Genomic DNA, 144,179 nt, shown 5'->3' with positions numbered 1-144,179 from the left:
CTAAATCTGCATTATAACCTGATCTATAAACATAGTGAGCGAGGTGTAGTTGGTATACTTATCTGAGCTCCTGTAACGAGATGTCCTTTCACTTTAATTGATTGAAGACTTTTTGAATTTGGTCTCCTTTTCGTCCTTGGCACCAGGTTGTGGTCTCTTTTTATCCGCCTTTTTATCTTCTTATTCTTTCCCCTTTCGTGCACTCATTGCATCCTCCGCATTCATGTGTTTCCTGGCTCTGACCAATAATTCTGCCATACTGGTTGGAGGTTCCTTTGATAAGGAAAAAAGGAATCTAGATGTATGCAATCCTCCCATGAAGGCGGTGAGTGCTACCTTGTCATCAGCTTCATCCACTTGCAGCATTTCGGTGTTGAACCGATTGATATATTCCCGTAATGGTTCTCTCTTCTGTTGTTTCACGATGAGCAGGTGAGTGGTTGGCCTCCTATGCCTTTGACCTGCAATGACATAACTTACAAATCCCTTGCTCAACTCTGCAAAGGTCTCGATCGAGCCTGGTTTTAATTTATTAAACCAGACCCGTGCCGAAAAGGCCCGACACATTATCTGGTCTGGTACAGCTTGGAGATACATAAGTGCCTAGAAAGTCTCTTGGTGATCAAGAGGATCACGAGTCCCATTAAAGCTTTCAAGTGTTGGCATCTTGAACTTGCTAAGTAATGGACATCTCATGATAGTCGGGCTAAATGCAAATTTGTTTTTCGAACAAGGTCGTCTGTGGTGGTAACGGAGCATTTTCCCCTCATAGCTTGCATCACATCTTCCATCTTGGCATTAAGGTTCTGGATCTGTTGGTCAATGTGGGTGACTTCCTCAGTCTGTTCACCAACGTAGGTAGAGGTCAATAGCCTAGAGCTACGTGGGGGAGATGGGTGACCTGCCACCCTATGCTGATCAGCAATTTGGCTATGCTCTGCAAGAACCTCCTCATGGGAAGGCTCATTACCTTGCACCTTATGATTTCCCTCCTCAGCATTTAGGTTGGGCTGATCTTGAGGTGGGATTTCGTTATGGTGATGACCTTGCCCTTGAAGTGGGTTTGGGGGAACAAAACGTTGAAGGATCATCGCATTTTGCCGAATCAGCTCATTCATTCCCTGATTCAGGGTTTGAATTTGTTGTTCCAACGCTGCGACGCGCTCTAGGTCATTTAGGATGTGAGGGGGTTGCCCCTGCACTTCCTCTTCACTAGCGGCCTGCAACGATGTTCCCCCACCGTGCTAAAATCCGGATCGTAAGACCATAATCCTTTTTTAAAAAGAACTATCCCAAGTTTCCCACAGACGGCGCCAACTGATGAAGATTGGTCTGCAACGATCCGAAACGACGACGTTTTCTCTTGACACCAATGTGATGCCTGCCAAACGAGCTCCGATGGCTAAGTCAGTTTATAGACGAAAATAAAAATAAGCAAATCATGACGTGAAGTTCAATATTGCACGTACCCTTTTAGTTGACGGGAGTCTATTTTTTATAGCCATCGGAGCTCGTTTGGCAGGCATCACACCAGTGTCAAGAGAAAACGTCGTCGTTTCGGATCGTTGCAGACCAATCTTCATCAGGTACTATCATGGTAATCACATATATCAACTCAAAAACTTAATTAAGTAAGTGGAACAATTAAATAGAAATTAATTAATTTTAAATAATTAAATCTCTATATTCTAAAACAACACCAAATGACTTTATACTAACACAAGATATAGATCAAGTCATGGCCTTCAAGAATATCATGTCCTAGCTTAATTTCAGGCAAGGTACTACAACCTATTAATTTAAAAATTAAGTATAAGACATGTAAACAATTTATTGTAAGCTATAAAAACAATTAAAACACTTAAATTAAAAACCTAAATCACCCCTACCTCACAAGAGGATTGTTCCTCTTAAATCCAAAGCAAACAAACGAAATTTACAATTTCCTTCAAGGGTTATATAGAGGAAGGTGAGTCAAGTAATTTGTGTTCCAAGCTTTTAGGTCTACGGTGAGTGAAAGGAGATCAAAACCAAGGTTTTAAGCCTAAGTTAATGGTTTCCTTCAATGGTGGCTAGGGTTCTAAGTGAGGAAGAAGAAGTTTAATGTGTAAAATGAAATAATTAAAATACTTTAGTGTATTCCTCCACTCACTTGGTCAATGGAAGTCAAACACCTAGTCATGCACCATCCCCTCACACATATAAAAGTTAGACTTTAATTAGAAGCCTACACTTGTCATTAATCCAATGGTTCATTCTAGGCTTAATCTAAAGCCTACACTTGTCAAAAATCCAAGCCAACAAATGCACCAAAGCTAAGCCAACAAGAGGGTGAATCTCCACCCTTCACATGTCATCATCCAAGGCTTCCAAGTGTGAACTAATGAGATACTTACAAGTGGCCCAATAAGAGAGTGACACTTGTCACACTTTTTCAGTAATTGCAAAAAGGACCTTTTTGAAAATATCTTCCAAAATAAATTGCAAAAAGGACCCTAAGAAATAAAATAATTACTTTTTATAATTACGAAAAAAAAAACCCTAAAAACAAATAATGTTTCTAAAGAAACTATGCATCCATACCCTTTTTTGTAAAAGTAAACAATTAGCAAACTTTTCTAGAAAAGTAAAAATACACTAAGCATGTAATTTAAATATCATGGATGCATGTAAAATTAGAACCATCCGAGCATAACAAGTGAGGTTACGCGAAGAAAATCATTCTCAGGAAAAAGACGAAAAGTGAATAGTGTCAAAAAAATGAAAATGTGGAAATGACTCGGTCCTTAAAGGAAGTTGTCAATCCAAAGGAAAGAGTCTCAGAAACCATTTTCGAGCACTCGAGATGACACTAAGTGATGAGTAACCGAACTCAGAAAAGAAAATTCAACGGAAAAATTTTATCCGTAAAATTTCAGAAAAAGGAAAGGAAGGAAAAAAACCAGGTCATTACAGCAAGTCTTTTAATTAAATTGAGAAATTAATGATTAATGGTAGCTTGCATATAACTCACTTTAGACTTGATATATGGCATGGCCAAGACTTAATCTTTGTTATATATTAATTTGGGTTCTTTTGAATAACTCTTGAAATCTAGAGAAATTAATTAATTAGTTTAATTAATTTCTATCTTATTGTTCTAATAATTTAGTCATGTATTTCATGGAGCTTTTGGGTTTTATCATATGTCATGACTTGTTGCTCAACTTGTTGATTTTGGAAACTTAGGATATCATCAAGAACTTGACTTGGCTAGGACTTGGTTCTAGTACGGGAGATAGAGAGCTCCCTATACTATAGTGCGCACTAGGGAAAGGTACCCGTGGGTTAGTAGCCCTAAAGTGATCCCAAGAGTACGGTTTTAATCCCGGCGATATCCAAGCATCCACTTTGGTTTGATTTCACACTTTAAATTCCAAGTTGATAACTTTATGAGGTTGCATCTTATTGTGTTGTGTTAGAAGTTCTAAAGTCGGTTAAACATTATGGATTGAATTACATTGAATTGCAAGTTCGTATAAAGTTAGGCTTTTGCATGCTCATTCCCTACGAGTAAACTTGATTACTCACCCTAAAGTTACCGGGTTGTTTTTCAGGTAAAGAAGCATTATTGTGGGATGCACAACACTCTTAGGCTTGCTTGACTACTTGGAGAAATTTTATTAGATGGATAATGCACTTGTTTAGCATGCTTTACTTTTGGATGATATATTTTGCATACCATGGATGTATGGTATTTTAGAAGCTTAGATGGCTTCTTTGATGTGTAATGTGTATCTAAAAATACTTGAAGATACCTATTTTGTATGTATAACATGAGGCCAAGGGCCATTAAATTTAAAGTTCACACAAGTATGTTTTTAAACTTGTTTTGGATCATTTGGAAGGTATATATAGCTTTAAGGTTGCCTTAAACTTGCTTACTGTTTTGTCATTCGGCTGATTTCTTGTTTCTGTTTTGTCGTTCGGCAATTTGTTGCTTTTTTTTTTCTGTCGTTTGGCAGTTAGAACATCCGAACGCCTAACCATGTAGGTCAGAACGTCAAAACGTTTGACCAAATAAGTCAAAACACTTGACCATGTAAGTCAGAATGCTTGACCATGTAAGTCCGAAGCATTAGAACGCCTGACTATGTAAGTCAGAACGCCTGACCATGTAGGTCAGAACGTCAGAATGGTTGACCATGTAAGTCTGAAGCGTCAGAATGATTGACCATGTATGTCTGAACGCCTGACCATGTAGGTCAGAATGTCCGAACGCCTGACCATGTATGTCCGAACGCCTGACCATGTAGGTCAGAACGTCCGAACGCCTGACCATACAGGTCAGAACGACCGACCTTGTAAGAGCGTTCAATGTGGAAGAGCTCCGCGCGCTCAATGTGGAAGAGCGTCGAACGCACTCTCAATGTGGAAGAACGCTGAACGCGCTCTCAATGTGGAAGAGCGCCGAATGGGCGCTCGGTGCTTTGGCTTTGGATAAGTGCTCGTCCAGCCTCAAAACCTTTCTTTTCTTTTGCTTTGTCCATCTTTCACTTCCGCATTTCGGATCCGTTATCAGGTCATATTTTGGTCATCACTAACGCACCGAGTTTATAAAACTTGGGTTGTCACAAACTCTACCCACTCATCATAGTTCTGAGGAAGCTTGACCTTGGCCATACATGATTGGTGGGAAGGAAACATGTCCCATTTATGCCAAATATGCATAACATTGCACTCCAACGGAAAAAGATGTTCAAAGGCCCATACCTGGAGAAGAGCGGCACAACCGGTAAAAAAGGAGTCATGGCCAGTCGACACCTAGTCAACGAACGCAGTGTTTCAGCAAGAACTAGTGATATGAAAGACTCACCTAACATCACTTTCTGCACAATAGCGAATAAAGAACCATCGATCATTCGATCATGATGAAGGCACAAAATCAGACTAAATAAGCATAGTCCCAGGGCAGCATGTCGAGATCGTTTCCACCCATCCATCTTCGCAACAAAGTCACCTTGGTGGGATGTAAAACCCTAGGTAAAAGCAAAACATTGAAGGATAGAACCCAAGGAACAACTGCCATCGAAGGGGAGCTCAAGGGATTTCCTCTTCATAGTAAAAAAACGACTCAGAATATGCTTCTAGCCGCTCAAAATTTAATGGCATACAAATTTAGAAAGCAAGGAACTAACAAAAAGAATTTTGTGGAATTCCTCCAAAGTGGGTAATAACTCACATTTTCCAAAATGAAAGACAAAGGCAGTGGGACCCCAGAAGGATATCAAAGCACGAATGAAGGAGACATCCACCTTGATCGCTGCAAGAGACCGCAAGTAGCCAAAACTGGTTTGAAATTTTTGTTCATCGTGGTCATTAAGATTCTTGCACCAAGTTTGAAGCACGGGGTGAAAGGGGAAAATCCACCAATTAGTCTGGGGATTCATAATGTTTGCAAGGTGATAGCACTCAAGGTCGCTGGAATATGAATGATACATGCATCAAAAGGTCAGCAGTATCCTTCAATGTATATGCATTCTATACATGTGGTAAAGATAGAAACTAAATAAAAAGGGAAATGAAAGCAAAGGAAATACATAGGAGAGGAAAAGATTTGGAGATATGAACTACCTTCCACGCGTCCAAGCCACAAAATAATAAAATGGATTCAAGTTATGAATCCATATAGTATTTTATTTAAATTTTATATATATATTAACATATGCATATCAGTGAGCTTCCTAAAAACGCATCTTGCTCTCAGTAGAAAGGAAGTTGGATTTGATCTGTCACTGAATTATGATAAATATGTCAAGTTACATTCCTATTTTTAAGGAATTGATTGAGTCACAATAATATATAATTATATATATATATATATGAGGCTCAATAGAATTCATCTTAGAAAATGGATGTAAGAATAAACAAGTAAGAAAGCCACAAAATGGCATGTAGCATCATAGGTGGCATGTTTCTAAAAATAACTTCATGGAGAACTCAATTCTCATTTTGTAGTTTGGTTCCTAAAAAAATAAAAATAAAAAAAAGGACCAGAATTTTCCTTGCATAAACTAAGACAATAAGAGTCCATTTTTGTGCCAACCACGGCGCAAATTAGCTTGTGTCTATTTCTTTGTTCGCCATTACGCAACAACACCAAACACAAAGGGCAGCTATAGACACTCCATTTTTCCCCAACCGTATGTCAGGAAATTTCGATAAAATTTAACTAAATATTTTAGTTCTGTTATTATTTTATACGCATATACATATATATACACTATAACCCGGCTAGCTAAGCTAGGAAATTTAGAGAATGTGACTATTGAATTGTAAAAAAATTGTCACCATTACGTCCGGATCATTCCTAAAACTTTGTACACTTGGCGTCGAATTTGTAGCTCCACTTTTAGGCACATGATTAAGAAATGGATAAAATCGTAATTTTATACCTCGTTCAAATTTCAGTAGAACTTAAGGGATAAACCAATTTAATCTTCAAATAAATAGATCATAATATTGTGTGTGAAGTGCATCAAAGCATACAGTAAGGTAATATATATATTTATATACTCGTATATAAATATATATAATATATATATGTGGAAAATAAGTAAATAAATATTGGTAGGCATGTAATGGTTGCCCAGATGGTCTGGTACCCCACCTCTATATAGGTTATAATTAGTAGGAATGAACGATTGATAAAGAAAATAAATATATGAAACGTTAGTAAGCATATAACATACGACCCCACCTTTGTGTGTTATACTTTTAAGTATGGAAACAAATGAAAATAAGGATACAGGTAATAAATGGTATATATATATATATATATATATATATAATGTATATCAAGTAGAGTCTTGAAAATTAGATTGCGGCTCAAGATAGGCCTAGTGATAGTTCAATTATGGTATTAAACCAAGGACCCACGACACCTATGTAAAACAAGGCAGCAGGAATTAGTAAATAAAAGATAAAACAAAATATAATTATAGCTATATATATTTTAATAAATATACACATACATAAAAAAAGAAGACAAGTAATTAGTTGACAGCCCATTATTTGATAAATAGAGTTAGAGGTGTCATTTAGTCAAAATATACATGATAAGCGGCGTCAGTTAACTAATGGAAGAAAATAATGTATTACATAATATACTCAATCCTCATCTTTTCACTTAAGGAAAGTCAATGTATTGGAGCATTACCTTATGGAAACAGTATAGGTTCAAATTACTCCAGATAACTACTAACATAAATTTTCTTGTTCTTGAGCCAAATCCAAGCTGCTTACAAAAAAACGTGACCTCTGTGTGATACTTCTAGGCAGAGCAGTTCACTTGAAATGCCCAAGTCCAAATTACTCTCTCTCTCTCTCACACACACACATATATATGTTGAAGAAAAAAACCTTAACGTCAACCTTGTCTTGATTACCACCAGGTCGCGTGATCTTATACAAGAAAGGTTAATCCTCCATTTTATTAAAACATGGTAACTCCTAAAGCATTATTCTAAATAATAATAATAATAACACTTTCCAAAATCACAAGTAATCATTTCTCTTACAATCTTAAAATAAACAATATTCTCTAAAAATAATCCTTTCAAAAAGGAATGTGGGTGTGTATATATATATTGAAATTATATTTTTCAAATAAATAATCATTTCTAAATTATCGTATCTTTTCAAAATTAATATTTTGCTTTAAGTCAAAGTTTTCCTAAAAACAAGTTTTACAAATCTCCTTTTTTATCTCAGTTTATCAAATCTCCTAAATAAATGAGATCGTATTTTTCAAATCTCCTTAATAATCTTAGTTTTTTTTTTCTTGTCTAGCACGAATCATCAATTTGCAAACATTCAAAGGCCTATAAATACGACCTCAAGGAGAGGGAAAAGGGTCGGCTTTTGATTCCACAAACCCGCATTGGGAAATCCCTCATTTCTGTTCCAACAATATTTAGCCCGAAATCTTGTTCGGCAAATCCCAAAAAAATCAAAAGGTAGAAGCAAGTAGAGCACCAATAAAAAATAATTCCAGATTATTTTGCCTACTTTTATCTTCTCTTTTCTATGCATTAAACTGTGAATTTCATTGCTTATATTGCTTTTGGTTATCTGTATGTTTATTTGTTTCACTAATAATATACAAAAATCTTTATCATAGCTACATGACACCTTAGTTGTCATGCTAGTTGTGATTGATTTCTATTCACTATCTCTTTATTTTCCAAGTATTTGATTTCTAATCTCTATAAATATAATTGCTTCATGACAATATCTCTTTATTTTCCAAGAATTTGATCTCTAATCTCTATAAATATAATTGCTTCATGACACCTTAGTTGTCATGCAAGTCATAATATCTAAGCGCCAACATTGTCATGGGGTCACCAAAACCCAAGTCTTAACAATGAATCCATTATTATTAATAATGCGTGGGTTGTTTAAGATATTTTGAAAGGCGTGATTTTTCTTTATTCATTTCATTATTATTGTTGTTTTCTTTCTCCATCTCCTCTAACAATACTGATGCCTTATTTCTTTTCTTTTTTCCCTAAATGAAGAATTTTATAAAATATAAACAATATAATACATGGGGAATTAGTAAGGGCATACCCTTACTTTACAAAACAAAACCTATCGTAGATACAAGCCAAAGAAACCACAAAGCTAACAAAAATAAGGTTACAAAATATCCTGGAGGCTAACCCCCATTACATCAAGAACCTCCCAAATAATACACTTAGCTAATTCCAATGCATCTCTACATAGATCATTATGCATCCTCTCATTCCTTTCTTTCCAAATAAAATATAGCATTGCTGTGAAAACAATATGACTCAGTTTATTCTTCTTTCCATTAAAGCTCTTAGTAAACACATCAACTAAATCCTACACTTCATACATCTTCTGTAATTCCCGACCAAGAATTCCAGAAATAATGGACCACACATCCCAAGAATAACTACAACTACAAAACAGATGGTTCAAGGTTTCAACATTTTGATAACACATATAGCATCTAGAAGCAAGAGAGAGAAACCTTTGTAATTCAAATAACAATGGGTGAGTATAGCTTTCTGTAGACCAAGCACGGAGTGTGTTGACCATCTCAGCCTCCCTCCACTCCAACACAATCCTGCCCAACAAAAAACTTGTCCTGGAGTTCTACAAGCCTCCCAAGCTGCTTTAAAACTGAAAGGAATCTTCCATCTAAGCTGGTCTTCTCCACCAATAATTCTATAATTATAAAATACCTATATCAGCTCTTAATTTGTGTTAACCAACTGCTCATCATTCCAATGACCATCAATAATGAACTCCTTCAAGAGACAATGTTTGTTTCTACTGAGAGACCCCAAGATTCTTTGGCTAAATAGATCACCTAAACATTTACCATCACACCATGGATCCAAAAAAGCTTTTATATTCTAACATTTCCCAATATTGTATTTGCAATTTTCTTTAATCACATCTCTGACTACTATAATGATTTTCCATATAGAAGAATCAGCATCCCTCTTTATAACATTCCAAAAAGATGATTTTTTTAAGTATTTTTTCTTGAACCAAGCTACCTAAATTCTGTCTTTAGACAGTAGAAAATCCCATATAATGCTGCATTTTGAAGCCTTATCAATATCTACCAAACGTCTCAGCCCTAAACCTCCTTCCTCCTTAGGAGCAGCCAGTTTATTCCATCTTAAACCATGCAATTTCTTCTTATCTTCCACATGACCCCATATATAATTCCTCATTCTCCTCTCAATCAGGTTAATAGCCACAGAAGGAAGTGTGTATACAGAAGTCTAATATTAAACTAAAGGAAGTATACAAGCTCTAGACAATTCCACTCTGCAAGCTATTGAAATGTGAAGGCCATTCCATCTAGTTGAAAGAGAGATCACTTTATCAATCAAGGCATTGCAGTCCCTGCTATGTAGCATTATGTCAGAAATAGGCACCCCAAGGTATGTAAAAGGAAAATTTTCAACTTTACAACCAAGACTTCTAATAATCACAACCCTTCTTCTAACAGATTCAATGAGAAACAACTCTGATTTCTCCCTGCTAACAGCTAACCCTATAGTTTTCAAACTGAATCAAAGCTTTTTTCAAAGTAATCATAGTAGCCATATTATCTCTCACCACCATCAACAAATCATCAGCAAAAAACTGGTGAGTAATAGGTATATCAGCTTGTACTATAGCCTCAGTTGGAATAATCTTACCACACTGCACCTTAGCTACAATCATTCCTGAAAAATACTTTGTAACTAAGATAAAATGCAAGGGAGATAGTGGACAACCCTGCCTCAATCCTTTCTCTGGTTGAAAAAAACCCATAAGGAGAACCATTAACAATAACTGAGAACCAAATTGATGAGATACACCTATAAATCCAATTGATCCATTTAGATCCAAAGCCAAACATGTTAACCATAAGGATTCCATCCAAGGACAATCTAAGTGTTTTGATGATAACAAACCATTAATGGTATTTAAGGACTAATGTTTACATTGAATGTTATAGATGATTTACATTCAAAGAAGAACCTCAATGAAGATCATAAAGATCATTCTAAGTATTCCATTACTCATGATCACATCTATGGAAAGCAAAGGAAAATGAAGTTGCAAGGAACCAAATGCAAAATCCATCCAAAGATAGCTTGGACTACAACAAGCAAGAAAGTAACTCAAAGAAAGGAAGAAAACAAGTCTATCTGAAAGCCTACACGATCATAAACAAAGCATGAAGAAAAGGGGTAGATAGGTTGGTGAGTGTTTAGGATTCATTGTCAAGGTATTTATGAATCCATTTGAAGCTTATCTCTATAGGACCATGCATATCGTACATCATTCATATACTCCTTTATCCATTAGCAATAGACTATGCATTTCATTCATATAATTGACACATGAAGTCTTTGCTAAAAGACTGAGTTAGTTCAAGCTCGCATAAGTTTAGAAAGAACTCATCACTTGTGCTAGAAATGCTAAGACCATGCACATTAATCACATGATTCATATTGGTCAACGATTAAGGCATGAGAAGCCTTCATTACCATAAGTTGGTAACGGACTTTAGGACCCTTGTATGCGCATCATGAAAACTGTGTTTGTAGCTAAGTGTGAAAAATGAATTTTTGAAGAAAACATTTTTCTAAGATAATTTTTTCCGATAATTACTCCTTACACTTCAAATAGCTAAAACTAATTTTATGGGATTTTATGACCAAGTCTACATTGGTCTATATAAGGATTCATTTTCACCAAAACTGTCGAAAATCCAAATTTGTACTAAAACTGAATTTTCACATCTTGATTTAGTTGAATTTCAATTTTTTTATATTTTTTATTGAATCCAAATGGGGGGTACTTCCTTATTTACACTGTAAACTTAAAGTAAATGGATATATAAATACTATATAGACATTTACTTAAATATTTTCAATGGAAATAAGCTGTGTGCAGAAGTCCTGTGCAGAAGCCTATTGCAAACCACAAACAGTTTCATTTTCTGGTAAATTAAATTGAGCCAACTCCCTTTAACAATCCAGTCGACTCGATTAGGCCGAGGCTCATCAAGTTTAAAAGACAACTTAACCGGCTCAATTGACAACTGAGCCGACTCATTTTAACAATCCAGCCGACTCAATCAGGCCGAGGCTTATCACTTTCAGAACCTTGAAATTACACAACTCAACCAACTCAGTTATTAACCGAGTCGACTTGTTCTTGAACTGAGTTGACTTAGTTCTCAACTAAGTCAACTTCTTTGGTGAGTCAAATAAAGCTACTGCAGATTTTTTCTGTCTTTTAGTCCATATCTTACTCTATGCCTTTGCAGATTCTCACCCATGCGCATATTGATATATTGACTGTTCCTTAGCTGTGTTGAATTGTTTCTTTCTTGAAGTTAACAACTATATTGTCTATGAAAGGGCCAAATACATAATTCTAAATTAGATGTCTGCCCAATGCATAGAACTTCTCTGCCAAATAAGGTTTCTCTGCCAAATGAAGTTTCTCTGCCAAATGAAGCACTGATATGTCTTAATCTAGAAGAGGGTTTACAACGACTATCAACCAAGGAAGAGTCTATATATGCTGATATATATTGTCTGCAAAGGGTGTGCTTAAGCCTAAAAAGACAGAGTTGTGAGAGCCATTTTCGTGCATCCAAGAGAGCTTTTGCTCTACCATTATACAGAGCTTTTGTTCTGGTTTTACTTACTCTTAGAGCCTCTGTTCTGGACATCAATCTTCATATCATATACAAGCTTTCATAGCTGAATCAGAGTGAACTTCAGAGAGCATTTCATGAGCCTTTGCTGAACTTTTGTTCTAGCATTTCAGCAGAGGTTTTGTTCTGCATATTCCTCTCCCCATAGAGCTTTTATTCTGTATATCTCATATACATTTCATACTTAGAGAAAGAGTTTCAATTGTATTCATTAATTCTCTATAGTGAGTGTATTCAGTATATTTGAGAGAGAGAGAGTTTGTAACACCTCCATATTTCTATCAAATCTGTTGTAAGACTAAGAGAAGGAGGTTCTCTTAGCAGAGCTATTATAAGGGCTGGTTTAGCCCAAAGGAAGTCTAAGAGAGGTTGTCTCTTAACAAGGTGAAGTAAGGAGTTGCTTCAAGACAAGGTTTTCTCTCCACCCGTAAGGAGGAGCCATAGTGGATTGGGAAGTCTCAAGAGAGGTCTTGAGCCGAGGAGTAGGAGTTTCTGAACCTCGCTAAAATCATGGTATTCATGTTTGCAATTTCTCTTCCCTTCTCTCTTATTATTGTGCCATTAACTTGCTGAATTCATATCTCTAGTATTGCATAATACCTACAATTTACTTGTTGGAAATTGAAGTTGTATAAACTAAAAATCAGTCACAACTTGCCACTACATCTATTTGCTGATTTTGCTTAGCTCATACTTGTCAAAACTAAAATAGCATATTGTTTATATACTTAGTTTTTAAATCTGTCATTATTAGACAAGGACTCTATTCACCCCCCTATAGAGTCCTTTCTTGGGCAACAAGTGGTATCAGAGCCTAAATACTATCTAAAAGACTTAACCGTCTTAGAGTACGATCATGTCTAACATTGGCACATCCACTTCCTTAGAAGGACATTGCATTGTTAGACCTCCTGGTTTTAATGGAATTGATTTTATCTATTGGAAAATTAGAATGAGGGTCTTTCTAGAAAGCATTGATATTGATATATGAGAAGTCATAGAAAATGGTGAACATATCATAACCAAAGTTATTGAAGGAATTGAATTTCCTAAATTAAAAGAAGAATGGACTGAAAATGAGCATAGATTAATTCAATGCAATGTTATTGCTATATGCTATCTTTATTGTGTATTAAGTAAAAATGAGTTCAATAAAATTGTCTTTTGTAAAACGGCTAAAGATATTTCGAACTCACTTGAATTAACCTATGAAGGTATATGTCAAGTTGAGGAAATATGCACCTCAATAAGTATAATTCTTTTAGTTTAAAAGACAATGTACCATTTCATGAAATGCATTCTTGTTCAACTAACATCTCTAACCATTTGAATGCTCTTGATAGAACTCACTCATACTCCTATAGTGAAAAAGATTGAGTAACTCAAGAGAAGAGTATAGCTCTTCAAGCTTCTAGTAAAGAAGCTAGTGCTATCAAAGAGGAAATTAAAAATCATGAAGATGATGTCTTGTGTCTCATGGCCTTCGAAAAAGAGGTAAACTTTAATATAGACTCATTATGTGACGAAGATATTTCTTATAATGAATTAGTTGATGAACATAATGAATTGCAAAATACCTTTAAAGAGATTAATGATGAGTTAGGAAAAATGTTCTTAAAATGTACTTCTCTTAAAAAGGAAAATCACATTCTTCTTCAAAAGCTTGAAAAGATTGAAACTGAAAATGATTTTTTTAAAAAGGAAAATGAATGTGTCTTGCAAAAAGAACCAATTGACTTATGTTCATAAAATGAGTCATTGAAACTTGTTATTGAGGACTAAAATGATGTTTTACCTAAGCTTACTAAAGGAAAGGAAAACCTATCTATCATGCTTGGAAAATAGCAAAGAAGTGTTTACTTTAAAAATGGGATAGGATTTGATCCTTACAATAAAGATGCATGTTTATTGAAAAAGAGAAATTCTTTTGTTAAGAACTATTCTCATTGCATTTATTGTAAAAAGTTAGGACACAAAATTCACAATTGCCCTTTTAGAAAGAAGATAAGGACTAAGAAGATTTGGGTTCCAAAAGGAACATATGTGCCTCTTCCTAATGCTTATAGACCCAAGAAAATTTGGGTACCAAAAGAAGATCTCTTGAGTTTATCTTGTAGGAATTCTTGAAGGGCAGTATATGACAAGAGATTATTCCAACTTCCACACTCTCAAAACTTATGATGAAGAAAGTGTTACATTTGGGAACAACTCCAATGTCAAGGTAATTAGTATCATTAAATATGAATAGTACTTACTAATTTATTGTACTCTAAAAGATCATTGGCATTACAAGATAATGATATGATTTATTCATGCATCATCTTAATACAAGCATTCATTGAAAATGCAAATGGTGTTTAAATGCATGTTTTATTGAAAACAGTTTTATTCATACATTACCATCTAAATGTTACATTTTTTGGGGGTTTCACTTAGAAGAGGTGAAAATTGCTTTTAAAAGGTATATGTCTTGAAAAGGAACTTTACTTTCCGTTGTGCTATCACTCTTTGAAAATGAATATTTAATTTGGAAAGAAATGCATCTTCTTCATTATTGTTGAATACTTAAGGATTCTAAAAAGGAACTTTATTCACCCTTACCTACTTAGGAAGATTCTTGTTCCTTTTTGTCAATCCTTAAATTTCATTACAGATAATACTCATAGAATTATATTATGGTCCATATATGAAAGTATGCCACTTCAGTCAATTTTTATTCATTTCATAAGGATTCATTGAATTGAATGTAATCATAAACATGTCTATTTATTGAATTGACAATTACACTAAGCATGCTAGAGACATTTAAATTGATAATTTAATTTGAAGCATGTTAATTAAAAGTAAGTATCACATTTGTGCCTTATATTGAATTAAGTTCCAAAAGAAACTTTATTAATGTGTACTAACTAATAAGGACCTTAAAAATATTGGGTACCAAAGAATTCTACTTGAGTATGTTTTGTAGGTTTAAAATCATCTTCACTCAAGAACAAGTGGATTCTCAAAATGGATACCTAAAGCACAAAAGAAAAATCATGTCAAGATTTCTTCTCTCTCTCACTAAAGAATGAAGGGTGCATTACATTACGAAATAACTCCCAAGCTAATGGAGTTAGTACCTTGGGTAAAGAATTCCTTCTTTATTAATGTGTTTTCATTCAAAGAATTATATCTTGATTTTCTAAGCACAAATCAATTATGTGAAAAGGACAATAGAGTTACTCTCACATCTATCTTGACATAATTGAATGCATGATGTTCTTAATATGCTACTTGTTGCTAATAGATGTAAAAGTTTCTAGATTATAGCTTTTGATGATTTATATGAAAGTAGTATGTTACAATATATTGTCGACCCTTAATGCTACTTCGTTTAAAGTTAATCAAATCTTTTAAAGTGGTTATGTCTAAGAAAATCATCTATATGTTTTTGTGATGATAATTATTTTATCTACATTTTATTGGCATCACTCCTTACATATATGATAATGAGGTTATTGAACTTCAAAATGTAACAAAATGAGAAATCAAATAAGTCATCACTTGTAAACCTCAAAGAACAAAACTCCTTGGAAGAGCCATCTCATGAGATCTAAGAATGAGAGCTTATAATGCCTTCCTAAGAGTTGAAGAGTTCTTTACCTTCATTATTTTGATCCATTATTGGTGAACTTTATCAATGTGCAAGTTATTGGAACTATTTTTTGATATTATCTTAGTTACTTAACTTTACTTTCACATCATGTTAGGCAACACGTGTCATTATTGGTAACTAAGTGTAATACCCCTAATTTCAAAAGGATAGTCCCGGTATTTCCTTTATTGTTTAAATTTAAATTTTTAATTGTTTATGTGTATATGTGTTTATTTAATTACTTTAATTGGTGTTTTTTTTTATTTACTTGTTTTAATTATTGATTTAGTTGTCATTAATTTATTTAATTGCGTTACTGTTTTACTTAGTGATTTAATTGTATTAATTATTTAATTGTTATTTAATTATTTTGTGCTACTTCGTTGTTTTAATTTATTGCTTTAATGATATGTTTTATTTACATTTAATTAATTTTATCGTGATTGTAGGATTGGTTGCATATATAGGTTATACAATTTATAGCCGACATTGGTATTAACCTAGATTTCTGTATGGGCCGAGTAAATCCAGTTAGGGTTTAAGAGAGCCTAGGATTAGTGTGGCCTATAAATACTCACCTAGGATGTCTGCCTAGGGTTTTAGACATATACTACGACATAGTAAAGCTGAGAGAAGTTTTGGAGATGGATGGGAAAGAACAGAGAGCAAACAGAGGATTTGCTGGAAAATTGAGACGAACGTCGGTGTAAGGCAAGTTCTATCCTTACTCTCTCCCTTAGGCTTCATGTTCTTTGCATTCTTAAACAGTTTTAGGATTAATGGAATCAATTTAAAACATTCTCTATTCGTGCTTAAACTGTAATTTATCAATATGTTTTTATGTTTTGTAAAACTATTAAAAACATGATGGTTGCTTGCATGAATCTTTATTTAAAGCCATGTATGTAATGTAAACTGGACTTAAGCATAGACTGGGAACGTACTGGGATTGGGTTACAGCCTCTGGAAGTCATGGCGGTGAAGTAGCAGAGGCGTAAAACGGAGACAAAGGCGAAGAGACGAGACAGAGAGAGGGAGAGCCAGCTCTCCCTTGGAAAGAGCCAGCTCCCTTTGATGGGAGGCGGCTCCCAAGGATGTGGGAGCCGGCTCCAAGGGCAAAGAGCCAGCTCCACACTTGTTTGGAGCAGGCGCTTGCTCCAGTTTTTCCTTTTAGTTCATTTTCTGTAAGTTTTCAAGTAGTGTATTGATTTCTAAAATTTTCAGATGAGTTTAGGACTGAATGTGGAGGGTTTAAATGAGGCTCATGTCTGTATTAAGGTTTCAGGAGGAGTGTTCATTAATCTAATCACTTGGAATAGCTTGGACAGTAAAGAACTTAATCAGACAAGCACACTGTATTTAGTGTTAGAAGACTTGTAATACTTTCTTCTCTGCATGAGTAATGTTCTGAGATGGATAATGAGATTAAACCATGTTTCACCATATACCATGATTATGTATCTGACTTATACTTGTTTAGGATGTGTTGGTGTTGAGTGATACAAAGACTTAAACTTAGCACTGTACTGGATTTTGGTGAAACAACCTAAACTAAGCATGTTTATGTATATACTGTGGTTCTGTTTTTAATGATAACATGATTACTGCTAGTATAAATCATGGGAATGATGAACTTAGTTGATGTTTACCTTAATTGATTGTAGTACCAACTGCTGGATGTTGAATGCTACAAAGATTTAAACTTAGCTTTGCACCGGATGCTATGAAACACTACAAATTAAGTATGTTTATGAATATACTGTAATTCTGTTTTGATGCTTTCATTAAAACTATTAGTATCAATTGTTAGAAGCATGGATTTAGTTGATATTTACCTTAAGTGTATGTTTTATGAACTGCTGGATGGTTGGAGTATGCACCGGTATGGGACGGTGGCATACTAAGGACGGTTTGGATTCAAAATACCAAAACCTACCTACTCTGGATTTGGAAATGGATTAACTAAAAGTTAAGTCCTATTAAATTGTAGTGTCATGGCAACAACCAGTTGAACGGCACTACTAGGGATTCTGGACGGATTATATATATATATTGTTATGGTACCTCGATATGGGCTTGAGTCTCAGGATCGACGGTTAGGGAACGTATATGCATTGGGATGCATAGCTGGATACGATGGTTGGAGGTGTACCTTGTTTAGGTTTAGGTACACATGCCCACTTCATGTGCGTTTTAGCATGTTACCTCTATTCAGGTTGAGACCGGCCTGTAGTCCAGTGAGAGTCCTTTAATGTGACTATACATATAGTTACGGACTATTAGCTATTATTGAATTGTTTAAGATATACATGCGTATCGGGCCTCTGTTTGGATTATAGTAGTATAGAACTTGCGCGTGGGCCTGACCCACTTCTATTTTTCAAGTACACGACAGTTCCAGACTTAGACGTATTCGTGCTGAGCAGAGGTTTCTACTCACTCTACCGACGACGTAGGATTTCTCTCCATAGCTTATATTAGGATGTTCTTTCAGTTGTTTTATTTCAGTTTGGATTTTTATTAGGGGTCCACTAGAGTTGGATTCTCGAGTTGTTAAACTTATGGAGTTTTGGATTGTCAAATTTTCAGTATTCAATTTTTAAAAGGATTTATATTTAGTTTCTTTCAGCTTAAATTTTATTTCTAATTTCAATTTGTATTCTGTGTTCATTAAAGTATTAATTGTTTGATATTTCCCTCGGGTTTGGGCCTAGTCCTGGGCCTGATCAATTCGTGTCTCGGATCCGAGGGGTATCACAGTTGGTATCAGAGCACTCCAGGTTCAAGTGTCTCTAGGATGTTTCGTATTAAGTCTTCCGCGTAGCGTTTTCTCTTTATTAGAGCTTAAGTTTAGGATTCATTGCATTCTTTACGGTTTGTTTAGAAATGGTATTGATATCTGTCTTTCCGTGTTAACAGATGGTTGACGCTAGAAACGGATAGAACATGCAAGGAACTAGGAAGGAAAGGAGAGTGGCTCGTAGGCAACAATATCTCCTACTGCGTCAGCAAATGGAGGAAGAGTAGCAAAGGCTTGGGTTTCAGGATAATGATGGTCAGGTTCAGGAGGCAGTTCAACAGACTCTAGATCAGGGAGGAGATCCAGAGTATCCTCCTCACATCAATGACCTCATTGCTTGGGCTATAGAAGCTGGGGTAACAGCGGCACTTTGGAATCAGCCTTAGGTACAGCCGGCACCGCTACCAACACCGGTTGTTCAGACTGATACTTGGGAGAAGGCTAGGAGTTCTTTCACAAAGGGGGGCCCACCTGTGTTCACAGGCTCCACTGATGCAAGAATAGCTCACCAATGGAAATAGGACATCGAGTGACATCTTCACTTAGTTCAGTGCACGGAGGTTCAAAAGTAGATATTTGCTACATTCAAGCTAGTTGAGGATGCACTACAATGGTGGGAGTCAGTTACCACCATGGAAGAGAGGATGGCATTGACTTATGAAGAATTCAGTGCACGCTTTAAAGAGAAGTACTTCCCTTATGCAGTCAGGGCAGCTATGAAAACTGAGTTTCTAAATCTACAGCAGGGGAATATGACAGTGGTGGAGTATGAGCAGCAGTTTACACGCTTGTCTCTCTTTGCACTAGAGGAGATGGATACAGAGGAGAAGAAGCGCAACAATTTCGTCAAGGGACTGGTGTGGTCTATTAAGAGAGCTATTACAGGTAGTCCAGCCTATACTACCTATGCTCAGGTGGTAGACGTCGCTTTACAGCAGTATCAGTTAACCATGGACATCAGACAGGCCAAGGGTAAGAAGCGGGGTGACAGAGACTCTGCTAACCAGTCAGCTGAGAAAGGGAATGGGAACGGACACCGACAGAATGACAAGGGCAAATTCTAGGGATAGCGGCCTTGGAAAAAGCACAAGGGTGGTTCAGATGCTCCTAGGGATGTGGCACCTATTCAGCGACAGCAGAATGGGGGACCACATGCAGGACAGGGTCAGCTACAGGCTAACTGACAGAGAAGGCCATTTGGTACTTTCCAGGGTAGTTGCTATACTTGTGGAGAGTATGGTCACACTTCCAAGCAGTGTCCTACAGCAAGGCAGGGACAGAAACAGGGACAGGGACAGCATGTGCAGCAGGGGCAGAGGGCGCCAGTACCTTTACCAGCTCCACAGGTTCCATGGATTTAGGGACAGACTTATCCGGTATTACCAGCACTGCCGCAGCCTTAGGAACAAGCACCGTAGCAGTTACATTATGGCAGGGTGTACAATCCCAAGCCACAGGATATGCAGGCACCTCAGGCTGTTGAGGATAAGTTTCCTATACATGGTTTGTATGGACGTGTTTTATTTGATACGGGTGCAACACACTCATTTGTAGCTAGGACTTTTATTGCTTTGTCTGGGATGACGACTCGGGTATACAGGAGACCTCATGGTATATCTACACCGTTAGGTGATAAAGCCATTTTACATGAGAGTGATGGGCCTGTGACACTAGATATTGGTGGACTCAGATTTTTAGCCAATCTATTGGTCCTGGACATGCACACTTATGATGAGATACTTGGGATGGATTGGTTATCTCACTACCATGCCCAAGTTAATTGTTTTGATAGATCTATTATGTCGTCGCTATGCCACGTTCTAGCGGGGTCATTAGCACCAATTTGTTCCATGTGGAGGAGGAAACGGAGGAGGGGACTACTGTATCATTGGATAACATACCGATTGTACAGGATTTCCCGGATGTATTTCAGGAGATTCCAGGGTTGCCACCTAGTCGTGAGATCAATTTTGTGATAGACTTAGCTCCAAGCACTGCGCCTATTGCTAGGGCACCGTATAGGATGGCACCAGTAGAGATGCACGAGCTGAGGGATCAAATTCAGCAGCTACTCAGCCAGGGTTTCATTCGCAGGAGTACTTCACCCTGGGGAGTGCCAGTGTTATTTGTGAAGAAGAAGGATGGTTCGCTCCGCCTGTGTATAAATTACAGGTAGTTGAACAAAATTACGATTCGTAATAAATATCCTTTGCCCAGGATTGATGACTTGTTTGATTAGTTGAAGGGAGCTACTTATTTCTCTAAGATTGATCTGCGGTCTGGATATCATCAACTTCGGATTCAGGAGTAGGATGTTCTGAGGACAGCATTTCTCACTAGATATGGATCTTATGAGTTTCGGGTGATGCCGTTCGGGTTGACTAATGCACCAGCGATTTTCATGGATTTAATGAATAGAGTCTTCAGGGCTTACTTGGATCAATTTGTCATTGTCTTCATATATGACATTTTGATTTACTCGAGGTTAGAGGACGATCATGCTAGACATCTTCGGATAGTTTTACAGACACTTCGTGAGCACTAGTTGTATGCCAAATTCGAGAAATGTGAATTTTGGCAGTGGGAGGTGAAATTTCTAGGTCATGTGGTGTCAGAAGGGGAATAGTGGTGGATCCGGCCAAGGTTTCAGCGGTGGTTGAATGGGGACAGCCTACTTCACCTACTGAGATTCGGAGTTTCCTTGGTTTGGCAGGATATTACAGGAGGTTTATCCAGGGGTTCTCAAAAATAGCAGGACCACTCACTCATTTGACTAAGAAGGGTGTACGGTTCATATGGGATGAACATTGTCAAAGAGCTTTTGATGAGCTGAAGACTAGGTTAACTTTTGCACCGGTTTTGTCTACCCCACAAAGCGAAATAAAGTATCTGGTTTACACGGATGCTTCTTTGCAGGGTCTTGGATGTGTTTTGATGCAGGAGGAGCGACTGATTTCATATAGATCTCGGAAGCTTAAGCCTCACAAGCATAATTATCCAACACATGATTTGGAGTTGGTAGTTGTGATCTTTGCCTTACGTATTTTGAGGCATTATCTGTTGGGTTAATCCTTCAGGTTGTTGAACTATCACAAGAGCTTGCAGTATTTGTTCACTCAGTGGGAGCTGAATATGAGACAGCACAGATGGTTGGAGTTTGTAAAAGACTATCACTTCTCTATACAGTACCATCCCGGGAAAGCGAATGTGGTGGCAGATGCACTCAGTCGCCGACCTGTTGGTAGTCTTTCCGCTCTATTCACTACTGAGTGGAATGCATTGAAGAAGGTGGATAAATTATCGGATGCTTTCATGGCTTGCATGGTAGTTACACCTTCTTTCATTCACAAGGTTTTAAAGGCACAACTCACGAATCAGCAGTGCATTGACAAAGTTGTAGAGATAGCTTCCGGAGAGGTTCCATTCTACTACGTTGGGGCAGATGGAGGTTTGAGGTATAAGGAACGGTAAGTGGTACCTTATACTAATAATTTGAGGAAGAATGTGATGACTGAGACTCACCACTCTGAGTTCTCTATTCATCCAAGAGGCGACAAGATGTATCAGGATATGAAACGGCAGTTTTGGTGGGCCAGTATGAAGAGGGACATTGCTCTTTTTGTTTCTCGGTGTAGTACTTGTCAGATGGTCAAGATTGAACATCAGAGACCGCTAGGAGCTCTACAGCCTTTGCCGATACCGGAGTGGAAATGGGAGAGCATTTCTATGGATTTTGTAGAGGGATTGCCAAACTCTTTCAAGGATCATAACTTTATTTGGGTTATCATGGATAGACTGATGAAATCAGCTCACTTTTTGCCTATTTGTACTGACTTCACGTCAGAGCAGTTGGTGAGACTTTACATTGCCGAGATTGTGAAGTTACACGGCATTCCATTGTCTATTATATCGGACCGAGATTCAAGCTTTGTGTCAGGGTTCTGGAAGAGTTTTCAGCAAGCTTTGGGTACAGAATTACACCTTAGTACTGCTTATCATCCTCAGACTGATAGACAGACTGAGAGGGTGAATCAGATTATGGAGGATATGCTCCGGCCGTGTGTTCTTGATTTCAAGGGCCACTGGGAAGATTACTTACCACTTGTAGAGTTTGCTTATAATAATAGTTTCCAGAAGACAATTGGGATGGCACCATTTGAGGCGTTATACGACCGACCGTGTCGATCGCCTGTTTGTTGGATAGAGGTGGGTAAGAGCAGATTCTTGGGTCCAGAGTTCATCAATGATACTTCTGAGAAGATCGCTCTTATTAGGGATCGCATGCGCACTGCCCAGAGTAGGCAGAAGAGTTATGTGGATCGTAGTACACATGCTTTGGAGTTTCAGGTTTGGGATCAGGTTCTACTCAAAGTGTCGCCTATAAAAGGTGTAATGCGCTTTGGGAAGAAAGAGAAGTTGTCACCGCGGTTTGTCGGTCCATTCATGATTACGGATCCAGTCGGAGCTGTCGCTTATCGGTTGGTACTTCCAGATAATTTGGATCGCATCCATAATGTGTTCCATGTTTCCATGTTGCGGACATTTCTGCGAGATGAGGATCAGTATCAGCATATCGATATTAGGGAGATTGAGTTGCAGCCGGATGCAACTTATTTGGAGCCACCGTGTCGTATTGTCAACCATCGCGATCAAATCCTTCGTAACAAGGTTATTCCTTTAGTTCGTGTCCAATGGAGTCATCACAATGAGGCTGAGTCTACTTGGGAGCGGGAGGACGTTATTCGCTCGCAGTTTCTTGAAATTTTGGAAGAAGGTAAGAGCGAATTCCGAGGACGGAATTCCTTTTGTTAGGGGGGAAGAATGTAATACCCCTAATTTCAAAAGGATAGTCTTGGTATTTCCTTTATTGGTTAAATTTAAATTTTTAATTGTTTATCTGTATATGTGTTTATTTAATTGCTTTAATTGTTGTTCTTTTTTAATTTACTTGTTTTAATTATTGATTTAGTTGTCGTTAATTTATTTAATTGCGTTACTATTTTACTTAGTGATTTAATTGTATTAATTATTTAATTGTTATTTCATTATTTTGTGCTACTTCGTTGTTTTAATTTATTGCTTTAATGATATGTTTTATTTACATTTAATTAATTTTATCGTGACTATAGGATTGGTTGCATATATAGGTTACACAGTTTATAGACAACATTGGTATTAACCTAGATTTCTGTATAGGCCGAGTAAATCCAGTTAGGGTTTAAGAGAGCCTAGGATTAGTGTGGCCTATAAGTACTCACCTAGGATGTCTGCCTAGGGTTTTAGAGATATACTACGACATGATAAGGCTGAGAGAAGTTTTGGAGACGGCTGGGAAAAAACTGAGAGCAAACAGAGGATTTGCTGGAAAATTGAGACGAACGTCGGTGTAAGGCAAGTTCTATCCTTACTCTCTCCCTTAAGCTTCGTGTTCTTTGCATTCTTAAACAGTTTTAGGATTAATGGAATCAATTTAAAACATTCTCTGTTCGTGCTTAAACTGTAATTTATCAATATGTTTTTATGCTTTGTAAAACTGTTAAAAACATGATGGTTGCTTGCATGAATCTTTATTTAAAGCCATGTATGTAATGTAAACTAGACTTAAGCATAGACTAGGAACGTACTGGGATTGGGTTACAACCTCTGGAAGTCATGGCGGTGAAGTAGCATAGGCGTAAAACGGAGACAAAGGCGAAAAGACGAGGCAGAGAGGGGGAGAGTGTGACACCCCCAACATTTTTCACGCATAAGTTGATCAGGCTTATACACGAAAAACGAGGGATATCAAAAACAATTGGCAATATACAAGCATGGAATACAAAATGATAATAATAAAAGAATTTAGACAGGAAAGGAACACTAAATAATACAACATCCATCCATCCTTTATTTAATATAGTACTCCATTACAACTTGGAAATCCTATGTCAAAGATCCCTAAATATAGACCTGAGAGTTCAACGTCAAAAGTAAATAAAAACTGAACTGAAGTAATACATAAAACTTCTACCCTGAACTGGATCGTAAGAGTAGATGAGTTCGGATGGTGGTCCCACACTGCTAACCTCAACTTTGGAACGGGTACTAACCGTAACCTGAAATAACAACAATGGTGGGTCAACCCCACGAGCAAGTCCTCTCTACTGTGACCCAAATCAGAGAATCAAATAAATTAATCATTATTCTTCGGAAGTATACTATATCTGTGTACACCCTAAGGAAACTACACAATGTATAATAAGACCTCAACCAGAATAGACGGTGATCACTTAGACTCACACGAGGTGGTTAAGTGTCTCCTTTCCCTACCTGGGAAATCAACTATTAATACATGGTGCACGGTACTGACAACACAGACTATAAGTCCTACACAATGGTAACACATCTCAAGGTATTAATGAATATACTGAGCATATCACTTAGGCAACACATGCCAATAATATTAAGCCACATACCCTGACAGCCACACATCTGTCTATGGCAACGAATGCATAAGGTATAAATGAGTCTCAACTTATTAGTCGGCTCACATGGTTCTATATGGCAACACATCCATATAATATAAATGTGACATAATTTATTGAGCAGTCCATTATTCTCCTGAAATGCACACAGCATAATAATAATGATTTGTATATCATTAACAACATAAATAATCCTGTAATGTATAACGGACAATTTATTTGAATTAAAACCATGTAACCATTTAATTTTAACATTAATGATTAATACCGTTTAATAAAATAATAACACAATTGATAATTAACAATGTCATTAAATTAATTACATCCGTTTAATGGTGATCTGTATTGAAAACGATACAATTAATATTTAAAAATATTAATCGGACATATTAATAACTAACGGGAAAAAAATAATAATTTAATGTCCCGTTAAACCCGTAAGTACCAACCATAGGCCCAAAAATGCAAGTTTAAGATTCTGAAAATTACAAAACAGTCCCTAGGGGTATTCTGGACTTTTCCAGTAGCTGTAGGGGTCCCTCACGCGCCCCCACGCGCCTCCCAGAGCTTCCCACACGCACCTCCACTTTTCTCACATGCGCATGCGCTTACACGCGCCCCCACGCGCGTCTGGAATCAGTTACGCGCGCGCACTAATGGTTCCTGCTGACGTGGCGTGTGCTGGTTGGTCGGTTGTACCGCTTCTCCGTGGGCGTGCTGCACTGGATTAATCTACTGATCCTAAATTAATCCTACGGCTGTTGATGCGTGTACATCGATATACAATGTTCTACGTTACATGCAATTGATCTACTGATTGCTATTAAATCTAACGGCTGCTGATGCACGCGCATAGTAACCCTTGTGCGCTGTATCATGCCGGATCACTCCGATCACCTTCCTCACTGCCGGTGGCCGGAAACCTCGCCGGAGTCTCGCCGGAATTTACAGAAAATTCCCGAAAAGTCTTAGAAAATTCTAAAAAAACTCCTAAAGCCTTAAATAATTATTTTTAGCTATATTTTAATTACATAGGCTAATAAATAATTATCTAACACCTTTAATAATTAAAATCTCATTACTTTAATAAACTAAAAAATTAATTTATTGAAATTCCTAGCATGGTTTCTAGTCTCTAAAAAGCCGAAATAAATTAAATGAATAATTTACGGATTCAAAGGGGAAAAGTAGATAATAACTTGCCTTATGGATTTAAAATAAATCCGCCGGTCTGCGCGTAGTCGGGTAAATTCCCTACACCGGTCCAAACTCCTTTCTTTCTCTCTCTTCCTTTCACTCTTCAACAATTGCTCACTGTTATTTTGCTCTTCTACTTACGTGAGTTTTCTTTCAAATTGTAACTAACTAACTAATATATACTAATTTATATAATATATATAATACAAATATCTAACCTAAACATTAACTTTCAACATTCCCACCTATATGGCTTTAAGGCAATGCAATCTTAGTCAAGTTATTTGATCTACCATTCTACCATAGTAAATGAAATTCTATCCTAATATTAACTTTACATCATGACATTGTTTTATTATTATTATTATTATTATTATTATTATTATTATTATACAATACAAATTAAATACTTTAATTAACTAATATTAATTAATCTAAAACATAACAAATAAAATTTCTAAACTAATCATTATAATATATAGAACATAAAATCAATATTACATGCACAAATAAATAAAATTAATTAAATAATTTAACATATATAATTAAAAGGTGAATAAATCTACACATTAAAGAATTAACTTAACACAAAATTAATTTAAATAAACTCTTTAAAATTACGGGGTATTACAGAGAGCCGGCTCTCCCTTGGAGAGAACCAGCTCCCTTTGATGGGAGGCGGCTCCCAAGGATGTGGGAGCCGGCTCCAAGGGCAAAGAGCCGGCTCCACACTTGTTTGGAGCAGGCTCTTGCCCCAGTTTTGCCTTTTAGTTCGTTTTCTGTAAGTTTTCAAGTAGTGTATTGATTTCTGAAATTTTCAGATGAGTTTAGGACTGAATGTGGAAGGTTTAAATGAGGCTCATGTCTGTATTAAGGTTTCAGGAGGAGTGTTCATTAATCTAATTACTTGGAATAGCTTGGACAGTAGAGAACTTAATCAGACAAGCACACTGTATTTAGTGTTGGAAGACTTGTAATACTTTGTTCTCTGCATGAGTAATGTTCTGAGATGGATAATGAGATTAAACCATGTTTCACCATATACCATGATTATGTATCTGACTTATACTTGTTTAGGATGTGTTGGTGTTGAGTGATACAAAGACTTAAACTTAGCATTGTACTGGATTTTGGTGAAACAACCTAAACTAAGCATGTTTATGTATATACTGTGGTTCTGTTTTTAATGATAACATGATTACTGCTAGTATAAATCGTGGGAAGGATGAACTTAGTTGATGTTTACCTTAATTGATTATAATACTAACTACTGGATGTTGAATGCTACAAAGATTTAAACTTAGCTTTGCACCGGATGCTGTGAAACACTACAAATAGAGTATGTTTATGAATATACTGTAATTCTGTTTTGATGCTTTCATTAACACTACTAGTATTAATTGTTGGAAGCATGGATTTAGTTGATATTTACCTTAAGTGTATGTTTTATCAACTGCTAGATGGTTAGAGTATGCACTAGTATGGGACGGTGGCATACTAGGGACGGTTTGGATTCAAAATACCAAAACCTACCTACTCTGGATTTGGAAATGGATTAACTAAAATTTAAGTCCTATTAAATTGTAGTGTCATGGCAACGACCAGTTGAGCGACACTACTAAGGATTCTGGACGAATTTTATATATATTGTTATAGTACCTCGATATGGGCTTAAGTCTTAGGATCGATAGTTAGGGACCGTATATGCATTGGGATGCATAGCTGGATACGATGGTTGGAGGTATACCCTGTTTAGGTTTAGGTACACATGCCCACTTCATGTGCGTTTTAGCATGTTACCTCTATTCAGGTTAAGACCGGCCTGTAGTCCAGTGAAAGTCCTTTAGTGTGACTATATATATATTTACAGACTATTAGCTATTGTTAAATTGTTTAGGATGTACATGCGTATCGGGCCTCTGTTTGGATTGTAGTAGTATAGAACTTGCGCGTGGGCCTTACCCACTTCTATTTTTCAGGTACACAACAATTCCAGACTTAAACGTATTCGTGTTGAGCAGAGGTTTCTACTTACTCTACCGATGACGTAGGATTTCTCTCCATAGCTTATATCAAGATGTTCTTTCAGTTGTTTTATTTCCGTTTGGATTTTTATTAGGGGTCCACTAGAGTTGGATTCCCGAGTTGTTAAACCTATGGAGTTTTGGATTGTCAGATTTTCAGTATTTAATTTTTAAAAGGATTTATATTTAGTTTCTTTCAGCTTAAATTTTATTTCTTATTTCTATTTGTATTCTATATTCATTAAAGTATTAATTGTTTGATATTTCTCTCGAGTTTGGGCCTGGGCCTGATCAACCCGTGTCTCGGATCCGAGGGGTATCACACTAAGCTAGAGTTTATTCCAAATTGTTCAACCAAGAAAAATGTCTTGAATATATGTCTTTGTGCATATGACTTTGGCTTAACGCAATAAGAATGTTGCATGTTTTTGCATGAAATTACTTTTATCATATGCATAATTTATTGACTTAATATCTAAAAATTCTATTGAGGAAAAATCTCCCAAATTTGACATGAATAAATTTTGAACTAGATATTTAAAATTATCTTTTGCCTTATATACTTATAAACAAGCTCCTAGAGCTCATTTAGAAAGGACTAAATGATTTTCTCATGAGTGATGGTTTTTGACAAAATTGATATTTATGTATCTCACCATTTTCAAAACCATTGTTGACATTATGTTGATTGCACTTGCATGGATGATATTATCTTTAAATCAACATTTATGTTTCGTATAAAGAAGTTTACCACTAATATGCAAAATGAATTGAAATTAGCATGATAAGTAAACTTGAATTCTTCTAAGGTTTAAAACTCCACATGTGTAATGAAAATTAAACTTCATATATCTATTTGACACTTTAGTCTTAGGAATATATCATTTAAAGAACACTTTATTCTAACTTAAATGACTAAAGTGATATCAAGTGCTATTCTTCTTTGATGTATCCATTTTTAGCATTTTAGAACTTCATGTGATGTATCTACATCACTTCTTTTGGTATCAAGGCCTTATTATTGATTATTTTGGCCATACTTACTTCTATGTGTTAGTATTATGCATGTACTTGCATTTGTAAATTGTGGTTGTATCATCTCACACTTGTTTTCATGATTTGCCAAATCATTTTAATTGCTTACATACTTTTTGGAAACCCATGAACTTCAAATGATGTATCTTATCATTTCCTTTAATGAATTAAGGGTTTTTAAGTATGACTTGCTTCATGATATATCTTAAGTAAACTTTACTTATCATTGCTTCATTGTTCCATTGATTGCATAATCATTGAATAATATATAATGAAAGCATATTGATAGGGGGAGATTATTAGTAATCTCTTGTAAATGATTATTGTATGATTTGCTAAGCTTTATTGATTCATCTTGGAAATTGTCAAACATGCTTCAAAATGACTTGTTGGTCATTATATTCATATGAGTTTTCATGTGCTTAATGTTATTTCCCTTCTCCTTGAAAATATCAAGTAGGAAAATAAAATTAGAACTTAAGGTCTCTTGAGTTCCTAGATTTGCCTTTGAAAGGTTATTTTCCTTTTTTGCTTATTCTAGTTTATACTTCATGTGTGGTTTATGTCTTATTATGTATACTTTTGTATATAATATGAATCTTAATGATACATTGAAATAATGCCTTTCATGAAATTGGTTTCTTATGATATAATTGTTTGCATGTTTCATTCAAAAGCATATTATAGTTACTAATTCTTCAAATGCCAATTCTTAACTTCACCATATCAATTCACTATGCTAAATGATCAAATGCTAAAAGAAGATGTCTTGACCTCTCACCTTTTTGAGATGCCAAAGGGGGAGAGAAATGTGATGTGTTAAATGATCTTAAATATATGTTTATGTCTAAAATGATTTATGATATAGAAAGTGTAATACCCCTAATTTTAAAAGGATAGTCTCAGTATTTATTTATTTGTTTTAATTATATTTTTAATTATTTAATTGATTATTTGACTGATTGTTTATGTGTTTAATTGAATTAGATATTACTTGATTATTTGATTATGTGTCTATGTATCTTTTATATTTGTCTATGTGTTAATTGTTTAATTAGATTATGTGCTTAAATGGTATTTTGATTAATTGTAAATTAAATGTTTTCTTTTCTTTTATTATTTTATTTTATTTTTCTTTTATGGTTATGGTTAGTAGTAATGGGCCAACTAATTGGGTCTCATGGACTACTTGGATAGGAGGTTGGATGTGTATGGATTATTACCCATAGATAGTTGTATATATATATATATATAGATATATATTATATACACATATAAAAAGGAAAGTAATTTATTAATTACTTTTATGGTAACTTGGGTAGTAATATTTAATCGGATGTATATGTTTTATATTTAAATAATAAAAATATACATAAATTTGATATGTGTTATGTTTTAAGTTACTCTATAATATTATGGTAACTTAAGTATTATTGGATAATCCATTAATAAATAATGGAATGAGTATAATTTATTTATTTAATAAGCATATACATAAATTATATACGTAACATATTTTTCTTACCTTTTTAATATATATAAAAGGGAAAGTAATTTATTAATTATTTTTATGGTAACTTGGGTAGTAATATTTAATCTGATGTATATATTTTATATTTAAATAATAAAAATATACATAGATTTGATACGTGTTATGTTTTAAGTTACTTTATAATATTATGGTAACTTAAGTATTATTGGATAATCCATTAATAAATAATGGAATGTGTATAATTTATTTATTTAATAAATATATACATAAATTATATACGTAACATATTATACTTACCTTTTTAATATTTTAATATTTATTTTTTTTCAGTTGACTTGGATTGGGAAAAAGGTTAGGGTTATTTTATTTAGCCTATAAATATATAGCTATAGGTTGTAAAAAGGGGTTAGAAATATTCACGTGATATATTCTAGAGAGAGAGAGTTAGAGAGAGAAGGAGGAAAAAAACCCTGTAGAGAGAAGATCAAGGAAGAAGAAGTTTAACTTTCGATCCAAAAGTTTAAGCAAGTTCTTCTTCTATCTCTTTCCTTTTGATTCGTGTTTTTGTACATGCCTAGAAAATTCTAAGATTTATTAAACACATAAAATTAAATAATTATGCATGTTTAATTGGATTAGAACATAGGTTTTATGAATTTGGTTCATATCTGTTCTTGTGTTATGAATTGATAAATGCATGATTTTGATTTGATTTCCGGTGTGAATTTTTACATGTTTAAATTATGTATTTTTCATATCCGTGGAATGATGGAACGTAGAAACATGCCTAGGAATCCTGAACATTAAATAGGAACTAGGTTTGGGTTTAAATAAATTTAAATAGACTCAATCATAATGATGCTTGCTATTTGAATGATTTAAACAAACGAATGAATTTAATCTTTTAATATGTTTTAGCAATTGAGATTAAATGTGTAGGATGAATTGGATCTGGAGAATACTTATTTGACGGTATAATAAAATATCATCATATGTATAAGATTCAGTTTATGTAGGACATATAATATAGGAAGCTTAAATAAATAATAAGTCATTCCTATTTTGTGATAACTTGATATCATATTATCATAGTTATTTCTGGATTGTTTGATGTATTTCCTTAATCGTTACATCAATTGTTGGATTATGTGGTTTAATGCACCGGTATGGGACGGTGGCATTCTAGGGACGGATTAACTTATCAGTTAAGTCCTACCTATTTTATATAAGGGAATGGATTAACTAAAATATTAAGTCCTACTTATATTCAAGTCAGGTCAGCTGAGTTGAATGACTTATGGAGGATTAATTTATTATATAAGAAAATGGATTAACTAAAATGTTAAGTCCTACTTATATTCAAGTCGGGTCAGCTAAACAAATTGAATGACTTATGGAAGATTAATTTATACTGGATAGGATGGTTACTAGATTATATATATATATATAAGTATAGTGCCATGATATGAGCTTAAGTCTCAGGATCAGTGGTTAGGGCGTGTATATTGCCAGGGATGTGTAGCTAGATATAGTGTAGTTGTGTACCCTCGTAGGTCTAGGTACTCACGCCCACTATATGTGCATTTTGCATGTTGCCTATTATTCAGGTTGAGACAACCCTATAGTCTAGTGAGGTTCCTTTAGTGTGCGTATATATATATACGGACTACTAGTTACTGTTGGATTGACTAGAATGTATACGTGTATCGAATCTCTGCTTGGACTGTAGTAGAGTAAAACTTGTTTGTGGGCCTGACCCACCATTATTTTTCAGGTGTTCGTCAGGAGTAGAGGTTGTTCGTGCTGAGCGGGGATCAGTTTACTTCATTCTTCCGATGCTACATAGGAGTTCCTTTATGATTCAGTTTCCTGATTTAGACAGTTATTGCTGTCATTTGTTTAGTTTAGATTTTTTTAGGGGTCCACACAGTATGGATTCCCGAGTTATATTTTGGAGGATCAGTTGTATCAGAAGAGTTTATTAATTAATAAAAATATATTCTGAGGTTTATTATTAGATTATCATTTTAGTTTCTTGTCAGCATTTTATTTATTCTTTTTTATTCTTTTGTACTCTGTGTTCGTTTATTGCCGATTTTATTTTTGATATTCTCAGGTATTCGAGCGTGGGCCTGGCCAACCCGCATTCGGGAATCCGGGGGTATCACAGAAAGTATGCTATTTTATGACATTATTTTCATTATATGCACTTTGATAGGGGGAGCATTTTTCAAGAGAAAAGACCACTGAATTGTATCATATGCCTTCCTCAAATCAATCTTCTAAGCCAACTTAGGTTTAGCAAATTTTGAACCAAAACCGTTCAATAATTCATGAGCCATAATAATGTTATCCTGTTTCTTCTTCCCTGAACAAAAGCTGTCTGCTCTTTACCAATAATCCTTCCCAAAACACATGCCAATCTATTAGACAGAATCTTTGCAATAACCCTATAGAATGTATTGCATAAGGAAATTCGTCGATAATCTCCAACCTTTAAAGCCTCTTTTTTCTTTTGAATCAATGTAATAAAAGTACTATTAATACCTCTTCCCATATCAGTGTGTTCAAAGAAAAAAATAATGGCATAAGAAATTGCTTAGCCATAATATTCCAAAATTTTTGAAAAAATCCTGCAGTGAAACCATTTGGACCAGGTGCTCGATCAGGTCCCATTGAAAAAACAATGTTTTTCACTTCCTCTCTGGATATAGGAGCTTCTAAACTCTCAACTTCCTCTGTACTTAGGGTGTGTTAGGTAGGGTTGATTTGGAGGGATAGGGAGATAAAAGAAAAGAGAGGATAGTGTAAGTTTGTGTTTGGGTAAGTTAAGTGGAGGGATAGGGAGAGATAGGGGGGGATAACTTCCCTCCTTATTTCTTATTTGCTTTCTCTTCAATTTTGAGAAGATAGGGAGAGAAAGTATAGTGATTTTAAGTAGTATTTTGATAATACCAAAATTAGCCTCCACAAATCAATATACAGATTTATTATTCCATTCAAGTCACATGGTTATGAAATGGTAAAAAAGTAATTTGTTTACTATCCTTTCTTTTCTTTTATTTTTTTCCCTATCTATTCAAATACTAATAAAAATTATTATTATCCTTTTTTTTCTTTTCTTTTCTTTTCTCTCATGACTAATATTATCATTTCTTTTCTTTTCTCCCCTATCTATCCAAACACACCATTAAAGTGTTTATGATAAATTTAACTTTAGGACTACACTGCACAGGTTGAACATTTGAAATACTGATGGCTTATTTTATCTCATTCTACATTTGAAACTCCTTCCACGTGCCTGAAATTAGCTTGATTTGAACTTCTTTCACGTGCCAATATTTCATTGGTAAAAAACATAAGGGTATAAACACAACATATATGTTGTTATTATTATTATTATTATTATTATTTTTATGTGTGTGCATGCACATGTATTAAGGTCAACTTTGTTATTCATAATAAGAATGGTGACCATCATTATTACAAAAGCTATGTCAATACGTCCATCTTGGTTTTGATGTAGCAACCATTTTATGGGGTTGTGAGGTGCTCTGTGGTTTTTTTTATTCTTTTAAAGGTATTGTCACGTGGCAGAAGTTACATGGCGTGACTATTTGATAAAATGGTGTTAGCGTTGTAATTGATTTGGCGGTGGTATGCGCTGGTTCATGATTTGTGTTGTCAATCCACGTGGCGTAATCCTAGAGCGTATGTTCGTGTAATGAAATACTTGAATAATCGATTGAATTGTCGCTTTTTTTTCACTATATAGTGAATATCACCGTGTGTATTGTACGTTTTGTCACTTTATTTATTGTTCCCTGTTCTACAAAAGTACTCGTCTTTACTTCGTCCGTTAAAAATAAACCAATCAATCAATAATGGATTGATTGCGTTTGAATAAGAATAATTTGGGTATTTGTTATACAATTACTATAAATTGAGTAAAACTAAGAAGTTGGACAATAATAATAGACAACACAATTAGAGATTGAGATTCTCAAATCAGTCTTCCCTTTGAAAAAAAAAAATTTCGACCTTTTTGTATGCTATTTTGTGAAATTTTATATTATGCACCCTAAAATTCTCCTGTCTCTTTTTTCCCTTCAATGTCTTTTTTATTCCTTCAATTTCTTCTTCTTTTTTTCTTTTTGACGTTTTGTTGTTTTGTTTTTGTTTCTCTCTTAAAATTTTTTTTGTGTAGTAACCTCTCTTTGGAGAGCGAAATTTTACATGATTTAAGACTACATGGTTCGGGCGAATCATATGCAGTCAGTAAGCAATTGTGTTAATATGTTTGCTTATATGACCGCATATGATTGGCTGAGATCATGTAATGATTTATCTCTCTTCTTTTTTTTTTTAATTAAATTTAGAATAAATTATATTTAACCCCCTTTGACTTGTAGTGCTTTACAAATGCTCTTTAAATTTTTTTTGGCAAACCATCCTCCCCCAACAAGGTTAATTTATATTTTCGTTACATGCATTATCATAATTTTAATAAATAAAAGCATTCAAAAAATATTTATAAAAAAAAGATAAAATTCTTAACATATGTCTAGCATAGTTAAATCATGAAATATCATTTTTCATCATTTTGTTTTTCAACCAAACAAAATGAGAGAAAAACTTGCTATTTTATGACACTCAATTACTTTTTGCAATTAAAGTTCATTTTTGTGTGTGACAAAATGTCCATTTCATAGAATTATACTATATATATATTTGCGTTGTATAAAATAAAAAATATAACAAATGTTATATATAATATATAATAGGAGTAAAATTTGAATTTATATACAGTTGCATTCATAATTATGAATTTTACTTTTTAAATAATTTTTTATAATTAAAAGTATGGTGCAACATATAACAAAAAGTAAAAAGTTCAAATATTATTATTAAAAATAAATAAATAAAAACTTTAGTTAAATTCTGTATTAGAATTGCAATTGTTGTTGGTACTTACATCGATGTGACTGAAAAAAACTCTTTAGTTCAATCAAAGCTACAGAGAATCATTTGCATGGATTGTCTAATCTGCTCTATCTTTCTAAATATCTTCTTTATTCTTGTTTTGGATAAATGCTTTCTCTTCTTAAATTTCAATTTTAGAAGATCTTCCCATCGCTACGTGGACGGCCACGATTGACAGAGACGACTGTAAGTGCCGACCACTTGTTTTAAAGATTCCGAAACTCCAAATGTCAAACGTCACCGCATTATTCATCCTTTTGCCAATTGGGGGTCTTGGACTAGATAGACTCAGCAGCAATATTGTGGAGTACATAATTAGAAAGAATGATTTAAGTAATTTAATTTAGAGAGAGAAATAATTTTCAGAGAGAGTTGATAAGATCGAGGAGAGGATAAGCACAAATGTCAGCATTTCTAAATATCCAAAAGCTTAAATTTCAAAAATAAATAATAAAATAATTGGGAAAGAGAGACGAGAAACCACCCATCGAGCGTCAAGACGGACCCACTAAATCACAGCAACTCGTGTATACTTTTCTCTTAGTTTTTTCTTATGTGGGACCCACCGTTTCAAATTTCTGGTAAGCTAGAAAAAGCTTTGTAACCGTTAATTTGTAGATCAGGGGCCTCAAATTCAAACTTGGGAATAAAAGGAGAAGTTCAACTTGAACACAAACAGACAATTAAAGATGTCTCAATCATCAATAATTTATTAAGTCACTTATCATTGAAGCAATATTAAGTTCGTGCCTTGAAATATAATTAGACTCCACATGCCCCTCACTATCTATAGTTTTACATTTACATGTCAAAAAATAAAAAAATATAAAAAAAATAGCCAGGGAAAAATAAACTTCTTACATTTACCATTCCGTTTGTTTTACTGTAAAATATTTTTCAAAATTTATTTTTCTCATTTTTCGGTGTTTGGAAGATTCTAAGGTTAGGAAATTATTTCCATGTAAATCACTTTATCCTGAATGACTGAAAATAATTTACCAAAAAAGTTTCTGTAAGTCATTTTTCATGAGCTACCTTGGATTATCTGTATACTTATTGAATCTTTATGTCTCTCTAAAAGCTAATCTTTTTCACTCCTCTCAATCTAATATGTATACATAGAAAGAGAGAAGAGAGAAAGAGAGACACAAATTTGAGTTGGACGGGGAACAGATTTGGGTCGAGAATATGTTATAGGATAGAGAAAATAACTAGAAGGATAGGAAGGGATAGTTTAGCATAGAGAGAGAAAGTACGGAGGAGAGAGAGTGGGATGGTTTAGGAGATATTATTCCCTACTGGTGAGGAACAACGAAGAAAAGAGAGTGAGAGAGTTAATTGTGTGTACTATTCCTTGTTATGAAGAACACTGAAGAAAAATAGTTAATTGTGCACAAAAGCTGATTTAGAAAATATTTTATAAACTGTTGGCAAATACGGAAAAATAAAAAATAAAATAATATTTTACATAAAAATATTTTGTTTTTGAAATATTTTACAAGGAACATTTTATGTCTAAATAAACAGAGAAAAACGAGCACATTCATTTTGTACAAATAACATAAAAAATTAAGGGTATACTTGATAATATATTTTTATTTTATAAGAATTAAAAATTAAAAAATTGAACAATAATCTACTTAATAGACATTTTATAAAATATATAATTTGAAAACTCACGTGAGGAAGTTCATACGGGCTATTTATATGCCACAGGACAAATAGATGGAATTAATAATGTAGATTCAGAAATAACAGAGTTGAAAATTGCAGGGTTTAATACTCAAAACAATAAATGAAAGCCCTTTTTTTATTCTTATTTAATTTCAGTAATAATTATAAATGAAAGCCCTTTTTTATTTTATTTAATTTAAGTAATAATTGAAAGCCCTTTTTCTTCTCCGGGTAATTTAATCACAACTTCAGAAGGCCATCTAGAAAGATGGACTGCAACCGTCTTTGACATGGAAGAAGTCTTATTTACACATTTATGGGGTCAAAGACTTGAAATTCTCTTAAGCGCGTCTTCATTTTGTCCAACTGGATCTATATATATATACACACACATGTGTGTGTGCGTGTAGTGTATATAAGAGAGAGAGAGAGAGAGAGAGAGAGAGAGAGAGAGATTTCATTTTATTTGAAAACAAAAGGGTAGTTTTGGAACTTCAATTATTGCTTCTTTTATTTAAAGTTCAAGACAACAGGGAGGGGTAGAAAGAAACAAAGAGCTAGAAAGAGAAAGAGAAAGAGAGAGAGAGAGAAACAGAATTTTGAAGAAAGATGGGTGATGTTGTATTGTTTGTGGAGGATTTGAAATCAGCTTCTTCAATCAGCTTTTGCAGAATCTGTCACGAAGAAGAGTTTGGGAGCTGCAATAGCTTGGAAGCTCCCTGCGCTTGTTCTGGAACTGTCAAGGTATATATATATATATATATACACATACACACACACACAAATATATAGCAAGAAGATCAAAATTATTTTGATTTCAAAATTTTTATTTTATGACAGTTTGATTTTATGTCTTGGTTTATTTCTTGCTTGTTTTGCAGTTTGCACACAGAGATTGTATACAGAGGTGGTGTAATGAAAAGGGCAACACTATTTGTGAAATTTGCTTACAGGTTTGAATTTAGAGGCTACATATATATATATATATATAATCTTGGGTTCCTCTGTTTTGATTTTCTGATTTTAATTTCAATTTCTTAAAAAACCCTTTTATCTTTTAATTTTAACATCAATTCTTATTGCTGGAGTTGACCACTTAAAATTACTCACACACTCTCTCTCTCTCTCTCTCTGTTTTTATCCTGTTTGGCTGCTGGCAATATTACAGTAGGAAACTGCTTCTCAAGGTTAATTCTATATATATATATATATATATATATATATATAAATATAATTATGTAAATGTTTCTTGTAGCTATTGAGGTAGAGAAACTCGTTTTGGTCTCTTTGTCTTTTTTTGGATAGGGAGAGAAAGTCTACTATATTGCAAGATTGGTATATTTATATTCTTAATTTCTTGTATACTCTTCTGTTCAGTGACAATAATTTTAAGCTACGCAATTCTTTTTTTTAATTTTTTTTTTTTTGGGTTATATAAATATATATATAGTTTTCATTTGTTTAGATATATATATTTTTATATACTGAGTTATATGTATATTTTATTATTATTTGTTATTTATAAAAACGTTTGTAATGTTGCAGAAATTTGAACAAGGGTATACAGCTCCTCCTAAAAAGCCCCAATTGGTTGTTGATACAGCAGTAACCATAAGGTATTCTACCATCAAATATATTTGTCACAGATATATATATATATATATATATATATATATACAATATGATAATTGAATGAGTTTCATGCACTAAATTAATTATTTAACAAATACGATTAATTTTTATGCGATATTTGAATTTTATAGCGAGCATTTGGTCTAATCGAGTCAATTCTGCCCTATTTATGTGGGACCCGCGTAGATTCCACATGTTCAGCTGGTTATTTCTATTTATCTATTTATGTAGATAACATCGTTCTATATGAAACACATAAAATAAATAAATAATGTTATTTACTTAAACGCACATTGTTAGATAACTAATATATATATATATTTCAAATGATACTAATAGTCTAATATACATTGTACAGAGGAAGCTTGGAAGTTCCAAGGAGAGAGAGAAGGACACAAAATGGAGGAGTGGCGGCCATGGCAGAAGGACGACAGAGGGTAGAAGAAACCGAAAACTCCGAATGCTCGTCGCCGGCTGATACAAATACGGCCTCTTGGTGCAGAACAGTGGCTCTCATTGTAAGTATTAATGAATGGAGTTACAATTAAATCAAGCTGTTCATAATCAATTCAGATTCCACTAATATATAGTATATATATATATATATATATATATATATATATTTGCAGTTTACAGCTGTTCTGTTAGTGAGACATCTGCTTGCTGTACTTAGTGGGGAAACAGAGGATTATCCATTTACACTTTTTACTGTAAGTGAGACATGATGCCAAGGCCTTATTTATTTTCTTTTTACAAAAAAACTGATATATATATATATATATATGGCAATTAAGTCACAATAAAATCTGGTGAATCTAACTAACTGAATTAAAAACTCTTGATTTGGTATGAATTTTGTAGATGCTTATTTTAAGGATGAGTGGAATTCTTCTTCCAATGTACATATTGGTTCGGACTATCACTGCCATTCAAAACAGTATCAGCCGTCACTATCAGGTACATGTGTGTGTGTATATATATATATATATACACACACACATATATAATTCTCTATATGCGTATTACTATATTAGTATAGTAGTGTGTACATGTATATTAATGTTTATACTTCAACTAAGGCATTTGTGTTTGTGTAGGAGTGTGATGATGAAGAGTCCAACTCTGATGAAGAAGAGGACGAGCAGCAGCAGCATCACACAGTTGAAATGCACTCACAACATATTTTTTCCTCACAATAGAGCTTCTAAATTGTATTATTATTATTATTACTATTATTATCAATAATTATTATTATTAATTTATTAATTAATTAGAGCATTACATCAATGCTCATCTGTTTCAAGGTTCCCCCTTTTTTGTTGGGGACCCACTGTATACAAGTCTACTGAGTAAAATATTTAAACTTTTATAGCTTCATTTAATTCTTCCAAATAAATTATCACAGGCTTCATTCCAAAATTCTGAAACAAAATTAATATAAATTATACCATACTTTTTACTGGTCACTTGGTCAGTAAAAGTAAGAAAACGTAATCTACAAAATGTTTTAGCACAGAGGTGCTTGAAAACAGAAATAGAAAATTACACTATTTTATTATAAAGTTCATGGTACAATACAGGTAATTATACTGCATCAGAGAGGTCACGTCCAACGCAATACAACCGTGTTGTACTGAATCTTAATGTGTTAAATTGCAGCAATATTATAAAGAGCAACACTATATAGATGGACAAAATAAGGCCAACTTCCTAGGACAACTCAATTATAACAGTTGGACACGCCGCACACGAGCGTTTTATTGTTCAAAATATTTTCTTTCCCTCCTATATATATATATATATATAAAGTCAACCAATTGAACAACACAAGTGAAGAAAATTCTTTCTCCTATATATATATATTCAATACTTTTTAAAAAAAAAAATTTATTTTATATATATATATATATTAAGCAAATTGGTACAACAGTTTGGCATGAGCATTGGTTGGAACTTCAAAGCAGGTAACTGGAAACGTAGATTAAGGAAACAAAAAGGGCACCTTGCAACCAAAGCATTATATATCAAAATGTGTAACAAGTACTGAATATGTCCACCCAACAAACAAAGGTATGAGATTCTGGTGGTGAGGTTAGCTTCAGATGTTGTTGTACTTCTCCTATCTATATAACAGCAGCGTGGGCTCTCTCACAGCTAGAATTTGTATTCCCTCCAAGTAAAATAAAAAATGAAAGTGATGTTTCATCAGCATTGTTACCAACAGCTTGGTACTTTGAACTAAAGGTACTGAACTTGCCCGAGAAATAGGGTTCTGAAAACACAATGTCACTGTCAAAACACTATCCATGAACCTAAAACATTCAGGTGTTGGGTACACACACACACAAGTTTATAACCCCATCCTATGCTCTCCACAAACTCATGGTAATAACTCAAATTTGCTGCCATCTCAATCACATCTTCATGACCATGATCTGCGGTTCCCAACTCCGTAAGAAACTACTATCATGTAGAAGTTATTGGACAACCTGAGATACCATGTCACCAGAGTGAGGATGAGATAACCCATCTGTGGTGAGATAACACATCCAATCACATAATGCCATCCGATGGTATCCAACAATTTCTCCAAGGTCAATATCAGTGCCAGGAAGTGATCTTACAATAAAGATGGAAACATACCGCCTGATCAGTATTATATTGTATCAAAACTTTACAAACTTTGGACAAGGTTTTTCGGTTCTTAGCACCTTGAGGAGCAGGGGTCACGGGATGGTTTTGATAGTTATAACTACTCATCACTGCCAACGTAAAATGTAAATAAAAAGATATTTTATAATTTGGACATTGTTCTATAAAACCAGTCCGATAGGCGCTTCATCTTCATTGCATATTCTGCATTTTCCCCAAAGTAAGCTTGTACATTGGACAGCATTACCATCATGTCATGCTCCATTGCTTTCAAGCTCCGATAGTAGTCGTTTTCTAACCTTAGCTTGATTACTTCGGGAGACAATGGAACTGGAAACCTGCAAGAATTCAGTGCGGCCCATTAATCAAACTTAATTCACTTCAGGAGATAATGGATTGCAATGAATTAACTACAAGTAAAACACAATTCATTCCAATCCTAGAGTTGGAAGCAAGCATGTACTTGTGCAGTTAACAATATGTCTCGCATGCTCTAGAGTAGTACATAACCACATTCAGCTATGCACCAAGGTCTTATAAATATATAAATTTCATTTTTGTTTCAGAAACCTTCGGGCAAGACAATTTTAGAAGGCAATGCGCAATTTACTCCAAGCTACCAATCAGAAGGTGGACAAATATTCTGAATAGATTAATGTTAATAACAATTAATTAGTTGACTTTGTCAGATAGCACATTGACAACCTCCTCATCAATTCTTATCTTTCACTGAGCTTTCTAATTGGTTCTTGAGATGTTCTAAGGGCAGGTCCATGAAGGCAAAGTTTATAAGGAGCTTCTCTTCTACTGTTTTGTGGAGCATTTGGCAAGAGGACTGCTAGACTGCATGATAGTGAACAAAGGACAGCTTTGCAGATTGTTGTTGGAGCTTCTTTGGATGATTCTATTGCTCTGCATATGAACCTAGATGTTTTGAGTGCTTTATTTTGATGTTGTTTCTCCTTGGTATGTTATTTTCGTTCTTCATTTGCTTTTGAATTGGAAATGGCATTACTCAAGTCATTTCTTTTCTTTCTTGTGTAACAAGGGAATGCCCTCCAATCTTTCCATGTACTTATTAATGTTTTATTATCACTCAGGGAAAAAAATTTGATGTGTTGAGGGATTTTGCTCTAGGAGGTGGAGACATGTAATGGAATATCCAATAGACCCCGTCCATATGAGAGTGGGGCAGCCCAAATAGAGGTGAAGCAAGAATGTTGATGGCAAGAGCTCTATCCAAATGGTCGTGAATATGGTGAATTCAAACTCAAGGTGGCAATGGCAATTGGATTTGCCAAAGCACTATCCTGCTCCTGTTGCTTAGACCATGACTTGAAACAGGGAGCAAACTCAGCTTTTCCCAAACTCTAGCTGCTGGTTACCTAATATATCAATCCTAGTGACCAATGCAGAACCATGTAATTCTTTAGCCCAAACACTCACTGAGTGATGCAGGAGCATCAGTGGCATCCAAGGGTGCTTCGAAAGATGATTTGGATCCATTTGATCAATTAAACCAACTTATGATTTATTTCTTCTTAAGTTTATTCTTGTATTATGTTATGTGGTTCCTATTCTTTATTCAGAATCATGTGCTAGTCATGTACGATTTCACTCATACTTATGGTCTTGTCTTTAAAACAACCGATTCCAAGCCTGAAAAAGGGTGGGTTGCATTAGATAGGCCACAACCATCATATAACCTTTATTGGACCCCTATAAACATGAATTTTGTATATAGTTTGACCATGTACAACGAAGATGAATAACTGTCCAGAAGTGAATGAGAGAGAAACGATCTACATTAGGGTAATGCTATGGAAAAGGAAAGATTAAAACTAACATGAGTAAAATAAAAATGAAATAGATGATAGCCTGAGGTATAAAATTTTGGTCTTAGATTTAACAGAATGAAAAAAAGGACTCGAGAGAGAACTCCAGAATGTTGGAAAAAGATTTATTAAGTTGAGTTAACTTGAGTTATGATAGTCATGTGTCTTTTGAAAATCATTTAGCCTATGTTAGTCAAGTGAGTCATTGAGAAGGGGTAATAAGGTCCTTTCATTAACTAGTGCAACAATAGGCTCTTCTCCATTATAAATTATCTCCTAAACTGATGAATGGATGACATCTCGTTATATCTCAAGTTTGAATCAGTTCATTAGAGAGGAGATGGAATCATTCATCTATTCAATATTGAAGATACTAGACAATATGCCGTAATTGCAGAGGCTTGGCATTATGATGTCAAGAAACCTATTGCAGGGTGATTGTGGTGCAACTCAAAGAAATACAGGTCATGTTTTCCATCTCTGAAGTCATAAACATGCCATAGAGCTCAATGTAGGAGTACCACAAGTCAAGAAAGTGGTAGAAGCAAGGTTCAATAAAGGTGAAAAGGGAAAAGAAATAGCATGATGTGGAATTCAAAATAGTACCGGCAGAAGCTCCAGAAGAATGGACAGCAGGCCAGTGGCTCTGTATTGCAATGTTCCACTTGTGGAGAAAGTGGACATGGATCATATAAATGTCCACAGCAAAAGGTGAACTTCGCTAAACTAAAAGATGAAAAGGAAATTCTAAAACAAACTGATGACCAATTTGATGATGAAGAGGAGAATGCGGATATCTTATGACAAAGAAATGGTCTATTGCACAAAACCCCGATGAGAACATGTTTCAGAAGGTAAGAAGTTAATGTTGCAGCCTCTAAGGGATCCCAATCCCAGCAACTTTAATGGCTGTCAGACACCTAAAAGTTTGAAGCAGAAAGTAAAGAGGTGGGAATTATTTATTTATTGGTAGGTGGATAAATGAGTTAGCACCTGAAAAATTAGCAACTATAGATCTCCAAGAGTTCATTAATGAAGAATTGTCGAGGTGTGTACCACCACCACTAAGAAATTATAGTTAACTGGTGTTGCATGTGTAAGAAGACGGGCGAATCAGTTAATCATCTCTTGTTGCACTGCAAAGTGGCAGTGGATGTTTGGAGTATGGTCCTGAATGTTTTTGGGGTAGATTGGGTTGTGTCAAGGACCACGATGGATATGTTAGAGGCTTGGAGAGGGAGACCAGTGGGCAGCCGTGTTAGAAAAGCTTGGATGGTAACCCCTCTTTGTGTATGGTGGGGGTTGTGGCACGAGCGGAATAGGAGATCTTTTGATGGAAAGGAGTCACCAGCGAGGGTTATTAAGTCGAATATTTTGCATTCTCTTTATTTTTGGGTTATTGGGAAAAATTGTTCATCTTTGGACAGTTTTTTGGATTTTGTTGACAACTTATCGTTGTAATGGCGCCTTTGGCGTCTTTTGTTTGCTTTTGTTAAGGGTTCGCTCCCCTTTGAGCGCCTTTGTTAATATATGTTTACTTATCAAAAAAAAAAAAAACAAAAGAAATGTCCGATATGCCAATAATTTAGTACCAAGAGCATCTTTCTGAAAAATATTGCCAAAAACCGCATGCCTCCAGCACAAGAAGCCCAGATGAAAAAAAAAAAAAAAAAAAAATGAAAAGAGCTAGAGCTAGTAGTGAAATGGCTAATGCAAGAGAGTTAAAACCAATGTGTCGTTCCGGCATTATGACATGAAGAGGAATGGTCATGAAAGATGCAAGTGGATAACCATGTAATAGAGTTACAGTCCGGTACAGGTTTCTACTTTCTAGTTCCCAAGTTGAGGACATGTTGGACATGCTGGTCGGATCAAAAGTCTTCTCTAAATTAATTTATTGATTGTGAGCATTGATACTCACTTAGCCCATTGATGACATCAATAATTGATTGATTATTAATTATCCATATCACAAGGTCTATCATAACTACACAAAGGTTGCTACAGTTTCGGGAAGCCAAAATGCACCATTGGGCTCCAAGGATGTCTGGCTGCAGACAGATTTCAAGCAGCAAATTCTTCATGGAATATCTCCTTAGGAACCCCTCATCTTTGTTTAAAACAGGCAAGTTACCCAACTAGTCAAAGGACCTTGTACAAGGGCATATTTAATGGGAGCCCTCCATGTCTCATAACAGCACCTCCATGACCATTCTGAGGGTTATCTCATGATGATCATAAAGGAAACAGCCAGGCCAGGAGCAGGACTTAAGGGCACCCCATATATTGCCTGATGCACAACTGATTCACCATCAACCCCTTGAAGTATGGAGAAATGACACAGCCAAAGGATACATGGCTGATTCGTCAGGCCTCATGATGCGCGGTCATGACACAGCTCTCTGGACAGTAAAGCTAGTAAAGGAAGTGGTTTGGTTGCTAAAAATCAAAGTACACTCTCATAGAAGGGCATTGTTCAATCTATCTTCTAGAGAGAGACATTCCAAACATCTTTATTCACAGAAGGTTACCAAGGACATAAAGACCTCTGGTATTCAAAACCTGTGGTCGGGTTAGCATGAGGCTACCACCACTGTGGGTCAAGGGTATTAGAGAGTCGTTATATTTTAAAGTTGATATATTTTATATATTTTTAGGGTAAGGGTAGCTTTGTCTTTTCCTTTAATTTTAGTTAGTTTATTATTATTACTTTATTCTCTTCTTTGTAATACGTCATTGTGTAATTTACAATAGAGTATTCTTCTTCTTTACTGGTCGTACAAATCTTTTCATGGCATCAGAGCAGTGACGACCTCGGCAATCAAAGCAGTGGCAATCGCATCTAATCATATCAACTTTGTTTGCAATTTCTCAGCATCTTTCTCATTCTCTCAGGCTTATCAACTTCGCATCAGCAGTAACCCTAAATTGGCAATAGAAATTTCACTTCTGCTTCAACTTTGCATTACACAATCGCATCATATCATCTGGTGTCATAGTAGCTTCCGCTGTTTGCATCGTATCATCAATTCTGGCCCTAGACTTCATCACAAAGCATTGCATGAATTCGTCTTCAGTTCTCTTCATTGCAAAGCACAGAAGGTCCCTTCAATCGAAAACCCTAATTTTGTAGCATCTCTCAATTGCACCTGTCACACCAGTCATACAAGTCAGCAGGCTGTTCTTCTGTTTGCGCTAAATGTAATTTCTGTTCACATCACAATGGGACCTTAGCATCTTACAGAATTGTACTTTGGAACAGTAGGGAACTTTGGGACTTTGTTTCACATCGCATTGCAATATAGCGCCAAGCAGAACATAGCCTCAATTGCAAACCCTGGTTTCTCTGTTTGCAGCAACTATCTCATCACACACACCATCTGTATGCTCTTTGTTCACAACCACTCTCTCTCTATTTGTGGTGAACCAGACGTCCAACGAACACGCAATCTTCTGAAATTACAATTGCATTGCTGAATTGAGCCATCAAAATCACATCTCTGTTTTTGTTTGATCGCAATCGCTCTTGCAGCAAGTCATTGATCCCGACTCTCATTCTCTGATTGCACCTTGATTAATCGCGTACTGGTGACACTCTGTTCAGATCATCGCTTCTTCTTCCTTTGGCTGCTGGACGAGTACAATTATTGTGTAAAAGTTGTTTGCCCAGCACAAGTCAGGTGAATAGGCTGTTGCAGTAGTAATTTGTTGATTTATTTTAAAGATGGCATGGTGTCTTGAATTAGCGAGAAAGGATTCCTTAAATTGTCACAACGCAGCCATTGCACAATCTTTGGATGTATCATCTTCATCAGCTCCCACATTGTCATTGATTACTGAGCAGTTGCAGAAGGTTCTTTCCACCCATGAATATCTTCCTCTGTAGATTTGTCTTTTCCAACTTCTTCAGGTATTTCTTGGACCACTTGGGTTTTTCACTCAAGTGCTACACATCATATGACTAGTGATTCTTCTTTTATTCACATCTACTTTCTCTCATTCGTTATTTGTTTCAGTTTATGTAGCCAATGGCACACCTATGTCATTAGCTGCAGGTGCACAATCCCACATCGCCTGAGTGTGGATGGAGCAAGTGTTATATGTAGATTCAACACCCTTCTATGATATAACGCGTTTTAAAGCCGTGATGGTCGTGAAGCCATCAGAACTCCGGAGTTAAGCGTGCTTAACCTAGAGTGGTACCAAGATGGGTGACCTCCTGGGAAGTGAGGTCTAAGGGAGCCAAAAGCGGACAATATTGTGTCGGGTAGGGTGAGGGCCGTCACAAATGATATCAAAGCTTGACCCAGCCGGAAGTGTGCCGACGGGGATGTCGGGCTCCCTAGGGGGTGGAATTGTGAGACTCGGTGGGTGGGAGCAGGCCTATGAGAGGTAAGGCTCTGGTGCGACCTATGTGTGCTCACAATTTCCACATCACTTGGGTGTGGAAGAGTGGAAGTGCTATATGTAGGTTCATTACCCTTCTATAACACAACGCATTTTAAAGCTTTGATGGCCATGACCCTATCAGAATTCCGGAGTTAAGCGTGCTGAACCTAGAATAGTACGAGGATGGGTGACCTCCTAGGAAGTCTCTAGTCCGGAGGAGCCAAAAGCGGACGATATTGCGTCGGGTAGGGTGAGGGCTGTTACAATCTCTATTGCACTATCTGATTTAGTTCATTCTGATGTGTGGGATCCTACTCCTATTTCTACTAAGGGAGGGTCCAGATATCATGTTTCCTTTATTGATGATTATAGTAGATATTGTTGGATTTTTCTTATGAAAGGCCGTTTTGAATTCTTTTCTATCCTTAGTGTTTTTCGTGCTATGATTCGCACATAGTATTCTTCTGTTCTCAAATGCTTTAGAGTAATTTGGGTGGAGAGTATAATTATAGCTCCTTCCTTGATATGCTAAAATATGATGGCACTATTCATCAATTTTCCTGTACAGAAACTCCTGAGCAGAATGGTGTTGCTAAGCAAAAGCATCGACATATCATGGAGACTGCACATTCACTTTTGTTATCTGCTAGTGTTCCCAATAGTTTTTTTTTTTTTTTTGGGGGGGGGGGGGGGAGGTTGTTCTCATGGCTATACCAACTTTTGTTGCCTCTGGTCTTTCTCCTTTCAAACAATTGTTTGGCAAGCCTCCAGATTATTTTCCTTGAAGGTTTTTTGGTTGTACCTGTTATGTTCTTCTTCCTAAAGCCACTCGTACTAAACTATCTGCACGTTTTGCTATGTGTGTATTTCTTGTTTATGGTGAAGGCCAAAAAGGATATTGATATTATGATCCTGTTGCTCAAAAGTTGTATGCGTCTCGTCATGTGGCGTTTCTTGATCATATTCCTTTCTTTTCTATTCCCTTTAGTCCTAGCAGTTTAAGTAAGTCTGATCTCATTTATATTGATCCTTTTTCTGATGACATTTCTAGTACGTCTTCTATTGGTGATGTTTCCTCTTCTTCTGCACCGAAATCTTCCTTTGTTGTTCCTCCTCCAATTTGTTCACACTTGAGCTCACAGGAATAAAGAAGTTGACAAATTTAGGAGAAAAGATTAAAATTGTATATTAATTGAAAAAGCCAATACACGGCTTATATACACAAATTACAGCCTGTACAGAGCTAATCACAGGGAGATAAAATAGGAAACTAACCTTCCTAACTTTCCTAAAAAATGAATTAGAATGAATTTCTATATTAGTGGGATTCTCTAACTTATTATCCTATGATTCTAGGAAAGTCAATAATACACATAAAATACATTCCTAACGAATCCACCTATGGAGGGAATAAATCTTCTACTTTCCAACACTCCCCCTCAAGCTGGGGAATATGCATCTTTCATTCCCAGCTTGGAAATAGATTCTTGAAACGCTGCACTTCCTAGTCCTTTTGTAAGCACATCAGCAAGTTGACCATTGGTTGAGACGTACGGAGTACAAATTAAGCCACTATCCAACTTCTCCTTTATGAAATGTCTATCTACTTTCACGTGCTTTGTTCTTTAATGTTAAACAGGATTGTGAGCAATGCTAATGGCAAACTTGTTGTCGCAAAATAACCTCATTGGTCCTTCCCATTTGATTTTTAAATCTTCCAGAATTATTTTGAGCCATAGTAACTCGCATACTCCTTGAGCCATTGCTCTAAACTCTGCCTCCGCACTCAATCTAGCTACCACATTCTGCTTCTTACTTCTCCATGTTACAAGGTTGCCTCCAAGGAAAGTACAATAACCCGTGGTGGAACGTCTATCAATGAGTGAGCCTGCATAATCTGCATCAATGTATGCCTCCAAGACTAATCCAGTGTTCCTTTTAAATAAAATTCCCTTGCCAGGACTAGTTTTTAGATAATGTAGTACTCTGTATACTGCCTGTAGGTGAACTTCTCTTGGGTTGTGCATAAATTGGTTAACCACGCTCACGGTATATGCAATGTCTGGCCTTATGTGAGCAAGGTATATAAGCTTCCCTACTAATCTCTGGTACCTTTCCTTGTCAACGGCTGGATCTTCACTTGCTTCCCCGAGTTTGTGATTTGGATCAATCGGTGTGGATTTTGGTTTACATGCTAGCTTCCCAGTCTCCCTTAGAAGATCAGTTACATATTTCTATTGTGAAATGAAAATGCCTTCTCTGGAATGGGCTACTTCAATTCCTAGGAAGTACTTCAATCTTCCTAGTTCTTTTATCTCGAATTCTCTGATTAAGCATTTTCTCAAGGCTTCCTTCTCCTTCTCATCATTTCCTGTCACAATTATGTCATCGACACATACCAAAAAGGCCGTGACTCCCCCTGCATCCGAGTGTTTAATAAAGAGAGTATGATCTACTTGACTCTGTTTATGTCCAGTGGCAAGCATTACTTTGGCAAATCTTCCAAACCAGGCCCGTAGTGATTGCTTCAGGCCATACAACGCTTTCTTCAGTTTGCAAACCCAGTTGCTGCTCAGATTTCCCTTGAAGCCTGAAGGGATATCCATGTATATTTCCTCCTCCAAATTACCGTGAAGAAAAGCATTTTTTACATCAAATTGTTCCAAGTACCAATTGAAGTTGGCTGTTAGTGATAACAAGACTCTTACCGTACTCATTTTAGCCACCGGAGCAAATGTCTCCTGATAGTCAACACCATAGGTTTGCATGTATCCCTTTGCCACGAGCCTGGCTTTGTATCTCTCCAAAGATCCATCTGACCTGTACTTCACTGTAAACACCCACTTGCATCCTACTGTCTTCTTTCCTGGTGGTAGGTCGACAATTTCCCACATTTGATTCTTCTCTAGTGCCTGCATCTCTCCTCTCATAGCATCTTTCCATTTCTCATCAGAAAATGCCTCAGATAATGTATCAGGAATATGAATAGTGTTTAGGCTGACTAGGAAGCTCCTATGTGCTTCTGAGAATTTTTTAAATGACACAAACTTCGCTAAAGGGTACAATGGGTGTTTAGTGCATTCTCTTATGCCTTTCCTAATGGCAATGGGAATATCATGATCATGTGGAGTTTCTGGAGTTGCATTTACCTCATTCTCAGGATTAGGCGTTGAATCTTGGACTTACACAGGATTAGGACCCCGGTCTCTTTGTCTTGAATACACCTGCGAAAACCTCATAGAGTCACGAAGTTCATTATTCCCTGTCATTGGACTTTGAATAGGAGTAGTATTTGACATAGAAACGGGCTGTGATGATGGTTCAAGAGGTAGCTATGATGATGGTTCAGGAGGTATAGGTTGAATTGGCACAAAAACTGGGTTGGAGTCCAACAGAACAAGTGGAAAGTCTGTCCTTATCTTCAATGAATGCCAGAGACTCCCCCTAAAGATAAGGCTGAGTGAAATATGGTATTTTTTCTTCAAAAGTGATATCAATAGAGACAAAGAACTTCTTGGTAGGTGGATGGTAACACTTGTAACCCTTTTAAGTAGACGAATAACCCACAAAAATACACTTGGTGGCTCTTGGATCTAGTGTCCCTCTATTATTGCTATGGACATGAACAAAAGTAGTGCATCCAAAGATTCTTGGAATGAGGTTGTTTGTTGTTCTTAGATATGGATAAAAACAGGCAAGTGTCTCCATTGGTGTTTGAAACCCCAGCACCCTCGAAGGTAATCCATTGATTATGTATACGGCTGTAAGCACAGCTTCCCCCCAGAAAGTTTTTGGGACATTTTGATGGAAGAGAAAGGCTCGGGTTGTAGCTAATAAATGACCATTCTTCCTCTCTGCCACTCCATTTTGTTATGGAGTGTTAATGCGAGAGGATTCATAGATAATTCCCTCTTTTTGAAAGTATGGAGATAAGGTTTGATTGAAATAATCCCTTGCGTTATCCGATCTAAATCTTTTTATTTTAACCCCAAACTGGTTTTGAATCATGTTATGGAAATTTGGAAGCACACTGCTTACATCCGATTTAGGTTTAAGAAGAAAGATCCAAGAGACTCTAGTGCAATCATCGATAAAGGAAACAAACCATCGTGAACCAGACACATTTTTAACTGTGGAAGGCCCCCATATATCACTGTGAATTAAATAAAATGGAATTGAACTTCTTTTATCACTAACCGGAAAGGGTACACGCTTGTGTTTTGCAAATTCGCACACATCACAATGAAAATCTTCAACTTTCAGCCCCTTAAACAAGGAAGGAAACATAGTTTTCAAAATTCCAAAAGATGGATGCCCTAGTCTAAAATAATGAAGCCAAATAGTGTCTTTATTGGATGATGAAAGAAATGACATAGATAATCTATTCCTGACAATATAAGATTTTCTTGTTTCTTCAAGATAGTAGAGCCCGTTCTTCTCCTTAGCAAGTCCAATCTTCCTCCCCGAATCCTGGTCCTGAAATGTACAGTAAGAAGGATAAACAAAACATTACAGTTCATGTCATGAGTGAGTTTTTGTATGGATATCAGGTTGGTGGACAATTTAGGGACATGAAGGACATTTTTTAGTGTGAGAGATGGACTGATATGGATATCCCCTAGACCTGCTATGGTAGTGAGAGAACCATCTGCAACAGCTATTTTTCGATTGCTTGGACAAGGGCTATAAGTGCTAAAATTTAGTGAGGAGTGAGTCATGAGATCTGTAGCTCCTGAGTCAATAACCCATAGATTCCTAATAGGTTCATCTAAGACATGTAATTCGTGAGAAACAGAAAACTTACCTGAGAGTGCAAGAGAACATGCACTACTTGGTTTCTCTAATGATCCAAGAAGCCCCCTTATCTTCTCGATCTCCTCATCATTAAACCCGCTCTATTCTTGAGACTTTTTGTGGCTTGGCTGATTTGTTACGAAGTTGGCTTGGCTTCTCTGCTGTCCTCCTCGATATTCCCACTCTCTGCTTGGGGTTTATCATTCAACTTCCAACATTTCTCTCTGATGTGTCTTGGTTTTTTGCAATAGGTACACCAAAGAGTATCCTTGCTGCCGCAGCTGCCCTTTCCTTGAAACCGTGACAAATCTGCCTTACCACTTTCTTGAATTGATGGCCGTTCTGTCTTCGTCACCATAGCTGATCCTTCTAGGGCTTGGGGTTCAAGCATAACCCCCTGCGACTCTCCTCCGCCCGGATCAGAGAGATGGTCTCATTTAAAGATGGTACCTCCTCCTTGCCAAGAATCTGAACCCTGACTTTATCAAACTCAGCTTTGAGTCCTGCGAGAAAATCGTAGACTCGATCTTTTTCGATAAAGCCCTTTAAGATTGCAGCATCTTCTGGACATTTAGTCTTAATGCACCGGTAATGATCAAGTTCCTGCCATAGATTCTGCAGTGAATTCGCATACTCCATGATTGACTTTCCAACTTGTTTCATCGCACCAGTCTTGACCTTAACCTCGTACACTTGCGCTGCATCACGAGCCTTCGAATAAGTCTATCGAACAGCATCCCAAACCTCTTTGGCAGTGGACAAGAACATGCAGGTGTCGCTGATTTCTGGATTCATTGAATTCCACAACCATGACATGATCATGGAATCTGCTTCATCCCACGCATCGAACTTTGGATCTCCTTTCTTTGGACCCATTCCTAAGAGATGGCTGAGCTTCCCTTTTCCCTTCAAATACGTTTGAACAAATTGGGACCACTTCAAAAAATTCTTCCCATTCAGTTTGTATGCCACTTGAATGTTCTGTAGATCACCGTATGCTTGATGCAAGATGACTTCCTCAGAAGATGATTTGACATATTGGATTGGATTTAAGAAAAGAATAAACTCAAAGAAAAATGGCAATGAAGGCCAAGGTGTTCCAGAAAAAGATAAGAAGAAAAAGCAATATCTCTTTGGCTATTAAGGCTGAAGAGACTGTGATTCCCAGAAAAGAGCCTAGTGCTCTGATACCATGACAAATTTAGTAGAGAAGATTAAAATTGTATATTAATTGAGAAAGCCAATACACGGCTTATATACACAAATTACAACCTATACAGAGCTAATCACAGGGAGATAAAGTAGGAAACTAACCTTCCTAACTTTCCAAAAAAATGAATTAGAATGAATTTCTATATTAGTGGGATTCTCTAACTTATTATCCCATGATTCTAGGAAAGTCAATGATACACATAAAATACATTCCTAACGAATCCACCTATGGAGGGAATAAATCTTCTACTTTCCAACAGAAGTCCCTTATGCAGGTACATTTCCTCCATCTCTCTAGGCAAACTCTACATTGGTTTCTGATTATTTGGATCCTGCACCACCTTGTTATCCACAACATGTTCACAAGTGTCTGGTCGTTTTGATTTTTCCAATTCTTGTTATTCTCATGCTTTCTATATTTTTTTTTGGTATCTATTCATTTGCTTTCTGAGCCCACCTCCTATAAGGAGGTTGTTCTTGATCCTCGTGACAAACATGCAGTTGGATGCAGGTGGGTCTATAAAATCAAGAGGATTTACCTAGGAGTATAGTATTGACTATGAGGAGACTTTTGCTCTTGTAGCCAAAATGACAACTGTTCACACATTGATTGCTGTTTGATGCAAATCATTAAGGGTACTTTAGTCAGGATTGAGGCAGTCAACGGTGCCTTAGAAAGTGTCTTGAAGAAAAGTCAAAGTGTCCTTGTTTTACTAAGCTTTGGAATTACTAAGTATACTTAGGAAAGTGGTAAAGTCTTATTAATGTCGTGTGGGAATTCTAAGAGTCATTCTAGGAAAAGACAAGTGTCATTAATAGTAGTATTATAAAAGGGACAACCCTCTATATCTGCTGTAATAAAGTCTTAATCAATACATTTTGAGTTATTATCAGATTTTAGACAGTTCTTAAAGCTTTTCCCAGATTTCCCTTTAGAAATCTAGGCTCCGACGGTGATTGGAGTATTCCTAGTCTCCTTTACAGTTGTAAGAAGACTTGTTTCTTTTTCTGTTTGCTTCAAGTGGTATCAAAGCCTTCTGTCTTAGATCTGTGATTGTTGCGGATCTATGGCTAGGCAAGGAAGTATAATATCCACAAAAGAAGATGTTCAAACCTGCAGCATCAACTTTTTGCATCAAATTTCTCAGCAATTTTCTCGACTGAGCACTCTATTAGAACAAAATGGAATCATTTCTCCTCTTAATATGGACATTGGGAGACAAAGGGGTCAACAAGGGGATGCATATGAATGTGAAAAGTGGTAAAACAGCCTGTTGGAGAGAGGTTTCATTGCCATATGCAGTCTAGAAGTCCAAAACAGAGAGCTGCCAGATCACAAAGCACATGGACATCAATGGTGAAACATACTAAAGATTCTGAATTTTGGTCCTACACATGAGGATTCAAGATTCAAGTCTGCCAAGTGTCCAAGAGTTGTAAACAATCACATTATCGATAAAGTCAGTTAAGGCAGAACAGGAGAAGCCTGAAGAAGCAGCCAACAACATGTTAGAAGATAAGGTTGAAGAGGATGATAAAGCACGTAAAAGAACACAGGAGAAATCTAAAGAAACAATCAGATGCTTGTCCAAAGCTAAAGAAGAAGTCATTGTTCAACCTACAACTCATGTATTTGTGAGTACAAATAACAAATCAGATTCTGCAAAGTCTTGTCATGGTCGGCAACCTGAAGATAAAAATATTGAACTTCCAGTTGGACGTGGTGCAGGAAGCATTACTGCAGCTTAAGTTTAAAAAAATTGGTCAGAACTGAAGCTTCTTCATTCATGTATTTGACAAATAATGGATTCCATATGCATAACCTGATTTGGGAATGGTTCATGGCACGACATACAGCTAGGAGTAGCCCCAATGTAAAAATCAGAGTAGTTCAAGGCTTGGTTCATGATTTATCTTCAAGCAAGTTTTGGAGATTTCACAAGAGAACTCTGAAAGTTTGTTCAGAGTTATTCTTTGTCAGTAACAAAAGCTTATTGTGCTTTGATCGAGCAAGGAAAAGAAGAAAGAAAGGATGGAAGACTTTACTCGGGCTTGTCATTGATCGTGGTAGATTGTTCCAAACTCGAGGGCGAGTTTTCTTCAAGGAGGGGGGTCTGATGCAAACCATTAAGGGTACTTTAGTCAGGATTGAGGCAGTCAATGGTGCCTTGGAAAGTGCCTTGAAGAAAAGTCAAAGAGTCCTTGTTTTACTAAGCTTTGGAATTACTAAGTATACTTAGGAAAGTAGTAAAGTCTTATTAATGTTGTGTGGGAATTCTAAGTCTCATTTTGGGAAAAGTCGCGTCATTAATATTAGTATTATAAAACGGACAGCCCTCTATATCTGCTGTAATCAAGTCTTTATCAATATATTTTGAGTTATTATCAGATTTTAGATAGTTCTTAAGGCTTTTCTCAGATTTTCCTTTAGAAATCTAGGCTCCGACGGTGATTGGAGTATTCCTAGTCTCCCTTACAATTGTAAGAAGACTTGTTTCTTTTTCTGTTTGCTTTCCTGTTGCATCTATTCACCAACAGAGTTTGTCATAGGTGGATGTTCAAAATGCTTTTTTGAATGGAGACTAACTGAAGAGGTATACATGACTCCTCCTCCTGGTCTTTCTCACAATCCTGGAGAGGTGTGCAGACGTAGATAGACATTGTATGGTCTCAAACAAGCACCTAGGGCTTGGTTTGAGAAGTTCTCTATAGTGATTTGTGCTTTGGGTTTTCGACCTAGTGATCATGATTCTGCTCTTTTTTCGTCACTCTACTTCTGCTGGTCGTATTATTGTACTTTTGTATGTTGATGACATGATTTTGACTGGTGATGATATTGCACTTATAAAGTCTAAATTGCAGCAACAATTTGAGATGAAGGATCTTGGTCCTCTTCGCTATTTTCTTGGCATTGAAGTAGCTCATTCTCCCAAAGGTTACCTTCTCCCTCATTCTAAGTATGCATCAGATGTTATTCATAGAGCTCATCTCACAAATACTCGGATAGTTGAGACTCCTTTAGAGCTTAATGTTCGCTATACTCTTACTGATGGTGTCCCTTTGGCTGATCCCACTTTATATCAAGTTATAGTTGGCAGTTTAGTGTATCTCATTGTCACTCGGCCTGATATTGCCAATGTTATTCACATTGTCATCCAATTTGTATCCTCTCCGACTACTGTGCACTGGGCTGCAGTTCTTCGTATCTTACGCTATCTTCTGGATACTTTGCATCAGAGTTTATTGTTTTGTTCCACATCAGTTTTGGAGCTTTGAGCTTTTTCTGATGCCGACTAGGCTGGGGATCCCTCGGACCGTAAGTCTACCACTGGTTACTGTGTTTTTCTAGGAGGTTTCTTAATTTCCTGGAAAAGCAAGAAACAAACAGTTGTTGCTTGCTCTTCTTTGTTATACGATGTTGTGTAATTTACAATAGAGTATTCTTCTTCTTTACTGGTCGTACAAACCTTTTAAGAGGGAAGGTCAAATGTACACACCCTTTCCTCCACATGCAGAGAGGCTATTTTCCGGTTAGAACCCGTGACCTCTTATGTTCAAAAACCTACAGTCTTGCATGAAATTCCCTCCCGTTGCACGTAAATTGGGCCAACCTTTTCTTTGTAGCTTACCCATCCAATTGAGCTGTCTATACTCAGGATTCCATATAAATTTGCGAGGGGCCACAGAGAAACTTTCAACAAGAACAATTGTAGAAATACAGTACAAAAGGACATAACAGAATAGCATCCCAGGGATTTCCATGTCTTCATGCAGCATATTCAGATGATGGTACAGCAAGCCCAAAAATAGAGGAAGTAAAGGTATCATAATCCCATGAGCCAGCTTGATTTCTAAATGAATAAGGCCCTGCCTAGGACCATGTTCTGGCTGGAGCACATATCTAGATAACCATGCTAAAATGAAGCTGCCGCAAGATAACCCATTGAATGATTTGTGAACTTCGAGTTTGCCATTCCCCATCAGAGGTTGCAAATCTTTAAAGAAATAGCGAGGAAATTAAGGATAGTACACTCATTTGTCTTTGGACTAGGGCTATAAATCAACCAAGAAATTGGCAAACAGCTCGGGCTTAGCTCGATAAATGCTTGGTTCGCGTTCGTTTGTTTATTAAATGAACTGAGGTCAAACATAATTTTCCAAGGTCGATTATTAAATGAGTCAAATTCAAACAAGCTTGAGCTCAGCTCGTTTGTTTGTAAGAATATTCGTGAACATACTTGTCAAAGAGCTCATTTTACGCTCGTGAATATATGTATGTATATATATCTATATATATATAAAATATATGTGTATATATAAGTCCAAGCCAGAAAAACACAATTACTGATTTAAAATTTTATAAATGTTGAACACTTTTTTTTAGTAATAATTCATTAAAGGTGCTTCTATAAATGTTACTTAATGAAGAACTATAACATATTTGATATATTTTAGTAATAAAATTAAAAAATAAAGGCATATCATTCAATTCTGGTACCCGCCACAGCAGGGTCCTGGGGAGGGAGGACTTGAGACACACCTAACCTATAATATTTCACAAAGTGGCTACTTTTAGCTCAAACTCTCGGCAGTGGAACCGATGCTCAAGCGTTTTATTGCTGAACTAGGCAACCCTCTAATAAAATTAAAAATAAAGGACTTTCTCATGTATTTAATACATAAACATGGCAGGGCCAGGGCATGGGCCCCTACCCCAAACCTATGTCATCCCTCTGTGGGTTTTTTTAAGGACCAATAGGGAAGGGCAAAATTGTCGTTTCTAAAGCGTATTACACCTCAGAGTTGTACCTCTTGGACATTGTCCAGACATGTCCTGGAAATAATATCATCGTGGGGAATTGCAGGTGCTCACAGAGCCACATAGTTTTCCTTTGCTGGACACATGGTGTCAGAGAATCAATCCATGTGTCATTGGATTTCTCTATATCAACACAAGGCAAGACAAAAATGCACAGCAATTGAAAAAAAAAAAAAAAAAATGAGCCTACACAAAAGTGTACCTGTTTACAAAATCCAATTTCTGGGCAACTTTTTCCAATTTTAGAATCCCATGATTATCCTGCAGCATTTGCAATTGGTTCAATTAAAACAATGACACTAACTCTATCATTTGTTACCACTCCGAAATCAGAACTACTGAGGCCTCACATGCAAATGTCATAGCAATTCAAAAAAAGCATAAATTAGAAAATAGAAACCAAAAAAGGAATACCTGATTTCTACTTGCTGACTGCTGTAATTTAGTGAATAAAGACAGCAGCTTATTTTTTATCTCAGAATTAATATGGGGTTGCTCCCATGGACTATCAGGATCATATAGTTCCCAAGGACTGTGTAATCGGGTACATTTTTCATTCTTGTACTGAATAACAAATCTTTCCCAAGGACTGCCAGGGAACTCGTTTGATTTATCCTCTGAAGATAGAATCCTACATTCCCACCAATTACCCCCTTCCCCACTCTCATCTCTCCACCACACCAGGCATTTATCCCTCGAGGTCCAGTTTCTCCTAATTGCAGCATCATACCATGTTCTCTCAACAAAAAAATCTGGGCAATCACTCAGTTCGGGCAAAGTCAACTTAAATGTCCTACCAAACACACTAGAAGAAGTATCTATAAATTTCAGTGCAAGTTTACAGCAGCTCTCCCCAGAGCCCGGAACTGTTGCATAATTAAGTCCTTCAACGGAACAAATTTCTACAGCTCTGATGTTTTCCTTGATTGATATCCATGGACCTACCATTGATGATTCACTCCACTCTAGATATTCTTGGTGGCCCTGAGAATCATTGAATAGTAAGCATAAATCACTTCAACTTGGGAAAATATAAAGGTTCGGAATAGTTAATAAAGAAAAACCAGAAGAGTTACCTGTCTTAAGTATACAATTTCATCACCTAGCTGAGGAATGTAACGAAAACCCTCTTCCTGCTCAGACAACATTAGCCAATTTGATTTTCTGAGTTTGTAACTTGACTTCTTCCCAGCTGAAGAACAGGGGTCATTATCACAATAACCACTTCCTTTCTTTCTAGTAGACTTAGATCTGACTGTAATTTTTGGACTTAAAATCCATTCATCTGATGGGAGCTGAGCAAATGCTCTCTTGGAGGGATTTTCAGCACTTCTTGATGTCTTCACTGATTTATGACCTTCCCTCACCTTATGGATATTGTCCATATCATGCGTCTCCCGCGAAGTTGCCTTCAACCTTATGGATCTTGTTCTACGCAGTTCATCTGTTTCAGCTTCAGGGATATCGATTTCTGAATCATGATTATGGCTGCTGGTTTTTGAAATGATTTCTACGATACCACCATGATAACCTTTGGGATTAGTTCTAGCCCTATATGAATTATCCTCTTTGTAAACTGCATCTTTTATTTTCGTGTTTGAATGAGAATCTAATCTCTCCAACCTTGGTAGGTCAGAGCTTTCATCCTCTCTTGGTAGTCCCAAAACCAGATTCTGCTTCATGCATGGGTGACTTTCAGATGCTGAATCATCACCGGCACCAGTTGCGACATTACACTTCAGTTTTAAAGGGCCTTTGGGGCCCTGCAAAATCTTCTTTGATGTAATCCTTAACTTTGTTGGCTTGGGTAGAGGGTTCTCTTTCATTTCATGAGAGAGGTTCGTGATGACAACCAAGTCACAACCTCGGGATATGTCAGATCCAGAACAATCTTTGTATCCCTTGTTGAGATTTTCATGATGAGAGGCTGCCGAACCACTGCCTGTTTGCTGGGGATCATATAGGGGTGAAGTTTTCCGCAGTGAAGATTGAAACGCGCATTCAGGACAAAAATCTTTACCTCTTTCACTATCCATATCCCCTAATGCACCAGTTTCAAACTGTTCCTTATTCTTGTAAGCCTCAGTCAACGCCTTACCTCCATGATTTTGGATTTCTGAACAGGAAAAAGAGTCTCCATATCCCATTCCAGGTTTAACATAGTCATTGACATCATTTGTGTTTCCATAATGGACATCAAAACTTCCATTAAATCCAGTACTTCCATCTGTTGTCATATGATCTTCAGATTTCATTTGCTTGGATGAGCGTATTTTGACCTCTCCCCATCTGATTTTTTGGTGCCTATAATCTGCTGATTTCTCCAATTGATCCTCAACTTTTGCATGTTCTCCATCACAAGAATTATTTATGTTATGATTTGCAGACAACTCCACATCAACCGCATTTGGAGAAGATGACTCAGAATCCTCAGAGCTTAGTTTGATCCAGGTTTTTTTCGGAGTTTCTAGAGTCAGTCTAGAGGATAATGCTAAGTCAGCCTGATTGTGACACTGGGTTTGGGTGTTCTCTGCTGAAGGCACAGACTTCTTAGAATTATGAAGTGAAAACTTTATGACCAATCTTTTCCTGCTCTCAACATTTGTCTGAGATTCTAGGAATTTGGGAGGCTTTGCTGTATGCTCAGAGTCTAAGGATGCTTGTTCAGCTTTTGAATATATCTCTTGCACATTCTGCAAGTTGATATCGTGTTCATGGCTCTGAACATTCGAATCTTCCACCATTAACTCGCTTTCTGATGAATCAGTTTCTAAGCCACCTTCATCTTCTTCATCTGAAGAAGCTTCTGTGATATGAGAGACAAAATTCAGGGCATTGCGTGCAGAAAGCCTCTGAGATCTCAGTGACTTTGCTTTCGAAGAATTTCCTTTCAAAGTTTTGCGACCTTTGTTTGATTTTTTAGTTCTTTTACTCCCAGATGAGGTTCCATCATTCCCATCCAAATTCCTCCTCCTAACATGCCTCCCAGAAGAAGTCATCAACTTGCCCTGAAAAACAATTGTACTCAATCCCAAGCCAGTGCAAACAAGAAAGGAAATTGATATTTGTAAATGCAATACTTACTTCTGCCTTTATCCTTTTCCTTTTTGATCTTCGGAGGACATTTTTATGACTTTGTTCAACCTTGTTGTCTTCTGCACTACATTCTGGATCACTAGATGTGCTGGCACTTACACTTTCGTGCTCACCGTCACTCAAATATTCCTCAGGAACATTGTACTCTGAATCAGAATCATCATTTATCACTTCATTTTCTGGTTCCCAGTACATGGCATCTATAATTTCCGGTAATGGCTCAATCACTCCATTCAAGTCTTCCAATGTCAAAATTTGATAATCTTGGCCCAAACCAACATCATTGCCAGTGGCAAATTTTATGGATGAAGGACGCCACTCAATACCCAGTGCACCTAGCCGAAGTTTCTGGTACATACTCTGATATGGTTCAGGATAGGGAACCATAGCTGCCATTTCCCATTAAAAAGATGTTGTGTTGTATCAAAATATCGACTTAGAAAGACCATCATAGATAAATGAAGCTGTAAAACATACTTGAATCGCAAAGAGGATCTTGAATATTCCTTTTGTATGGAGCAAGCTGCGTCTCCTGCATCAGATGTAACATAAATTTACTAAACATAGAATAATATAAAGCGACTGGAAGATCTTCGACCTGAAATCAGACACCCACTGATGCATAACCTTAATGCATCAAGATCCCAAAATCCCGCACAATACATGTAAAAGTAAATTTGCAATTACAACTAATATTACAGATACTGCTACCAAAATCGTTGCATATTATGAAGGTAGCATATATGAAATTGGTAGCAAAGATTTGATAGCCACAAATCATATAGAATATGATGTGATTTGATTTAGAATAATCAAATCTCTACTAATTGTTGAATTTAAGATATAATCAAGAGTAAGTGATAAAGAAGAAGAAAAAAAGAAGAAAGCTGATGAGAAAAAAGAGAAAGAGATGGGGAAGGAGAGAAATAATGAAAGAATTCTTTCATCCTTCCACCACATTCTATTTATAATAACAAGTTTTAGAAATTACACATAAGCCCCAACATTATATAAGTAATAACAAATAAGCCCCTGACAACACTCCCCCTCAAGCTGGTGCAAAGATATCTATCATGCCCAGCGTGACTAATATATTTTGCAAGCAAGTCTTGCTCACACCCTTAGTCAAAAAATCAGCAACCTGATCAAGTGTATTGACGTAAGGAGTACAAATCAACCCAAGACGAAGCTTTTCCTTGATGAAGTTTTCGATCGACTTCAATGTGCTTTGTCCTGTCATGTTGAATTGGATTGTGGGCAATGCTGATAGCAGCCTTGTTGTCACAATACAACTTCATTGACTCGCGAACAGGATAATCCAACTCACCTAACATCGTATGTAGCCATAACAACTCACAAACTCCATGTGCCATGGATCTGAACTTATCTATCATGCCCAGCTTGACTAATATATTTTGCAAGCAAGTCTTGCTCACACCCTTAGTCAAAACATCAGCAACCTGATCAAGTGTATTGACGTATGGAGTACAAATCAGCCCAAGACGAAGCTTTTCCTTGATGAAGTGTCGATCGACTTCAATGTGCTTTGTCCTGTCATGTTGAACTGGATTGTGGGCAATCCTAATAGCAGCCTTGTTATCACAATACAACTTTATTGACTTGCGAACAGGATAACCCAACTCACCCAACATCGTATGTAGCCATAACAACTCACAAACTCCATATGCCATGGATATGAACTCAGCCTCTGCACTGGATCTGAACTCAGCCCCCTGCGAGCCCCAGCCAACTCACCACGAAGTTAGATCCGCGGTACGTATGGATGTGATCAACACTACTTCCTTGCAAACAAAACCCATCTTGGAATCTCTTCAAAACCCGTCACACCCATTAGGGTTTACACAAACTTGCCCTAGGGTTTCAACTACACACCTAAAGCTTTACAAACCATACTCTGATACCATGTTAACTTTAAGATATAATCAAGAGTAAGTGATAAAGAAGAAGAAGAAAAAGAGAAGAACGCGGATGAGAGAAAGAGAGAGAGAGAAAGAATGAAAGAATTCTTTCATCCTTCCACCATATTCTTTACTTCTTTTTTTTTTTTTTTTTTTGATAAAATAATAATCGATGAAGAAGCTGTTATGAAAAAATGATCGAATAGGAGTTTATGAGAACAATAGAAAAATAAATGACAAGAAAAATAAAATAGGCACACACACAATCGAGACAAGGATTTATACGTGTTTCGGCTATGCCTACATCCACGGGTAGAAGACAGAACAATATTTCACTATTGAAATAAAGATATATAAGGCAAAGTGGCTCACACCCAAAATTCAATTACACCCAAAACTCTCACACTCACTCACTGAAATTACAAACTCAATTGATTTGGGATGCTTCAATACCATGGAGGGCAAGGCTATTTATAGCCAAAATGGGAAACCAAAATGAGGCTACTTGGGGACCACTCAAAAGACTTGCTAGGCACACATTCTTGGAGGCCAAGAATCTTGACATCATTGGTGATGCAAGCCTCAAATTGAGCCACATGTTCAACAGAAGCGTTCAAAAGGGAACGCATCCCTTAAACAAAAGTGGAACCAGGATCTAAAGACCCAAAGAATCCAAAAAATTAACTAAGTCATCGGAAAAAGGAGCAAGAACTCCTCTTCACGTAACTAAAGATAGAGCGAATAATATGAAGTTTCAGCGTCACCATGGAAAACTCCTTCTCTTCGAACATTCTGTTATTCCTCTCCTTCCAAATGCACCACCAAACGCAATGCGAAACTGTCCTCCAATAGTCGCGAACACTGCTTCTCACACGGCATCCCCTCCATGCGTTAATCAAAAACTTAGAAGATCGAGGCATTACCCAAAACATACCGAATAAGCCAAATATAAGGTTCCAACAGTCGTACGCCAGGGCAATGCACCAGTTAACAATACAATTGCCTCTCTTCCTCAAATTATCAATCGTCAAATGCCCTATACAGCAGTCCATACAAAGAATGCCACTCTAGGTGGAGCAGTAGAACGCCATATGGTCTTCCATGGAAAATCAATGCCAACGAAGTTAGAGAGGCATCGAAACAAGGATCGTACTTCAAATCAACCATGGGAATAGGGGATCCACCTAATATCATCACTACCTCTGCCAACTGCCAACTGCCTCCTGCTGATACAACATATCCAGAAGAACACATACCTCGTCCATCTCCCAATCCTGAAAAGAACGCCAAAAGCTCACATCCCACGTAATTCCACTGCTATCAAGCAGATAACAGTCATCTACATAGGCATGCCTGTCGGCGGCGATGCTGTACAAAGTGGAAAAGGTGCAGGATAGCGACTGGTCACCGCACCATAAATCCTCCCAAAATCGAACATATCTACCATCACGAACCTTGAATCTAATATGGGAAGAGAAAACATCCCAACCCTTCTGAATGAATTTCCACACACCAACTCCTCCCGCAATAGAGACTGGACAAGTTGACCAGCCGCCACTCTCCTCCCCAAAACGACATGAAACAAGCCTTCTCCAAGGGCAATGCCTTTCCCTGCTGAATCTCCATAACCATTTGCCCAAGAGAGCTTGATTAAAGGAACCAACCTCCGGATACCCAGACCACCCGACTTGATGGGCTTGCAAACTTGCTCCCACCTGACGAGATGATTCTTAAACTCTTCGCCCCTTCCACCCTAGAGGAAATCCCTTTGGATCTTTTCAATCCTTTCAGCAACAGAGCATAGAATTTGGAACACAGATAAAAAATAAGTAGGTAGGCTCGAGAGACTACACATAAGCCCCAACATTATATAAGTAATACCAAATAAGTCCCTAACAACACTAATATGGTAAGTCATTCCATAAATTGTGGCTATCATATCTGTTAACAGAAATTCCATCGATTCATTTCTTCTTGTGTACATATAAACCTGGCACAGGAGATAAACCCAACCAAACACAGTGGTGTAACAACAAATGGTCAACTAACCTGATCAAGAATATTTCCAAGAGTGTCACGGATAAGTAGACGATAATCCCCAAGGAAAAACTGTTGGAAAGATTAAACACAAAGAACCATCATATAGACGTTGCGGAGAACCTAATTTACTGATAATACTAATTACAGCACTGCATCAATATTTCTTATACCTGATCATATTTGGCATCTTTCTGGGACTCACCTTGACCTGTGTTAAGAAAACAAAGTTGTCCAACGTCATCTGAAAGTACAATTGATGTCCCATCCCTATGTTACAAAGAAAAAACATCTCTCATAAAGGCCAAAGGCTATAATTTAATTATTTGGATTGAACAAAAAAGTATTAATAAGAAATTAAAATAAATAAAAAGAGGCACCTGCATAAATTTACTAAAAGCTACAAATTCATATGTCCATGTGAGGGGGAAAAAAAATTGAATCTGACCTAGGTCCCCTGGTTTTCCCAGGTTGGGTTTTCCACATAATTTTTTGTTTATATTTTTTATGTCCATTGTTTTATTGCTTAAAATGTTTATTGCATGTTTTGGCTGATGGATTGAGTAGATTTTAATTTTCTGCTATGATTTGAATTTAAATTTTTGTTAAGTTTGGTCAAATACAAAAAGTAGTTAACTAATCCAACCAAAAAGTAATTTAAATTTTTGTTCCTTTTGGTATGGAGTTCCCTCTTCTTCTCAATCTACAATTTGGAGACAGTTGCTTTCTATAAGACAGGTTATTCTACAGAACATTTCATACAAGATTGGAAAAGGCTGTTTTATTAGTCTATATGATGATCCATGGTATTCAGCCCTACCTATTCTTCAGAAGTTTGGTCACATGTTTTTCAGGTTCTTACCTTTTAAGAGGACTGCTCCTTTGAGTGTTCTTATTTCAAATGATGAATGGAACTTCTCTACTCTTGTTTCAGAGGTTATGTCTCTTAGCTTTTTGTACATTATGCACATTTTTGTTAATAAAATAAACCAATTGAGAAAAAAAACCTATTCACCCCCTCCTCTAGGTCTAGATCACACGGTGAGGAAAGATATTTGGAGGTAGCTTAAATTTGTAGGAAATATTACTTATCTTCTTGAGGACCTGGCTTGGACCTATCTTTTCTACTAGGAATTTTTTGTAAGAACTGAAAGGAAGACCACAGTCTTTGTTTAATTAAACCCAGACAAGGTGCCCTTCATTGAAATCTTCACATTGTGATGATCATTAGAGGCTTTGAACTTCTCATTTCTTCCTTTTTAGGTTCTTCCACACTTCTTCATAAATTATTAACTTCGTAGCAAAGAAATACTCAGCTTTCTTACTTGACAGGATTATATTAGCCATAGGGAATAGTTGCAAGATCAAGATAGCGTGTTGGAGCATGCCTATAGACTGCATTAAATGGGCTCCTGTTTCTACAATTTACCACATAAAAAGGCTTTCAAAAATATAATTCAAACTCTTGGGGGGAAAAAGTTTCTTAAAAGTGATTTGCGTGCACGATACAAATACATCACATCTAAAACAGTGGGCCAGGGTTAGAGGACTTAAAGAAATATTTGGTATGTCTTATAATACTCAGTCAAACCTTATGAAAGTGTCTAATAATACTCAATCAAACCTTATGAAAGTGTGCATCCAACAGATATTAGTGATAGTAGAAAACATCCTTCACAAAGTATATTGACCAATTGCAAAGAAAATTATACTAGGTTGAGCAGGTAAGAGGAACTTCGTGCAAGCATATCAATCAAAGAACAAATTTTGTAACCAAGCAAAAATAGGGAATACATGTTCAACTTATACATCATAAAACTAAAATTAAAATAGTGAAGATATAAATAAACCATGTTTCCATATATCACCTTTCATAGACGAAAGGACTAGATCAGGCAACAGAACTTTTTCAATGTAAATAACAAAGGAAAAGCTATTATCAATAACAACAACAAAATTAATGAAATAAAATCCAAGAACTGAAAATTAGAAGGCTTTCTACATATCACTTACGGAGAAAACTTTCCATCGACCAACTTAAAGCGTCCAATTTCATATATCCGAATCGGTGTGCCTTCCCATATCTATAAGCACAGTACATGAAAGCACTCAACAAAAAAGAATCACCAATAGATAATAAAACAACATGATTTTACGAGCCAAAACCTACATTGATTAATGTAAGGAACAGAAACTTACATCCCACACAATGGTTTTCCCGTCGTACCCAGCACTCATTGCAATCCGGGGGTTGAAAGGATGAACGTCCAAAACAAAAGTCTGCCAAGGATATAAAAAAGTATAACAGGAAGCTATTAGAACAAAATAGAATTAAGTTTAATTAGATAGGTAGACAGTTGGTTGGATCTGAAAGTATTTATAAAGACGATCTACCATGTTAAGCATAAGAAAGAATTAGAAAATTCCACAACATTCTCCCAAGCTTAGTCAAAGGCAACCAGAACGGAAAGCATACATGGCGTTGCTCAGAGAATTAGAGCAAGATGGGATAAGTAGAGATGTAATTCTGTTATATAGTGTAATTGACTTATATATCTAAAACTTAAAGGTAAATTATATAAATAACTATTAGACCACCTATGCAAATTTGAGTATGGAAATTCTTCATCCTCTGCCACACTATTAACAGACTGAAAAACATAATTTTTCTAGATCACATTAATGTTGTGGCTAAAGAACATGTCCATAAAATGAGCAGAGCTGAAATGCAGAAGTTGATATATATATATATATATATACATGCGCGCGCGCGCGCTTCTTAATCGCGCGTGCGCTTCTTAATCAATTATTATTTATCAAAATATATATATATATATATATATATATATATATATATATATATTTGGTAACGAAGAATCAACCCACCTGCTAGCCACTTTGGACTCTCGGATGAATTGCAAACTCCGGATATGTGCAATCACCCACAAACCACACATATCCTTTAAGCCCGGGTGTTAGTTGATATAAATGATACAATCGTGAGATGGTGGAAGTATTACTGTTGACTTTAAGATATAATCAAATCAAGAGTAAATGATAAAGAAAAAGTAAAAGAGAAGAAAGCGGATGAGAGAAAAAGAGAGAGAGATGGGGAAAGAGAGAAAGAATGAAAGAATTCTTTGATCCTTCCACCACATTCTATTTATAATAACAAGTTTCAGAAATTACACATAAGCCCCAACATTATATAAGTAATAACAAATAAGCCCCTGACAACACTCCCCCTCAAGCTGGTGCATAGAAATCTATCATGCCCAGCTTGACTAACATATTTTGTAAGCAAGTCTTGCTCACACCCTTAGTCAAACAACCTGATCACGTGTATTAACGTATGGAGTACAAATCAGCCCAAGAAGAAGTTTTTCCTTGATGAAGTGTCGATCGACTTCAATATACTTTGTCCTGTCATGTTGAACTGGATTGTGGGCAATGCTAATAGCAGCCTTGTTGTCACAATACAACTTCATTGACTCGCGAACAGGATAACCCCACTCACCCAACATCGTACGTAGCCATAACAACTCACAAACTCCATGTGTCATAGATCTGAACTCAGCCTCTACACTAGTTCTAGCTACTACAGACTATTTCTTGCTTCGCCATGAAACAAGATTACCTCCAACAAATGTGCAATATCCTGAAGTAGATCTTCGATCTGTCACAGACCATGCTCAATCAGCATCAATATAGTCTTCAACACACAAGTGGCCATGACTGCCAAACAATATCCCCTCACCTGAGGTAGCGAAGAACATAATGAGCTACCTTAAGGTTAGGTGTACGTGGAGCATGCATAAACCGACTAATCACACTAACAACATAGGCAATATTCGGGCGCGTGAGAGATAAGTAAATCAGTTTCCCAACCAATCGTTGAAATCTTCCCACATCATCTAATGGGTCTCCATCTACATCATTAAGCCTATGGTTCTGCTCAATGGGAATATCAATAGGTCTAGCTCCAAGCCTACCTATTTCAGCCAACAAATCTAATACATACTTCCATTGAGAAATGAACACCCCTTTCTTCGATTTGCACACCTCGATGCCAAAAGAGTATCTCAATGATCCGAGGTCTTTTCCAGTGATAACAATATCATCAACATATACAATAAGGGCAGTGGTGCTGCCCTGGTGCTTCTTGATGAAGAGAGTATGATCTGCCAGACTCTGTGTACCCAACTCTTTTCATAGAAGTTCTAAACCTCTCAAACCAAGCACGTGGCGACTGCTTTAACCCATACAAGGCTTTATTTAGACTGCACACTAAATTCTGACCATTGGCAAGCTTAAACCCTAGTGGCATAGTCATATACACCTCTTCCTCCAAGTCACCATGAAGGAAAGCATTATTTACATCCAGTTGATGTAAGAGCCAATTCAAACTAGCTACCAAAGAAAGAAGAACACGTATAGAGTTCATCTTGGCAACTGGAGCAAATGTTTCCAGATAATCAATTCCATAGGTCTGAGTGAAGGCCTTTGCAACTAACCAAGCTTTATATCTCTCAATTGTTCCGTCTGCATGATACTTTATTGTGTAAACCCATTTGTAGCCTACTGATTTCTTACCCATAGGTAATGGAACAATATCCCAAGTACCATTCTTCTCAAGGGCCTTCATTTCTTCAAGCATAGCTTTCTTCCATGGAGTTTGACTAAGAGCATCTGAAACACTAGAAGGAACAGATATAGAGGAGATACACGAAGTGAAAGCACGATATGTTGGAGATAAGGCATCATAGGATACAAACTGAGATATGGGATGCTTTGTACAACTACGAACATCCTTACGATAGGCAATAGGGACATTAAGATCAACAGGAATGCTATTGGGAAATGAATCAGGAGTATCAATGTCAACTAAGGAATTACCTGGATCGAGGGAGACTTCTTGGTCCTGGGGTGAGTCAATAACTTATTTTCCCTTCCTAGTGTAGACAATTGGCTGCTTTCCCTACTGCAAATCATTAATGTTAGGAGGACAAGACATAGGCACCTCAGTAAGAAGCTCCTCTTGAATGGGAACAGGCAAAGGAAGGGGGCATTTCCTCTGAATGGACAACGGATTCTCTACCTGTATGGTAGTCTCCCCCTGTAGAGAATCCTGAGCAGTGGAAAAAAAAGGAACAGACTCAAAGAATGTAAGATCCATGGAAACAAAGCGACGACGAGTGGTAGGGTTATAACACTGATACCCTTTCTGAGTGGCGGAGTATTCAAGAAAGACACATCAGATTGCCTTAGGGCCCATTTTGTCCTTGCAATGATGAATGTGAACATAACAAACATAACCAAACACTTTCGGAGGGATAGTAAACAAGGCAGTGTGATAGTGTAAGACAGAGAAGGGGGATTAATAGCCAAGAACCTTAGAAGGCATGCGATTGATAAGGTATGTAGCTGTTAAGGTTGCATCAACCCAATAACTTTTAGGCACTCCCATCCCAATTAGAAGAGAACGGGTCACCTCCGTAATATGACGGTGTTTTCTTTCAACTACACCGTTTTGTTGTGGTGTATCGACACAATAGGTTTGATGGACAATCTCGTTATTTGCAAAAAAAGAGGCAAGACCACCATACATAAACTCTCCTCCATTATCAGATCGAAGGATTTTGAGGGGACAACCAAACTGAGTACATACCATCCTATGAAAGGTTTTAAAGATGGAATGAACTTCATCTTTGGTTTTCATAAGATAAAGCTAAGTATATTGACTAAAGTCATCAACAAACACAACAAAGTAACGAAAATCAAGAAACGAAGTAGTAGATTCAGGACCCCACACATCAGAATGAACAAGTTGAAAAGGAGCTGTATTTTCATTAATACTAGTAGGATAAGAAACACGACATTGTTTGGCAAGAACGCATGTTTCACAATTTAACTCAAAAGATTCAACAAAAGCAAACTAGAGAAGCACGTGCTTCAAAATAAGAAGAGGTAAATGACCTATTCTATTATGCCAACGCATTAACAGATCTATATTGACATTACTATTCCTAAGCACGTGCTTCAAAACAAGAAGAGGTAAATGACCTATTCTATTATGCCAATGCATTAACAGATCTATATTGACATTGCTAGTCCTAACACTAGATTGATTTGCAATATAATAAGAAGTTGGCCTCGAGTTCAGCAACTACAAGCCATTGTCCTCACGTCCACTTCCAATCGTCTTCCCCGTGTCCAAGTCCTGAAACACGCAGTGAGATGGAAAAAAAGTTACACTCCAATTCAAACCTTTTGTAATGTGACTGACAGAAAGGAGGTTATTGGTAGACTTTGGGACATGAAGAACAGAGGATAAGGTAAGATTAGGAAAGGCAAAAACAGTGCCCTTCCCCGCAATGGAGGTGAAGGTGCCATCAGCCACTCAACCCTTATCCTTACCAAAATATAAACTATACGAAGAAAAATCCGATGTCATACCAATCATGTGATCAGTGGCTCCTGAATCAATGATCCAGGGTGGCCCACCAGATAATGTGGAAACCTGATGTGCCGAATGAGAGGTACTTGTCTGAGCGAAGTTAGAGGTGGAAGCGGAGGAATGTTGTGCTAGTAGATGTCGGAAAGCATCAAGTTCAGCCCCGGACAAAGAACTCGGTAGCTCTGAGGAAGCATGACTAGTAGATGCAGTCTCACGCTCTACAGTATGTGCCGTAGACTATGTTACCTGGACTCGAGTGCGTGTCTAGAGCAGTGTTGTTAAAGGAGCGCCTAGGCTCAAAGCTTAAGTTTATCGCTTGTTGTCATCCCAGACTCACTGATGTTTACTAGGCGCACGCCTCGGTTGCGCCTCTTTGTGAGGTGCGTCTAGGCGCGCCTCACTGATATTTGTTTAAAAAAATACGATTGTTCTATTTCTTCAGCTAAATATGGTACTTTTGGTAATTTAATAAACAAAAAAGAGAGATCAACCATACGATATAAGGAACTTTTATTCAAAAGAATAAAATAAATAAAAATAAAAATAAAAAGCCCAAGGGTCAAAGTGTTAACCGAACAACGATAGAATGAGATTATGAGACGAAGATGAAGCCCTAGATGCAGAGATGAACGACGAAGCCACGTCAGTTCTTTCTTTTCTTTTTTTTTCTCTCTTCTCCTCTAGATCTCTCATCTATTCTTATCTTTGTTTACATCTCTCTCTTCGTCTAGTTCTCTCATCTCTCTGTCTTCTTTTTTTTGCTCTGTTTTTTCTTCTATTTTTTTGTTGTTAAGAATTTTTTTTTTTTTTTTGTAACATATTTATTTCTTTTTGTGCTTTCTTTTGCCATTCAGAAAACACATTTTGCTTTGCCTTTCAAGAAAACAAATTTGTGCTATGTTTTATGGTTGTTGGATGCTTGTATAGTTGATGGATTTACTTTTTTATATTTGAAATTAATTTTTAGAATATTGATATGACTTATGAGATATGAATGTTATTATGGTAGTTTAAATGTTCAATTGTGCGCCTCACTTCACTCAGGCGCGCGCCTTGCCATGCGCCTCGCGCCTAGGCTCCAAAGGACCTCTAGCGCTTTGGTGCGCTTTGGGCCTTTAATAACTATGGTCTAGAGGTCGGATCTATCCATCTATCAAATTATAAGACACGGGAACACGAAATAAAAGTGTCCAAAAGTTGGACAAGGACGCTTGGACACTTGTAGGAAAAGAAAAAAATGTACCTTTTTTATGTTATACCTCAGTTTTTTAATGAAAAATTGAATAAATATATAAATGTAAAGATAGCAACATGGAGCCTTCCAAGCTCTATTTTTCTATGATGCAGGTTTTCTTTTTTTGCTCTGCTGTTGCACTTGTACCTGTTCTTACAGTTGTGGATGCAACTGCAATGTGCTCCTGTGTGGGCCTGTTTTTGTTTTGTTTTTTTGGGCTGCCTTTGGCCTAGGCCTTTCCTCGTATAGTTTCTTTTTTTAATGAATGGATTTACTGGAAAAAAAAAAAAAAAAAGGTAATACAACTTGTATAATAATATTACCTTATTTATAAAGTCAAACTGTCAAAGCTATAAAGGTCAAAAAATTTGCTCAAGATTGACCGATATATATTACTTAAATAAAATAACACAGCTGTCCAATACAGTTGTAAATTGTTCATAGCCTTAGATAGTGTTTTACAGCTGTAAAACATTATCCTTGTTAAAAGACCAAAGTCTCCCATATTTTTACATCCAAATTGACAAGTGGCATGATCGTGACCGTTGAAGAGTATTAAAAGCATTAGTAAGAATGTGAAACACGCTCGGCCGTTCCAAAATTTTGTGCAAACGAAGCGCATACACTTCAGTCTTCTTTAACCTTCGAAAGACGCTACTTTTGAAGCAAACCGCCATTGTTGTACCAGTAAGTTTTCTGATCTCATTAATGGCAACCTATTTAACAAATAAAGCATGAAGAAAGTTCGCAATCCTTCACAAGTACCAACCCAAACATCTTTGTTTGAGTTTTCATCATCTATCAGCCGTGTCCGATAGACGCCATGAAGGATCCGACTCAGATCCAATGTCGGTGTCCGTGTCGTGTCGTGTCAACACGGACACTTCGGCCTAAACAGGCGAGTCCAGGTAACACAGGCCATAGATAACCCCGTAAATGGACCAGGCCCTGGCCTAGCATTCACATTAGTAGGAGCTAGAGTAGGGCGACCGTGTAGATACCAGCATGTTTCCCTAGTGTGGCGCGAACGCCCACAGTGATCACACCTCAACTTGCTTTTATCATCCTGTTTCCCTCCTTTTGGAGAACTGGGCTTGTTCCATTGTTATGTGGCAAGAGCAGACCTCTCAGACAATGGTACTTCTGGCTCAAGCTTAGTGTATAAAGGTGCAAACATAGCCTTCATTCTACTCTCCTCAACCTGGATATACGAAAACACATCTCTAATAGAAGTAGGGGCTAGATACCTGCCTAACACTTGTACCCTGGCATGCTTATATCTTGGATGCAGACCACCCAAGAACTTATAGATTCGATTCCTTTCTACCATAGCATGAAAAGCTTTAACATCAGCTGCACACACTAGTATGTAATCTTGGTGGTGATCTAACTCTTCCCATTTACCACATAAAGTGTGGTAATATGTAGCAAGAATTTGGTTTTCTTGCTTGAATCTTGAAATCTGTTGTTGGAGTTCATACAGTTTTGCAAAATTACCAACTGAGGAGTACGTCTCTTCCACAGCCGTCCATAACTCTTTAGCTGTTTTAACAAACAGAAACCTTTTGTTGATCTATGGCTGCATTGACTACAAAAACCACGTCATAACTAGTGCATTATTTGCACTCCACTCTTTGAATTCAGGATCGCTCTTGCAAGGATACGTGACAGTCCCTTCAATATGGTCGATCATCCTACAACCAGTGATATGCATAAGAGCAGATTAAGCCCACTCCATATAGTTCATCTCATCCAGCCTAACAGTCGTAATACAAAGGCTTGGATGGTGATCACTACTACCTCCCAATACTGGAGTCAGACTAGGAGAAGACCTAGCTTCTTTTGAAGTCACCTCTAAGCCAGACATTTTATCAAACAGTTTCTAGGTATACAATCCTCGGAAACAAAAACAGCAACAAAATACGCAGAGAACCACCTCTCTAACACACAAAGTTCAACTAAAAAGATTATCGTCTCCTGAGATGCATAAAAAAGCGACCACACAGTCACCACACAAACCCTAGAAATTGACAAAGTAAACCATACGAGAATCGCGAACGGCGAAGAAAAAGCCGCTGTTGCAGAACCCCGCGAACACAAAAAAAAAACACCAATCAAGATTGCAATAGATTAAAACAGGTCCAAAAAACTTGCCGCAATACGTGTGGATGTGATTAACACCACTTCCTTATAAACAAATCACATCTTGGAATCTCTTCAAAACCCTTCACACCCACTAGGATTTACATAAACTTGCCCTAGGATTTCAACTACACACCTAAAGCTTTACAAACCATGCTCTGATACCATGTTGACTTTAAGATATAATCAAATCAAGAGTAAGTGATAAAGAAGAAAAAGAAAAAGAGAAGAAAGCGGATGAGAGAAAAAGAAAGAGAGATGGGGGAAGAGAGAAAGAATGAAAGAATTCTTTCATCCTTCCACCCATAGTTGTTAAAGGCGCCGAAGGCGCGCGCCTGAGGTGCAAGGCGCCTCCAGGCGCCATCTCATCGCCTTTAGTGACTTAAGGCGCATGGGTTAAAGAAGGCGTGCGCCTTTCCTACACAGGTGCCAGGCTACAGGCGCGCTAAAGGGGCGCCTGATTGAAGTTGTAGTTTTTTAATTGTTTTGTTATATTGGTTTTGTAACTTTTGTTTGTTTATTCACTTTATTGTTTCTATTATATTATTTTATTAGTTAAAAACCTACAAGTTACATTGTTATAACATAAAACATTGTTACAACATTAAAACAAAAAACAAAAAAAAAAAGAACCAAAAACCAAAGCAAAGAAGACAGAGGCAGCGACGACTTGGACAACAGTTGGACTCTCGGTCTCGGTCCTCTCGGATCTGCGTTGGATTTGCCGGATCTGCGTCGGCGACTCTACCGGTAAGTTCTCCAACTTCTCCTTCTCTCTCTTCTTCTTCTCTCCTCCTCTTCTCGGATCTGTCTCAGTTTTTTTTTCTCTTCTTCTCTCCTCGTCCTCCTCTTCTTCTTCTTATTTTCTTCTTCTCTCCTCTTCCTCCTCCTCCTCTTCTTCTTCTCTCCTCCTTCTCTTCTCAGATCTGTCTAAGTTTTTTTTCTCTCTTCTTCTTCTCTTCTTCTTCTCTCCTCCTCCTTCTCTTCTTCTTCTTCTTCTTTTCTTCTCTTGACCAAGTCGAGTTTGGCAGATTTTTTTTTTTTTTTCTTCTTCTTTTTATTTTTTTTTTTTCTCGAGTCTGGAGACTCTGGACTGTGACAGATTTATTATGTTGCTATTTTATTTTAATCTAAAAATAACAGTTGCTATTTTTTTTTTTTTTTTTTTTTTCCGGATTGCTGTATGTGACAGAAAGTAATTCTTTTTCTTAGTCACCCAAAAAAAAAAAAAAAATTATTGAAATCAGAAGGTATTTAATTGATATTCTTGTAAAATTTGTTAAGGAATACAAAGCTTCTAATATATACAAAATTTGCAAAACACCAAATAGAGAGAGATAGAGAGAAGAAGTTGTCCAGTTAACACCAAATTGAAGTCAAATTAACATCAAACTTAACACTGAAATACTGAATCCATAAAAATTAGCACCAAACCGATCTATCTCCACCCATCTATTTCCCAATTTGAGCCAGCACATTCTGCAGTTACTTCTCTTAATCACAATTGCAGTCAAATTGTATGCCGGTATTTGTTCCATTCTAACATGTTAAAATGAAATAATTAGTTAAGTCACAAGTGTACTCTAAATTATAGAAGACAATCTCAAATTGTAAATAGCAACTGTTATATTATTTTCATATAATATAATTAGGTTCTATTATTGAAAGAATGTTTAGTTGTTAAATCACTTACCCAAAAATGAAAAATAGAATGAATCATGGTGCTTATAGTTATAGAAAATTAGATTGATTTTTTATATATACTATTGCATCTTTAATACTTTATTGGGTGGGTTTTGTTTTTTTTTTTTTTCAACGTGCGCCTTGCTTTAGTCGGGTGCGCGCCTCAGGCTCCAAGAGTCATTTGCGCTTTTGTGCGCCTTGAACCTTTAACAACTATCTTTCCACCACATTCTATTTATAATAAGTTTCAAAAATTACACATAAGCCCCAACATTATATAAGTAATAACAAATAAGCCCCTGACAACAATTACATGGTCGAAATATAGGGAATTGATTGCAAAACTACACTAGTCATGAAGAAGTGACATTTTCACATTGAGGGCAATGTTAGTGGGAAGGGAATGCCAAAATTTAAAAGAGTTCACGTGTTTCAAATAGGGTGCTGCAAAAAATCTAAAAAGTGGCAAAATTGAGAACTGTGAAGAGGTTAGCTCAAGAATCTCTGGACAAAGAAATAGCATGATTGAAATGAGTAAAATATTTGTAAGATAACCCACATAAATGTCAATAGGGAATAAGTACATTAATGAGGCTTTTTTTTTTTTTTTTTCAATATAGTTCACCTTTATTGGGTTTGCCGTTGAGGTTTTATACAAGTACTGTAAATTTTTTTTCATAATTAGTACTCACACACACATGCCTTTACTGAGACTTGAACCCTTTACCTCTCTTTGAGAAGTAAGGGTCTGATATCGCTAGGCCACTGGCCGTTGGTTACTGTAATTTAATTTAAGACAACATATACTTTTAAATAATTGAAGTAAAATGAAATGGTTACTGGATTTTTGGACCATAACTAACAAGAATACAGCAGAGAATAAGCTGACAGACTACTAGCCAGCCAAGACCAAAGAAGTAGCATACACAACATAAATAGCATGACTAGCAAAAAGGACAAGATTGAACTTACCAAAGAATTTCAAAAGTTGAACCCAAATAGCATGGCAAACTAAGCAATGGAATTCTAGAAAAAGTCACTAGATTTTGACTTTATGTAAATATTTTAATAGTATCACACACACACACTCTCATGTACCAGTCAGGACTTGTATTCTGTGCTTCAGGTAAACATTTGAAAAGCACGATTCATAAATTTTAACACCATAATATGGTTTAAAAGTTGTACACGACTTACAGATGCACTGTGACCAGTCAAGGAATGTACCAAGCTACCATCAGTAGCATTCCAAACACATATTCGGCAATCTGCACTAAAAAAAACTCTCATAAGGTTATAATAGAAGAGAATCCACAACAATATCATGGTTAAAATATTTGCATGTATAAAATTAGGGATAATAATGCTACTAATCTAAAATTACCATATGTAGTTACTGTACAAAAGACAATGGAAGCCCGTGTATTAAAAAAAATAAAAATAAAATGGGATACATAAATAGTTATTCGTCAAGCACATTTTGATAGCATTGCTTAAGTACTCCATGATGAAATTAGCAGCTCTTGAGAAAAAAGTACTGAGGAAAAAATAAAACTCATTAACACAGAGGAATACCCGGGGTTTGCAGGTTCCAAACTCCTCAAAATTAGGAAGAATTCAACCTCATAATTTTATGGTTAAATAATCTTTATGACACATAAAATTGTTACCAGATATGATAGCCCATTATTTATGGAATGACTTACCATATTACAAGAGATTTGATAGCCACGAATCATGGAGTTTGACTTTATGTATGCATATGTCTAGCCATAGAATATGTTGTGAATTGATTTAATTTCATTCTTGTAATATGAGCATGTGCTCTTTTTATCTATAAATACTAAAGCTGTAAATGAGTGATTCATCTCATTCAAACTTTTTTTACATATTTCTCTTCTCTTTCTTTTATATTGTATTTCTTCTTGGTATCAGAGCTAGGGTGGTCTGACTGCAATGAGGGCATTGCAAGTTCGGCATCACTCATTCAAGAATGGTCTAAGAAGACATCGCCCATCCAGGAGGTGTCGAGTAAGTAGGGTGGTCTGACCTCAATGAGGGCATTGCAAGTTCTGCACCACTCATTTCCGAATGGTCTAAGGAGGCATGGTTGCTTTTTTATGGTCGAGACATTGTTAAGTCTTTCATCTACATTGTTTAAACATATGTATGAAGGGGAATGGTCTGAGGAGACATTGTTGATTCTTCTATCTACATATTTTAAATATGTGTATGAAGGGAAATGGTCTGAGGAGACATTGTTTGTTGTTTATGGTCTGAGGAGACGTGGTTGGTTGTTTATGATTTGAGGAGACATTGTTGAATGTTTATGGTCTGAGGAGACACTTTGATTGTTGATTGGCACTTCATTTTAAAGAAAATCAGCGCTAGTCAGATTTTGCACTCCACAGACCTCACCGTGTGGACATTCTTATTGTTGTAAAGCATAAAACAAAAGCGAAGAGATAAATAAAACAAGTAAAACACACAGATATTTCGTGGTTCAGCCACTATGGCCTACATCCATGGCACAAAGAGCCCAAAAGGCTACATCACTATTATAATACTCTCTCAATTCATATACAATACAATGGTGGAGACCCTTTATATAGGAAAAGAAATTATGAGAAGAATTAGAAAATAAGAAACAAGGAGGATTTTTCTCCATTGATTCCTCTATAACACCAAATCTTCAATAATAGGAAATAACATCAATTACTGAAAGATTTTCCTCCACTGATTTCTCCATTAAATCTTCAAAACTTATAAAGGGCGTCAACAAGATTGTGTTTGAGAATGCATTGTCCAAGTTAGGTATTTCAGATATCCACGCACCAACTTGAGAGGGGGGGGGGTGTTAGTAGATATGATAGCCATGATTTATGGAATGACTTACCATATTACAAGAGATTTGATAGCCACGAATCATGGAGTTTGACTTTATTTACGTATATATCTATCCATAGAATATGTTATAATTTGATTTATAAGCATGTGTCTTTTTTTCTATAATACTAGAGCTGTAAATGAGTGATTCATCTCAATCAAACCTTTTTTACATATTTCTCTTCTCTTTCTTCTATATTGTATTTCTTCTAAAATAGAATTCTTTCTCTCTTTTTTCCTTCACTGTTCAATTTTTTACAGCTCATTAATGGTTATCCGGTAATTTTCATTTAACGACCGATTTGAAAAAGAGTTAAATGCTCTGACACCACTCAAGTTTGTGTTTATTGCTCTCAGATTAAACCATTGGGGGAAAAAAAAAAAGCCTTAAACACCCTTTAGGTTTGGTTAACTTTGCCTTGACACCCACTTCTGTTAGTTGTAGTGTTATCAAAGGCTCAAGGCGCACTAGGGCACTAAAGGTCCTTTAGAGCCTAAGCGCAAGGTGAGGAACGTGCCTAAGTGAAACAAGGCTCACAATTGAAAAAGTAAATTACTATTAAAGCATATTCATATTCCATATTAAAGGCGCAAATGTTGTCGAAGGCACACCTAGGCGCACAATAGGCATAAGTGTTGCACCTGAATGAGCCTGGAGCCTAGGCATGCGCCTAGTTACGCCTTTAACAACACTGGTTAGTTGACCATAAGTTAAGTCAAAATTCGGCTAATTTGAAAAAATAAAATACCAAAATTACCCTACATTGTTTCCACCACATTATTACCCTTAATTAGTTAGACCTTTATACCCCTCACATGTTATTAGTTAAATATTGGATTTAGTCAACCTTATGCATTGTTTCAGGTCACAATCACAACATATATATATATATATATATATATATATATATTTATACATATTACTTTTATATACACATACGATTTATATATATTTATATATCTATTAGCAGTTATGATAACCACGATTCATGGAATGACTTACCATATTAGCAGAGATTTGATAACCACGAATCATAGCATAGAATATGCTGAGATTTGATTTAATTTTCTTTCTTGTAATATGAGCATGTGCTCTTTTTATTTATAAATACTAGAGCTGTGAATGAGTGATTAATCTCATTCAAACTTTTTACATATTTCTCTTCTCTTTCTTCTATATTGTATTTCTTCTTGGTATCAGAGCCAGGGTGGTCCGACTGGAATGAGGGCATTGCGAGTTCGGCACCACCCATTCGAGAATAGTCTGAGGTGACATCGCCAATCCGGGAGGTATCGGGTAGGCAAGGTGGTCCGACTGGAATGAGGGCATTGCGAGTTTGGCACCACCCATTCATAAATGGTTTAAGGAGACATAGTTGGTTCTTTTTTATGGTTTGAGGAGACATTGTTGATTCTTTCATCTACATGGTTTAAACATATGTACGAAGGGGAATGGTCTGAGAAGACATTGTTTGATTCTTCCATCTACATTTTTAAACATGTGTATGAAGGGAAATGGTTTGAGGAGACATTATTAGTTGTTTACGGTCTGAGGAGACATGATTGGTTGTTTATGGTCTAAGGAGACATTGTTGATTATTTATGGTCTGACGAGACATTTTTGATTTGTTGATCGACACTTCATTTGAGAGAAAATCATCGCTAATCAGATTTGTACTCTGCAACTTGTAGATTCTGAAGAAGGGTGCTAGCAAGACCGTGTTTGAAGATGCATTGTCCAAGTTGGACGTCTTAGATATCCATGCACCTACTTGAGGGGGAGTATTAGCAGATATAATAGCCCCAATTTATAGAATGACTTACCATATTAGCAAAGATTTGATAGCCATGAATCATAGCATAGAATATGCTATGATTTGATTTAGATTTGATTTAGATTTGATTTAATTTCCTTTCTTGTAATGTGAGCATGTACTCTTTTTATTTATAAATACTAGAGCTATGAATGAGAAATTAATCTTATTCAAATCTTTTACATATTTAAATGATTTGCTAGCCTTGTCCGATCCTTGTTCCTATGTCTATCCAACTTTTCTAGCCTTGACTTTCCGTGGAAGACCATTTGGCGTTCTATGGCTCCAACTAGAGTGGCATTTTTTGTATGGTCTGTTGTATGGGGTAAGATCCTGACGATTGACAATTTGAGGAATAGAGGTAACTATTTTGTTAATTGGTGTTGCCTGTGCAAATAAGATGGTGACTCAGTTGATCATATCCTCATGCATTGCCCCGTGGCGTACGACTGTTAGAATCTTATACTTGGTTTGTTTGGCATGCTTTGGGTAATACCACATTCTTCTAAGGATTTGATTCATGCTTGGAGAGGATGTCGTGTGAGAAGTGGTGTACGCGATTATTGGAGAATGGTCCCACATTGCGTATGGTGGTGCATTTGGAAGGAGAGGAATAGCAGAATGTTCGAAGGGAATGAGTCGTCCACGGCGACGCTAAAACTTCACATTATTCGCTCTATTTTCAGTTATTTGAAGAGGAGTTCATGCTCCTCTTCCGATGATTTAATCATTTTTTTAGATTCTTTGGGGCCATAGACCCCGGTTCCACTTTTGTATAAGGGACAAATTCCCCTTTCAAACACTTTTTTATTTAATTCTTACTTTAAAAAAAATAAATAAATAAATTCTTTTACATATTTCTCTTCTTTTTCATCTTTATTGTATTTCTTCCATATCATCTATTCTTTCTCCATTTCTCTATTCATTCATTCAATTCTCTCTATCTTCATTCAACTCTTCCACCTTGGACCGACGAGCTCCAATGACCCTCTAAATCTTATTCACGACAATCGACAATTTCTCTATACGACTAACTCATGAAAAAACAACACTCCTGAGAAAACTATAACAAATTGTAAAAACATAAATAAATTATAATGTAAAAGAATCACAGAAATAAGAATTTACAAAACCATATGCGCATCATCACAAATTGTATTAACAGATGCCCAAATTGGTTACAATTTTTTTAGAAAAATATTAATTTAATTCCCACATTAATCAGATAACAAAACAAAACTGTATATGCCTCATTTTTTACCCATATATGCTAAAATCTACTATACAACAATCGACAAACCCACCATCTTCTCATAGTCTCCACAGTTTCATTTCAAGAAGGCAAAAAAAAAATGGCGCATCAAGTGAACAGAGTTGAGGCCGTGAGGCTTCTCGGCATCGCCGATAAGCTCCTACAAGGCCGAGACCTTAACGGCTGCAGAGACTTCGCCATCTTAGCCCAAGAGACCGAGCCTTTGCTCGACGGCTCTAATCAAATCCTCGACGTCACCAAGGTCCTCATCGTCACTGACCGCCACATCAACAATCACCACGACTGCAACTCTCCTCCAGGTCGACCGTCGCTCCAATGAGGTCGATCTCATCAACAGACAGTCAGCCTGCTTGCGCTTCTCCTCCAGCCCAACAAGAACAAGTTCGCCTTCAACGACTCCCCGTTCAAGCTATTGAAGATTTAATGGAGAAATCAGTGGAAGAAAATCTTTCAGTAATTGATGTTTCCTATTACCGAAGATTTGGTGTTATAGAGGAATCAGTGGAGAAAAATCCTCCTTGTTTCCTATTTTCTCTCTTTCCATTCTCATAATTTCTTCTCCTATATAAAGGGGCCTCCACCATTGTATTGTATATGAATTGAGAGAATATTATTATTTTTTTGATAAGTAAAAATTAAATAAAAAGGCGTTTCAAAAGGGGAACGCATCCCAAGTACAAGATTGGAAACGAGACTAAAGCCTCAAAGAATCCAAGAAAGTAATTAAATCCTTCGAACAATCTGTTATTTCTCTCCTTCCAAATGCACCACTACACGCAATGTGGAACGACTCTCCAAAAATCACGTACATCTCTCCGCACACGACATCCTCTCCAAGCATAAATCAACTCCTTAGAAGAACGTGGCATTACCCAATGCATGCCAAACCACCCTAGAATGAGAGTCCAACAGTCGTGCGCCACGGGGCAATGCATAAGAATGTGATCAATTGATTCACCATCTTGCTTGCATAGGCAACACCAATTGACAAGACAATTTCCCCTTTTCCTCAAGTTATCAATCGTCAAAATCTTACCCCAAACAACGGTCCATACAAAAAACGGTCTTCCACGGAAACTCAAGGTGATCAAAATTACATAAGCATAGGAATAAAGATCGTACTTCAAAGCGACCATGGGAAGAAGGAATCCATATCAAATCGTCACTTCCTATGCCTATCCCTTCCTGCCGATACAACTGATCCAAGAAGACAGAAATCTCATTCAATTCCCAATCCTGAAAGGAACGTCGAAAGTGCACATTCCACGTAATCCCACTGCTATCAACTCGATAACAATCAGCTACGTAAGCATGCCTATCAACTGCAGTACTAAATAGTCTAGGAAAAATACGAGATAATGGTTGATCACCACACCAAAGATCTTCCCAAAAACGAACACATCTACCATCGCAGACTTTGAATCTAATATGAGAAGAGAATACATCCCAACCCTTCTGAATAGATTTCCACATACCAACTCCACCCGCAAAGGTAACCGATCTGGTAGACCAGCCACCAATCTCATCCCCATACCGATAGGATACTAAATTTCGCTAAGGACGATGTCTTTTCCTTCTAAATCTCCACAACCATTTGCCTAAAAGAGCTTGATTAAAAGGAACCAGTCTTCTATTACCCAAACCCCCCAACTTCATAGGCTTGCAGACTTGCTCCTATCTGACAAGGTGGTACTTAAACTCATCTCCTTTTCCACCCCAAAGGAAGTCCCTTTGAATTTTTTCAATCCTATCAGCAACGGAGCATGGAATCTTGAACATGGATAAGAAATATGTGGGAAGGCTCGATAAAGTGCTCTTTATAAGAGTAATTTTACCCCCTTTAGACAAATATTGCTTCTTTCAACTTGCCAATCTCTTCGCACACTTATCAATCATAGGGTCCCAACTACCCACTCTCCTAGAAGAAACCCCTAAAGGCAAGCCCAAATAAGGAATGGGAAAAGAGCTCACCCTATAACCAAGAACTGCAGCTAAAGAAGAAATATCTTGAACATTTCCTACCGGGACAAGCACGCTCTTATTCACATTAACCTTTAACTCGGAAACTGCCTGGAAACAAGTCAAGATACACCTCAAATACCTGAGTTGAGACACATCAGCATCACAGAAGACCAGGGTATCGTCTGCAAAAAGCAAATGAGAAATCTCCACTTGATAGATTAAATCTCTTCCCACCTTGAAGCCCTTAATAAAACCAAGATCCGCAGCCCTTCGCATAAGTTAGCTTAAGCCCTCCATAACAATAAGAAAAAGGAAAGACAATGGATCTCCTTGTCTTAAACCTCGAGAACACCCAAAAAAAAACCAACAGGAGATCCGTTCACAAGAACTGAGAACTTGACTGATGAGAGACAAGTTTCAATCCATTTCCTCCATCGACTACCAAACCCCATTCTTTGCAACATATAAGAAGGAACTTCCAGTTCACATGATCATAGGCTTTCTCGATATCAAGTTTGCATAAAACTCCAGGAACTCCGCTACGCAACCTCGAATCCACACATTCCCCTGCAATAAGAACAGAGTCAAGAATTTGTTGTCCTCCTACAAAGGCATTATGGGAATCAAAAATAATCTCATCCATAACTTCCCTCATCCTTAGAGCAAGCACTTTAGCCATGAGCTTGTAAATACAGCCCACTAGGCTAATTGGTCTAAAATCCTTGATGTCAGAGGCACCTCCCTTCTTAGGGATAAGGGAAATAAATGAGGCATTTAGCGACTTTTCAAAGACGCCAGTAGCATAGAGCTCCTGAAATGTACCCATAACCTCGTTCTTCACTAATGCCCAACTTTCCTTAAGAAAACGCATTGTAAACCCATCAGGTCCTGGAGCTTTGTCCCCATTACAACTAGATAAAGCTTTTAGAACTTCGTCTTCAATGAAAGAAGCCTCAAGCCCGTCTCTATCCGTCTCAGAGATAGCCTCAAAGTGGAGATCGTCTAGTTTAGGTCTCCAAACTAGTGGTTCAATGTAAAGCTTCTGATAAAAGAGACGATCCCATTTCGTACCTCTTCCTCCCTCTACAACTCCACACCTTCCACCCAAATACGACCTATGTGATTACTCCTTCTGTGAGCATTAGCAAGTCTGTGAAAAAACTTTGTGTTACGATCTCCCTCTTTTAGCCAAAGAGCCCGGAGTTTTTGTCGCCACGAAATCTCTTCCATACTAGCAATTTCATCAAAAACAACCTAGCAAGAAGCTCTCCTAGAGCGTAAAGGCTCCACATCCCCGCCCGTCTACTCAAAACGATCAATTTCGGAAAATTCAGCAATAACTCTATTCTTCCTCCATTCAAGATTCCCTAAAACATCCTCATTCCACTTTATAAGATCGAATTTGAGAGCTCTTAACTTCTTTGTTAACATAAAGCTGGGTGAACCTGTAATAATAACTCCCTCCCACCAAGAAAGAATATTCTTTTGGAAATCCTCCGCTCTCAACCACATATTCTCAAATCGAAACGGGAATCTTCGGGAGCACAAACCCCCACAATCCAGAACCAGAGGAACATGATCAGAGGTAACCCTTGCTGAGACCGCCTGAACAACATCCAGGAATTTCTCTTCCCAATCTCCTGAAATCAAAAATCGATCCAATCTTGAAAAAGTGACTGGATCCCTACCGTTTGACCAGGTAAAGGCTGCACCTTCCATTGGTAAATCAAGGAGAAGATGCTCTTTAATAAAATCAGAAAATTGATCCATTTCTGAAGACCTCCTTCCCCCTGTAGATGTCTCAGTTGGGGATCTAACAGAGTTGAAATCCCTACCCAGACACCAGGGGAGAGACCAGAATTCTTGAACATGGCAAAGCTCCTCCCAAAAAATAGGTCGATCATCATCAACAACCAATCCATAGACCCAAAAAAGACCCATCTGAAATTATCCTCTTCCATTTTAAACTCGCTGGACACAGAAAATCTCCCCTTACACACATCCATTCTAGACAACCATCTGCTATCCCACATAATTAAGATTCCGCCCGAAGTACCTATAGCATTTAAGACTTCCCATTCCACAAACCTTCCACCCCACAAACTCCTAACCACCACATCAGAAATGGAAGCCAACTTGGTTTCTTGCAAACAGACAACCTGGCCCCCCATTTCCTTAAAGCCACCTTTACCACCCTCCTCTTATTCGGGTCATTGAGACCTCGAACATTCCAAGTAATAATTCGTAACTTCATTAAAAACCAGATAAGATAATCTCCCCTCCTCCCTTTCTCAAACTCCTGCTTCTAGTCCTTCCCCTCTCCCTCACCACCCCTTTCTTCCCTTCATAATCGACTTCAGAGATAAAATTCTTAATCTCCTGTGACCCTTTCCAGGACGATAAAGGCCTGGTGTTAATAACCTCATTAGCCACCGCCACCTCTCTCCCTTCCACTATTGCTTGAAAAATGGATAATGTCTGGTCATTGTTTCCATCTGATGAAACACCCAATAACTCACTAGTGACTCCTATATTTTCGACTACCCAATCTTTTCCCATATCGTCAGCCATTCCGGGTGAGCCAGGTCGCATAATAGCCAATGGTTCCACATCTGAACAAACATTCTCAAGCCAAGGGGCAAGCTCTGTAGAACAAGCCTGTTGGAATGAACCCGAATCATCAAACACCTCATCTTCAAGATCTCTTCCATTTTCAGTCATCGAGTCCGAGTCTGTAACATAGTCACCCAAACTAATAGACTCTTTCACTTCTCTCCCTGCATAAGGCAAGCAATTAAAGCCTTTCAAAGCTACACGTAGGCGTAGATCTTTGAGAAGAGCCGAAGCCTCATCACTGGATAACTGAAATTCGAAAGCTCTTCCCACATTGACCGTGACCCCCTCAGGCTTATCATTAACTATACAGTCCACTGGAACAACATATTCTGAAGTAACAGACCCGTAGGTAACCTTCCATTCCATATTCAAACCCAACTCATCTTCAGGTATCGAGGGCATAACTGTGAGCTCACTGCACTTCTCCTTTGTCAATTCCGTATCATTCCTCAACCCAGAATAAGGAACAGAAGAAGAAGAGGGAGCGTAGGAAGGGCTCCTGAGATGATGATGGGCTGAAGACATACCTGAATCAATGCGTACCCACTTTTGTTTGTCATTACGAGACCACCTGTGACTGCGACTACCCTGATGAGAGCCGTTAGTACTGAAGCTTCTAACAGATGGAAAATCAAAACCTGATTTAGGAAACGCTGCAGGAAAACAACACGTGTTGTGTCGAAAAGTCATCTCTTCCGCTTTCAACTCGTCGGCGCTTAACTTCATCCACCTTCTCTTCTCCGCCGAAGACCAATCTTTGCTTAGATGACGACGCCGTGGAACAAAATCTGAAGAAACAGCATGACTGGGCTTAGACAATTGCTGTGGGTTGGGCTTGTCATTTAAAAGAGATATGGTTAAGTTGTTATTGGACCCCCGAGAAACTTTCCTCTTAAGCCCCTTAGTACTCAGTGGTACAAAATGTGTTGACCCATTATCCAGCCCATTAACCAGAGACGAGCCAGAATTCAAAACGGGCCCAAACTTAAGCCCGTTAAAAGCTTTGGCTTGAAAGGCTCCTTTGATGCCACGTGTCCTCCTACGTGGTTGGTGACCAGCTGGGGGATCAATCCAAAGATTTGATGGGCGCTGTTTAGGGGCGTTATGTGCACCACTCGGGAACCTACTTTCCCTAGTCGTAGCCGGTGCGTGAGGGAACACCCGTCTCTGTCCTTGAGAGCTCTGGTGGATCTGCAACTTGTCTACTTTTGTTAATTTCGTCAAATATTATAAAAGTGATGTAACCCTTTGGACTTATTGTGCCTTGGATGTAGGCCCTAGTGGCTGAACCACGTAATATCTATGTGTTCTACTTGTTTTATTTATCTCTTCACTTCCGTTTTATGCTTTGCAACACAAGCTCGTTGCCGACTCGTGGGCCTTCCTCTCCAATAAGTGAAGAAATCATAGTACGACCATATGGTTTCCGAAAAATGAAAAGGCCAATCAAATGACTACAAAAAATTCTCCAAAAATCACCATAATTACCAGAAAAGCGAGACGGACAAGACCATATGATTTCTGAAAATTTCCAGCCTACAGATGCTGACATCAGCATGGCATCAGCGTGTAAATACTGACGTCACTCTCTTCTGTCACCTACTGATGCTCTGTACAATGTTTGGATGAATTTTGGTTGAATTAGAGGTTCTGATACCAAGTTAAAGTTGAAGGATTATGTGGTTTAGGAAAAAGGAGAAGAGGAAGGAAGAAGAACAAAGAGAGATCTGTAAAGGATGAGAGTGTCATAGTGTTTCCCACATCTCTCACCTATTTATATATATTGATGAGATGAAAGTAAAATAGTGCCCTTAATAAAAGAAAATAATAAACTCAAACTCTCCAACAATATACACACACAAAAGATAAGACTAGAATACAGATAATTTCATGGTCAATGAATATGGAATTAGAAAGAGAGAGAGAGAGTAGTTGAGGGATTTAGAATTGGTAATCTGCCACAGAACCATTTTAATAACATCCTTTCAATAGATAGATGCAAATTAAGAGATTACCCATGATGGCAGCAAGCACAAAACGATTGTCCAGGCTCCACATAATCATATTAACACCACGGGGAGTTGGAAGAAGTCTCTGTCGTGGACCACCTCGAGGAGGCTTAGGCAGAATTGGGGGAGGAGGAACTTTGAGATGATATGCTCGTGTCCAACGTCCAACTTTTCCCTGAATTGGTTAAAGAATTATAAGAGGAAGGGAAACAAAAGTTAATATGTTAAACATGTAACATGTATTAAATTCAATTTAAGCACACTGAACTTCACAGCAATGAGATTGTCTTACGGCTATGGCACCAAACTTTTCACAAGATATGGGATGTATATCCACTAAAATAATTAGGGCTCGGATAACAAAACCAAAAGAACTCACATGAGATCTACGTGATCTTGGAACCCAAATAATCGCACTGCCATCACGTGAGCAGGTAACTATATTGTCGTGGCTAAACCTGGGAATTTTAATATCAACTATAGTTGGATACAGATGATAAGAAAGCACAAGGTAGTATCTATGGGATATGCACAAAAACTAGTTAAGGAGTCAATGGTAAAAATTTAGCGAAAGTGTAAATAACATAATGCAAATTGGAAGGAAGTTATTACATACCAGGAATTTTTAAATTTTGGAATGTTCTCTTCTGTAAAGGTATCAGAGGTTGAAGATCTTGAAGCCACAGCACAGCCACTGCACGTAGAAGCAGTAAAATCGTCCATAAGAATTATATGCAGGGGAAATTCAATTATTAACCATTATGACTAACCTGAATTGCACATAATTGACATCATTTTCATGGCCAGCCAACAAGTCAATCTCATGATTTGGTTGCTCTGGTTTATCTGCATTAGATTTAGAAACACTCCAAACCTGCAAGAAGGTATTGTTTGCAAAAGTAATCCAACTGGATCTACAGCAACATTTACCCATACCACAACGACAAAGAATAACAGTACAAGAAGAGTAAGAACCAGTCTAAATTTTCTGCCTTCGCTCGTACCCTTGCAAAAGTGTCAGAGCTTCCGGTGACAAAGAGGGTTCCATTAGCATTGTAAGCACAACATAATATGCAGTGTGAATCATTACTTGAGGAGGGACCATTACTAGTGGAGGGGCCATTGCTTTTTCCTGCAATAAATGTCCACACCCCCAGTAAGTTCATCACCCAAATTCCAGTTATACAGCTATCAGCAATAAACAAGCAATGATTTTACCAGCAACGGTATCTGTTGGTTTTGGTACATAGATACGTGGACTCCACTGGGAAGACCTAGCATCCCATATCCGACAAGTGCCATCATCAGATGACCTACATATGTTGAAAACGGTGCAGTAAGAAATGCAAAAAGATATAGAGTCATAGTTGCCACCTTGCAGTAAGGAAAATATTCAGTTGTAGGACTTAGATAGCATATTTTGTTAATCAAAACTTGAGTCTATAATTTTGTTTTTATTTTTAGATTAGATAGAATTTTTGAAAGTTAGTTAGTATCTGTTAGTACCCCTTGGTCATGGTTGAAGATGGAATTCAAGCTTCTTTCAACGGTAAAAGCATAATCTTCTACACCAAGGGTATAAAGGTAAATTGACACTTCTATGCACCGAAACTAGGGTTAATGCATTCATAAATTAGGATTTTAACATTTCGTTATTAGACTTGGAAAATCCTAATTGATATGCATATAAAGTGTTTTAGAAACTTCCTTTTCTGAAATTTTTGTGAGTATAGGACTGCAGAGTACTTCAATCGATCGATATCTACTGGAATTATGTCGATCAATCGAGCTGTTGGCAAAAGTAGTTTCCTTTTCTAGCTTAAGATATTATAACACTATTTTGGCTAAAAATGCATTACTTTAGGGCAAATCCTACAGACACATATTTTTGAAAGCCTCTAAGAGAAAAATTGAGTGAATGCTTATTTTTCTTTTAGCATTCAACATCTGCATTAGATTGATGAGTTTAATTTAAGTTTGTTGAGAACATAATCATCGCGGAGCTGATTCGAACTAGTTCAACACCAACAAATATTAAATCAAACCGAGAATGATTTGGATGACTGGTCATTGGAGATTTAATCACTGGTTGGAGAAGCAGATCGCGTGGGAACTGGAGCTGTTGACGAGTAGGCTGTGCACCTGAAGAAACTCGAGTGGAGATTTTGGATGTTTCAAGAGGCAACTAGGGATTATTGGGTTAAGAAACTTTATTAACTGGCCATAACTTCTTTCTCATAGTGGATTCAGTTTGCATGAACTAGGTCCCATGGTTTTCCATTTAGGTTTTCCAAAATAAAAAATAAAAAAATCTTGGTGTCCTACTTCATACCTTTTTTTTTTTTTTTTTTTTTTTTTCTTTTGATTAGTAGTATAGAAAGCGTTTACTACTACTATTTTTTTTTTCCCCGTAAATGAGGTGATTCCATTGAACAAATTAACAAATCAGTACAGTATGAACATTTAGTTTTAGTTCATACTTAAAATTCTGGTAATTTAGTTAAGAATATAAAAAGTAGTTAAAATTAGGTAAAGCTATAAGGATTAGGAAGACCTACTCAACACTGACAAACCACCCCCCACCACAAACCTCCTCCTGGGTCCCTTCTTTCTCCTTCTTCTAGGTCTAGATGAAGGACGTTGTGCAACTCTATATCAAAGCCTAGGTTTCCAGTCCTTCCCCATTAGAAAGGAAATAAATATTGCCAACACAAGCAATATGGAAAGCTAGACTTGTTAACAAGCAAGAGCAGTCACATAACCATGTAAGAGCATTTAAAAAAAAATTGAATTGGAAGAACATGCTATTTAATATAATACAGAGCTCTTACCAATTTTAGACCTGCCATGTTTAATTACAATGCTACTTGGATTCCCACCAAGCAATCTAGACCTATACTGCTATATGTACAGGATAGATCAAAGCATTTTACAATGAACCCAAGCTGAAGTAATTAAATTCCAATTGCTACTAGTGTTAAATGTACTGGTACGAGCTAGGAAGGTGTACTTTGTACGTCCTCATACTTCTAGTGAATATAGAAGTATAGAGCAGTCAGGCCATTGTGACTGACGAACACTCATTTCACTCCATACATTTCTCTTTAGTGCAATCTTGTACCATGGTATCAGAGAACTACAACCCATGCCTTATCCTTGATATTTTTTTCTTAATTCTTTCCCAAATTTACGTTCTTTTTTCTCCACAGTTGAGATGCAAAGTACTATAAGTTTGTGAATTGTGATTACGAGCAAAACCAATCGATACTCCAACGGATTCAAGTATATAGTTAAGCTCAGATGCAGAACTACGTAATGATCCAGGAAGATATCGAAGACTTGTTGGAAATTTGATATATTTGACAGTTACAAGACAAGACATAACATTTGCCATAGGAGTGTTAAGTCAATTTATGCAGCAACCTAGGCTACCTCATTTGGATGCAATATATCGAATTTTAAGATACTTGAAAAGAGCTCATGATAAAGGACTTGTCTTTAAGTCGTCTAAGAACATGGATATTGTTAGGTTCACGAATGCAGATTGAGAAGGAAGTCAAATGGATAGGAGGTCTATATCTGGATATTGCACGTTTCTGGGAGGTAATTTGGTAAAATGGAAAAGTAAAAAGCAAAATGTTGTGGTAAGATCAAGTGCAGAGGCAGAGTATAGAGCAATGGCGCATACAGCTTATGAAATGAAGTGGGTAAAATCTCTTTTACAAGAGATGGGTTTTTCCAATGACAGGCCTATGAGAATGATTTGCGATAATCAGGTTGCTATGTACATTGCTAGCAATCCAGTGTTTCATGAGAGAACTAAACATATCGAAGTAGATTGTCATTTTGTGAGACTTGGTGATGAGTAAGAGGATATTTACTACTTATGTGAGATCCAAAGATCAATTGGGAGATGCATTTACTGAGGCATTGGGAAAATTGCGGTCATGTATTTACTAAGGCGTTGGGTGATAGTGTAATAATGATAGAGTTGGGGTCATGTTTTAAATAAACAATACTTCTAAGTGTGTATATATGTATATATCATATTGTTTTAGGGTTCTCTATGCTAGAGAATACCCCCAAACCAGATCTCTCCTCTCTCAATCTCTCAACAGGTCTAAACTTCTGTGCTACTAAATCAGATCTCGAAATAAAGAGACATACCTGAAAAAGTCAACTCAAATATTGATCTGCAAAATTGTGACAATATGTAGTCTCTGATAGGTAGAGACCACTGTGTGCCTTACCATGCCAATTATTCTCCCCGTAGTATCTGGAAGACGCAACGAGTAGGAAAGAATGTCACAGAATGATAAGCGCCGAATATTTCATATTCAAGCGCCCTTAATTGCATGTTTTAGTCTATTTAGTGTATTAATAAAGTGTATTTTACAGGCTTTTGTATATTTTGTCTATTTTCAGGGTTTACCTCCAAAAAGGAATAAAAGCGAAGTTTTACAAGACTTCAATGAACATGGGTCATTGCGAGCTACAGAACCAACCAAGTGGCTCTTAAGTCCATGAGCAAGCTCAGCTTGAGGAAGGAAGTCGGCCCGAGAAGCCGGGCAAGAAAGATGAAGTGCATTATTGAAGAACAAGGTTGGCGTCCGGACGCAGCCTCCAAGAGCATTCTTGGCGCCCGGACACCCTATGGAAACGTGGCTCAGCAATTGCAAGTTCAAGAGAAGTAAAATCCCAGTAGCCAAGGAAAATTGCGTCTGGACACCCATCTCTGCGTCCGAACGCCACATGCCAAAGACTGCAACAAAAGCACCCCAGCGCACGCAAGGCACACAGCATGACAAGCTGCGTCCGGGCGCCCATCCTAGTGTCCGGACGCCAACTTGCAAATAAATGTGGAGATTTGAATTTTCAGTTATTTTTCTCTCTTATCCACTTGAATGCACGAATTTTGAGGGAGATTTTGACTGATTCTGACTATGAGGGCTATGTGCATATCTCTAAATTGTATATTCATATGATTTTTCAAATTTGTATGAATTTTTAGAGAGAGAAAGTGAGGAAATAGCTAGAGTTCTCGAGTGTTCTTGAGAAGGGCCGCTATGGGGCTGAAGATGGAGGCTTTCTCTTCTTTCTTTAGGGCTTCCACCACTACCAGAATGAGCTAAATCCCTTCCTAGGGGATTGAGGTAGCCTTGACCAAATAATCATGTAGCTTTTGCATTCCAATTTGGGGAAATGATATTTTATGTAATTGATTTCATGAATAAGATGATGGTTTACATTGAATTAGTGTTTTTACATTGAAATAGTGTATGATCTGAATTGAATTCCTATATATGAGTATGTTTATATGCAATTCTTGTCTTAGAACTATATTTACATAATCATACTCTTGATGTTCTCATAGTGACATTGAGGATTTATTTCATGAAATGGCTTTATTGGCATGCTATATAGGAATTTGGATAAATTATGCTAAAGGAGGATGGACCATGCTACACCTTTAGATTAATTTAGTTAGGTAGATGGTCCATGCCTACTGAAGATAGTTTATACTAGATGCTTCACTTTCATGTGCTAAAACTTACAAATTCAGAACCTTGATAGGCCATGCCTAGGGAAGATGGCTTATACCACAACCTAGTTTAGGTGGATGAGTCATGCCAACCAAAGATAGGTTATGCTTAGTTTTGAATTGTATGAATTTCTGGCAATTGTTGTAGTTGTACGCTTCTACACATTATAGTTATATATAATTGTTTTCTCTAAGTTGATTGCATTGTAGCATGATTATGAGGTCTCGGTGAACTCGATTCCCTAGTCTTCTCTCTGTCAATTCAACCTTTGAATTCATTTTAAATTTTGTATTAAGTTCATTATATGCTAAGTGACAAACAAACCAATCTTCAAACCAAATTGTAACACTTAACAAACTTGAAATTAATCTTTGAATTTTGATTGCCATAAGCTAGCAATCTTCGTGAATCGATACCCTTGCTTAACCATTTTCTACTTGAATTTTGAGCTATAGTTAGTGGTTTATTATTGATACACCTGTGGCACACATCACAGAACAATCCAAGGATTTCATAGTGCCACCCACAAATGGTAAATTAGTAGAGAAATTTGGAACATGAAGGACAAATGATAAGAACATAGAAGGAGAGCAATGAATAAGACCCCTTCACCAACAGGCCTGTGGCCTAGCTGTACAAGGCTCCTACTTTCCAAAGGGAGGTCAGGGGTTCGAACCTCAGTGGAGGTAGTGTGTGTGAGTCCCAACTAGGAAAAAGAAAAAAAATAAATAAGACCCCTTCAGTAAACAGAAAATAAAGAACCATTTGCCACATTAACTTTATTTTTCCCGGAAGATATAGAGTAGGTTGTAAAGAGATTGCAAGAACATGTATGTCATATGGTCTGTAGTTCCGAAGTTACTCATCCAAGGAAGCATTAAGCACAATAGCAGGAATACCCGTGTGCGCAACTTGTGGCACAGAAGTAAGAAGAGTCAAGTCGAGCAATCAATCGTCAAAGGGTATTAGTTCCTCAGTGGAAAGAGCTACTGCATGTGAGTAGCTTGAGTAAGATGAAGGCTCCGAAACTTCTGTCAATGAGCATCTGACCATATAGGATTGGCTGACCTCCAACCCTTCCTCGAGTAAGGCGAACATGTAGTTTCAACAATGCTCTCTAGTGTGTCTTGGTTTTCCGCAAAAGTCAGAGTTTAGCAAATGTTTCTCCAACCCACCTCCTTTATTAGCTACCAGCAACTGATCAGCTTTGACCACATTTTGATGAAAAGATGCTAGTGCAGAATGCTTCTGATTAAGAGTATGTAACATGGCATTCCCCCTTACTCTCTTCCTGGTAAACATATGCAAAAGCCTGCCTCAATGAAGGAAATGGGTCTTTGCTAAGCACCCAGACATGTATTTGATCATACACCATATTAAGTTGATCCAAATCATCGTTCTCAAGTAACCTCTGAAATTTGGCACTATGACTTGCAGGTTCAGGCTGAAAGTCTTGGTAATAATCAAGCTCCTGCCAGAGACTGGTAAGTTCTGCATAGTACTCTCCACTCATATCCTTCTGTTTAGTCTCGTGAATCTTTTCCGTAACTCATAGAATTGAGCAACATTGCCTAAATTAAGAAAAACACTCCAAATTTCATGAGCGTATCAAGAAGAAGATACTGCAGCTGATGTGGGGTTGCATAGAATTAATCAGCCAGGACAAAACCAGTGAATCAAATCCACTGGTCATAAGATGAAACAAATGGCTCCGGCTTTTCAGTTATTATTGTTCAATATTCAAACAAGCCACGAGCCCGAACCGAAAGCAGGAAAGAGCATGATCATGCCAAATAATTACTCCAGTGCAGTTTTAAAGTACTAATCAAATGGGATGGAGTTATCTCCAAGTGCCAAAACACAACCTAATTCTCCTCCCTCATTACTAGTAGAGCTGTTAACAACCATCTACTCCAAAAGCTTAAGCTGTTAGAGAGGGTGCAACTTTTATATTTATATCCTTCAACTCGCCCCCTCACGTGCGGCCTTCTTTTTGGTCCAACACGTGTTTTTTTCAATATTATAATTAAGGTGACGGTGAGGTTTGAACTCAAGACCTTGGGCTCTGATACCATGTTAACAACCATTTACTCCAAATGCTTAAATTGTTAGAGAGGGTGCAACTTTTATATTTATATCCTTCAACAAGAGCTTCCAGTGATTTCTGACGTTATCTCAAACCAGAAACAAAGCCAGCCAAAAAAACCAACAAAATCAATAACTCAACAAGATTTTAATTCACCAAGGTCAACAAATAACACCATATGCAGAATTTTGCACATGATGCTCTGGATGAGGAGGCGATCGAAATGGTGTGATTTTCGAGCCCTTCTGACCGTGACATCAGTGTAAGGACGTTGATGTTAGCATACCCTCAGACCATTTTTTTTGTTCTTCTGAGTGCTGCGATGCCCTTCTGGCACCGACCGCTTGCTTTGATATCACTTTAAGTTTGTGATTAGGTTTGAGAGAAGGAAATTAGATAACTAAGAGAGACAATTCTGCAGAATGAGATACATTCTCCTCCTATCAACCAAACAAACCCAAGACCCTTTGTGCATTAGCATTAGAGAATAAACCAGAGGCAGCCTGACAAGTTGCACGGACATGGGCACATCAACATGGCTAAGTTCATTTCTCTCTAGCGCATTCTAAGTTAACAGTTTGATTTTTGAAATCGTATGATGCACCAACAATCCAACATCATATTTTTTTTGGTTTTTGGACACAACTAATTACACGTCGCTGATTGGATGTTTTTGTTGCCATGATGATTGTTCTAGTTGATTGTCCTGATTCCACAGATTGTGATTTGGTTCTCTCATATTCAGGCTTGCATTTTATGGTCACGAAATGTGACTGGCAAGTGTTGTTAGAAGCCTTCTAATCTTCTGTGTGCTTGTTGGTTCCAGACAGCAAATTTATCTGGTTCTTGTGATCTTTGGTGTAATGTGTCTGGTATAGTTCTAAGCATAGTTGATGACATACGAGTATTTGTTATAATTTTCTGGCTCAGTACTTGTTCGACATTATATCAGTTTAACTGTGTGTTTTCTGGACTGCATAGTGTATAATGTCTTGATTGTTATGATGACAGTCTAGTAGGAATGATATCTGTCAATGTTAATTTCTATTCATTTATCCAATAATGAATGGACCACTGATTATTACCATCATTCAGATAGGGCTAATTATTTGTTATAAACCCAAGAATTTAAAGTGGCACTGAATGCTAAGAGGAGGAGGAAAATAAAACACTGGAGTCTATTCTATCTGAACCCCCACCTAGTGATAGACGAGGTTTCTGATGAGCAGATTTTAGATCCGTCCTTTATTTAACTTTGTTGTGGCCTTGTGGGATAGCAGAGAACCATCAGTTAATACCTACTTTATGTTTCTGACAAGGTTAAGGAGATTACAGATGCCCTGTGGGAAATGTTCTGGAGAAAATATCTCGTGTGTCTGAGTTTAATGAGAATACTTTCAAAGTAGTTCATAACTTAGAAAAATAATTTTCTGCAGCAAAGAGGCAATATCTGTAAATAGCAGAGAGATTGCAGAGAATATGGCTCACGACAAAAGCTGGTAGATAGAACCGGGCCTGGGACTAAATGCAATGGCAGTAACAGCTCCTATATGTCCCCGCAAAACTGAAATAGGAAGCCCGTCTGGCAAGCGCCACTGTAATACAGAAGAAAAACTATTTGCTCATCAAGAAATATGAAACAGGACATATTTATTTGTAAAGTAGAAAATTTTCTTACAACTCGAATGTTGTAGTCATTTGAAGCAGAAGCCACCAAAGCATTGTTTGAACTTACAGCCAAATCAGTAATGTCACCCTTTCAATCATATGATAAGAGTTAATAAGTAAAATAAAGAACAAAGACAGAGTAGTGTATTGTTGAAAGATGAACACAAGGATATATAACGTGGTTTGGCCACTACAGCCTACATCCAGGGACGGATCTATGTACATGTCAGTGGGGGCAATTGCCCCCACTGAATTTTTTTACTTTTAGTAATATACCCTACTACTTTATTTATTTTGATATATATACTTATAAAATTACACAACTGCCCCCACTAAAATTACTAAAAAATTACACTATCACCCCCACACACAATTTCCTGGCTCCGTCCCCGCCTACATCCATGGCACACAAAGCCCATAGGGCTACATCACTTTCATTATATTCTCTCTTAATATTGTTTACATTGAGCACCTCTATTTATAGGTGAAAGAATATAAGTGCCCAACTTGAAACTAAATACAAAGTCGTCGAGAGTCCATGACAAGTTAATCAGGAGATCCGAGACGAGTTTGTTCCGGAGATCTGAGACAAGTTTAGAGTAGGTTATGATAAACCTGCTCTAATACAGTTGAAAGATATAAAGAACATAAGGATATAACATGATTCGACCACTACGGACTACCATCCACGGCACACAAAGCCCAAAGTACTACATCACTTTCATTATTTTCTCCCTTAATATTGTTTACAACGAGCACCTATATTTATAGGTGAAAAAATACAACTGATTAATGTGGAGAATACATTGATAGAGGATTCCTAAAATCAATCCCATAAATCACTCCAATCAATATTCTATCATAGGCTAAAATCATTCCTATGATATTCTCCCAACATATATAACCAAACCAAGTACCACAAATTATATAGACATTCCAACTTACTTCATGTCCACGGCAACTGGCTAGGCAAAATGCAGTTTCCATTGACCAAATCTTAACCAAACGATCATCCGATCCAGTAATAACATATCTTCCTGAGCGATCAAATATTGCTACAAGACAAGCAAAATTAGTATGAACAAATTTTTAACCTACTACTTCTGTATAAGTAAAGCCATCATGACAATACACTCGGATCTGTATCACAAAAAATACACACTGGCTAAACAATAATTAGAATTAGAATACACCCACATATGAACAGAAATCAATTGGAAGATTCGACAGGCATTAATAAATGGAATTTCTTAAAGAGTAGAGTTCTTAAGCATACATTCACTAAGAGCTACCATCACGATGCAATTAAGAATTATAACCAAGTACCATTTGAATAAATGGAATTCCCAGATAGTTCAGACAACTTGCAAATCATACCACAATAAACGGCGTCTCGATGTCCCCTCAGCTTCTTAAGATTTTGCATCTTTTGCACCATAGTTGATGGTTTAGCAATAGCATAACATGCAAAGCGAATGGATGGAGCACGATGGTGTTTGGAAAAACCCCCTCCAATTTCCCTCAAACTTAGCCCATGCACTTGATCAGCCTGAATATGTGGCCAACGCAGGTAAGCTGGCATAAGCTTGACTTCCTTCTTTACTTTGCTCCTATCACCTGTTTAAACAATAAGTAGATGGATCATATCAAGTAACATGTAACAAAAGTAAAAATGGGAGCAGGGTGCAGAACAAAGTAGAGTAATCCCAGCAGATACCAAAAAACCAATATTATTTTCAAATGTTAACACTCCATTTGGTAGATGGGATGGAAAAGTAGATGGAAGGATTAGGAAATATGGAAGAATCATTCCTAGGAAAGGGAAGGTATCCCTCCCTTGTTTAGAATGCTTCAATCGATAGCCAATCACTAGTCGATAGATCCATCCTGTACAAAGCTTACAAAAACTATAATATAGGGTTTTTAGGTCATTTTAACATGCATTAAAGTTATATTGTAAACAAAAAATAAAACAGTAATGCATGATATACAACCTAACAATGAGTAATCCATCTTTTACGTTGGACCTCTTACTTTCTTTACCTTGTAACGAACGTAACCATTTCAATTATACTCAACCTTGGATCGGAACTAAACATTACAGATTCCAGCTACTCTTAATATCCATAACAAATTTGTCAATCATATTTGACCCTAAATCCTAATATCCATAACTATCACTATGGCCTTTATGAATTATGGTTTCTGGTTACTTGAACTCCATATAGCAACTTCATAGGAGCAACCTTGGATCGGAACTAAAAGCTACAGATTCTGGCTATTGTTACAAAATTTGTCAATCATATTCGGTACTAAGTCCTCGTATCCATAACAATCACTATGGCCTTTATAAGTTCTGGTTTCTGGTATCTGGTTACTTAAACTTCATATAGCGATAGAAATGCAACTTCATAGGAGCAAGAGGTGAGGAATGTGCTTGGAGCTGCTGTCCAACAAGTTCGACAATTTACTTCCCTGCATAATCCGCCCATGGGAATACTCCTGAAATAATTAAGTATAACATAAGGGGAAACAAGGTGTGAATGCCATTTGAACAGTAAACACACCATTACGCAATCTTTTGGGGTATATAGTTTACAGTGAACTTGGAGTTTAGGATCTTAATTTTAAAATAGCACACTGTAAAATATGCCATTGGAACAGTGAACACACCATTACGCAATCTTTTGGGGTATAAAGTTTACAGTGAACTTGGAGTTTAGGATCTTAATTTTAAAATAACACACGCTGTAAAATATGCTCTCACATGAACAAAAAATTTGAAATTTTGTGAGCATCAAAGAAGTTGCCCATCAAATTACTGTTCCAAGTGATCATTCAAACATTTTCATTTCACGATTTACTTTTACCCTTAAGATAATACAGAAAGCTTAGAACAGAAACAAAACCAAACCAGCCCAAGGTTTCAATTGTCAATTAATGCTTCCAAGCTGTCCAGGAATCTAGCATATAGAGCGATCACTAAAATTCTTTTTTTTTTTTTTTAAAAAAAAAAAAAAATGAAAATTGAAATAGTTTAGAAATTCACATACAACACAGAAGAGAAAAGGGACCAGTTCCAAGCAGTGTCGTCACATCAGCTGCACTTGGAGCACTTCCTCTAACCATGCCTTGTAATGGAGGGGTTGTACTCAGTATCAGTTCTTTCAATAGCTTTACCAAGTGATCCTTTTCAAGTTGAGGATACCTAACGATAATACAAGGTTGGTATGAACCCATTAATAGAGAAAAATAGGGAACATTTAAAAATAAATTCAACTATAAAATAAATTAGTTAATAAACAAAAATAAAATAAAAAAGGTAATTAAAAAGGTGGTAAGAAAACTAAAGAAACCTCTTCAGCCCTGAAATTACATCCCCCAACTTTTTTGGAACTGACTCGGATGATTCCCCTTTTTTTACTTTCTGTCACATCTTATCTATGTTGCTTTAAGCAAATGATATTCCTTAATAATTATTAGGGATAATCACGCTGACCTCCCCCGAGGTTTAACAAAACTACACACAGTACCCGTGTTTTCAAAAATTACACTGCACTCCCTTGTCACAACTTGTCGGCTGACTCTGTTAACAGAAAGTTATAAAATTACCATTGTACCCTTATTTTATTAACATGAATTTAGTAGAAAAGTCAATGAAATATAAAAAGACTAAAAAACCCATATTATTAAATCCTATTTTCTTTCTCTCAAATCTCTGTCTCCACAAATCCCAACGTCCAATCTCAGAATGCCGGAGCACCGAAACCTGAAACACCAAATATCAAATCTCAGAAATTCAGAATTGCTTCACCCCAATAATGTTTCCCCTCCATGAGAACCCTAATTGCCTCTGCATACGAAAGAAGTTGAAACAGCAACAAAGTGTCGGGCCACACCACTGGCCACTCTCCAAGCCCTAGAAGCCCATTCCGCTATCTTCTCAATTGATCCCATTTATTTGTCCCACTGCCTGATAAGACATGCCTGGAGAGCATCACACCTAGAGAACTATAGTATAACTAAAAAGAGTGAATAAATCACTACATTTTCTATACCAAAATATGTGTAAATAAAGTCAAATTCCATGATTCTAGGCTATCATATCTCGGCTAACATGGTAAGTCACATCCATGATTTTAGGCTATCATATCTCAGCTAACACTCCCCCTCAAGTTGGTGCGTGGATATCTGAGACGCCCAACTTGAGCAATGCATCCTCAAAGATAGTCTTCATAAACATATAGCCAATGGCTATGTTTGGCTGCATTGAATTGACTAGCCAAGACATAACCATGTTATCTCCAAACCACTTTGGATATGTCTTATCTGACATATAATCAATCTTGCCTTTGCCACATTGTTGGTCTATGTCCCGTGGTTTGCTCTTTTAATGTGAAATCAATATTGTATATGCTTAAAGACTCTGCATCCTATCATCTTGTTATATTAGCTATGATCATGTAGTCATTATATTATAGGTGTACACTCTCAGTTGACTGCCTTAATTTGGATTTAAGTTTAAGGCTTTTCAAGAAGTTCAGATCAAAGGTTTTTTTAAGATTAAAATGTCATCATATCATACTCTCATGACATCATTCATATGGACATATGTGGACCATTCAAAGACCACAAGCATAGGTGGTTGTAGGTATTTCATACCGGAAAATGATGATCTCTGTAGAATGACCTGGATTTATCGCTTTCTTTTAAGGACAAATGCTACTAATTGTTTTATCAAGTTTGTCAATGAGAAAAACAGCAGGATTAAGAGGCTAAGATCAGACTCTGGGATCACATTCATCATAAGGGAGCTTGATGCATCTAGCGACACAAATAACTGGTATGACAAGCTACACTATTTCCTTATTGAGCAAAGGGTATGCAAAGACAAAGTGGTATCAAATTTCCTTCTTTTACAAATCTATGATATATTGTGTTGTGGCTCTCATTCTTGCTTAACAGAAGATTTTGCTAAGATCGTGAAATTTAAATTTGACATGTCTTCTTTAGGCACTTTTAGATGTTCCATTGACTTTCAAGCCAATCATAGAATATTTTCATCTCCCTAGGTAACTATGCCATGGATATCTTGAAGGAAAAAAAACTCTACTTGAATGATAGTAAAGTTGTCAATCTTATTTTACACACAACTATCTTTGGTAGTCTCTTGCATCCCATAGCCTCGAGACATGATGCAATGCATGTTATTGGTTTAGTAGCTGGATTTCAAATTGCCATTACTATTAGCGTGAACCACATATTGTACTATAGAAGCATCATATAGACATCAACTATCACTTTCTTAGAGACAATGTGCATAAAGGCTTAATTAAGATTGAATATGTTATTATGTCTCTACCGATGTTCAGTTGGCTACTATTATGACCAAGCCACTTCCGGTAGCTATGTTTGAGAACCTACGAGCTGCACTGGGTATTAATGCTCCATCTCTCTAGTAAAAATGCTTTTGGTTTGTCTTGCCTTTTGACTTTCAATGTCAAAAAGGGGGAGAAACTAGACCTAGAGTGCCTGAAATATGGAAGCTAGAGTTGGTGTGGAGTTATTAATTATATAAACTTATGGAGGTGTTGGTTACTTCTTTATCATATGTGACTTGTTAATAGGGTCGAATTGATTTTTGACCTTAAAAGGCAAAAGGGGGAAATTGTTGGTCCATGTCCCGTGGTTTGCTCTTTTTATGTGAAATCAATATTGCATATGCTTAAAGACTCTGCATTGTATCATCTTGTTATATTAGCTATGATCATGTAGTCATTATATTATAGGTGTACACTCTGAGTTGATTGCCTTAATTCGGATTTAAATCATTGCGGTAAGAAGCATTAACATTTATATAACAAGTGCGGACTAACAATTCTATCAAAGTTCTCTTGGTCTATTCCTATATAACAGGTCACATGGAGGGAATTAAACATCACAACATGGACAACATGTGACCCCTATTTGGCTTTCTGCATAAGGATTAATCAAAAAGGCTGTTTGGCATGCTTAGTGTAGCAATGGGCATAATGCTTTATTATAAGATATCCAAGGGCTGAAAATTGCTTTAACCAGATGGATGACATCCTTCTCTTTTGAGCTGTCGGTTTTGTCCTCGAAGCAAGAACAGTTTTTGAATAAACGGCTGTGATTTATCTTGTTCAAATAATTTAATGGCTGAGATTGATTGTCTGATGATAAGGTTTTGTGTGGCTATGCTTTGGTCTCTCTAACCGCTATATGAGAAAGCTGCCCATTTATATATGTGTTGATCTCAGATAAAAACTGAGAGCTTGGTTGGTGGAGCTATAGAGCTTAGAGAGAGAAAACCATGAAATGTGAGCCTTGAAGATGCAATGTTGGTCTGTAGAGCTTCATATATACATACAAGGCAGGCCAAAAATTGAAGACGACATACAGTGAGCTTCGAAGAAGCACTCTTGCCGGAGCTACATTACAGACCCATTTCCGGTGTGCTCAAGTTCAAGTCCGGCAATATTCAATCCAACCAATCAGTCCGGTGATAGACCCAAAAGCTGTACCCTTATTCTCCACCGGTGATAGACCAGAAGCTGCATCCTTGTTTTCCACCGGTGAAACCTTACCAGCCCTTGACCAAGCCCCATTAGCTACACCACAAGTGTAAGATTCATGCCAAACGATTCAATAATTCAAATAGCTACTTTGATAAAGAACCTTCATTCTTGGACTCTTGTCTTGCACACTTTTCAAAAAGCATGGAAGTGGGGGAGACTTTTCAGCTACCGACCGTTCCACTTTCTTCTTTATAGTTTCGAACCATTTCACTTGTTACAGCCTCTTAATTCATTCTTGCCTTCTGGAATACAAGATTGGAGATGTTTGCTGGGATATTTGGCCTCTTTGGTGTTGTTGTGAATGCTCTTAATGAGGTTGGTTCGAGCGTAAATGACCATCTCTGCTCCCCGTATAAGTGCCAAGGAAGTTCGTTGCCTGCAGATGCCGTTTCGGGATTGGAATTGTTCGTTTTCTCTCTTCAGTTGTGTAATTCGGATGTGGAATGTGCACATTTTTTTTTTTTTTGATAAATAAAATTATTACAATGTGAGTATGATGGAATGTGCGCATTTTTCATTTATTTGATTTCATCTTTCTCAAATATTTCAGATTTCTTAAACAAAATAATGCATTTTTGCTTTTCTTTGATGCACAAAATGTCATTTTTTGAAGTAGACTCAGGTGATAGACCCAAAAGCTCCATTCTCGTTAACCACTAGTGAGACCCAGAAGTTTCATCCTTTATTTATCACCGATGATAGACCCGGAAGCTCCATTCTTGTTTTCCACTGGTGATGGACCCAGAAGCTTCATCCTTGTTTTCCACCGGTGATAAACCGAAGCTGATCCATTGCAGATCTCCATTCATATATATTTCCGGTGAACTCAGTTATGTGTGTTACCATTGAAGCCAGTGAGAGCAAAGCTCAGAGCAGCGACCGAAAACCAGTGAAGAATAGTGGTAGTCCGGTGAGACACAGTCTCGAGTTCGGTGAACTCCATTGAAGAGCTCCAAGTTATCACAAGATGATACACCATGACGGCAACTCATTTCAGTAAGCTCAACACCGGTGACAGTGAACCCAGTTCAGTTCCGAGCAAGCAACGATAGTCCTTGATGGCAACCGAACCCAAAGAGCTTCTAAGCCATCTGCAACTACCAGCAAGACCAGAGATCATGAACATCTTGCATGTGCCATTGATGAACCGTGAAGGGACCAGAGTTGGTGAAGTGAACACAGTCCGGGCATGCTCCAGTTAAGGTGAAGTTTCAGTTCTAATGAGCTATAATGATTCCCATATTTGAGCAACATTGAATATAGAGAGAGAACATTTGAGTAGGTTCCACTGGGAAAGTCTTAGACAGTTTATCTTGGTGCTTGAAGGCATTACTTACGCGTAGCCGTTTAATTGTGAATTTGTTGGTATCACTCCATTGGTTGTGATCTTTATTTGGAAGTTATTCATAGTGGAATTTGGATTGAAATCAAGCACTAGAGGTTTCAAAGCAATAGACATGGAGCTAAATTCATATACATATGTCCACTGTCACCTATGAACAAGTGTGCAGTCCGAGCATCAGTGAAGCTGTCAAAGTCATTCCAAAGCAAGGACTGAGGCTGAGCACAAGTCTAATATTCCACCTGAGTCATCCTACTGACAGTGAAGTTTGAGAACAATATTACACTGTTCATCAAGTAAGGCTGTGAAGTTTCCACTTTAGTTATATGTGTATTCATTCATATCTGGTATAACTATAGTGGCATCATTTGTATTTAGATATCTCTTTGTGAGTGACAATTGTGAATATTGGTCCAAACATTAGGATGTTATGGACAGGGGAGTGCTAGAGCGATTGTTGTGAGATTGGTGTGTGGTCCAAGCACGGGGGTGCTTAGGGGGATAGTGCAAGAGTGACTTGTATGTGAGATTGGTGAGGGAGTCCAAGCACAGGGGTGCTGTGGATAATGTGAGTTCAGAGTGAACTTATGGTGAGCTTAGTAAGTGCCAGCTGTGAGTGAGATTGCGTGAGAGTGTCTCCAATTCATTCATAGTGGATTTGATGAGCTAGGCTTCACAACCTCAAGGACGTTTCCCCACACTGGGGTTTTACCTCGCATATCTTGTGTCCTGCAAGCTTATTATTTCATGTGTGCATCCACCATCTTGCATTAAGGAGAAAAGAAAAGAAAATCACACAAGATACCAATTCACCCCCACCCCCCTCCTCCTCTTGGTATCTTCAAACATCCTAGCAAACTGTGCCCAGATCAAATAGTTAAAACCATCTAACACTGTGGTGATCGGAAGTCCTGAATTCTGTAATGAGTTGGTGGGCACTACCCCTAGAACTCAAGCCATGAGAATTAACAGTAGACTTTGAAACTGCCAAACTCTATCACTCGACTATAAACAACTCCAAAACACCAAAAATCTTGTTAACTAATCAAAGTCTCGTCTCAGACGATAAACAATCAACAATGTCTCCTCAGACCATTCCCTTTCATACACATGTTTAAATATGTAGATGAAAGAATCAATAATATCTCTTCAGACCATAAACAATCAAAAATGTCTCCTCAGACCATTCCCGAAAAATCCAAATACAAACTTTTTTTTTAGGTCAAAAGTCTTCACCCGCGCCCCCAACCCATCTCCCCCCCCCCCCCCCCCGGCGCACGCGCGAGCAAAACTCGCAACACCGTCGTTGTAGTCAAGAACTGGTCTGGCTCTGATACCAAGATAAAAGAAATACAAGATATATGTGTAAAGGCTTGAATGAGAAATAACACTCATTCACAGCTCGAGTATTTATATACTAAAAAGAGCACATGATAAATTACAAGAAAGGAAGCATAAGATTTATCATATCTTGGCTATAAAGTAAAAATATAAAAATATACGCGTAAATAAAGTCAAATTGATTCTAGGCTATCATATCTCGGTTAACATGGTAAGTCACATCCATGATTCTAGGCTATCATATCTTGGCTAACATATACATATATATGAAAATGTGTTAATGGGTTTTTGTGTTTGTGGTTTTTTCTCGTATATATGTTTGTTTGTCAATGTGTGTATAATTGTATGTATGGGTAGAGATATGAGAAGATGTATATCACAGGTAAAAGAAATTTGATTAAATAAGTAGATGAAGTTAAGGGCAATCTTTTTTCTTTTTTTTTGTCATTCTTGTAATAGGTATAAAAATGTGATTTCACAATATTGTTAGGAGGACGTTATAGTCTTTCATACGTTTGAAGGATAAAATTGGGATTACATTACGTATTTTTTTTCTGTCAACAGCTTTATCATATGTTAACTAACAGTCAACTCTAACGGAAGGGGAGAAAGTAATACCAAAACACGGTTACCATGTCTGGGTTTGTTAAACCCCAGGGGAGGTCAATGTGCAGTGCAACAAACTATACAAATGATCCTATAGTTTCCCATATGGTCCAATTTAGTACTATTAGTTTTCATTTATACAAAGTCAATATAGCTGCCAATGGTTCAGGCAAACAAAAGACCAGAAGCATTAAAGCATATAAAACTGTCATGCATAGGTACAGACAATATAAACTTAAAAGTTTAGAGCAAACACTAGAACAAAAGTCTCTTACTTCTAGTTCTGAATTTCTTACAAAGTAGAGACTAATAAGGTAAGATAAATTAAGAAGCATGCTGCAAACCTTTCCACCAAAGTAGTGTGATCCAAAGGGAAAGAGACACCATCATCGTTTGCATCCCCACTAAGCACACCACTCCTTGAGTACCAAGCATGATATCTCCTAGGTAGAAGCTGATGTTCCAGAAGTTCATTCCAGAAATGTCCAAAAGTTTTCTTGCATGGCCCAGCAGATAAAAAATGCATAATCAAAAAGTACACTTCTCTAAGGTCAATATTTACATCTGGCACAGCAGCATGATCAGCAGCTATCTCCATTTCATTAAATTGAGCCTTTGCATGCACCTTATTCAAAAAATTCAAAGGCGCCATACTTAAAGAAGGTTCTTGATCAAATAAAGCACGCTTCCGGAAATCCATACTTTAAGTACAACCTAAGGAAACATAAGAAGCATTTGTTCAGATCATTTAATTCAAAAGCACAAGGGATGCAAATGATTAATGAACACAGACATGCAGAAAAAGCAATGACAAAGAAGTTCAAATACATTCTCAGAAATATAAGATAGCTTCCTATTAAGATTATTAATCACAAAATGACTCTTGACCCCTCATCAATAAAGCAAGAATCAAGGCAACTCATTACCTGTACTGCCGCATAAAACCAGCGTGGAAGAAGAATTTCTTTTTCTTTTTCTTTTTCTTCAATATTACCCCACTTTTACCGAAATAATTCTCTCTAACTTAATAAGCATTTTACAGAAGAATAATTACCCCACTGTTCATGTATTTCATTCCCAGAGGCGCTTTGAGAAATGCTTGAATGCCACTTTAGTGCCCTCATCCCAATAAATGGAGGAGCTTCGGATGTTAAGAATTTCAAATCTATTGGTTTGGTGGGTTGTATCTACAAATTAATAGCTAAGGTGCTTACTCTGAGATTAAGGGATGTGTTGGATGGAGTTATATTGGAATCCCAAAACGCTTATGTTGGTTGTCGCCAGATTCTTGACTCAGCTCTCCTTGCCAGTGAGCAGGCACAGACCTGCCTGGGGACTAGGGGGGGCGAATGCCCCCTCTGGAATTTTTTTTCTTCCTATTATATATTAGACTTTTTTTAAATATATATGCCATGCCCCCCCCTGAAATTTCACAAATACCCCCACTATATAAGTTCCCAAAATATATACCATGCCCCTGTATGTGCTCAATGATTCCCAAAATAAATACCCCCTGAATGTGCTCAATGATTCAATGAACAAAAAAAATATTTTTGCTTATTATGATGATTTGAATTGTAAATGTGTTCAATGGGATCCTTTTGTTGTTTTTGGGACGCGTTCCCCTTTTGAACGCCTTTAATGAATTTGCTTAATTATCAAAAAAATATATATTGTTATTAAAAGGACGCCCCACCTAACATAATTTCCTGGGTCCGTCACTGCCAGTGAGTGTGTGGATGCCAGGTTGAACAGTGGGGTTCCTGAGGTTCTTTGTAAGCTTGAAACAAAGAAGGGTTACGATTATGCCAGTTGGAGCTTCCTTCTTTATCTGTTGGAGATGATGGGATTTGGGAAGAGATGGAGGAAGTGGACTGAGTTCTGCATTTCCTCAGTAAGGCTCTCGGTTCTCGGGAACAGATCCCCGACTGATTTCTTCAGCAGTTTGCAGGGATTGAGGCAGGGAGACCCTATCTCTCTCCTCTCTCTCTTTCTTTTTTTGATAAGTAAATATATATTAACAAAGACGCTCAAAGGGGAGCGAACTATTAACAAAGCAAACAAAAGACGCAAAAGGCGCCATTACAACGGTAAGTTGTCAACAAAATCCAACAAACTGTCCACAGATGGACAGTTTCTCCCATTAACCCAAAAAAAAAAAAGAGAATGCAAAACATGCGACTTAATAGACCACGTCGGTGCCTCCTTTCCCTCGAAAGATCTCCTGTTCCGCTCGAGCCACAGCCCCCACCAAACACAAAGAGGTGCAACCCTCCAAGCTTTCCTAAACCGACTACCCATTGATCTCCCTCTCCAAGCCTCTAACATGTCCACCGTGTTCCTTGACACCACCCACTCAACCCCAAACACATTCAGAACCATACTCCAAACATCCGCTGCCGCTTTGCAGTGCAACAAGAGATGGTTAACTGATTCACCCGTCATCTTACACATGCAACACCAATTTCGGCCTCTTCCTCCAAGATTATCGAGAGTAAGAATGCTGCCAAGTACCACTGTCCATGTGAAAAACGCCACCTTCAGTGGAGCTGACGTCCTCCACACAGCCTTCCAAGGGAAACCGTTGCTTAACGAATCCGTAAGACTTTGGTAAAATAACCTCACCTCAAACACCCTCTAGAACACCACCCCCCCCCCCCCCCCCCATCCACACCATCTCATCCCTTCCTTCCCCCTCCACCCCTTGACTATATATTAATCCCATTAAATCTGTAAATTCCAGTAACTCCCAATCATTAAATTCCAGCAGCTCTCAATTTCTGTTCATGTTTGTGATGGAGGCTTACAGAAGGCTGTTCAGGAGAGCGGTGGAGTTGGGCTTTATCAGAGGTTTAAGGGTGGATAGGAACTCAGCACATCAATTGGAGATCTCTCACTTGTTAGTTGTTGAAGATACCTTGGTGTTCTTCGATGCAGATATGTCCCAATTGAATATCTAAGGTGCAGTCTGATTTGCTTTCAGGCAGTTTCTGGCTTAAAAGTTAACGTTGGGAAGAGTAGGTTGGTTCCAGTGGGGGAGGTCTTGAAGATATCTTTCTTGGCTGATACATTTGGCTGTGGTGTTAGTTCCTTCCCCATTTCTTACCTGGGTTTGCCTCTGGGTTCGCTGCCGAGGAGCATGGCCGATTGGGATCCCATGGTTGAGAGGTTTGAGAGGAAACTTGTTGGGTGGAAAAAGCAATATCTTTTGAAGGGTGGGAGGGTCACCCGGATGAAGAGCACATTATCAAGTGCACATTATCAAGTCTTCCTACCTATTTCTTTTCTCTCTTTCAGATTTCCTCCTTGGTGGCTGCAAGGATCGAGAGACTTCAGCAAAACTTCTTATGGGGTGGTATGGGGGAGGAGTTCAAGTATCATCTCGTCTGTCCCTGCAGGCTAATCGGTGGTCTGGGAATCAGGAGGTTGGCCCCTTTTAAAAGGGCTCTCCTAGGGAATTGGTTGTGGAGGTTTGGCTTTGAGTTTGAGTGACGGAGACTTTGGAGGGAGGTTATATCGCATCGTTTTGGGGAGGAGAGAGGTCGTTGGTGCTCCCTTGCAGTGAGAATCCCTGGGGGGTCATCCGAAAATGGTGGGATGAATTCTCTAAACACGTTAAATCCGGGCTTGAGACGTAGAGACATTCGTTTTTGGGAGGACATCTGGTATGGCGATCGTTCATTGGCATGTGCTTTCCCTATGATTTTTAGGATCGCTCTTGAGTCTTGACACACTCCTTGGTCGCCGGCTGTTATCGGCTTGATAGTGGGAGGTCGACTTGGGATGTGCGCTTTTCAAGTTGATTGGGAGTTGGATGACGTGTCTAGCTTGTTGAAGTTACTGTACCAAGTAATTGATGGAGGAGGTCCGGATGTCCTTGTTTGGCTTCCCTCTTCTCACGGAAGGTTTGCTCTTCGTTCTCTATACAGGCGGATCTCGAATGCTCTGGGGCCCGCCTTGCCATGGAAGACTGTTTGGCGTTCAAAGGCTCCCCTCAAGGTGGCCTTTTTCGTTTGAACAACAGTTTTGGGGAAGATATTGACGCTGGATAACCTAACAAGGAGAAGACAGGTTGTGGTCAATTGGCATTGTATATGCATGAGAGATAGAGTCTGTTAATCATCTTCTGCACTACCCTGTTGGGGTTTGCTTTTGGGGCTGTTCGGGATCCAATGGGTCATGCCTAGGTCCTCAAAGGCCTTAAATGATGCTTGGAGAGGGTGTTTTGTGAGCTCCCAAGCCTACGACTTTTGGAGGGTGGCACCCTTTTGTGTTTGGTGGTGCATTTGAAGGGAGTGGAATAGAAGATCCTCCGATAGAGAGGAATCTCCTATTGGGGTTATGAAATTCTCTATTATTAGCTCTCTTTTCCATTGGATCAATGGGAGAAATTGTATATCTTTAGGGGAGTTAGTTGATTTTTTGGGTTCTTTGGGTTCTTAGCGCCGTGTAGCTTTTCTTGGGATGTGTTCCCTGTTTGGACGCCTTTTATACAATCTTACTTATCAAAATAAATAAATAAATACTCCCTCCGTCCCAAAATAGATGACCGCTTTGGGAACTGTGACTCACATTCAGTTTCGAAAGCGGTCAAGTACTTTGGGACAAAAGGAGTATCATTTTTTTTTATTTGAACTAATTGCATTTGTGTAAATTTCTTCTTCCCCTACTGAAGTCTAAACCTTAAACATCAAAATCAAAATGGGTTTAGCTCCTCTAAACCAAGCAATGTCTGGTAAGTTCTACAAAGCAGTCAAAACCTAGTCAGTACATAAGAAAAAGATTCCTGGTAGAGCCAATATATAGTCCCATTGAGTGGAACAGTATAAAAGATAAACCTAATTTCTTTAGCTCTACTTTTTTAATTTGCATAGGTTACTAAAAGCATTCTATAATATTTCTTTACCACACAAAGAAATAACTCAAAATGAATGGCGGATCGTCAAATCATGAAGACTTTTGTCAAAAGTGATCTACTAAAAGGGACCCAATAAAATCAAGGCTAAGTCCATTTTTGTGCTGGTGAAATGGCAATGTGTGATAACCACTAAACTGTCACATGTGCAAATGCATCGTGATTGCCCAATTGACTAGTATGATATTTAAATGACATCATGCAATAGCATAAAGCAAACCAAGAAAAAAGTTTTATCTAGCAGCAAAAAGTAACTACAAGTAAGCCAGATTGTGATGGTTGACATCCCATGGTGAACAAATCCTAGTGCCACTATTCAGTACAAATAGAAAGTGTTGGACAAGGTGAGTCCCTAAAACTCCACATAGTGGAACATAGAAGAATGTCAGTTTTATGATTAAAAATTAGGTCATGCATGAGGTCTCAGGTGCGAGTCAGAATGCAATCACCTTGTGTAAAATATTACCAAGGTTAGGTATGTCTTCAGCCTTTCCCTTCCCGCACAACCAGGACGTATAATTATCAATCAATGAAAAAACAATAACTTCAGCAGAGGTGAAAATGTTATTTGTACGAAAACATATCAGAGACAAGTTTCATGTTCCATGTCAACAGGTGACTCAAAGCAACCACTTGCGAAATACAAAATGTTAGGTCTATCTTGAGTCCCTCCAGAAGACCCTGCTGCGAACAAGGCCAGAATTGGACAATGCCCTTTCAAGTAGGTTTTAAAAATAAATAAATAAATAATAAAAAGACTGCTATATATGATTCACCACAATTAAAGTCCAACGAATGGAAACTTTTCCCCTCTGTAAGCAAAAGTAGCAAAACTTGTAACAAAATGTTACTTAGTCATGGATCTTCAGTCCATGGCATGAGCATATGGAATCAACTATGGTCTATAAAATCAAGCCCACCCAAAAAAATATAAAAGAAGCTCTCAACAGGACACAGCCGAAGGCACTTCACTCTTTACCAAGCAAGCTCTTCGGTCATCTGCTCACCAAAGCCCTTAGACACACGCTTTTTAGCAAGCTCCAGGCACAAGACAAATGCACCTCATTTATGACTTCTTTTCTAATCATTGAATCTTTTGTTTTGTTTTGTTTTTTTTTACCTTTTCTTTATAACTCTGAATGAAATATCCTAAATCATATTACGGTGTTACACGGTACATCATATCTTCTTGTTGGTGATAATTAATTATTCACATATTAAGTTGATCACGTCTGTGTCATGCAATATTGACCGAATTTGCCTCACTACTAGAATAGTTGGATGCATAACTGAATTGAATAGTTTATATGCTCAGTGATTTAGCTGACGATCTTAGTCTGCCAAAAAGTTCTTAATTTTAAAATTTCTGATCTTTTGACTAGTTTTGTGGTGCATAGTTTGGAATTGTTAAAACTATAAGTATATAATGTATCCTTCTACCACACATACTTGGACTCGTACCTTGCACTAGCCTCGTACCCGGACTCGAACATGCCTTGGTGGCTTGAGATTTTTAATAACTATAGAATCACCTTTGAATTTTTATTCTTTAATGGAACTTTTTAAAATTACCATGATTGCAAACACTGCTGTCCAGGTCAACTAAAACAAGGTAAGCCTCATGAGAAGATTCTAAATAAGGCCTTCTTATATTTAACACGAGGATATTGCAAATATGAGGCCTTAACGATCCTGAGTATAAAATTGAGTCATTTCAGGAGATTAACCAAAGAATTATGCTTCATATCCTAATTAGATGTGCATATTTATTACATTATTAGAGCAATACCATGGCGATTTCATCGATAACTTTAAATGGATGAAGACCAAAAGGTACTTGTTGAAAGAGTTATAAATTTAAGTTACACCCTCTCTAATAGCTTAAGCTTTTGAAGTAGATGGTAGTTAACAGTACTAAAAACCTATTTGAAGCTTAGTTAGAATGAATGTGAATCTTGAGCTTTATTTAAGCTCCACTAGCCAAGTCGAAACCTGACATTCACACAATTTGATATGCTCAAGGTTTTTACAAGCTTAAGCGAGTTCATTCATCAACCAAATTAAGCTTGATAAATCACAAGCCTTCTTAATTTTCTTCTAAAAAGTAACACAGATTTTTTATATTTGTAGTTACAATAATTACATAAAACCAACCTTGCAACTGTAGAAACTTTTTTTTTTTTTTTTTTTTTTTGATAAGTAACCTTGCAACTGTAGAAACTTAGAAGCCAGATTCCCTCAAGCTCACTAGTAAGAGAACTTTAATTATTACTTGACATGCTAAATCACATTTTCTTTAATGGTATGAATTAAAGGTGAGGAAGATAAGCCTATTGGCGCAATTATTTATGAGTGATTATCATCAGATATCAAGCCGATTATATAGAGTTTACATATTCTTATATGTATTACAGCTAATTTCATTATTTGAGTCCCAATTACCATGTATATCAAGCACCCACAAAGACACCATTACCTAAAAATCAACAAAAATATTCAGGGCTGTAACTGTGTGATTCAACCACATTCATTGGGGCAAATAATCAGGGCCTCCTCATAATGTATGCAAAGAAGTGTAAATATGACGAATGAATCTTGTACCGAAGCTCTGTCTCCTCAAAGTTACAAAAGGGTTGATCCCAAACTGTTGATTATAAATTTATAATACATCCACAAAGACACCATTGCCTAAAAATTAACAAAAATATATGACACTTCACATTTCAACCACTGATACGAGTTATAAACAAATAACTGGGAGAAAAAGCAAAGAAATAAAAATAAACAAACAAGAGGAACTGAATGATTTGCCATGAAATTGGAAACTTTTGACTTCTTCAAGTTAATTATAGATTTCAGAGTCCCTTCAAGTATTTTTAGGGCATTTTATCAAACGTGTGAAAACCATTGTAATTCAAAATACACAAATAAAGAGAAACCCAATAACGATAACATCTGTGTGTGGGTGAATATATATATATACACACACACATACATATATGCAGTTTTAGGATTGATTGGGAGAAAATTTTACCCAGTAGTTGTCGGTTGTCGGTCCCAAACACGGCATATAGGAAGAGAGAGTGTGAAGTTCTTGTAGTTGGTACCTTATTCCAAAGAACACAAAAAAAGTAGTTTAAAATGGAGGCCTCATCCTGTGACTGGGTTGCTTTTTTGTGATCGTTGAGTGTGTCTGTGTGCGCGTGCGTTTACGATCAAGATTTATGAACCGCCCTACCATATTTTCCGTACAGGTGGGTGGTGTCAATTTCCGACACTTCTTAACTCGGTTTAAAAAAATAAACCCAAAGTTCAGCCCGAGCCCGTCAGGCACTGCCCCGGTCTAAGTCCATTGCGGGCTACCGGACCTATAAGAAATTAAGAAGTGGCTGGGCGATCCCACTATCCTCTCCCAACCTATTACAAAGATATTCGGACATTATTTTTAGGACAAATAACACTGATTTCTCCTAAAATTTAAACAAATTACACACGGTTAAATTGTTTAGCATTTATTATTTTGAATTTTTGTGAAATTCGGTGCACGTGCTCAACGACACCATTAGCATTTACTTTCTGACAGACTTGTTGACTAAATTTTATAAAATGATATATTTGTCCTTCACACTCAAAGTCACTTTTCGGCCGCCGGGGTACCGATTCAAGGAAAATTATGGCATGTTTGGTGTGGTGGAATAAATTGGAATGGAATGATAATAGAGGTGGGAATGGAATGAGAATAATGATTCTTATTCTATGGTTTTGTTGCAAATCTGAAATGTACAAAAATTGAATCTCATTCTCATTCCGATGTTTAGTAAGAAAGTGAATTTATATTGTTTCTTTAAATTACATTTTATTATTAGTATAAAAAATTAACTAAAAAAATTAATCTGCAAAAATAAAAGGGAAAGAGATAATAGAGAGAGAAAATAGACGAGATAGAGAGAAACAGAGGGCTCTCCGATGCCTGCAAAAATAAAAGGGAAAGAGATAATAGAAAAAGAGAGAGAGAGAGAGAGAGAAAATAGGGCTCTTCGACGACTGTAAAAATAAAAGGAAAAGAGATAATTTTCCGATCATCTTTTCCTGCGAAAAAAAATAAACAAAAAGGCTAGATAATGATTGAGAAAGTTGCTTAATAGAGCACAAAAACTCATAGAAGTTCAATTACAGTATTTTTGTCTCATCCTTGTGTGTGTAAATCGGAGAGAGGAAACAAGCGGCATATAGATACATATTATATATATTATATATTATATAGTGTGTGTATGCGTGAATTATCTCTTTAAATTACTTTATTACTTTATTAATTCTTGGTGGGAATGGAATGGTCATTCCACTTCTCAAGAAGAGGAATGGGCATTCCACCTTTTTGATGGAATGGGTATTTCCTGGGAATGGCCATTCCACTTTTAATGTGACACACTAAACAAGAGAATGGAAACAAATGCATTCCATTCCACCTTTATTTGATTCCATTCACTCACACCAAACATAGCTTTAAAGTAATACACGTTGAATGGTCGACTTGAATGTAATTTGCCCCAGTGTAACTATTATAAATATGAAAACAAATATAAAAGATGTAAGCAAAAGTTTTAAGAAAAGAGAGAAACGGAGCTTCTTTATATACTTTATGATTTTGTTACATATTGCATACACGTCATCATCATATATATAGCCACAGCCTAAGCTTGTCTAGCAAGCTAATGAATCAAGTTGAAAGGCCACGTTCATAGACACCTATATGGTGTATGAAATTGCAAGGCTTTCTGCATATCCACCTATAAGCATACTTTATTGTGGACCCCAACTAATATATATCTATAACACTCCCTCTTGAGGTCCACAATGACACACTAAGAATATGCCTTATTAAAACCTTGCTAATGAAAACTCAATGGGACAAAACCCTAACGAAAGAAAAAGAGTACAGTATTCTTGTGTATTTGAAAATGGTATTGCATAGGTTAAAACTACTTCATAAAAACCTTGCCAGGAAAGCCCAGTGGGACAAACTCTGGACGAAGGAAAAGGAGTACAGTATGCTAATACCTTTTTAACCAATTGCTCCCCCTCATTGTTGCATTAGTTCAACACTGAAGATTCTTAAGTTGACGCATTCCAATATTGTGTGCTAACTTCTTGAATGTTGTAGTTGGAAGCGATTTAGTGAATAAATCTGCTAGATTGTCACTAGAGCGTATTTGTTAAACATCAATGTCACGGCTCTTCTAAAGCTCGTGTGTGGAGAAGAACTTTAGTGAAATATGTTTGGTTCTATCACTTTTGATGTAACCTCCTCTTATCTGTTTGATACAAGCAGTATTATTTTCGTATAAAATTGTGGGGCTACCTATTATTGGAGAGAGTCCATATGATTCCCGAATATGTTGTATCATAGATCCCAACCAAACATATTCTCGACTTGCTTCATAAATTATGAGGATCTCAGAGTGATTTAAAAAAGTTTCAATCATTGTCTGCTTTATAGATCACTATGATATAGCAGTATTTCCACAAGTAAACACATACCCTGTTTGGGATCGAGCTTGATGTGGGTCAGAAAGATATCTTGCATTTGCATATACAATCAATTGGGGCTTTAATATTTTTTAATAGAACAACCTTATATTAGTAGTTCCACGAAGATAAAGCAGAATGTGCTTGACCCCATTCCAATGTCTCCGAGTTGGTGCAGAATTGTACCGTGCTAGTAAGTTGACTAAAAATGCTATGTTAGATCGAGTGCAATTTTTAAAATACATCAGAGCACCAATTACACTAAGATATGGTACTGCAGGACCAAGAAGTTCTTTATATTCTTTAGGACGAAAATGATCTTTCTTAATATCAAGTGATTGAAGTATCATTGGGGAGTTCAGTGGATGAGCCTTATCTATATAAAAGCGCTTCAGGACTTTTTCTACATATATTGACTAGTGGATAAGAATTCCATTTGGTAAATGCTCGATCTGTAGGCCGAGACAAAATTTTATTTTTTCAAAATCTTTTATTTCAAATTTCTTTTTCAAATAATTAACAGTCATGGTGAGCTTGTCAGGAGTTCCCACAAGATTGAGATTTGGAAACTTGGGATGTCATTAAGTATTGAATATGGCTAGGACTTGGTTATAGTATGGGAGATATGAGAACTCCCTACATTATAGTGCGCACTAGGGGAGGGTACCCATGGGCTAGTAACCCAAAAGTGACAAAAATAGTACAGTTCTAATCTGGCACGATGTCCAAGTATCCACATTTGGTTGATTTCACACTTTAAATTTTAAGTTGTTATCCTTAAAGATTTAAAACTTGTTGTGTTGTATGGAATATTTCAATATTGTTTAATTGCATTAATATTGTGATTCGTGTTAAATTATGCTAATGTGGCTTAGGAATGATCCTATAGATACATTTTGACTTATACTCTAGGCGGCATGGACCACATGGATTGATTTATATTAACGTGCAAAGCTTTTAAAATTTTAGGTTATACGCATATTCATCTCCTACGAATAACTTGTTTACTCACCCTATGGTTTGGAGTTATTTTTCTGGTAAAGAAACCATGTTTTGGGATACACAACATCCCTAGATTTACTTGAATATCTTGAAGTGTTTTGGAGTACTTTAAAGTATTTGTTTTATGCACTTGTTAGCATGATTTTGCTTTGCTTTGGATTAAAATGTCAAATTATGTATCTTTTGATCAAACTATGTAATGTGCATTTAAGTTCACCTTCTGTGACTTACTTGGATATGTACATAATGAGGTCAAGGGCCATAGTCATTTATATTACATGTATGTTATTTTGATTTCATAGTTCATTTATGAAATTTATTAGATTCTTAGGTTTGATAGGTCATATTTTGTATATGACATGCTATGAGACCATAGGCCATTGGAACACGTGTATTTATGCTAATTACGTTTGCGTGCATGATTGTTTTTGAGCTTAGAGTCATATTTTTCAAAATAAGTACTCTATGGATTTATTTTGACACTTTTTCTGCATAATCTGGTTTAAGGGCATTTTGGAAATTTATTTTTAAAAATAAACTCGGGCCTTAACATGGTCACATAGAAAACGTGATTTTAGGGAGGATTTATTCTTCGTGTTTTTTCAGAAAATGTCGTTTTGGTTCTGGAAATCCCGCGTAAAGTTCAGTTTTCTGTTTTATTTATTTTAGCAGCTTTACATGTTTTAAACATTTTTAACCTGATTTCCCTTGCGGGTATTTTCATCATTTTTCCTTGTTTTCCAATTGTGGTTTGGACCATGGTTGATCAGAAAACGTGATTTTAGGAAGGTTTCTTCTTTGTGTTTTTTCAGAAAATATCATTTCGGTCTCAAAAACCCAGTGCCAAAATATGATTTTCTAGTTTAAGAAATTTTCAGGAAAAAGTCTGATCTAAGGGGCATTTTTGGTATTTCACTTGAAAAATAAAATTTTCTGTCAACATGGTTGTATAGAAAACATGATTTTAGGAAGGGGCCCTCAAAAGTCCATTTGAAACTCAAACTTTGCTGTAGGCCCATTGGTTGTCAGGATGGCATGCTATGGCTACCTTGCGCGCGCGGCATGTCGAGCGCGATTGCGGCGTGTGCCATGGAGCGCTCATGGCATCCCCTGTGGCAGCCCCGCAGCCCCGTCTTCTTTGGCCATAACTTCTTCGTTCGGACTCCGAATCAGGCAATTCTTGTGTCTAACTTCGTTAATTTTTCGTTGTCTATCCCATGGTGTGCTTGGTAGTACCCACTTTTATTTTGAAATGACCATGTTTATCCCATGGTTGCATTTGTCCATTTTTAAAACGTCGTCGCTTCCGCATTTTGTTATCTTTTGAGTTCCGTAACTTCGTGGGAAGTTACATTCGAGTATTAGAGATGACGTATATCTCTAGAGACTTCATTTTTGGGTGAAAAGACTATTTTGTCCTTGGGGCCATACTTGGTCTATTTTCGACCCTAGCTTCAGTTTTTGTTCCCGTTGAGTTTCGTGACCTCATGGTAGGTCACTTTGGCGTCTAATAGATGTGTGTGTCTCTAGGGACCTTTGTTTTGTCTTTTTCTTCCTCATTTGGGATCCATTTTCGGGCTATCTTTCGGGTCATCAAAGAAAGCACTGGCTTAAAAAATCAAGACCGTCACATTAGCTAACCACCAAAGAGTCAAAGACCCATCCATAACCTATTTAGATTGTGGTAGATCTCGAAAAAATACCCAAAATAAAAAAAAAAAAAAAAAAAAACCTTCCAAAACGGACCCCAGATGACAAAGTTATGGCCGTTTGAAGTTCGCCTTCTTCCCAGTAAATAAATAATATATATATATATATATATATATAATTTCAACAGCAGAAGAAGCTTTAGCGCCGGACAATGGTCGCCCTTATATAATTTAGACGGCAGAAGAAGCTTTAGTGCCGGGCGAATGATCGCCCTGCTGCCGGGCAACCATCATCCGACCATTTTTTTTTAGCAATAGTGAGCAGAGCCGGGCGATGCTTGAGGGTGATCGTCACCCCAAGGTGACGCACGCAACAGAGAAATTACAGTGTCGGGCGAATGATAGCCCGGTAAGGCGGCGACCGTCACCCGACCAAACAAAAATTTTGACTCCGACAGCAGCTGCCGGGCGACCATCGCCAGACTTGGTGGTGACACTCGCCCCTTGGCGACCAGCAACGACCGACAGCAGCAGCATCGGGCGATGATCGCCTGGTTGCTAGGCGACCATCGCCCAATAATTTTTATCCGACGAAGAAGTGGCAGCTGCCGAGCTACCATCGCTCGGCTTGGAGGTGACCGTCACCTCTTGGCGATGCGGTAGCAGAAAAGTTACAGCGCCGAGCAATCATTCGCTCGGCATTTGGGCGACCATCGCCCAGACAGAATAAAAAAAAAAATTTAGAAGCTGCAGTCAACCTTGACTTCTTATTTGTTACATTTTCTTTTAATATCTTTATATACATAAATAAATAAATAATGTGTATATATAACAGAATTTTTGGTTCTCGAATTTTTATTCATACAATGCATTATATACGTACGTATTTATATTCGAACATTTATGTTTCTATTTTTTTCAGCCCAATTTTTATAACGTATATTTTTTAAAAAATAGAATTATGTTCTTTCCGAATTCATTTTTTCCCAAACTGTATTTTATTAACTATGATTTATGGCTACACAATAAGATGTCCCGGACCCACTGAATTGTGGGTCTCACTTTGCCTATTTGAAAAAGGAAAAAAAAATTTATTGTGGATCTCAAACTCTCACCTAAATTCAGTCCATCTTTGTACTTTCCACACCTTCGTGAGAAATTATTAAATGAGAGAATTGAAAAATAATAATAATAATAAAATAATAATAATTTTTAATGATTTGATGATTGCGTATTGAAAATATTGTCGTATTTAATGGCGGTGTACTGATCCTCACTCGGTTGAGTGATCATTGCCTACTACGATGACTCTATGCTGAATGCTACCGAACCTCTCTATTAAACTTTCGTTCCTATCACCTTTTCACCCTCGAAAGTCTAACATTAGGTAAGCAGATTCATTATTTCAAATTGATCGAATTTCAATCTATGTTCATGTTATGTTCTTTGTCAGGGTTTGTCTTCATTGATGAAATATTATATTATTATATTTAATTATGAAGATATATATATATATATATATATATATATCTTCATAATTAAATATAATAATATAATATTTCATCAATGAAGACAAACCCCTCAATTTGATGTGCTTTAAATCGATCGAATTTCAATCTATGTTCTTGTTATGTTATTTGTCATATATATATATATGTGTGTGTATATATATATATATAATAAACATAATAATAATCTAATTTTTTATCATAATTATATATAATAATATCATATTTCATCGATGAAGGCAAACCTCTCAATTTGACGTGCTTCAAATCTTATTTGATTTCAGGCAAAAATAAGTCAGATACTGGAGGCCTCACTTTGGGATTTATCGTGGGATCAAGGTTTTTTCATCTATTATCTAATTAATTTATTTTATTAAAAATTTTGCCAATTGCTCTCTTTGAATATCTTATCAGGGGAAATAAAGTTCATTGTTACTGATTTGATACAATTTTCATCCTTATTAGTTAAGAACATTGTAATTATTACAATTTCAACTTTAAAAAAAAAATGTAATTATTAATCTACAATTACGTATCTTATATATTCAGATTCATGCTCTAATATGATGGAACAAAGCAGCTATTCTATGGGATAAGACTGGGAATCCGACTTTTACTTTGGTAAGTTATAAAATCCATCCTTATTGATTAAGAACAATTATATATTCTAAATATTCATTTTTACGCTGTAGATGCCATGGAAGAAGATGCTTTCAATGAAAAAATTTGTGTGCAAGTGTTAAGCAAGTTGATAACTAAAGCAGATTCAGAAATTGTTAAACTTGAAAAAGATCTGCAATTCCTTCGAAACCAACTAGCAATGGCTGATGAACAATTGTCTAAAATATGCTCTGCTACGTTGACAGAAGCTATTGATTACCATGTCACTTCAATTCAAACCTTGAAAAATGAAATCAGGTAAAATACGGATGACTTTGGTGTTACTTTACTTATGTATAAAGAAACAGTGCATGAAGCATGAAATAGTGAATGTTCTAAGAAATTTTTGAAGCATATGTGTTTATAATTATTCTGTGCTGATTGAATTGTCGCGAGAAAGTTGAATTGATCGTGATTGATGGAAGAAGGAAGTCAAAATAAACGAGAAAGTAGAATTGAGCGTGATTGTGGGAAGGAGGAAGTTAAAATAAACGAGTCTACAGTTAAGTACACGCAACACTTTACTATATAAATATCAAATCCTTAAATATTCACCCTCCCTTTCCCTGTTTAGATTGTGACCTAATATATATGTATATGTTTGGGTAAATTGGTAGATGTTGGAAATCATATTTATAAGTTGGTCATAATTATAGGCCTAAACATTTTGTTTAGGAATTTAATTTTTATTCTGATTTGATTTTTATTCTCTTTTCATGTTTGTAATTTTCCTCTTCTATACAATGATAGTCAATCTCTATTTTTCAAATTTCTTTTTGGTATCAAAACTACTGTCGGAGATGGCGGCATGTAATACTACTAATTTTAAAAGAATAGTCTCGGCATTTTAATAATTATTTTATTGCATTTTTATTTGTTTATTTTGTTATTTGCCTGTTTATTATAATTAATTGATTAATTGTTTTGTTTAATTGAATTGTTTGTTTAATTGGTATTAATTGTATTTTTATTTTCTTTAATTGGATTAAATTAGTATTATTAATTTTAATGTGAAATTAGGGTTTTAGTCTTTTATGGATTACGTATTGGCCGACTAGGAGTTAATTAGGTATTCCCTCTTTGATTAAAAATTGGACCTAGGTTTTTATTTATGCCTATAAATATACTATTATAAGTCTGCATAAGAATTGTAGAAGCCTATTCACGTACAGAGATATAGAGAAAAACAGAGTGAGATTGTGAGAGAAACAGAGAGTTACAGTCGGGGTTTCGGCTGTGGATTAAAGGATGGACCTAGGAGGAGGGAAGGTTAAGTAGTAGGAGGTTGACAGTGAACAGACATCGTCGGAAAACTTAGGAAGACGGCGACGAGGTTTTGATTCAAAAATCTCACAGGCAAGTTTTATTCCGTCTCTCTCTCTTTAACTTGTATTCTGTGCATACCTAAATGATTTCTAAGATTTTAATTGGATATTAACTGAATCTTGCATGCTTAGTATATGTTAAATTGCTCGTCTGTATGTGTTTAAATTTACTCTGGATTGTTCTTGCAACTTTGGATTTCAGTGTTTGATCTTAAAGCATGTTGAATCGGTAATTGTTTTTATGGTTCTTTTTAATGCAAACTGTTTTAAATAAAGGACTGGGATGATACTGGATATAATTTAGACTGCTGAGATCAATATTAACAAAGAACAGAATGGTTGGAAGTGGCCGGAGACGAAGTAGAAGGCCAGAGAAGGTTCAGGGCTCTCGGAGAGGGAAAGAGCCGGCTCCATGGAAGAGGGAGCCGGCTCCCCCAAGTGAAGAGCCGGCTCTAGGGGATGTAGAGCCAGCTCCCACCCCTTTAGAGACGGCTCCAAGGGGCATGGAGTCGACTCCATGCTTGGTTGGAGCCTACTATCAAGTTTTGAGAGCAGACTCTCTTATAAACTTGCAATCCGAACTTTTCTGGGCACCGTTTGGACGAGTTTGGTATTCTGGATTGTTTTGGGGACTGTATTGAGGGTTATAAATGTAATTTCATGGAATTCTAAAACCTCATATTGCATAATTTACACTGTTATGCTAATGGAATAAACAGTATGAAATTTAACAACTGTGCATGCTGTTAACGGATGGAAAGGATTAAATTGTTTAATTTTGTTTTAACAATTTAAGGGACTATAGCATGATTATAAATCTTGATTTAGATGCACAATAGGGTCATTTACTTATCAGACTTGATCTATGCTTGTTTAGGATTCTAATTGCTGAAATAATAAATGATGTTCTGCAATTACATGGATTATTGTTTTGGTTATTAATTGTTAAACTATTAAACCATGTTCTGTCAATTACATGAATTTATGCGTTGGATTTTAATTGCTGAATTATTATATTAAATTTTGTCAACTATATGGATGTTATGGATAGTATGTACCGGTATGGGACGGTGGCATACTAGGGACGGTTTAGCTCAAAACGCTAAAATCTACCTTATTGGAATAAGGGAATAGATTGTAAAATATTGAATCCTACTTATATTTAAGTCAAATCAACCGAATAAGTTGAGTGACTACCTGGATTAGTTGTTATTTGTGGTTAAGTCAGATTAACTGAATAAGTTGAGTGACTAGCCGAATTATAATTCTTATGTCAAATCAATGAACAACTGAATGACATACCCTGGTTTTGGACGGACTTTAAATATATGATTATGGTACCACGATATGAGTTTAAGTCTCAGAGTCGATGGTTAGGGCGCGTATATGCGGTGGATGCGTAGCTGGCTATGATAGGTTGAGGTGTACCCTGTTAGGTCTAGGTACTTATGCCCACCTCTAGTGCGTTTTGCATGTTGCCTTCTATTCAGGTAGAGACCCCTTTATAGTTCAGTGAATGTCCCTTAGTGTGAATATATATATGTATGGACTAGATAGCTATTGTTGAGATATCTAGGATGTATCTACGTATCGGGTCTCTATTTGGATTGTTGTTAGAATAGAATTTGTTCGTGTGCCTGACCCACTATCATTTTTCAAGTATCGGACAATTCCCGAGTTGTACTTTTGGAGGTTTTGGAAAGGTTGGATTATATTAAACATTAATGTTTAAGGATTTTATATTTAGAATTCTTTTCAGCTTATTTATTTCTTTCTTAATTCTTTTGTATTATGTGTTTATTAAATATTAATTGTTTGATATTCCCTCGGGTTTGGGCTTGGGCCTGATCAACCCATGTCTCGGAGTTGAGGGGTATCACGATTGGTATCAGAGTACTTCAGGTTCAAGTGTCTCTAGGGTAATTGGTATTAAGACTTTGGCGTAGCGTTTTCTCTTGATTAGAACTTAAGTTTAGGATTCATTGTATTCCTTTACGGTCCGTTTAAATCGTACTAATGTCTGTCTTTCTATGCTAACAGTATGGTTAATGCTAAAAGAGGACAGAACATGCAAGGAAACAATCGACAAAGGAGAGTGGCATGTAGGCAGCAAAAATGCCTATGGCGTCAGCAAAGGGAGGAAGGGCAGCAAATTCCTGGGTTTCAGGATGATGATGGTCAGTTTCAGGAAGAGCAGGAGGAAGTTCAGCAAGCTCAAGATCAGGTCAGAGATCCAGAGTACCTTCCTCACCTCAATGACGTCATTGTTCGGGCTATAGAAGCATGGGTAATAGCTGCACTTCGGAATCAACCACTGGTTCAGCAGGCACCTATACCAGCACCGGTAGTTCCGACCGATCCTTGGGAAAAGGCAAGGAGTTATTTCACAAAGGGGAGCCCACCTGAGTTCACAGGCTCCATCGATGCGAAAACAACTTATCAGTGAAAGAAGGATATTAAGCGACATCTTCGAATGGTTCAGTGCACGGAGGTTCAGAAGCAGATGCTTGCTACATTCAAACTGGTCGGAGATGCACTACAGTGGTGAGAGTCAGTTACCACCACAGAGGAGAGGACTTCATTGACTTATGATTAGTTCAGTGCTCGCTTCAATGAGAAGTACTTTCCTTATGCAGTTAGGACAGCTATAAAGACTGACTTTCTTAATCTGCAATAAGGGAACATGACAGTAGCAGAGTATGAGTAGCAGTTCACACGCTTATCTCTTTTTGCTCCGGAGGAAGTGGATACAGAGAAGAAGAAACATAATACTTTCGTTAAGGGACTTATGTGGTCTATTAAGCGATCTATTACCGGTATTCCAGCCTACACTACTTATGCTCAGGTGGTAGACGCCGCTCTACAGCAGTATCAGTTAACCATGGACATCAGACAGGCTAAGGGTTAGAATCGGAGTGACAGAATGATAAGGGCAAATTCTAGGGACAACAGCCTTGGAAGAAGCACAAGGGTGGTTCAGATGCTCACAGGAATGGGGCACCTGTTCAGAGACAGCGGAATGGGGGACCACAGGCGGGACAGGGTCAGCCATAGGCTAACTGACAGAGGAGATCATTTGGCACTTTCTAGGGTAGTTGCTATACTTGTGGAGAGTATGGTCATATGATAAGCGCCGAATAATGTATATTCAAGCGCCCTAAATTACATTAACAAAGTCCAGTTATTAATTATTTTATGTAGATTAACTCCAATTCTATGTTTTTATGCATTTTCAGGTTCATTGGCCAAAATGGAACAAGAATAAGGCCTTGTGGAGTCTTGAGCAACAAAAGGGTGCCAATGCTGAATTCTGGCAGCAGTAGAGCCTGGTCTTTGCTTGCCATTTTGACCTTCCAAAATCGAGAACTGGACTTCCCTCATAACATGAAAGATTTAGAGCTCTGAATCAGCTTTCCAAATCTTCAAGTGGTTCATCATTCGGAGTTTGGAGCAGAGAGTTATGATCTTCACAACAGAGGTGCGCAGAACTGCCTGGCAGCACTGATGTACTGCCTTTCTCCCCATTTTCGACCAACCAGACTTGAGATTTGGGTCTTCATCAAAACATGAAGTTTTTAAAGCACTGAATCAACTCTCCAAAGCTTCAAACAGATCGTCATTCGGAGTTCGGGGCACAAAGTTATAGCAGTTTTCCCAAAATAGGTCAGCACTGAGCAAGAGGAGCATGTTGCACATTGCACTAAGTTAGAGTGCTCGAAGTCACCAAGCGTGCGCTCGAAAATCAGGCAGAATGCCCTTCGGAAATGGCTCATTTCAGCCCACTTGCACATTGGTTTCCTCAATGCCATCTTCCCTCTTTATGAAGTGGTTGGAGGTGTTCCTTGGAGGAGAGAGGGTATGGTTGGAGCATAAAAGGCTACCCAAAGGCCACATATATCATTAAGCTTTATCTTGAGCAAGAGAAAGGAGAGAGAAGAGAGCAAGGAGAGGGTGTTCTTGAGTGCTACAGTAGGAGCTCGAAAATGGAGATGAGGATGATGCTTCTTCCTTCTTCTAGCTCACCAATGGGTAACTAAACCTCATCTAGGGAGGTGATGAAACCCCTCCCTTGTAAGCATGTGTTAGTATAGTTTATTTTTGGGGATTACAATGTATTTTTGATAGTCTTTCCATGGTCAAGAGCCTCATTTTTGTTGTAATGAATGTTGAATGTTTTAAATGATTATTGTGAGTTATTCATTTTGTCTTGGATGGTTGCCTTTCTTAATCATATTGCTTGCACTTCCATGGTGACAATGGAAGTTAGATCATGGAATGGTTTTAATGGCATGGAGTTGGAGAACCTAGATAGTTCATGGCTTAGGGTTTCCCTTTGATGGGCTATACTTGATTCTTAGCTTTATGTGCATTCACCATTTAAATTAGGGCTTGATAATCCTTGGCTTAGTAAGCATGTTCTAAGCTACATTTTAGTTTAGGTAGTTGATCATGTGAACCTTTGATGGTTTATTCTTGCCTTTCTAATTAAATGAACTTCTTAAAGATATTATAGCAACCTAGTATTGTTATGTATCATGACTATCATATATGTTGTTTTCCCCTTAAATTAATCTTAACCTAGCATGTGTAGAGGGATGGAGGTGGATTCATTTCCCTAGCCTTCTTTACTTGTACTCACTCCCTTGAATTCTTGCAATTTACTGTTTTATGCACTTTTAATTTCCTAGCTTAAGTGACATCCAACAAAACCTCTATACACCCTTCATCATTCTAAGAATGATTCTAGACATTTAGGTTGTATTAGACTAGCGTAGTCCCTGTGGTTCGACTTACCCGACCAATAGCCCTATTTTACAATGATTCGTGCTATTGCGAAGGTTGATGTATAGTTGATCAACCGATCAATTTTTGGCGCCGTTGCCGGGGACTGCAAACGGTTTAGCAACCGAAGTTTCTAGGGTTAAATTTAGTTTGATTGTGAATATTGTGTCTTGTGAATATTCCTTGTGTGTTTTGACCACCTTTGTGTTTTAAGTGTTGTAAGATTCTAGGGACTCGAAGCTCGCCGTGGGAATGCTAGCAAATTGTAAGTCTAGAGGACCCCAGGTAAGTCTCGTGACTTCTAGTTTCGAGTTGTGAATATTGTGCATGTGTTAAATTTAGTTTTAGTTTAGTTGTGACGCCCTTGTTGAGGCTCTTATCCTGTTTAAATTTTGTGTTAAAGCATCGGTCCTTGTCGTGGCCATTTACATTTTCCGTCTTGATAATTGAGGAGAAAGGGAACATCGTATGTGGAGTTGTGGTTGATGAATTGCTTTGTTGAGTATATGCTTTATTGTTGATGTTCGGTCGTAGGTCACTTTCCTTACCCACAATCGATTCGCCCATTGATATCAATTCTCTTGAAAGAACTCTTAGACGGAACCTTAGGGAACCCACTCTTACAAGGGACCTTGAAACTGAATTCAATATAATGGGGGATAACGTAGGAAATCCGGGGAATGAAAGGGCTGAAATTCCTAATATCGAGCCAATGACTCTTAGAGATCATTTCATCCCTACCACCTATGCTTCTCCATCTTGCATAGTGATGCCAAACATCGATGTAGCTCAATATGAGATCAAGTCTAGTACCATTCAAATGCTTCCATCATTTCATGGCTTTGATAATGAAGATCCATACAAGCATCTTGATGAGTTCCTTGAAATCTGTTCAACCATCCGGTTGAGAGGTTTTCCAGACAATGCACTTCATCTCCATCTCTTCCCATTCTCCCTAAAAGATAGGGCAAAATATTGGTTGAACTCCCTCGCTCCCAACTCTATTACTTCTTGGGCTCAATTGCAACAAGAATTTCTTAAGAAGTATTATCCGGTGAGTAAAACCAACCAAATGAGGCGTTCTATTCTAAGCTTTTCTCAAGTTGATGGAGAACAACTCCACGAGACTTGGGAAAGGTTACAAGATCTTCTTCGGAAGTGTCCTCATCATTTGATCCCAAAATGGCAATTAGTGCAAGCTTTCTATGCCGGCTTGACCGAAACCCATAGATTCATGGTTGATTCTTCTTGTGGTGGGATGTTCATGTCCAAGAATGCGGATGAGGCTTGGACCTTACTTGAGAATTTGAGTGAAAATTCACTTCAACACAATTCTCGTAGGGCTCCGACCGCAACCACTCCAAGCAACACCAACCCTTGTCAACCAAAGTCAATAAGGGAGGAATCATCTCAAGTGGATGCCATCGCTCATAAATTCTATCAATTGATGCCACCACATCTTCCTCCTTCATTGTCTCAAAATTCGGCAAGTTCAGTTTGTGCTTCATGTACTAGTCCATTCCATCTCTCGGAAGATTGCCCCACAACGGAGCAATTTCCTAGTCCCAACCAAGAGCAAGCTAATGCCATGTTCTCGCGGCCCGGGAACAATCCATATTCCAACACCTACAATCCGGGTTGGCGAGATCATCCGAATTTCTCGTGGCGGCAACAAGCCCCACACAATTCCCAATTCCAAAACCAAGGGCGGCAAAATCAGCCCTCTTCTCAATATCAAGGTAGACCTTTCCAAGCCTCTTCAAGCTACCGTCCTCCTTACAATCCAAATGTCTCCAATCAACCTCCTGTGTGTCCAACTGACGAGATAGTAGCTGCAAACAAGCAAATGATGGAATCATTAAATAAGCAAATAATGGATGCCAACAAGCAACTCTTGACATCCTTGCAGCCTACTCTCCAAATGGTCCACTCTCATACTCAATCCATAGCTAATCTCGAAAATCAAGTGGGCCAAATAGCTAACTCGGTGAATCAATTGCTTCAAAAGGACAAGGGCAAGCTTCCCTCTCAACCTTTTGAAAATCCTAGAGGAATGCATGTGATTGACGAAACCCCTCCTCCGAGTGGGCCGACTCATGAACAAGTTCAAGCTATCACCACCCTTCGGAGTGGTAGAGTGGTGGACAACAAGGTCGATGGAGACAAAAGTGAAGAAGTTTCGCCGTTGAAAAATCCAAATTCAAGCTCTTCTAATCCAAATTCTTGTCCCAATACCATTCATGGATATCCCACACATGTCTCCCCAAATGTGGAAACTACTTATGAGCCAAAAGCTCCGTTTCCTCAACGTCTTCAAGAGTCGACACACTTTGGGAACAAGAATTGTAAAATTCAAGACATGTGGGAAGTCTTCAAGCAAGTGAAGATTAACTTGCCCCTGTTGGATGCTATCAAGCAAATCCCTCCCTATGCAAAATTTCTCAAAGATTTGTGCACTCAAAAGCGCACTTCTAAAAATCATTTGCCAAAAAAAGTGAGGTTGACTGAAAATGTTAGTGCTATTATTCAGCACAGCACTCCCCCGAAGTATAAGGATCCGGGTGCCCCCACAATCTCGTGCGTCATTGGTGACAGCAAAATCGAGAGGGCCCTCCTTGACTTAGGAGCTAGTGTGAATTTAATTCCATACTCGGTCTACCTACAACTTGGTTTGGGCGATCTTAAGCCGACTTCCGTGGTTTTGCAACTTGCCGATAGATCGGTCAAGCATCCACGAGGTATTCTTGAGGACGTCATCATCAAAGTGGACAAATTCTACTTCCCGGTAGATTTTGTGGTTCTTGATACGGAACCAGTCCATGACCCAAAAAAGCACATTCCCGTGATCCTTGGTAGACCATTTTTGGCTACGGCTAATGCATCAATTAATTGCCGAACCGGGGTGATGGACATTGCTTTTGGAAACATGCAAGTCAAACTCCACATCTTTCATGCAACTCAACATCCCTCCAATGAGGATGATTGTTTTCTTGTGGATGTCATTGATGAAGTGGTCGAAGAATCTCTCCCCTTCATCCTAAGCAAAGATCCCCTTGAAACTTGCATGTCTCATTTTGACTTCTCAAACTTTGATGTTGATCAAGCCATTCAAGAAGTCAATTCCTTGCTTGATATTAATGCTATCATGGATGTACCTCCTTGGAAAATTCCAAAAGAACCACTTCCCCAACTTTCCACCACTCCTCCGGTCCCATCATTGTTATATCCGCCACAACTTGAGCTTAAGCCGCTCCCGGCCCATCTCAAGTATGTGTTCCTTGGTCCAAAGCAAACCCTTCCGGTCATTATTGCCTCGGACCTTCAAAAAGACCAAGAGACCAACCTTTTAGCGGTGCTCCAAGAGCATAAAGAAGCTATTGGTTGGACAGTGGCAGATTTGAAAGGAATTGACCCCTCCATTTGTATGCACCGCATTCATATGGAGGATGACGCAAAGCCTACTAGAGAGGTCCAGCGCCGGTTAAATCCAAACATGAAGGAAGTGGTCATGAAAGAGGTGATCAAATTGCTAGATGCGGGAATCATCTATCCTATCTCTGATAGCAAGTGGGTGAGCCCCACACAAGTTGTCCCCAAGAAATCCGGGCTCACCGTTGTTGAAAATTCAGCGAACCACCACCGGGTGGCGTGTGTGCATTGACTATCGTAAACTCAACTCATCAACTAGGAAGGATCATTTCCCACTCCCATTTATTGATCAAATCCTAGAAAGGTTAGCCGGCCAAAGCTTCTATTGTTTTCTTGATGGTTATTCCTGCTATAACCAAGTGGCCATCGCCCCCCAAGATCAAGAGAAAACAACATTCACATGTCCCTTTGGTACTTTTGCCTATCGACGCATGCCTTTTGGTCTATGCAATGCACCGGCAACGTTCCAAAGGTGCATGATGTCCATATTCTCCGATATGGTTGAAAGGTTCTTGGAAGTTTTCATGGATGACTTTTCCGTATTTGGCTCCTCCTTTGACTCGTGCCTCAAAAATTTATCTCTTGTGCTCCAAAGATGCAAAGAGACGAATCTCATTCTAAGTTGGGAGAAAAGCCACTTTATGGTCCAAGAAGGCATTGTTTTAGGACATGTCATTTCTAAGCGGGGAATCGAGGTAGACAAGGCAAAAGTTGAGTTAATCTCTAATCTTCCTCCTCCGAATTCCGTTCGTCAAATCCGTTCTTTTCTTGGCCATGCCGGATTCTATCGTCGCTTCATCAAAGATTTTAGCAAAATCTCACGGCCCTTGTGTAATCTCTTAGCCAAGGATGTTCCGTTCAATTTTGATGACGCTTGCATGGAAGCTTTCATCAAACTTCGCATTCTCCTCTCCTCTGCCCCGATCATGAAACCCCCTAATTGGTCTCTTCCCTTTGAGATCATGTGTGATGCATCCGATTATGCATTAGGGGCGGTTTTGGGCCAACGTGTGGATAAACTTCCGCATGTCATTTATTATGCTAGCAAAACTCTCTGTGATGCCCAATTGAACTACACCACCACTGAAAAAGAATTGCTAGCTGTGGTGTACGCCTTGGATAAATTTCGCTCCTATCTTCTTGGCTCCAAGGTCATCGTCTTTTCAGATCATGCCGCTCTTAGGCATTTGTTAGCGAAAAAAGAGACAAAACCCCGCTTAATTCGATGGATCCTCTTACTTCAAGAGTTTGACATTGACATCCGGGACAAAAAAGGGACCGACAATGTTGTCGCCGATCATCTCTCTCGCTTACTTATTGAGAAATCTTCAGAATTTGCAGCCATCCGTGATTCCTTTCCGGATGAGCAACTTCTTCAAGTTTCACATTCTACTCTTCCGTGGTTTGCGGATATTGTCAATTATCTTGCGGTTGGCAAAATTCCAGCTCATTGGTCCAAACAAGAGAGGGACCGGTTTTTCTCCCAAGTCAAGCATTTCTTTTGGGAAGATCCGGAATTATTCAAGTATTGCCCGGACCAAATCATCCGGCGATGTATTCCTGAAACCGAGGCCACAAGCATTTTAAATTTTTGCCATACTCTTGCTTGTGGAGGCCATTTCAGTGCCAAAAAGACCGCTAACAAAATCCTTCAAAGCGGATTCTTTTGGCCTACCTTGTTCCGGGATGCATACAATTTTTGCAAATCGTGTGAACGATGTCAAAAACTTGGATCCATGTCCCGAAGAGACATGATGCCCCTCACCAACATTTTAATTGTTGAAATTTTTGATGTGTGGGGGATTGACTTCATGGGACCATTTCCATCTTCTTATGGCTATGAGTACATCCTTGTAGCGGTGGATTATGTGTCTAAATGGGTTGAAGCCGCGGCTACCAAAACCGATGATCATAAAGTCGTGATCCATTTCATTCAATCTCACATCTTTAGTCGTTTTGGTACACCCCGAGCAATCATTAGTGATGGTGGATCTCATTTCCGAAATCGTTATCTCAAATCCGTCCTTGCTAAGTATTCAGTCATTCATAAGGTTGCTACACCTTACCACCCTCAAACGAGTGGTCAAGTAGAGATTTCTAACCGGGAGATTAAGCACATTTTAGAAAAAACGGTTAGACCGGACCGCAAAGATTGGTCATTATGGCTAAACGATGCACTTTGGGCTTACCGGACAGCTTATAAGACACCCATTGGCATGTCACCATATCGACTTGTCTTTGGCAAAGCATGTCATCTCCCGGTAGAATTAGAGCACCGTGCTTATTGGGCCGTAAAAAGGTTCAATTTTGATCTCAAACAAGCCGGCTCTAATCGTGCGTTGCAATTAAATGAACTTGAGGAATTGCGTAATGACGCGTATGAAAATGCAAAAATTTACAAGGCAAAGACTAAAGCTTTCCATGACAAACACATCGTCAAAAAGTCTTTTGCCCCGGGACAAAAGGTCTGGCTTTTCAATTCCCGCTTGAAACTCTTTCCCGATAAACTCCGGTCAAGATGGGATGGTCCATACATTGTCACTACCGTCTTTCCTCATGGAGCAATCGAACTTCATGATCCTGCAAGTGGATCACTCTTCAAGGTAAATGGCCAAAGGCTTAAGCCTTGCATTGACAGCACAATTCTAACCCGAAAAGTTGAGGAAGTCCCCTTGACGGATCCCATTTATGAGGAATAGTGCCTGCTCTAACTTCGTCTAGCTATCGACATTAAATTTAGCAAAGCAAGGGAATAAATTCTTTCGATGTTCCAAGCTTCTCTACCTTCTTAAATTGCTCGTGCCTTGAAATTTTCTGGGAAATGGTTTCGATAAGCCAAAAATTTGATTTTTCTAAAATGGTCTTCAGTTGTGTTTCACAATTTTAGACTGGCCTCTTAAACCTTCTTAGCTCTAATTTTCATTCCCGGAAATTTCTATCGCTTTTGAGCAATTTCATAGGATCTTTGGCATGCAACTCATGTGCACAACCTCTCCTTTTCAATGCATTGTTGAATCATGGTTCCTCAAAAATTTTCATGCATTAGAGAGAAGCTGCAAGGTTTGAAAATTTTCTCAAAACTTTCCAGGCATTGGAAATGAAATGCAAAGTTTGAAAAATTTTCATCCAGGCATTAGAAATGTTGAGCAATTTGACAATTTTTCCAAAAATTTTCTATCCATGCATTGGAGAGGTGTTACATTTTGAAAAAATTTCCAATTTGATCCATGCATTAGAAAGAAGTTGAAAAGTTTTCCAAATTTTTCTAAAAATCCATCCATGCATTGTGTGCAGTGCAAAGTTTAAAAAAAAAAAAAAAAAAAAAAAAAAAAAAAAAATAATAATAATAATAATTTCATCCATGCATTGGAATGGAATGAATTTGCAACGTTTAAAAATTTTCTTCAGAAATTTCATTCATGCTTTGTGTGATGTTGTAAAAGTTGTAAATTTTTCCATGCAATTTAAATTCATGCATGCATCATTAAAGAAAAAAATTTCCATGAAAAGTTTCCATGAAAAAAAAAAAAATTTCATTTCCTATGAAAAATTTCAATTTTTTCCATCCATGCAAAATTTCAATCCATTTCATCCATGCACTCATTGAAAACAAAAAAAAAAAAAAAATTTCCATGCTGTAAACAAAAAATTTGCACAGTTGAAGCATTTTCCAAATTTTCCATGCATGGCATGAAGTTGCCAAGTTCTTGATTTCCATCCATGCATTGGTTTGGAAAAATGCATCCAAGGTCTGAAAATCCATCTATGTATTGCTTGGCCTCAGGTGCAGCAGTTGCAAAAATTTTTTCCATCTAATTTGCATAATGTTGCTCACATTGCAAATTCCATCTCCATGTTGCCTAATGAGCTCACTGCCTCATTTTCGAGCCCTCTCAAGTTCCTTTGGAGTGCTCGCAGCCACCTCCCAGCCAACCCTCACTCTCTGCCACAATATCGAGCACTCGAAAAGGCCATTTCGAGTGCTCCAACTCCCATTCTCGCAGCCAACTCCCCATCCACACACCAAACCCACCTCCCTCACCACCCAGCTCACCACACTGCATGCATGCCAAACCCACCACTCAGCAATCACCTTCCATCTATCAACCCTCCTCCCATGCATGCATGAATGCCCATGCATGCATGCAAACCCTCAACTCTATCTCACACCATGCACACCACCCTTCCTCTCTCTCTCTTCCCAAACCAAACCAAACATGCCACCCAACTCTCATCAACCCACAAAACCTGTATGCCGAGTGCTCGATCAACCCCACCATCAACCTCCCTCCCACTCACCCATGCTTGCACCACCTCACCACCTCGCACACATAGAACCATGCAACCATGCATGCCTCAACTACAACCTCAACTCCTCTCTCTCTCCTCAACCCAACGCACCCAACCCCCACATCCAAACCCACCATCTCTCTCTCTCTAAACCATACATCACCACCCTGCATGCATGCATGCACGTCCATGCATGCATGCCACCTCTCAAACCCACATTCTCTCTCTCGGCAACACAACAACAACACACCCTCCAACACCATGCACCACTACCACCTTCCTGCATCCACCCTCTCGGCCATGCATGCATGCAGGCCCATGCATGCATGCCACCCCTTCCACCCCTCACCACTCAGCTCACCACCCTCCTACCAACCATCACAACCAACCATCACAACCAACCTCAAACCCTCACACTGCTCAAATTTCGAGCACTCGAAGACCCAGCCTCGAGTGCTCGAACTCCCCTTCCCACACCCGAGCCCCTCACCCAACTCTCTGCCCCCATTTCGAGCACTCGAAGTGGGCCTTCGAGTGCTCGAACCAAGCTCTCACTCTCCCTCTTTTAAACCCCGAAGCTACCACCTCACTTTCCTCCCCCTCTCTTGGCTCCAACTTCCCCACCCTTATTGCACCCACTTTTCACCTCTCTCTCTCTCTACCTTCCCCAACCACCTGCTCGACCCTCTCACACACCACACCAGCTTTTCTCTCTCTCCCACTCACAACCAAGTGCACAACCACCAGCATGCACCACACCTTGCATGCATGAACATCCAACACCCATCATCCTCGCAGCCAACTCCTCCACCCACCACCTTCAGCATCCACTTGCATAACCAACCCACCTCCATACCTCACCACCCCATCCTCTCACCTCCCTCTTCCTGCCTTCCTTCTTGCTCTCGGATACCCTGACATTCAGGTTTGTGTCCTCTTCCTTAGTTTTTCTTTTCCTTTGTTCATTCATGGTGTTTTACACGGAGGATGGGCTAGTAATGTTGGAGTTTGGTTTTGTTGATGATTTGTTGTTGCTTTGTCAATGCTAGTGCTTGTTTCTTTGTTAAAAATTTTGGGTTTGCTCCTCCATCCCACTCACTTTCCTCTTCTCCTTTTTGTGGTGCACGCCAGGTGTTCGCTGAAATTCCTCAACCAAGTCCACCTCTCTAAATGTCTCGTGCCGAACCTTCTCGCCCTCCTCGACCCTCTTCAGGTGCCCGTGCTGTCACTCGTGAGCGACCACGTGATCCTTGGGATCGCAAACAACTCAACTACGAACTCTCATTTCCGCTCACGGATGCCTTTGACATTCTACCCACAACTTCGTGGGCTGTCGCCGAATTGACTAACCAGCGTCTGCAACACATTTGCGCACCCCTTGCCAGGGTTACCTACCCCCGTGTAGTGCGCCTCTTCTACCAGAATCTCCAGTGCCCTGAAGAGCCACCCATTTCTCTCACTACATCCATTGACGGCACCGCCTATGCTTTCACTATGACCGACATCATTCAGGTTTCTGGTTGCCCCATTGAGTGCCCCGATGACATTGTCAATCGTGAGAATCTCCCTTTATATGAGGAGCCGGATACATTAACTGTGGCGCAGATTGCCGCTGCCATTTGCCCTATTGACGATCCTACTCGGCCCCGGTCTTTTATCCGCAAAACCAATCTTCCGGAACGCCTATGGTTCATTGACACTGTCTTCAAGCACAATGTTTGCCCTTTGGTGCACAGCACCGAGCGTCGGGGCCTCTTTCTGCAAGCCTTATATGCCATGGACCAAGGCCAATGGTTCTCCATCCCAGAGCTCATTTGGTCCACCTTTATGAAGTTTTGGCATGATGCTCATAATGCACGGGCTCCGCGAGTTGAAAATCGGAAATTGCCTTTGCCGTTTTTCATCACTCGACTCCTTCAGCACAAGGGTTTCGTTGTTCCTCCCCACGAACCAAGAGGCGACAAAATCAAAATTTTTACCCAGCGCCGGTGGATCAATGTTCTGAGCCATTCTAGTACCCCTCCGCCTCCTGCCCCCCTGTTCATCCACGCTCCACCTCCTCCTCCTTCTGAGGCAGTTTCCACCGCCGCAGCCACTGCGAGGATAGAGCCTTCGGTCGACTCTCACCAGGACCAGGCTTTCATCCGGGCTTCCATTGCCGGTATTCATGCGCGACTAGATCGTTTTGAGCATTCTTTGTCCGCGTGCACTCAGGCTCTGTGTGAGTCTTCTTCACGTGCTGAGGAAGATCGTCGTCTTGCTGCTGAAGACCGCCGTGTCGCCGCTGAGGACCGTCGTTTGGCTTCCGCTGAACGGCGTAAGACTCAATCTCTCCTCCATTCCATCCTCGCCCGTTTACCTTCTGGCCAGTAGCTTGTTGCGCGTGTGGACCTTCTCTTTTGTTTCATCTGTAACTATTTCTCTTGTATATTTTGTTTTCCTTTTAAACTGTAAGAATTTGCTATGTATAGGTTGCTCTGGTCGACATGATCCCTGTACAGTTCTTTTTGTCATCATGTAAACTCTTTTTGCAATGCAAGTTCTTTATGTTCTGTTAACTTTCGATACATTCGTTTTCTGTCTTTATGCTTGTGCTATTAATGTGTTTGTGGTTGTTTCTTTTGGTTCTTCATATTGCTTTCCAGGTTGCGCAGTCCGGTTCAAGTTTGGGGGTTTTTTGTCTCCAAATGCCATTCCCTCCCCCTGGGTATTGTTGTTCCTTTTATACTCGTTGTCATTTTTGTCTCTCACTTGCATCCATGTCCACATTGAGGACACTGTGTCGTTTAAGTTTGGGGGTGCATCAAGCATTCTTGGCATATTTTTGGTTCCATAATTTTTGCTAAGCAATGATAGTATAACTTGACACTTGTCGGAGATGAAACATATGTTTAATACCTTGTGTATAGAAGCAATTGAAAAATTTTGAAAATAAAGAAAAATTTGAGTTGAAATGATCATGTAAATACAATGTAGTCTGTATAAATGCCTCAATTAGATTCTTGCTGGATTTACACTCTTATAAGCTTCACAATGCACAGATGCACATTGGAAACTTAACTGTGAGGCATGCAACTTGATTGACCTTGACCTTGGCCTAGTTAATCTGATTTGATGAACCTGATAGATGGATACCTTTGGCATGTTTATTCAAAAAAAAAAAAAAAAAAAAAAAAAAATGACCAGTTGAAGTTCGTAGCCTTTCCAGCTCGAGCTATTAAGCCCTAGGAGTGTCTCTACACTTAGCACCCTAAAGCCATCTGGTTTGGGAGTTGTTGGCCTAACGCTTGCTACAAGGGTTGGTTAGAAAGCTTAAGGGACTTAAACATTGCACGGTCATTCAAAAAAAATTAAACTAGTAATAAACATGGTTCGTTGGAGTTCGTAGCCTTTCCAACTTGAGCTATTAAGCCCTATGGAGTGTCTCTACACTTAGCACCCTAAAGCCATCTGGTTTGGGAGTTGTTGGCCTAACGCTTGCTACAAGGGTTGGTTAGAAAGCTTAAGGGACTTCAGCATTGCACAACCATTCTATGTTTCGCTTATGTGTTGAAATAAATTGTTAACAAGCAACAAAAGTTGTCTTGAAAATAAAATCATGCCTTAGGGACTTCATGTAAAAGGGAATTCATTGACTTGAAAACTTGTACCTTGGAATTGGAAAAGAAAGTAAAAGCCACATGTTGAGAATCCAATTCACTTTCACTGAAGCGAGAGTTGATTTCCATTCAAGAGATGATAATTGAGTTATTTATATAGACTTTGATGTTGATGCATGTATGTAGAAATGTATTTAGCCAATTTTTGTATCAATGCTTCATATATGCAAGGTAGTTTTCCCAATGACCCCATCTCCAGTTTTTGTCTGTTTCAAGTTGTATTTGAGCTATGTTTCTATCTCATTTTACCATGGAGGATATTTTTTGTAGTAGCATGCCCATGGTTGTCTTTTCTTTATGTTTTTCATTGTAGTTTTGCTAAGGGACTAGCAAAATGTAAGTTTGGGGGTGTGATAAGCGCCGAATAATGTATATTCAAGCGCCCTAAATTACATTAACAAAGTCCAGTTATTAATTATTTTATGTAGATTAACTCCAATTCTATGTTTTTATGCATTTTCAGGTTCATTGGCCAAAATGGAACAAGAATAAGGCCTTGTGGAGTCTTGAGCAACAAAAGGGTGCCAATGCTGAATTCTGGCAGCAGTAGAGCCTGGTCTTTGCTTGCCATTTTGACCTTCCAAACTCGAGAACTGGACTTCCCTCATAACATGAAAGATTTAGAGCTCTGAATCAGCTTTCCAAATCTTCAAGTGGTTCATCATTCGGAGTTCGGAGCAGAGAGTTATGATCTTCACAACAGAGGTGCGCAGAACTGCCTGGCAGCACTGATGTACTGCCTTTCTCCCCATTTTCGACCAACCAGACTTGAGATTTGGGTCTTCATCAAAACATGAAGTTTTTAAAGCACTGAATCAGCTCTCCAAAGCTTCAAACAGATCGTCATTCGGAGTTCGGGGCACAAAGTTATAGCAGTTTTCCCAAAATAGGTCAGCACTGAGCAAGAGGAGCATGTTGCACATTGCACTAAGTTAGAGTGCTCGAAGTCACCAAGCGTGCGCTCGAAAATCAGGCAGAATGCCCTTCGGAAATGGCTCATTTCAGCCCACTTGCACATTGGTTTCCTCAATGCCATCTTCCCTCTTTATGAAGTGGTTGGAGGTGTTCCTTGGAGGAGAGAGGGTGTGGTTGGAGCATAAAAGGCTACCCAAAGGCCACATATATCATTAAGCTTTATCTTGAGCAAGAGAAAGGAGAGAGAAGAGAGCAAGGAGAGGGTGTTCTTGAGTGCTACAGTAGGAGCTCGAAAATGGAGATGAGGATGATGCTTCTTCCTTCTTCTAGCTCACCAATGGGTAACTAAACCTCATCTAGGGAGGTGATGAAACCCCTCCCTTGTAAGCATGTGTTAGTATAGTTTATTTTTGGGGATTACAATGTATTTTTGATAGTCTTTCCATGGTCAAGAGCCTCATTTTTGTTGTAATGAATGTTGAATGTTTTAAATGATTATTGTGAGTTATTCATCTTGTCTTGGATGGTTGCCTTTCTTAATCATATTGCTTGCACTTCCATGGTGACAATGGAAGTTAGATCATGGAATGGTTTTAATGGCATGGAGTTGGAGAACCTAGATAGTTCATGGCTTAGGGTTTCCCTTTGATGGGCTATACTTGATTCTTAGCTTTATGTGCATTCACCATTTAAATTAGGGCTTGATAATCCTTGGCTTAGTAAGCATGTTCTAAGCTACATTTTAGTTTAGGTAGTTGATCATGTGAACCTTTGATGGTTTATTCTTGCCTTTCTAATTAAATGAACTTCTTAAAGATATTATAGCAACCTAGTATTGTTATGTATCATGACTATCATATATGTTGTTTTCCCCTTAAATTAATCTTAACCTAGCATGTGTAGAGGGATGGAGGTGGATTCATTTCCCTAGCCTTCTTTACTTGTACTCACTCCCTTGAATTCTTGCAATTTACTGTTTTATGTACTTTTAATTTCCTAGCTTAAGTGACATCCAACAAAACCTCTATACACCCTTCATCATTCTAAGAATGATTCTAGACATTTAGGTTGTATTAGACTAACGTAGTCCCTGTGGTTCGACTTACCCGACCAATAGCCCTATTTTACAATGATTCGTGCTATTGCGAAGGTTGATGTATAGTTGATCAACCGATCATCATACTTCCAGGCAGTGTCCTAAAGCAGGACAAGGATAGGGATAGCATGTACAGCATGGACAGAGGGCACCGATACCTTTACCCGCTCCACAGGTTCCACGGATTCAGGGACAGACATATCCAGCTTTGCCAGCACCACCAT

At 37.6% G+C, this 144,179-nt stretch overlaps 2 protein-coding genes across 4 annotated transcripts; one reads left to right on the top strand and one right to left on the bottom strand.

Annotated features, from left to right (window-relative positions):
- The first annotated feature begins 38,017 nt into the window (after positions 1–38,017).
- Positions 38,018–40,562, top strand: LOC132306156 (uncharacterized). The gene is made up of 7 exons (XM_059803412.1): positions 38,018–38,297; positions 38,435–38,506; positions 39,099–39,169; positions 39,544–39,703; positions 39,815–39,895; positions 40,047–40,142; positions 40,283–40,562. Exons 1-7 carry the CDS (start codon positions 38,163–38,165, stop codon positions 40,382–40,384), a joined length of 717 nt encoding a protein of 238 aa, XP_059659395.1. The 5' UTR covers positions 38,018–38,162; the 3' UTR covers positions 40,385–40,562.
- Positions 40,563–41,166: 604 nt separating this feature from the next.
- LOC132306154 (uncharacterized) lies at positions 41,167–117,327 on the bottom strand. Of its 3 annotated transcripts, none has more exons than XM_059803409.1 (24): positions 117,149–117,327; positions 109,544–109,913; positions 102,365–102,519; positions 100,689–100,928; positions 100,257–100,366; positions 99,322–99,399; positions 99,132–99,238; positions 91,233–91,327; positions 91,019–91,146; positions 90,785–90,888; positions 90,631–90,708; positions 90,394–90,472; positions 90,021–90,189; positions 78,652–78,722; positions 68,138–68,218; positions 67,952–68,022; positions 66,112–66,208; positions 65,951–66,010; positions 62,460–62,514; positions 61,971–62,371; positions 59,963–61,894; positions 59,301–59,870; positions 59,089–59,147; positions 41,167–42,175 (listed from the first exon to the last, which is right to left on the bottom strand). In XM_059803409.1, exons 2-24 carry the CDS (start codon positions 109,897–109,899, stop codon positions 41,980–41,982), a joined length of 5,292 nt encoding a protein of 1,763 aa, XP_059659392.1. In that variant the 5' UTR covers positions 109,900–109,913; positions 117,149–117,327; the 3' UTR covers positions 41,167–41,979. The 3 variants fall into 3 exon arrangements, with proteins under 3 accessions (XP_059659392.1, XP_059659393.1, XP_059659394.1); XM_059803410.1 differs by having other exon boundaries at positions 90,394–90,466; XM_059803411.1 differs by lacking the exons at positions 102,365–102,519; positions 117,149–117,327 and having other exon boundaries at positions 109,544–109,600.
- Between the last annotated feature and the right edge of the window lie 26,852 nt (positions 117,328–144,179).

Source organism: Cornus florida, unplaced genomic scaffold, assembly GCF_030987335.1.
Source record: "Cornus florida cultivar Cherokee Brave unplaced genomic scaffold, ASM3098733v1 CherokeeBrave_3.0.0_Hap2_Chr05, whole genome shotgun sequence".
Classification (NCBI taxonomy): domain Eukaryota; kingdom Viridiplantae; phylum Streptophyta; class Magnoliopsida; order Cornales; family Cornaceae; genus Cornus; species Cornus florida.
This window is presented reverse-complemented; position numbering and strand designations above follow the sequence as displayed.

What these genes read in the sequence shown, in the direction of transcription:
- LOC132306154 (XM_059803409.1), bottom strand. Translation starts at nt 109,899, where the DNA reads ATGGATTTCCGGAAGCGTGCTTTATTTGATCAAGAACCTTCTTTAAGT. An exon ending in TCGAGACGCCGTTTATTGTG is followed by an intron (nt 100,367 to 100,688) that starts GTATGATTTGCA and finishes CTTGTCTTGTAG; the next exon opens with CAATATTTGATCGCTCAGGA. An exon ending in GTCAATTATGTGCAATTCAG is followed by an intron (nt 90,709 to 90,784) that starts GTTAGTCATAAT and finishes TTCTACGTGCAG; the next exon opens with TGGCTGTGCTGTGGCTTCAA.
- LOC132306156 (XM_059803412.1), top strand. Translation starts at nt 38,163, where the DNA reads ATGGGTGATGTTGTATTGTTTGTGGAGGATTTGAAATCAGCTTCTTCA. An exon ending in TTTGTGAAATTTGCTTACAG is followed by an intron (nt 38,507 to 39,098) that starts GTTTGAATTTAG and finishes GTAATGTTGCAG; the next exon opens with AAATTTGAACAAGGGTATAC. An exon ending in GATACAGCAGTAACCATAAG is followed by an intron (nt 39,170 to 39,543) that starts GTATTCTACCAT and finishes TACATTGTACAG; the next exon opens with AGGAAGCTTGGAAGTTCCAA.